The sequence below is a fragment of the Neolamprologus multifasciatus genome, chromosome 18, assembly GCF_963576455.1.
Source record: "Neolamprologus multifasciatus chromosome 18, fNeoMul1.2, whole genome shotgun sequence".
Classification (NCBI taxonomy): domain Eukaryota; kingdom Metazoa; phylum Chordata; class Actinopteri; order Cichliformes; family Cichlidae; genus Neolamprologus; species Neolamprologus multifasciatus.
In genome coordinates, this window is record NC_140456.1 from 17474531 (window position 1) to 17616773 (window position 142243).

At 40.8% G+C, this 142243-nt stretch overlaps 8 protein-coding genes, 1 long non-coding RNA gene and 1 pseudogene across 19 annotated transcripts; 7 read left to right on the forward strand and 3 right to left on the reverse strand.

The window, feature by feature from the left end:
• The first annotated feature begins 4849 nt into the window (after positions 1 to 4849).
• Positions 4850 to 17146, forward strand: prkacbb (protein kinase, cAMP-dependent, catalytic, beta b). Of its 3 annotated transcripts, none has more exons than XM_085141526.1 (10): positions 4850 to 5265; positions 9280 to 9335; positions 9414 to 9542; positions 9826 to 9924; positions 10022 to 10104; positions 10219 to 10345; positions 10435 to 10530; positions 12099 to 12221; positions 12360 to 12524; positions 15749 to 17146. In XM_085141526.1, the coding sequence occupies exons 1-10, from the start codon at positions 5220 to 5222 to the stop codon at positions 15872 to 15874; spliced, it is 1050 nt and encodes a 349-aa protein (XP_084997652.1). In that variant the 5' UTR covers positions 4850 to 5219; the 3' UTR covers positions 15875 to 17146. The 3 variants fall into 3 exon arrangements, with proteins under 3 accessions (XP_084997652.1, XP_084997651.1, XP_084997653.1); XM_085141525.1 differs by having other exon boundaries at positions 4851 to 5265; positions 9274 to 9335; XM_085141527.1 differs by having other exon boundaries at positions 4853 to 8657; positions 9274 to 9335.
• Positions 17147 to 19193: 2047 nt separating this feature from the next.
• exosc4 (exosome component 4) lies at positions 19194 to 21123 on the forward strand. The gene is made up of 3 exons (XM_085141528.1): positions 19194 to 19541; positions 20298 to 20504; positions 20604 to 21123. Exons 1-3 carry the CDS (start codon positions 19371 to 19373, stop codon positions 20961 to 20963), a joined length of 738 nt encoding a protein of 245 aa, XP_084997654.1. The 5' UTR covers positions 19194 to 19370; the 3' UTR covers positions 20964 to 21123.
• A 682-nt stretch (positions 21124 to 21805) lies between these two features.
• gpaa1 (glycosylphosphatidylinositol anchor attachment 1) lies at positions 21806 to 26548 on the forward strand. Of its 3 annotated transcripts, none has more exons than XM_085140492.1 (13): positions 21806 to 21917; positions 22205 to 22325; positions 22406 to 22585; positions 22718 to 22829; positions 22945 to 23092; positions 23186 to 23287; positions 23381 to 23577; positions 23686 to 23882; positions 23988 to 24141; positions 24252 to 24323; positions 24415 to 24611; positions 25261 to 25431; positions 25510 to 26548. In XM_085140492.1, exons 2-13 carry the CDS (start codon positions 22252 to 22254, stop codon positions 25751 to 25753), a joined length of 1848 nt encoding a protein of 615 aa, XP_084996618.1. In that variant the 5' UTR covers positions 21806 to 21917; positions 22205 to 22251; the 3' UTR covers positions 25754 to 26548. The 3 variants fall into 3 exon arrangements, with proteins under 3 accessions (XP_084996618.1, XP_084996620.1, XP_084996619.1); XM_085140494.1 differs by having other exon boundaries at positions 24418 to 24611; XM_085140493.1 differs by having other exon boundaries at positions 21858 to 21917; positions 22165 to 22325.
• A 775-nt stretch (positions 26549 to 27323) lies between these two features.
• sharpin (SHANK-associated RH domain interacting protein) lies at positions 27324 to 36740 on the reverse strand. 4 transcript variants are annotated; one of them, XM_085140500.1, is made up of 9 exons: positions 36477 to 36740; positions 33287 to 33461; positions 30851 to 30943; positions 30604 to 30745; positions 30410 to 30500; positions 30033 to 30318; positions 28829 to 28923; positions 28301 to 28405; positions 27324 to 28206 (listed from the first exon to the last, which is right to left on the reverse strand). In XM_085140500.1, exons 1-9 carry the CDS (start codon positions 36738 to 36740, stop codon positions 28156 to 28158), a joined length of 1302 nt encoding a protein of 433 aa, XP_084996626.1. In that variant the 3' UTR covers positions 27324 to 28155. The 4 variants fall into 4 exon arrangements, with proteins under 4 accessions (XP_084996626.1, XP_084996625.1, XP_084996624.1 ...); XM_085140499.1 differs by having other exon boundaries at positions 28301 to 28408; XM_085140498.1 differs by having other exon boundaries at positions 28829 to 28929.
• LOC146497689 (uncharacterized) lies at positions 33353 to 35709 on the forward strand. Its single transcript, XR_014870603.1, has 2 exons — positions 33353 to 33467; positions 34697 to 35709. It is a non-coding gene; the product is annotated as an uncharacterized LOC146497689 (long non-coding RNA).
• Positions 36648 to 44557, forward strand: LOC146497690 (alanine aminotransferase 1). Of its 2 annotated transcripts, none has more exons than XM_085140501.1 (11): positions 36648 to 36760; positions 39302 to 39391; positions 39472 to 39580; positions 40933 to 41066; positions 41153 to 41396; positions 41503 to 41582; positions 41676 to 41812; positions 43326 to 43500; positions 43620 to 43775; positions 43882 to 43994; positions 44184 to 44557. In XM_085140501.1, exons 2-11 carry the CDS (start codon positions 39365 to 39367, stop codon positions 44272 to 44274), a joined length of 1266 nt encoding a protein of 421 aa, XP_084996627.1. In that variant the 5' UTR covers positions 36648 to 36760; positions 39302 to 39364; the 3' UTR covers positions 44275 to 44557. The 2 variants fall into 2 exon arrangements, with proteins under 2 accessions (XP_084996627.1, XP_084996628.1); XM_085140502.1 differs by lacking the exon at positions 36648 to 36760 and adding an exon at positions 39090 to 39188.
• Positions 43858 to 50810, reverse strand: dhx30 (DEAH (Asp-Glu-Ala-His) box helicase 30). Its single transcript, XM_085140487.1, has 19 exons — positions 50624 to 50810; positions 50277 to 50413; positions 50066 to 50176; positions 49724 to 49978; positions 49484 to 49633; positions 49252 to 49404; positions 48697 to 49164; positions 47720 to 48103; positions 47549 to 47618; positions 47344 to 47448; positions 47069 to 47244; positions 46785 to 46991; positions 46603 to 46684; positions 46343 to 46536; positions 46100 to 46259; positions 45831 to 45988; positions 45484 to 45587; positions 45262 to 45401; positions 43858 to 44965 (listed from the first exon to the last, which is right to left on the reverse strand). The coding sequence occupies exons 1-19, from the start codon at positions 50793 to 50795 to the stop codon at positions 44718 to 44720; spliced, it is 3474 nt and encodes a 1157-aa protein (XP_084996613.1). The 5' UTR covers positions 50796 to 50810; the 3' UTR covers positions 43858 to 44717.
• A 476-nt stretch (positions 50811 to 51286) lies between these two features.
• On the forward strand, positions 51287 to 52386 carry LOC146497692 (chymotrypsin-like elastase family member 3A; annotated as a pseudogene).
• A 692-nt stretch (positions 52387 to 53078) lies between these two features.
• wrnip1 (WRN helicase interacting protein 1) lies at positions 53079 to 69853 on the reverse strand. Its single transcript, XM_085140495.1, has 7 exons — positions 69179 to 69853; positions 59516 to 59710; positions 58475 to 58713; positions 57753 to 57970; positions 55433 to 55588; positions 53967 to 54046; positions 53079 to 53861 (listed from the first exon to the last, which is right to left on the reverse strand). Exons 1-7 carry the CDS (start codon positions 69818 to 69820, stop codon positions 53580 to 53582), a joined length of 1812 nt encoding a protein of 603 aa, XP_084996621.1. The 5' UTR covers positions 69821 to 69853; the 3' UTR covers positions 53079 to 53579.
• Positions 69854 to 78955: 9102 nt separating this feature from the next.
• Positions 78956 to 89282, forward strand: mylk4a (myosin light chain kinase family, member 4a). 3 transcript variants are annotated; one of them, XM_085140489.1, is made up of 15 exons: positions 78956 to 80148; positions 82430 to 82567; positions 82796 to 82892; positions 83200 to 83632; positions 83988 to 84310; positions 85069 to 85174; positions 85681 to 85774; positions 86039 to 86148; positions 86344 to 86485; positions 86595 to 86665; positions 86774 to 86902; positions 86977 to 87129; positions 87226 to 87304; positions 87488 to 87542; positions 87879 to 89282. In XM_085140489.1, exons 1-14 carry the CDS (start codon positions 79618 to 79620, stop codon positions 87539 to 87541), a joined length of 2460 nt encoding a protein of 819 aa, XP_084996615.1. In that variant the 5' UTR covers positions 78956 to 79617; the 3' UTR covers position 87542; positions 87879 to 89282. The 3 variants fall into 3 exon arrangements, with proteins under 3 accessions (XP_084996615.1, XP_084996616.1, XP_084996617.1); XM_085140490.1 differs by having other exon boundaries at positions 78962 to 80148; positions 83991 to 84310; XM_085140491.1 differs by lacking the exon at positions 82430 to 82567 and having other exon boundaries at positions 78962 to 80148.
• The last annotated feature ends 52961 nt before the right edge of the window (positions 89283 to 142243 follow it).

Genomic DNA, 142243 nt, shown 5'->3' on the forward strand with positions numbered 1-142243 from the left:
GCCAGAATAAAATTGGTTTGTAGGTTTTTCAGCATTTTAACATATGCTATAAATTGCATAACAGCCCCCTGAAATGCAATCCAAAGGTGAATACATGTAAACCTAACTGTGGATCTGTGCAGCAACAACAAATGGTGGGGATATCTGGTTACAGTATGCAGGAAGGTTGCAGTCGAACAGGAAAAGCCAATCATCAGACACCTTATCAAAATATGACAGCTGGCTGAGTCTGTCAGTGAAGGGGGGAACCTCCCACCCCACATGCTGGCGATAATAAGACCCTTGATATCTGCACTAAGCCAAGCAGTGAGTTCTGCTATCTCAACCACCTCTGCTATTGGTCTTAACAACAACAAGGCGGGCAGGGTTTTGGGATGTGATCATTAGAACAGTAAGCAACACTACAGAAGTGGAAAAAAGTAATATTGCACATACAGTATCACAGCGTATAAAAGGTGAATTGTAAAGCTTTAAATACGTCACATCTCTGCTCTCAGAGACACGCAGGTGGAATGCAGAAGTCTCTAAAAGCTGCTGTTTTTCTTTTGCAAAGGAAACTTTCTTACTCGTTGGGCTTGTGATGAATTTTGGGCCTAACACTGGTGAACTGAGACATGTCTGGTAATTCTTGGTGGTCTCTGTGTGTCATCGTCTTGACTTTACACACAGTTATATGGCTCAGTTTACTGCTGTGCCCTTTTGGCTCCTCCTGTTTGCCTTCTGTTCTCGACAGAAGTCCTCCATTTATGAATTTTGATCAGGATTAGTAAATGTGATGGAGGACTGATTTGCTTTGCGTATGATTTGAATAATAGTGTGCAGACAAGCAATCCTTGAACTTTTCTCGGAGCTTACTTTGCTTTTCTTTGACATTTTTTGCAGAAGGTTTTAATCAACCACCTCCGAGGTTATTCTTCAGGGTTGCATAAAGTAATTTATATTTAAGTTCAAAAATTCTTTAAAGCAACTGCATGTGCTGTAAAGAGCAGGCATTTTGGATCTGTAGTCTGGTGTCTGCTGTTACTGTAAACAGCTCTTTTTGCGCCATTGGGTAACGGAAAGTCTGCTAAATTCAAGACTGAAGGACACCTAAATGTCACTGACCCCTTTTGTAAGCTTTTGGTGGCCACACCCAAAGCTCTATCCTGATTGGAAGCTTCCAGGTGATTTCTGTCCAACAATCATATTGATGGCTACCTGGGGGCCTTCAGGGGATTTCGTGTGAGAAGACGATCTCGCTAAGTGAGATGCTGTTAGGAGAGTGGAGAAAATGCATAGAAGACAAGACCCTTCAGGCCGTCGTTGGAAAAGCCATCCATCCCCTGAGGAATGCTGGTCTCTGCCAGAGAAAACAACATAGAGCAATCTTTGTGTGTGAAACAAAGGGCTGGGCTTTCCCATAACAATGCCAAATCATCTGTATCCCCTCTTCCCTAGAGATCCACCTCTAGTGTGACAATAAACACAAACTTGCCCCCAAGAAAGTGAGAAAAGGCTAACATTTCCACTGAATCCAGTGATACAAAACAAACAAACATGGACAGGTGGGTTGGGTCAAAAGACCTCTTGCCCTTTGCAGAGTTGCCTGATACCTTGATGAGGATGGATTTTCTCTTCCTTCTGCTTCCTGAGGTAAAGGGGTGCAAATGAGTCAGTCTTCCAAGTAAGGAATATTTGCACTCCTCACGAACAATCTCCTTAGTGCTCATGTATCTTGTAAAGATGTAGTTTGCCTATGACAGGCTAAAATGAAGGACAACAAGGCGATATGCTTGCCCTTGAAGGACAATGTAAACATATTCCTTGTGTTTTGGAAGAATAAAATATTTTTTTAATTTATGGAGGCAAACCACTAGCCTGAAATAAACACCTAAAAAGATTTTGATCTTTTCTTCTTCCTGTGTCAAAATATATGTCAAATAAAAGGCTTTTTCAGCTTCTGCCCTCAAAATAACTGACCAGCCAGTGTTTGATAGCAGTCATCAGACACCCATGATGTCATATGACAGCAAGGCTGGATACCAAATGCTCTGCTTCGCTGGTCATCACTCCAAAGGCATGGATTACTTCCTCACTTCCTCTAATAATCTTCCTGCATGCTGTAGTTGTGACATTCTTGGCAGCGCTGCCATAATTATTTAAAGAAGGCTATCGCTTACCAAAGATTAAAGCATGAGACAACAGGCTTGTTCCTAAGATGCAAGACACTGATCCAGGTCGCGTGTATGAAAACCAGGAAATCTGAACTGTGAACAAGCCACAGGAAATGATCCAAACTCCAAGCAGACCGACTTTCAAAGATGCACACAGATACGCATCTAAATAGGAACATCACCATACAGTTAGTCTGTCAGACTGAATACCCAGTGTGGATTTGAAGCTGATGTAGGCCTGAGGTAAACTGCAAAGCTTGGATCAGATTCTCCAACCATTCTGCTAGTTCACAGCACAGATAAATAAGCAAAGCCAGACGTTATTATCTAGCCTCTTTCTCTTTTTCTTCTTCTTCCAGCTGCTCTATTTGGGTTCACCACAGATGTACTAATATCTGATTTTGTCTATTCTAGTCAATGAAGATCTCCAGCTCAGCCTCTTGTCTTTTTGTCAGTACCACTGTCTACAAACCATACATCATAGCCGGTCTCTCTACTATCTTCCCTTTCACTTCTGCTGCTATCTTTCTGTCACAAATCACCCCAGACACTCATCTCCACCCACTCCACCCAGCATTCACACTCTTTTTCTCCTCTCTTGTGAACTATCTGTTGCTATGTATGGTTGACCACCTGATGTATTCCAACCCCCACCTTGAACCTATTTTTCACTCCAACCAAAGCAACATCACACACATAAAGACTTTTATCTAAAATTCATCCACTCACAGTCCAGTGGGTACATCAAGGACAACTCGGGTTTCTGTATCTTGTTCACAGTTACTAATCCGCAGACCTTCTGATTGGTAGATGACCTGCCTACCACCTGAGCCACAGCTGCCCTAAACAGACCACACCACACATCTCACCTCTGTTACGCTGTCCTCACCTCCTACATCACCCTCACATACATCTCTGCCGCTCCAGACTTCTTCCTGTAGTACCACAATTCCTCCCTTGGCACCCGATCATCTGTTTTCTGATTTTTCCTATATTAGAAAGTCCATATGAGACTCACGTTACCACAGGAAGATTCAGTAGCTACCAGAAGTTACCAATACTAAAAATTAAAAAGGAATAAAACAAAAAAGAAATGCAGGAATTTTTTTCATCTGTCACCCTAAAGCCAAGCTGCACTGTGCCTCGCAAAAGCACAATGCACTTGCCTCCCTTCAGATCTGCAGGCAAAGAACAAAACCCTGACACAGATGTTACAGAGGGAAAAGAAGCAAGAAGATCAAGGAGGTCTTATACCATCTACCACATGGTATTTATACCTGCGAGGCTCATGTAGCTGAATGGAGCAAAGCGAGACACATCTTGTCAGAAAAGAATGAGGCAGCTGCAGTGGTTGTAACTACAGGTATGCTTATTAAATTTGTACTTACAAAATAACTTATTATTGATTATTTACTGTTTGCAGTTCAGAAAAAGCTGTGATGATAGATTGGCAGACAGATCATTTCAATATTTTTATTAGAAACATTAATACTATGTTTTTAGTCTTGCATTTTTTTTGTTTTTGTTTTGTGGTATGTTTTACTCTATTTCTTGCGGTATTTATGGTATTATTATTTTATTTATAATATTAATACCCTGTCCTAATATGGGTATTTTGAGTTTAAACTAGATTTTATAATACAAAAATTTATGAAGACAGCTTGGGGTGTCTAAATTAATGTTTTTAAATCACTTTTAAACTCCTTTATGTACCAAATCTTAGTTCGATAAAAAAAACATACTTTACTCTAAGAAAGTTTTTAAACCTGAAATCTAGCCTAGTCTGAAATGTTTTACAGATAGATAGAAATATAAAGTTTAAAGTAGATTACAAACAGTCCTCTATGTACTTGACTAGTAAACAAATACAACCAAATCTGTAAAAATGTAAACGAAATGTTCTGCATATTTGATTTGATTTTATCTGTTTTCAGAGTATTTTATATAATTTATTTATTTATTTTTAATTTTTGTTATTTTATGTATGACAAATGCCAGAGGCAAGATTTAGAAAAATCACAAACAGAACTTTTTAGAAGTAGTTGACTTTCAGTCTATAGACAAAGGCCGTCGACTGAACAAATACCAAAATTCAGGATATTTCATCTATATATTTTTTTTTGTTTTTCAAGTTCACAAAATCGTTTCACTAACTTTTTTTTGTTTAACTTACTTTACTTACTTTTAAAAAAAATAAAAAATAATTACTTTGCACTTTTTTAACGTTTCTAGTTTTTATTATTTTTTTCAGTTAAATAAAAACAAATCTAGTTTTAATTTTTTGCCTACTTTCAGTTAACTATAAAAACCTTGGTTATTTTTGATAGAAAAACAACATGGTTTTAACATAATTTTCCCTTTCCTTTTCAGTTAAATCTAATAATGATAATATATGATTTATTACTACTATTTTTGTGATACTATATCTGTCTATCGCGTACTTGTCATGTATAAATCACACAGGCATACAAATAAACATTTGAAGCTGTGCAATGAACTTGTCAAAGCAGATGTGCAGCTGACATGGTGTAAGGGAACACTAATAGCGTTTAGCTCTGAACGCACAAATAAAATAAAGGCTCATTCCTCTAAAGTCAGACAAAAGAGCACTCTAACGGTATCCCACATCTGCGAAATACAATCGCCGCGATGCTCCAAAAACGCGGAAGCATGCCTGGTTTGGCATCTGCTCAGAGCCATCTGTGGCCAATCCAAGCCCCTGAGCGCTCCGTGAACGCAGCTGAGTGCTGGTGACGGTTCTCGGGAGCAGCTTAGTCAGAAACAGGAGTGACCGCTAGCTTCATGACAGCCGTGCAGACGTGAACTAGCGGGAGCGGAACATCTTTTGCAGGGAAGAAGGAGCGGGAGAGACAGAGGGAGAGCGAGGGGCAGCTGGAAGGAAAGGGGGCGGCTACTGGACTTTGTTTTCCTCGCGTTTTAAACCGAGTAAACACTCGCATCGATTTCGGGCTAGCCCCTTTTGAAGACCTCGAAAACATAAGCTGGAAGGTTAGCTAGCCGCCGCCATCTCTTCTCAGTCGGAGCGACCGCCGTGTCTTCCACACCATGGGGAACGCTGCCACCGCCAAGAAGGGCAACGAGCTAGAGAGCGGTGAGTGCGAGCTGTCGTTTGAACTCAGCAGTGTTATTGTGTTGCGTTTAGTCATCTCAACAAGATGCCACGAAGCAGCCAGCTAGCCTGTTATAACTAAAAACTGTTTAAACTACCAGCCAGAGTAAAGCAAGGGAGGGCCGTCCGTCCGTTATCGCCCCCCGCACATTCCCACATTGCACCGACGCTGAAAGCACTCTCCGTTTAGATAGAAAAATGAGCATGAAGGATTGTTTTTGTGGTTCTGCGAATGTATATCCATTTTTTTAAATAGGGGGGCTATTGAAGGTAGCTATAGCTCCAAGAAGACCCCGGGATTGTTGTGGTTTTTTGGCATCCAGGGAGGTGGGGAAGGGGAGCCCTGGCAGTGTTAGGAGACTATTAAAGCCTGTTAAGTAGCCAGGAAAACAGTGCGTGTCTATTAATGGCTCTCTATGATCATTTCAAATGTTAAAAAGGCGGTTTGCATGCAAACTGGAGCACAAGAAAGCCTGGAAGAGCAGCTAGCCTGCTAACTTTAGCTTTAAGTGGTGGTGGTGGTAGTGGTGGGGGGATTAGCCCTCAGAAGGCCCCTGTCATTTCATTGCCTCTTGATGGTTGTAGCTTTCCAGGGCCTTCATACACTGACACACTCATCAGCGACTTGTATTTGTCTCATGTCAAAATCCCTGCTTAATGAGTAAAAACCCTGAGCCTTAGCATCACCTCGCCACCTCTTTTGTTGTGTCATCTCGAGCTTTATAATGCTTTGGCTCTTGCTGCATATTTGACTGCAGGCTTCTTCTCAACAATAACAACAGCAGCTAGTTGTACGAAGACAGAAAGTTTTCACAGATGGTCTTAAATCTGCGGCAATAAACCGCAGGCTCTTGGGTAATTGTTAAATAAATAGACAGTAAATTTTATCTGAAGGCAGCGTAGGATTGTTCCTGCCCCGGGCTCTTCACTGCCACATTTTATTCTGGGCTGCATAAACAGCAGCATGACCAAATATGGTGGAGAAATGACAAATGCCCTCTTTCCATTCATAAAGCCTGGCCCTGCTGCCGTCTTCCCAGCATTAGGGCCGCATGCTCCCCAGAAAGCACACTTTAATAATGTCACTCATTTGTTTAGAGTCCCTTTGCTAATCTTACTGTGGTAAAGGTCCATCAGGGCTCACTTCTCACACTCAGTGTCATTGACTGGAGCAGCTTGTCATCAGACCTTCGTCAGAGGATAAGGGGTATTACAAGCTTTGAAAGGTTTGACGTAGCTCAGACTAGGCCAGTGTTACTTTGTGCTCATATGCTTTTATGTGTGCAGCTGGTCATCATTGAGCATCCCCTTGCTCTTAAATAATAAAAAAAAAAATCCTCCTGTATTTGGCTACAAACAAAAACACGCCCAGTGCACTTTCTTACTCTTAAAAAAAACAACCCAACGCCGCGAACCATCTGGGTTGAGCTGTACACTGAGTTTGTTTAAGGTAATGCCACTTTATGATGCAGTGATTGCTGAGATTTATTGACCTGTAGAGAGACACCAGACAGGCCCTGTGCACAGTTCCAAGCAGACGTACTCAGGCAGACGGAGATGATCAGATCAGCTATATTATCTATACTGCCAAGCATTTCCGCTGAATGCAACTATGATCCCTAGATCCTGGGCCATAGCTAACTGTTAAACCCATTTAAGCTGACACTGTGCTCCGAGGGGCAGATTTGTCTGGAGTGTAGCCGTCCTGATAAGACGACCTGGTTACCCACAGAGCTGCACGTTACCTGTGTTTACTGTACATTGATGCAACGAGCTGGACCGCTTGGAAGAGCACTGACACGGTCACACTTGGACGGAGAGATTAAACACTTGCCATCATGACACCTGTTTTATTTCACAGTGCGCGTGTACTGTAGTGTAACTGGATAAGCCAACATAACTCAACCATGTCTTGCTTGTGTGGAGTTTGGCATTGATCTCAGAAAGGGCTTGTCGACTGTGCTAACTTTACTCTGTAGACACGCAGCATTGCAAAGAATATTGAAGATTTAAACTGAACAGGCCTAAACCTCACAGTTTGGTTTTTCTAACCCCCGCACTGAATTAGAGTTGAGACAGTATATTCCTCAAGTTTTTGATATAATTTTTAGATGCTTCATTTATTTCTCTAACAAGCTGGATATTTTTTTTCTAATGTATTTGCAGACCTTGGAATTGGAATTTATGCTTAGTTTGTGATGGGTTATTTAAGCAAGGGTAAAACTGTGTCTTTAACTTTTACCTCTGCAGTTTGGGGCATTATTTTCTTATTTTTAACAGATTAAAGTTTATAAAAAGTCATACTAGAGCTAAGAAAAGTAATTAAGAGAATAGATGATACAAGTTGGCAACAATAGAATATGCAGTGAAACGAAATTTGGTTTTGCAGCTCTACAGATGTTTTAGTTAAAAGTATAAAAATGCATATAAATGGTAACAAAAAACACAAAACGATAACAATAATGACTCAATAGTACAAAAATATTGCGCAGTGGTTCAGCAGGATGAGTGATGTGGCATCTGCAACAGCATCTGCTGTGAAAATGTATAATGGATGATATACAGGGCACTGTTAAATGCAAATAAAATCTGTATGCTATGACCTGCCAGTCAATATATCCAATGGAAACTGAAAAACTGTATTATTTTCCCTCATAAAAATGCGTGTGTTGAACTTAATACCAACAGCACGCTTTAAAAAGTTGGTGAAGGAGGATGTTTACTGCTGTATTGTATCACCTCTTTGTTTTCACAGCCCACTGGAACTAAGGAGACAGACTGCTGTTGTTTTGAAAGGGTGCTGGAAGTGACTCGGATAGCATGTGTCTGATTCTTAGAAACCAGAACCTCATTTGACAAAATCACTATACTCATGTTAAAGACAAAAACACCCAAATGTCTTGGTGTCCATAGAGTTTATCAACAAAAAGTTATTGCTAAAAACCTTCAATTCCAACATTGAGGTAGCCACTTATTACTGTACCATAGCTGTTCTTTTTTCAGTGGGAGTGAAAAAAGAAAGAAGATGCTTTAAATAAAAAAAGTTTGTAGTTCAGATTAGATTTGTAATGTTTTTATCTTTGCTACAGATTATCTTTTCAGGCTGATCTAGCACGCATGGCTGAATTTCTGATACAGCTTTTTTTAAAACACCATAGTAGGCAGTCAGTCGCTTCTTCGATTCCTCACGTGACTCTCAGCTCTGTTTTCATTCCTGTTGCTTCTATTCACTACACATGCTCCATGTTTGTTGACGTGTTATACTTGTTTTTATGTACATGAACTCTACATTTCTCTCTGTTTTCTCTTTTCTATCACATCATCCGTGTGGGTGATTGTTCCTGCAAAACCTTGGTGATCAATAGAGACCTTTGGTATGCTAAATTCCTCCAAAGATGACCAGAATGGCAAACAGAATTGGTCTTATTGTGAAAACCTGCTAGATGTGCTTGCTTTTTACTTTGTCCTGCTTTGAAAATAATTCAGTGTTTTTTGTTATCTGCATTCTCTCAATCTGGATATCTGCTGTGTGTCCCATACATTGGTTTGTTTATGCTTACCATTTTATGCTTTGTTTGGTAGCCTTCCCACAAACTCCTTGTAAGTGATGCACAAGATGCTCAGATAAACTTTTCCCTCTCATTTCTGAGTGCTGTGGTCCTCTTACCGTTTTTAGTAAGGCTACAAAATAACAGAACGTTCTGAGTGTCTTGGAATGCATCACTAGTCTGCTTGTTGTGGATGTTGCTGTCTTGTGTTTGTATTTTATCCCCTTCTTTAAACTAAAGTATGTGATACTCTTAATATATGTTTTAATTCATATCCAGATGAGAGTTGATTGCCCGTATTGTTCTCCTCATTTGTTCCTTTCCCTTCTATAACAATGCCCTTTGTTCTTTTTGCCTACTATAACTTTTGTACTCATAAGCCAAGCTCTTTTGGCATAAAGAAGTGTATGCTGACCGCCTGTCTGTGCTCTTTATCTTTTAGTTAAAGAGTTTCTAGCCAAAGCCAAAGAAGATTTCTTACGGAAATGGGAATGCCCACCACAGGTCAGAATCTCGAAAAGTTGAACTCGCTATTTAAAGACTTGGCACACGAAGCAGGCTAACATAATGTTGTTTCAACAGAGCACAACGTGCCTAGATGACTTTGACAGATTAAAGACGCTGGGTACCGGCTCGTTCGGTAGAGTCATGCTGGTGAAGCACAAAGGAACAGAGCAATACTTCGCCATGAAAATACTGGACAAGCAGAAGGTCAGTGGCAACACTGTCAAACAGACAGTAGTGTTGACATGAGCGGGAACCACGCAGTGACGATGAAAGTGAGGTGGCGCTAAACACATCCAACAAATGGCTGCTAATCTTCTTAAAAAAATGACATTATAACCTGTTCTTGTTGTATTAAAAGGGTTACTGGGGGACACAAGTAAAATAAATTATAACTAAAAGCTGCCTTTGCTTTCAGTGTTCAGCCGCGTCTGTTGCTAATGTTAGTGAGATTTGCCCGGCAAGGTCATCTTATCTCTTTATCTGTCAGGTGGTGAAACTCAAGCAAATAGAACACACATTAAATGAGAAGAGGATATTACAGGCAGTGAGCTTCCCCTTTCTCGTCAAACTTGAGTACGCATTTAAGGTACAGTATGATTTTTGGCATTATATAATTAAAATTCCTTTATTTGAGTCTCAGTAAAATTAAAGTGTGTTTTTTGGCCCCTCCCCTCTTGTTTTAGGACAACTCCAATTTGTACATGGTAATGGAGTATGTTCCAGGTGGTGAGATGTTCTCACACCTAAGACGAATTGGAAGGTTCAGGTTAGTTTTCTTCTGCAGTCTCCTGCAGTTTTGATTCGTCATATAGATTTTCTGATATTACTCGCGCGTGTTTGTTTACGACTCTAAACAGAATTATCTCTTCTTCCGTTCCAGTGAACCACATGCGCGGTTTTATGCCGCCCAGATAGTGCTGACATTTGAATACCTCCATTCACTAGATCTCATATACAGAGATCTGAAACCTGAGAATCTTCTCATTGACCACCATGGCTACATTCAGGTGAGCCAGAACGCAGATCAATACACCATTCTGCTGTGTTTTCTGTGTGTCCACACTTGCTGAATAAACAATGTGCGACTGACTTCCAGGTGACAGATTTTGGATTTGCTAAGCGGGTAAAAGGCAGGACATGGACGTTGTGTGGGACACCGGAGTACCTGGCTCCGGAAATCATACTCAGCAAAGTATGGACGTCATTTTGTAACTTTATTTTTTCATTACTTTTCTGTACTGCATCAAAGCATTTTTTCTTACTTTAGTCATCAGTGATGCCACACAGAAATGTTGAAGCAAAATAACATCAAGCTGCTGTTGTGTGACTACATAGGAAGAAAAGGTTTACAGCTTGTCTGTAGGACTGCAAGCAACCTCATCACCGTTTCCTTTCTAGACATGTAGGTGAGCTTTAAGTGTCCGCTGCAGCTCAATGGAAGTGGACCTACTGCCTGTGTAAATAAGAAGGGCACATTCTAACAACGCAAAACTTTTAGTTATAGGTGATACAGTAATAAAAACTCCCGGGCAACTTTAGGTACAGATCTCCATTAGGTTTCAGAACTGACTGAATTCTTCATTTTATATAGATTCTGTTCTCATAAAGGGATGGACATGGTCAACAATACTCTGTGATGTTTAAACAATGCTCAATTGGTACTCGGGCTCAAAGTGTGCCAAAGAAATATCCCTCACATCATTACACCACCACCAGCAGCTGGATACAAGGCTGGATGAATCCATGCTTTCATGTTGTTTTCACTAAAACCTGACCAAATTTTGGAGCAGAAATCGAGACTCATTAGACCAGGCAACTTTTTCCATCTGCTATTATTCAGTTTTGGTGAACCGGTGTGATTTATAGCCTCAGTTTCTTGTTCTTAGCTGACAGGAGTGGCACCAGGTGTCCTCTTCTGCTGTTATAGCCAATCTGCTTCAAGGTTCAGTGAGTTTTGAATGCAGTTGCTGTTGACTTCTCATTCTCTTCTGGCCTTTGGCATCAACAAGACATTTTTACACAAAGAACTGCTGCTTTCTGCATAGTTTCCCTTTGTCAAACCATTCTCTGTAAACCCTAGAGTTGGTTGTGTGGGATAATCCTAGCAGATCAGTTTCTCAAATCCTCAGACCAGCCTGCCTGGCACCAACAACTATATTAAGGTATAAGTCACTTAAAACACCCTTCTTTCCCATTCTGATGCTCAGTTTGAACTTCAGTAGGTTGTCCTGACCGTGCATAAATGAATTGAGATGTGCAGTATGATTGGGTGATTAAACATTTGCGTTAATGAGCAGTTTTGACTGAGCACGTTTATGAGTACCGTTTCATTTCTGCTAATGGATGCTTGTAAAGCCTAAACACTGGTCTCTAGATGAGTCATATTTTACAAAAGTTTCTATGACAAAAAAATAAAAATCATCATTAAAAGAAAAGGACTGTTGCAGGAATTTGCAGAATTGTCTGTGCTTGCTATACAAATGTCTTATTTCTATATACAAAGTTCCAGTTTTCTAACTGCAGGTCAGAGTAAAATTAGTGGTGAAGTGCAGATTCTTACAATGCAACTAACCAAAGCTCCTCAGTGTTATTATCCAAGTGCAGCTGCGGGAGCCATTTGGAAGTTTTCTCAAGTGATAAATTATAATGAGAAAGTCTTAAATGTCTTAAAAACAGCCTACTTTTTCTCCACTTATATACTAGAAGTGTTTTTCTTCTTGTGTGTTTCTGTTACATTAACATGTGTTATGTTCATTTTAGGGCTATAACAAAGCTGTGGATTGGTGGGCCCTTGGAGTCCTCATCTATGAAATGGCAGCTGGCTACCCTCCTTTCTTTGCAGATCAGCCTATTCAGATCTATGAGAAGATTGTGTCTGGAAAGGTAAGAAGCTGCTTCTTTTGGAAATGCAAACATGATGGCATGAGGAGCAACGGTCATGCATGATAGCTAAGTTAAATTAAATGTGCACGACTGCTTTAACTACTAGAAATGAAATCCTAACACTTGCGGCCTTTTCAGGTTCGGTTCCCGTCTCACTTCAGCTCCGATTTAAAGGACCTGTTGAGAAACCTGCTGCAGGTGGATCTGACCAAACGCTACGGCAACTTGAAGAATGGAGTCAATGACATCAAAGGACACAAATGGTTCGCCACAACAGACTGGATCGCAATCTATGAGAGAAAGGCAAGATACCAAACACACATTAAAGTGACACCATACAGAATTAGCTTGTAGAGTTAATTACATATCGATTTACACCCATATTTATTTATTTATTTTCTAGAAAGTTTCTAAATACTCTTCAATCATTTTTACTACAAGGTTGTTTCTGATTGTCGTTACATAACTGTTGCATGCACAGTATTTACTTAATATATTTATTTTATTTTTTAACTGGCCAGTAAAAAGGTGTGGGGTTTTTTCACTTGGAAATCACCCAGCTTTACTGCACATGGTGCCACATGCCAGTTTGCAGGCGTGACAGTGATAATGGACTGTTTGGATAAATCTAATTAGTTATTTAGCTTGGGCTTAAATCTTATTGACTTCCTTTAGTTTAGCTTAATATGGAATCACTATGGGTTTTTTTTATTAACTTTGTTTTTGCACTCTTCTACCTGTGATTTGTTATAAGATGAAAATAAGCAGTGTTCTCTGTTTAAGTTAGTCCAGTAAAACTCCAGAGTAGTTCCTCATGAGCAGAATTGCTTCCTGGGGTTTTATGAAGTGAAAGTAAGATAAAGAGCTGCAAAAAGGAAGAGAAGCCGTTTTGTATTTACAGTGAAGTTGGAGCCTTTTCTTTGTGGACTCAGTTGCTTTGCCTTTAGTATATTGCTGTATGACAGTGTTAGAATGTAATATCTTGGGCCAATCACTGTGTAGTCTCACTGTAAGTTGGCGGGCACCCATGCTGAGATTTTATTAGATTATATTTTCTTCCAGGTCTGTCTTGGAAATGAGATTTTTAATCTCAATGAGATTTTTTACCTGGATAAATAAAGGACTAATAATTATGAAGTCCCAGTGAACAAATATCCTATTTGAATATTCGAGTCCAGCTCATATAAGCATATTTTGTTATTTTTGCAGAGGTCCTTTCTTCTCTTTGATCATTTTGTTTTAATATGTATTTTCATGATGGAATAATTATAGAAAAAAGTAGACATCTGACTATGACGAAATGATCAGATTAATTGTATAACATTTGTTTCTGGATCCTGGCTAATGTCACATTCTTCTGCGTGTAAGGTTATTCTCTGACATGTAGTAAATCCAGAGCAGAGGGAGTTGAATGGGCAACTCTGAAAAAATACCACAGTTTTTGTCTTTAAGATATACACGTTGTGTTGTACTGAGTGCATCTTTGAAAGTAGTGTTCAGTAAGTGATGTATTGAAGCATTACAGATGCAACTCTGCTGTTTGAGAAAATCATCCAATCACAGTTTGTCTTTAGTCTCAGTTATGTGTATTATGTATTTGAATAAGCTGCAATCATATGACTTCTGTTAAATAATGGGTAAAATTAATGAACAAACACAGTACAAAGAGCAAGTTAAAAGGAAGTTAAATATAGATCATATAAATTATATTAATTTTATCAAGGATAATGCTTTGTCCGAAGAGGTCAAATATACAGTGTTTGCCAGATGGGTAATTTTTAACTGTTGTCCACAAGCCAGATGTAAACAAACAAAAAATAAATAAATAAATAAAACATACTGAATGACTTAAATTCAGTGCATCATTTAGAAGAAAAATAAATATTTATAAAAATTAAAGTAGAACTTAATGCATAGTTGAGTCAGTGACTTTTAGCTTTTCTAAAAATTTTCTAAAATTCTTGTTAATTAAAACATCTTTGCAGACAAATATTTCAGTGACCTAAGTGCGTCTCCTAGAAGCAAAATGTGAAGTTTTTCACTCCAGTACCATGGACATGAATGAAGCTTGGAGTACCAAGTGCCCGACAGCTGTGAGATCATTTGCCATTTCCCCTGCAACGTTTTGCATACAGGGCAGGTATTACCACTTTCGAAAAATAATTGCATTGGGGATAACGGCTCTTTTATCCCCATATGTTGATCATTTTCCAGAAGCCTGCATTACTCACCCTGTTTTTTTAACTCACATATCTTTGGTTAAATTAATGTGGCTACTTTTGTGATTTCAGCGTGTCTTTGTGAGCCAGACGGATACGCATGCGAACGCGTTGTATTGGCTTATTTTTACAAACGTCTGAGTTGATGTTGGAAAATTCTTGCTAGCGGCCATTGCATTGTTTTTCTGTAGCCTTCATGCATTAATTGTCCTGCAGTTTGTGATGTGTTTTCAATAAGGTACGTGTGCTGCTTTGCAGCACAGACATAATATGACTTGGCTGACGTTGCTTGCCCTACATCCAAAGTATTTCCAAACTATGAATGATGATCCGCTTCTAGGGACAAGCTCCACATCGTGCTGCGCCAGAGATTTAAATTTTGTTTCGATGGTCTGTTACCTGGAGTATATCACCCCAGTCAAGTGCTTTCAGGAAATGTGATGCTGAACAGTTATGGGAAGTCAAACTCTCAAATGATTGAGATTAAAATTTGAGTCATTGTGCAGCCCTAGTTAAAATGTAGCTATACAGAATCCTGTTAAATTAGAGGGGACAAAGATAAAAGTACAAGCGATACCAGAGGTACCCATTAACCTGTAACATATTTGATACATACAGTTTTTCATCATCATTGTGATTCTGCTCTTTTGGGGGGTTTTTCTCCCATAAAACCTGAATAAATTGGACAATGCACTTTTAAACAATAAATTGCAAAAATTGTCAGAAGATTCAATGAACAAATTCTCTGAATGATTTCTTGGTTCGGGCTTTAAAGGGTTAACTCTCTGCTATGCATCAGCTGGTTTGTACAGTGTGTGTCTGATTATGTATGAAGGCACAAGTGTCTATATCTGTGGTGTGGAAGCTCTTCAGATCAGATGCTTTGAAGATGATTTTTAAGATGGGATTAAGATGTCTAATCAAAGGATTCATGCTTTTGTGCTTTGTTGTACTCATACGACATGAATAAAGTAGTTTTAGGAATGAAAAGCAGACTTTAGAGGGAAATTTAGATGTGTGTGCTCTCGTATCTGCACACCTGGTGAATTGTTACACAAACTGCAGAGTTGACAGTTTTTGTTAAGTTATTAAAAACTGCCTCCATTGTAGAGGGAGAGGCTTCAGACACTAGCTATTTGACAGGCACATCATTTAAGTTGACAGCATTCGGGGTTTGCCAGGACAACAGATGCTGTCTACATTCACTGTAATACAATACAGTCTTGACTGCTCTACTGACAAGCCAGTGTAGGCATAAATATAATAATAATCTCACCCAGTAAAACAAGTCTTTCTGTTCTTCTGCAGGTTGAAGCTCCATTCATACCAAAGTGTAGAGGCCCGGGGGACACCAGCAACTTCGACGACTACGAAGAGGAGGAAATCCGCGTTTCTTTAACGGAAAAATGCGCAAAGGAGTTCGCAGAGTTTTAGGACGTGAGAACATGGATATATCAGGGAAAATAAGGGGATCTTTGCACTCTTCTGAAGACTTGGGATGGAGCAGAGACCATCTTTTTCAGATCTACTACATAGTCCCTTCATTCCACAAGGCTGAATGAGGTCGCCATGATCCTTGGGTGCCGATAACCTGTCACCGTCACGTACACCTGCATATTATAGCAGACACATCACTTTTCTCTTTCTTTCTTTTGGTTTTTTTGTACTTATCCATTTTTTTTTACTTTGAAGCAGTTAGTCTTGGATGTTGTTATCCCCTATAAAAATGTGATATTTTTCACTTTATGAGGAAAAACTGACAGTGGCCAATAATGATACACACGTTTTGGGTTGTAGGGATTCCCGTCCAGTTGTCAGCAATGTAAATTAAGAGTGTGCATCACATTTAGATTTTGTCTTAGGTGCAAATCTGTCCAGACATTTGACAACTTTGACTGATTAAAGGATGACCAAATGGGAAAACGCTTGGTGACACAAGAAGAGAGGTCCTTTCCATTCTTTGCTTTAAGCCTTAGAGAGCCAAATCCTTAGATGAGCCCCCCTCACCCCCATGTTCACTGTCTCCTTTGTATCGTGACCCAGGCACAACAAGCCATGCAGAAAAAAGACAAACCTTGTTACATTAGTAAAAATGTAAAATCCACTTGTTTGTTTGATCTGCTTGGGTCCGCTAGTTACATGTAAAGTTTGATATGTTACAATATTTTGTCGCTGTGTCAAACATTATAGTCATATTGTTCCCATCGGGCCTGCTTATAAAGACCCTCATTACAAGTCTGTGGAACAACGTGACCTTGGTAAAAGGGAGTAAAGAGAAATCCTTTTAGGATTTTAACTTTTATGTAAAACTGAGAGGGTCAGTGTGAATAGTGTTGCATCTCCGCGCCTCAACATTTAGTGAACCTTAAAAAAAAAGAAGTATAATGTACTCAATGAAAGATGTTTTAAAATCTTTGAACAGGAATGCATAAAAGAAAGGATATTTACCATATTCTCCCTGTTATCGCCCCAAAGAGACTCTTTATTTCATTCTTGTCAAAGAATGTAGATTTGCAACTTATAGGTATGCATATTTGAAAGCTTGATTTCAGTTTTCCTCACAATACACTGGCTAAAATGAAGACTGCTCCTTTGTATCACATGTAACCCTGTTATTGTTAAGCTCATTACATCATACGTATATGCATTGTTTCATATGTTTTTATTTATACACATTAGAGATGCTAATAAATTTTATTTTTAAAAGTGTTGGAATTTTCTTGCACCCTTTCTTCCATTGTGGATTGCGGATCCTACTGTGTCATCTGGGTAGTACCAAAAGTCCAGAGGCCTCAAGGGAAGATATTTTATTTTAGACGTTTTGAGCAAGTTTGTATCACAATCATCACAATGAGCACGGATTCCTGATTTGGCATCTTGGTATGAACAGCTTGGACCACAACACTGTATATAAAAGATGACCATAGCCACCAGTGACGTGAAACCAGAGTATTAAACACAATGAAAACTGTTTACTGTGGATACTGTCGCTACCCGATCCATACCGGAAACCCGATCGGTACCCCGCATGCGCGAAAGGTGTCTACTTCCGGTCGTAGGGTTTTACGATAGTTATGGGTCAGAGTATCGGTTAAGATGTTAAGAATAATAAGTATATCTTAAAATGTTTGCAATAATGAAGCATTTCAGTACAATGTAGACAAAAACGAAAAATAAAAAGATAGTTACGGATCGGGACTCCCCGATCCTTACTGCGCATGTGCAAAGTCGGACCGTACAAATCGGGTCTACCCGATCCGTATCGCGCATGTGCAGATGTTTTCTTCTTCTTCTGTTCGTTTAATGGCAGTTTACTCCCCAGTGTACGAGGATACTGCCACCTGCTGACCGAGCGAATGAATCCTGTTGTAAACTGAATTGGCGTCATTACAAACGTGTGTTAAATTTGATTTAGTGATAGTCGAGTGTGTTTATGCTTGTCTGTGTGGAGAGGATTGACTGGAATAGTGATGATGTCCGCTATCACTGTCAATTGTCAGTAAACACTTAATCTGGCTGCTGAATCTTCACGTGACACATTGCTAAGTCAATATTATTAAGTCTGTAATTAGGCGCCATTCTTCTTATTTTACGGCGCTGTTGTTCAATCGGGGAACGCTCTCTGTTGAGGAGAAAAGCATGAATTTGTTTGTATACGGATTATTAGTTTAAATGTCCCGGGCAGTCGAAAAGGAGGCATGTTGAGAAATGCTAGGAGCTAACTGGGCGCTAACCGTATCATTCAAATATATTGAATGTCGTAATGTTGGCAAAGAGAGGAAGTGACGTAAGATTTGCGCATGCGGGGTACCGATCGGGTTTCCGGTACGGATCGGGTAGTGACAAGTCCGGTGCACGCTTCGTGGTCCCATATATCCCACAATTCATAGCGCGGCGGTGGGTGTGGATAATTTTGCTGCAAAATACGGCAGAAGGGAGCTGCCAAGAGTGAACTGTCAAAAGTAAGTACTGAATATGACGTCACTTATTCATGTGCGAATGTTTAATAATGAAGAACATTAAAACATTGCTGTAGGCCACATGTCGGCAAAGTTATGTGACACTAGTGATGTTTGTACTTTCAGCATTAACTTGGTTTTAAAGCCTCTACTTCTAAATATACATATAGTCGACCTTAATCTTACAGAGAATCTGATGATTTTATGGATAATTAAAGTCAGTCATATATCCACAAACACAACAAGCTGAAAGTCAGTGATATATATATATATATATATATATATATATGTATATATATATATATATATATATATATATATATATATATATATATAATAATAATAATAATAATAATAATAATAATAATAATCTGACAATACTATAATATTGGCCATATTATATTTACATTACCATAGTGAGATGACTTTAGTCTCATGAACAATATTAACTAATTATTATTTACTAGCTAATCTTAAATGACTGTTCAGTACAGAAATGAAGCCCTTGAATCATGTTTTACAGTCCTGTGGTCTCAGCCTCAGATACTCAACTAATCAAAGTGATGTCATGACAAAAATGATTGACCAACAAAACAATTTTCTCCTTCATTTCTGTCAAACAAAGCTGTATGTAACGTGTCTCGCGGTTAGTATCATGGTTGCTAGGCAACCTGAACAGCGCGACGAAGCATATACCGTCCCATTTCACAAGTCTCTCACTTCCGCACTTCTCGTACTTATAGTACGCACCATACGTAGTACGCGTAGTGCGCGTACTTCAAGCGTGCAGACCCTGAAATGGGACACAGCCATGGTTTCCGTTCTGCCTGGTTTTCTTTTCCGGAAGTTGTCGTTCGGTTTGGACCTATGGTGTTGCCGTATTTCTATTAGGTACTCGGCGTATGGGTAATGTAGTGTAGCAGGAGACACGTGGGACGCTGCCTTGCCGTTCATTCGACGTTTACGGAAACATGGCGGGCCTGGAACTGCTGTCTGATCAAGGATACCGTTTAGATGGAAGGAAAGCCACCGAGCTGCGGAAGCTTCAGGCCCGTATGGGTGTGTTCACTCAGGCCGACGGTTCTGCGTATTTAGAGCAGGGGAACACCAAAGCTCTGGCCGTGGTGTACGGTCCCCACGAAGTAAGTGCCGCGGATGGAGGAGAGGGTTAGTGGGGATAAACAATAAAATGCATTTGATTATGGTTATCACACCAGTGACATAAAGTCGCCACATTTTGATATAATATAGTGTAAATACCTGAGAAAGGGGCATTTTCAGCTAGAACTTTTGCTTGTAGCAGTACTTGCACAGTGTAGTATCATTATCAAATTATTGCTCAAAGCAGACGGGATGTGTAGTAAGTTTTATTTAAGGCTCAACAGCATGAAGTATGAATTGAAATCAAAGTTGTTGTTGTTATTCAACAACACTTTTCCACTTGAGTTTTTTAGTCCTTATTGAGATATTAGCATCACACAGTGGCTATTGATTTGTTGGTTGCACATCCATAATATTAATCTCCTGTTACGTCACATCCTAAAGGTGCTCCTTTGGAATGAGACATGGTAATTGTAGAGGTCATTTGAGAATATTAAAGAAACCTGGTAGAGGTGTGTGATGTGGGATGCTATCCTGCTGGAAGCAAACATCACAAGATGTGGTCATAAAGGGATGAACACAGTCAGCAACAATAATCAGGTTGACTCTGTGCAAATGATACGTTTATATTCCATTTGTGTTAACAAGCCGTCGAACAAGTGCACCAAAAATGTGTCCAGTTGGTGTATATTGCAGCATTTATTTATGTTGGGTGCAGTTAGCATTGTTCCAGTGTGTAAGCACAGTAACGTCCAGTCCAAGCTGTACATCAGTTCTTACTTGTCGTTTTCCTCCAGATGCGAGGTTCTCGAAGTCGGACTCTTCATGATCGAGCAGTTATCAACTGCCAGTATAGCATGGCCACGTTCAGCACAGCGGAGAGGAAGAGACGACCACACGGAGACCGCAAATCCACTGAGATGACCCTCCACCTGAAGCAGACGTTTGAGGCTGCTGTGATGACCCAGCTGTACCCTCGATCTCAAATTGATATCTATGTCAAGGTTCGTGTTGGACTGACGGTTCATCTGGTGAGAGGTATTATTGCAGAAATAGATTTTTTTGTAATTGTTCACAAACACGTTTCCATCGTCTTCCAACAGATTCTGCAGTCAGACGGAGGGAATTACAGCGTGTGCGTGAATGCTGCCACATTGGCAGTGATTGACGCTGGCATCCCCATGCGGGACTATGTGTGTGCCTGCACTGTAGGGTTTGTGGATGAGACCCCCCTTGCTGACCTGTGCTACGCGGAGGAAAATGGAGGCGTGAGCTCATTGGCTTTAGCGCTTCTGCCCCGAGGTGGACAGATCGCTCTGCTGCAGATGGATGCCAGACTGCATCAGGATCACCTCGAGACTCTGATTGAGGCTGCAATGACTGCTTGTAAAGGTGTGAGCAAAGTGCTGGATGAGGTGGTGAGGCAGCATCTTCAAGAAGCCTCGGTGCTCACCGGAGAGTGACGTGGGACAGCGGCAGGAACATGTGGAATCCAAGTGCAGCTTGAAAGTGTTATTGGACTTTAAATATTTACAAATGATATTAACGTTTAATTCATTTATATCAGTCACTGAATACTTTTGTATGAATGTGATAAATGTAATAATAAATATGTTAGTCATGCATTGTTTCCTTATTGGTTGTTTATTTATGAGGGAGGTATTCAAACTTGTCTACTTATAGGACATCTGCTCCTGCAGCTTCACCTCTGCACCTGCCATTAAAACATGTATCCTCTCTTGTTTCTACTGACCTTCTCTCCAGGACACACCTCCATCACTTCCGGTTATCTTCCCCACCTGCTCCCTACTGTCTACGAAGGAAGCTTGTTTGTCCAACTCCATTTTTTTTTGCGATTTTAACCTTTTCTCAAAAGTTTCAATTACTAAGTTCTTGAAATTTTGACTTACTTCTGAGCTCACACATTTTGAGATGCTATATATATATATATATATATATATATATATATATATATATGTATTCACTGGTCACTGGTGGCTAAGTGTGCTCACTTCTGAGCTCAGAAATGTGTGAGCTCAGAAATGTGTGAGATATACGTACAAAAAAACGACGTTTAAATGTTTAAAACTAAATAAACGCGTAAACTCGCAAGCTAAATGAAAACTACGAGCTTTAGGCATTTAAGAAAATTTTTATGGGAAGTTTTAAAGCGCTATACAAATACAGACCATTTTAAACATGTACCTTAAAATAACGATGGAACAGGTTATTCATCCAGTATTTTCAATATTTCTTTGTGTCGTTTTATTTTGTTTTTATTTTAATTTTAACTTGGTTGAGCGGAAGTCGGTGCGCCGCAGTAATGTTCCCGCAGGAACAAGGAAATCGAAAACGTCCAGCAGCGGCTTCTGCGATAAAGCCCCATCTCTGAAGGTGGATGTGACCAGTGGACACAGGTGGGTTTTTCATATATATTCTGCAAAATAATACAAAGTTGTTGTTAAATATCTTTAAAAAACGCGTTTGCAGGGTATAGCGGGTTTAAACATTTACTATTTAGCGAAACCGTCCTGGCTAACCTCAGCTGTCAGTAGATGCTCTGACAATGGATCCCAGGAAGCAATTTCTCAGCTCGATATAAAGGCGTGATTACCGCAGCGTCGAATGGTCATAAATGTCTTTATATCGATGTTTATTCCTCAGCGGCAGCTATCCTGACGGATTGTTAGTGTGTTTCCTTCAGGATCCGCCAGTAAATCCAGGCTTTGGAGTAACGTTACAGCTGATAATATGGGGCTGCTATCTGACCCAAACAGAAGACGGGCTTTGATCAGCATGCTGACTCGCCTCAATGCCCCAATCTGGTGAGCTTTAGTCAGTGTGAACCGTCTGCCTACTTTCGTTTAGCTCTCTCTCTATTAATATTACTCCTGTCTTGTTTTAGTGTGGTCTGCTACTTTGCCGGTGTGGCTTGGTTCATGGGTTTGGCCTTTGAGCCGTTCACTCTGCGGACATACATGTCAGAGAATGCCATGGGCTCTACCATGGTGGAGGAGCGCTTTCCAGCTGGGGAGAGAGCGCTGGCCACAGGGAGGGAGTTTGCAGCCCATAAGAAGAAAGTTGGGTAAGGTTTACTTTAGGCTTGTGGGTCTTTATGCAGTTTGTTCCTAGTTTTTTGTTGTTTTTCAAACTCAAGTCTAGGTAGAAGTCTGATCGTTTTTAGTGTAATCTTGTTTGACTATTTGCTTCTCTGCAGTGGGATGCCAGTGGACTGGCTCGTGAAGAATATGCAGGATCGAGGACTGGAAGTGTTTACTCAGAGCTTCTCTCGCACACTACCCTTCCCTGATGAAAACAAAGAGAGATATGTACGTTTATTGTGGAAAACTGATTTTGTTCTCAGCAAGAGACAGACTGGTGTTTGCATAATCTTTATGAATATTTCATGACTTTGTTTTTGGTGCTGTCTCCTCTTCTTGGCAGATTGTAAAAGGCACAAATGTATATGGTATCCTTCGAGCTCCTAGAGCTCCACGAACTGAAGCCTTGGTGCTGAGTGCTCCCTGCAGCCCAGGTGATAACAACAACCAGGCTGTGGGACTGCTTCTCGGCTTGGCTCAGTACTTCAGAAGTGAGTACAACACCCATTCCCCTCTCCTCCTCCACAATTTGAATGATGCTGCAGTTGCTTTTCTTGGTTTAATGAATGTTGTTTGTTTAATAGATCAGATTTACTGGGCCAAGGACATCATCTTCCTTGTCAATGAGCATGATTTGATTGGTATGCAGGCCTGGTTGGAGGGCTACCATCACACCAACACTACAGGTGATCAAACACGTGTATCTAGTTACAGTACAGTAAAATAAAGGAAAGAGATGTATAACTAAATTAACTTTACTGCTGAAATGGTTCATCCAGGTATGTCGTGGTCTCCATTACAAGGCCGTGGTGGATCAATTCAGGCAGCACTGTCCCTGGAGCTTAGCAGTGATGTCATCACCAGTTTGGACCTGGTACTGGAAGGCCTCAATGGCCAGTTACCCAACCTGGACTTAGCAAACCTCTTCTATGCCTTTTGTCAGAAGATAGGAGTTCTTTGCACCATCCAGGGCAAGGTAAAGGCTAATAAACAGACGCACTCTGCTCTGTGCATGGTTAGCAGAGTGCTAAGATTATGTGTTGGAGAGTTGTTATGTAGCTTTTCTTTGTGGATGTGTTTACAGCTGCAAAGGAACGATTGGGATAGCGTGTCAGGGTACAGTCACGCAGTCCAGACTATGATGCTGATGGTGATGAAGCAGGCCAGTGGGCGGCCCTGGGGAGACCACGGCCTGTTTCTGCGCTACCACATCGAAGCTGCAACCATCAAGGGTGTCAACAGCTTCCGGCAGTACAAGACTGACGCCACTACCATCGGCAGGTCAGAGATGGTGTATACTGATTTTGTTTATATTTAAGGCTTTTATGTTCTGCTTGTAATTTGACACTTTTATGATCTTTTTTTGTCTAAATAAATGTCCTGCAGGCTGCTGGAAGGAATGTATCGTAAGCTGAATAACCTCCTGGAGCGCCTGCACCAGTCTTACTTCTTCTACCTCATGCCGTCACTCTCTCACTTTGTCTCCATTGGATACTACATGCCAGCCTTCGGCCTGCTCGCCGTTATTCTGCTGCTTCGTGTATCCTGAAATAAAAATGAAATGAAATGTATAAAAGAAACCTAATAACAGCTGAGAGCAGGGTGGGAACAAATTCAACCTTCAGTCTTTTTTCCTTGACTGTAATACAGGCATTAGACTTGTGGGTTCAACTCAATACTCCACCATCGACAACAGAGGATGGAGTTGCTGACATTGATCAGGTTAGACACATGTGCTAAGACAAACTCATCAAAAGTGAACCTGAATTTTGCTGGTTAAGCAACACTTTAATAAAAATCTGCTTCCTCCCAGCAGTCCAGTCCAGGAGTGCTGTCGGTATTGACTCCTCTGGTGATCAGCCACCTGACAGGAGTTGCTCTGTACGCGTTGCCGATCCGTTTTCAGGAGACTGCTGTCGAACATTTCCCTGTGTCTGAGACCGAGGCTGTGGTCCTGACGGCAATTGCTATTTACACAGCAGGCCTGGCATTGCCGCATAACACACACAGGTACTACATAATATATGTGTGTGTGTGTAAATTGATTTTCCTTGTTTATTTCCTTGTACATTTTATTAAATACACCTGTCTTACTGCTTGTTAACCCAAGTATTTAATCAATCAATCAGATGATAGTAAGAAGTGGTTTGTCTGAGTATTTCACAAACTGCCCACACAACCATCTCTAGGGTTTATAGAGAATGATCAGAAAAAGAGAGAAAAATATCCAGTGAGCGACAGTTCCTGATGTCAGAGTAGAGTGACTCGAGGAGGACAAAACATTAATGTACAAACTATGAAACTGAGTTTTCAGTATGAGCACAAATTCAAATCATTCAGGGTTCTCACACTGAGTTATGTATGCATCAGTGCACACACTTAAGAGACCTCCACATAGGAAGTGATTTCACAGCGACCAGAAACCACAGAAAGTCAGTAGCACTTGGTAACTTTAAGTTAAAAAGGTGACGGCAACGTAAAATTTGTGGGGCCCGAATGAGTCGATCAACTAAACTGAGCTTCCTGTGTGGATTACCCCTCAAAGTTCAGTACATAAACTTAAATTGTAAACATGTCAAAACATAACTTTTAGTTGATTATCAGACAATGGCTAACTTGACACAGGAGATTAAGTGAGCTGTTGTGTTGTTTGTTGCAGACTGCTGTCGGGGGAGGGCACGGAGCAGGGCTGGAGAGTGCTGAAGCTCGTCGCGGTGCTGTACCTGGCTGTGCTGCTGGGCTGCACTGCCCTCATCAACTTCTCCTTAGGCTTCATTCTGGCTCTCACTCTGGTGCCCTTAGCTGCCTTTGTCACACCCCACGTTCCAAAGTAAACACCTGCACAGACTCTTTGGCCTTCATAGCCCTCTATCACTATACAGAACTAAAACTCTTTTTCTCTCTCCAGGGTTTTGTCAGCGTTCATCTTGGTCATCCTCAGCCCAGCTTGCACGCTCCTGTTTTCAGTTTTTTTCTTTCAAGAGCTGCAAGACATGCCTGTCAGCTTCCAAGATGGCTGGTTGCTGTATCTATCAGTCATTTCACAGGGGATCCTGGACCACTCCCTGTACGGATCTTTAGTCTACCCACTCATAGCCTTGCTGGTTTATCCATGCTGGCTGCTTTTCTGGAACATCCTCTTCTGGAAGTAGCCCACAGGTCCACTTAAGGGTCTTGTGAGTGCGACCGCCCTCCGAAATGTACTCAGGTCTGTCATTGCTGGGTGAATGTGAAGAATTACCAGTTGAATCCACTGGAGAGGAAAAAACAATGTACTGTAGTAGCCTTGGAGAAGACGCAGCAACTCCAACTCCATATTTGGACATTTGGTTATTACGTTTACTCAAAATATTTCAGTCTTTAAACATCAGAGGCATTTCTGAGTCACCAAAAACTATTTGAAAGTGAGCAAAATGAACTGATTTCTACTTAACATCAGTCTCAGAATCACACAGTATAGCTGCATGAAGGGGATGAGTTTTTCATAATAACTATAAAAGTCACGGTTGGGTTGATTTGTGTAAAAGGAGATTTTGATTAAAGACTTTTTTGGGGATTTCTTCTAAAGGTTTTTTGGGGGGATACATAAAGAACAATACTGGTTTTTTTATTAATCATACAGGATGCTAAACATTGACTCGGTACCAACATATAATACAGTGATATAATGGTACAAAACCATTTTGGCCGTTTGTCTGCATTGGAACAAGCCATCACTACATCTGATATTTTTATACTTGTTGAAACTTTGGTTTGTGTTTATTTCATAGTTATGGCTGCCAAAAATAAAATACATTTTGACACCTTCCTGTATTATCACTGCACATACGTGCATCTTATTTACTGCGGCAACATAAATACATAAAAACGTTCCATTAGGACAGGGGTGAATTTTATATAATTTACTGTGTCACAGAATTATTTAACATAATCTGTAATATAATAAACATGGATGAAAAATAGTTTTTTTTAGTGTAGAACACAAAAAAAGAGTGAAATGACACTTTTCCTACAGAAAGATTTCAGACCTGTTGCCACAGGCCCTGTACAAACATCTGGAGAGTTTACAGAGAACGGTCAAAGACAAAAAACCCAGTGAGCTGCAGTTCTCTGGTTAAACATGCCTGTTTGATGCTAGAGGTTGGAGAAGAATGACCACACTGCTTCAAGATAATAGACACAGAAATAATCACATTACAGCCAAGTATGCTGAAGAGCATCTTGAGCCTTAAAGCCGATGGGCTACAGCAGCAGAAGATCGCACCAGATTCTGTTCACCTAGGAGCAGGAAGCTGAGGCTATGATTCACACTGCAGCCTTCTTGAGTATTGATGCTGACCGTGTTCATGCCTTTATGACCACAGTGAACCCATCATCTGATGGCTGCAGGATAATGTACCATGTCAGAAAACTCAAATCATCTCAAACTGATTTCTTGATATGACAATGAGTTCACTCTACTCACGTGGCCTCCACAATCACAGATCTCAAGGCAACAAAGCACCTTTGGGATGATGTGGAACAGGAGATTAACATCATGTATGTGCAGCTGACAGATGTGCCAGATCATGCCATTCTGATGGATGTTTCCACCACCTTGTTGAATCTGCGCCATGAAGAATTAAGTTAATTCTGAAGGCAAACAGAGGTCCAACCTGTTACTAGCAGGCTGTGCCTAATAACGCGACATTTGTAGATCTCACAAGAACAGAAAAAACAGCATTTATTTTAATTCCATTTTGTTTATTCAGATAATGTGAGCTTTTACAGTATTATGTACTGAAAACAGATCATTCTTTTGCTGTCACATCTCAAAGAAACAAATTAGATCAGCTGCTAAAATGTACAATTACTCAATGCTCCTCTGGTAAAAATAATACATGTAATACAATGTTATACAAAAATAAAAGCACTCAACAACCCTGTAAATGCATCACAAATCCTTCTCTTACAGCCACTGCTGCTTCTTTTTTATTTCAAAAACACTTTTAAGATTCTTTTGGCACCAACAGATGTCATATTAACAGACAGAATAGGGTATTGCACAAGGCTTCAACCTTTCTTATCACTTCACAGTTGGCAGACACCGGAGTTTGACATTTCCACAAATTCAGCTCCAATCAAATTTACCTCCCTTCTCTTCCCACCTAAAATAAATATTAGGCTGTCTGTGTTGCTTGCTCCACACACACACACACACACACTCACTAACACCCACGCACGCACACAGTAAAATAAATAGCAAGGAGATCTGGCCTGATGCAGATGTATGTCATGGTCAGGTCATGTCCATATAAACTGTCAAAGCTTCGTGTCAGCAGTTCATCGTCTGAGCAGCGAAGGGTGCAGCTCTGCGTCATGCTACAGCGCTTCAAACGGCCCCGTCTTCAGCAGCCAGCCAGCTGTCAGAGGACTCTCAGTGCACTTGACAGGCTTCGTGTAAGTATTTTGTCAACATGTAAGTGGCAGAATTAGTCTTCTCACTCTGTGTGTATGTATGTATGTGTGCGTGCGAGTGAGTGAGAAGTGAAATCCGGACAGTGATGAAGGGCAGTCAGCTGCTGCTTAAACCAGACTCTCCCCGATCCTCTCGCCTTCCTTTCTCCTTTGTGCGAGATGAAAAAAAGAGCACTGTCAGCAGGGGGAGAAGGTCCAGGAGAGTAAAACAAATATTGATTCCTAGGTATCTGTTATAGTACCTGCTGGATAAAGCTCTGTGTGTCAGGTCTGGCTGTAGCGCAGATCTCGCAGCCGGGACGAGATGGCTTGTTGATGAAAGTGCACGAGGGACACGCCCACTCTGTCTGCTGAGTACACAAACATTCATTTAAAGCTCTATCAGAAAAATTAGGTAGATTTTGCATTAACTCTTGTCTTTTGGGATTAAGAGCCCAGAACCCACCAACACTGACCTATGACTGCATTACAAAGACAAAAAAAAAAAACCCCAAACAGGTTTACTTTAAGGTTTAATTCACTCCAAGCCTAATCTATCCTTTAACTCTTCCCTCCTGGGATGCCTACTAGGGGTAACCCTTGTTTCTCTTTTCTGAACAGAGCAGTTTCTTTCATATTGTAGGCTGGCTTCCAAGACAAAATGACTGGGTCTGTTTATACAGCGTACTAGAGCCAAAACATGCCCTTGTTATTAGGGTGCAGGGGAGTTAATTAAGTTTGGCATCCCTGTGTCCCTGCAATGTTAGAAGCATCATATACTAAACACATACCTGTGTTTTACTCGCTTTGCTGGTATGATCATTCAGCTGCAGCTTCTCAATGTCGAGAACATCTTTGATGTCACCTGGTCTGTCGCTCCCTCCACCTGTACCTGCAGACAACACAATGTTAAACTGGCTGCATCTACATCCAGCTTGAAAGACTTTCACACGCCTACAAAAATCCCAAAATAAAGAATTGTAATTTTTGAATAATATCTTAAGGTTATTTAGCAGCCCCACTCACAAATTCCTGACAGAACATGTACCACGCAGTATAATTCCTACATTAGGAATTGTTTTCCTGCAATGTTAATTCAGGTTTGACGACTCTCAAACTGTAGGGATTGTCCAGATTCTTGTATTTTCTACACATAGCTTCCCCCAAAAGACAACGAGTAATTAGAATAATTAATCTAATAGCACTTTATGCTCATCAGTATCAGCGGTCATCATTGATTGGGAATTTAGCCGTTACGCAGTCTGGCTTGGATTTCAGCGTAGTACCATCATATCTATTTCCCTTTTCCTCCTGTCATGCTCCTCTATCTGCTCCTCCCAGGGCAGCATCGGTTTCACAAATGGGACTCTGTATCTTGGTGCTCAGAAGCACTCGATTTGGTCGATGCCATGTGTGTGGACAGGTGTTCATCCTTCTTGAAACGAAGGTCTATGTTGGTGTTTCGGACACCAACGAAAGACGATAAGACAGGCCGGCAGTTAAAAACTTGGACAGTTAAAGACTGGTTGCAAATCTTCTGCAGTCAGGAACTAATCTGGAAATCACGAGACTTTAATGTGTACACAGGTGACTTTCTACTAGACTTTATGCTTCGTTGACCACAAGTTTGAGACGCAGTAAATCTAAAAGATGATCGAGTCAGCAAACATTGCTCCGGTGTTCGGTCACAGAGTGCTGGCTGCTCGGCGGCAACGCTTCGTCCATGAAGGGTTTCTTTACCTAATGAAATGAAACTAATTATGCAATAACTTCCAACATCCCCCTGATTCAGCAGCAGGAAAGGTTTAGTTTATATCAGTATTACCTCAGCACATCAGTGACAAAAAGCTCTAAAGTACCGAGGATGGTTAAGGTGGCTGCGACTGACTCTGCTAACAAGTGTTGTCGTTAATTAGCAGGACCGCAGCAGTGCACTCATCGCCTGCTGTGCAGATGCAACCGAAACATCATCATCGCAGTGTACCCTGAACTCACCCTGGTTGTTGTGGGGAAGCCTCGAGGGGAGGGTGTTGTAACCCCTCCAGTCCTGGGAGGTGGGCCCGTTGCCTGGGGGGAGAGGTGTGGTGAGTAGGGCACTCTCCAGGTCCTGCTGGAACAGCTGGCGGGTAATCCGGGCTTGCCGGGCAGAGATCAAGTATAGGTACGCTGTATCGCCATCCTTCTGCACCCCGTAGGAAGCTAATGACCTCGGCTCGGTGCACAAACACTGACCGATCACCCAGCGCTGGACGCGAGGATGGAAACCGTACTCGAGAAATACCTGAAGAAGAAGAAGAAAGGAGGAGGAAGTCAGTGAGTGCAAATTTATGATCAGCTACATTTCCAGCTGTTGTAACCAGCAGTTTTCTGACCTGTTGCTTGAGTGCAGCCACAGTCATGAAGGGAAACACTTTCACTGTGACGCAACAGGATGAGGAGACATCCTCCACCACCACAGATAAACTGCAACACAGACATGGCACACAGGTAAACCCTGGAAGACACAGCGGCCATAATAATGACCTTGAATAGCCCTGCGCAGCCAAACGTTTCTCCACCTCCTCACCTGATTTCCCCATCTGCGTAGTTTTTTTCCGACAGCTGTATCGTCAGCGCCGCTTTCTGTCGAGCCAGCGCGGACGCGTGCTGTGAAGCAGCTTGCGTGTCGCCGGCTTCGATTGCCCTGGTGAGCTCCAAACACAGCTCCTCTGAAAAGCACAGCGCAGCAATTAAACGTGACATTATTAAACCACACTGTGAGTAAAGAGAGCGAGAGAGAGAAAAAAACCATGGCGACAAACATGGATGCTCACCGCTCAGCGGGAGCGAGGCTGAGCTCCACTGCTCCTTCACCACTGCTGTGTTGTTCTGTTTGCTGTCTGATTCGTATGTATCCACATTTGCAACTGTCAGAGGAGAGATGGAGAACTTTGTCACTGAAGTGCTTTACAACGCCTTGAAGTCAACACATACCAAGTTCAGCCGATATCAGTGTTTACACTTGCTGCACCGGGTTGATAAAGGTCCGACGTCTGCGCACGTTTATCACTAAGCAACATAGCAAAAGCATACAAAAAACAAACGTCCTGTAACAGTTGGTCCAACCCAAATGATACTTTATCTCCTCCAACTAACATGTGTAATGCTGCTTTGATTTGATTCCAGCTTTTACCATTAACCTCAGATAGAAAACATCTAAAGTGCTTTTTCTTTGACTTCTCACAGCGCGAGTTATGTTTCGCAGACACAAAATTTTTTAGGTGCAATACGTTTAAAGTATAACAAGGGTCAGTAATTTGCCCTTATTTACTCTGTTTGTTTATAAAGAGTCTTTTTAACAGTTTAACAAATGGTTTTAGTCATCCCCTTTAACCTGAGGTAAACCCTATTTTCACGTTTTTATGAAAAGAAAAATGTAATAAACAAAAGTATGAGGGGAGAGAGAGACAGGCAAAACGGGTAGAGAAAAAAATATTGTTCATCAGCATGCCGCCACCAGAGGGCGCCTCAGGTTTTATTTCTTTGATGGATTATCAACATTAAATCAATTCTTTACAAACAAGAGCTCTCAGAGGGCTATACTGAAACTTTAATGTTTTATGATGTTTTTATTACAACATGCTGACGTCAGCATTGTGAATATGGGTATCAAGTGTAGTATTACACTTGATAGTATTAATCTTTTTGAGTCATTGTGAAGTTATATAATGTTATATTGAAAAAATGTTTTAAAGAAGAAAAAAAAGCTTATGTCCCCCAATGACCAATATATTGCTTTACAGTTTTTTTCTTAATTGGTGTGACCCTAACCTTTGACCTATGACCTTGAAGCATTAAATACTCAAATAGTGTATTTTATCATCTTCACCCACATGATTGGAACCCAACTGACTGAAATCTTTGGCTTCTGTAAGCTGAAAAAACTTTTAACATTTATTCATGCTCTGTGTGACTTTTGCAAAGCTTTACGGCGTCATTGTGACGCCGCAGGGTGTTGTATTGAAAACATTTCAATTGTATTGTACAGCTCTCCATGCCCTTTCATATGACATATTACTTCATATGGGTTCTTGGATTTATTTTTATGGTCATTTGAAGGTCATGGTCAAATGCTTAACCAACCTAGGTACTCATGTCCCCCAAGGCCTACTATGTTGTTGCAAAATTTGAAGATGATCCATGAAAAATTGTGGTTAATTTAAAGTTTGTACTGATTTCCACATTTGGTATGACCTTTAACTTGACCTGATTCTGGCATTTACCATCACAGGAAATTTGAAAATGATATCTTGAAAACTCAGGACGCTAGACTGTTAGGAAACAGACCGATTACATACTCTCTCCCTTTGGGTGGAGGCTTGAAAGCATTTTGTTTGTTGAACTGTTACAGCAAAAACTGAGTGCAACACAGTTAAAGACAAAAAGTTTTGCGTCATTGTAAAAAAGAACCAGTAAGAAACGGTTTTGCTGTGTATGCACAAAGTAAGGAACTTGTGCAGCTGCTGATGCTTTGTGTTTTCAAGAGATTTGCAGTTTATCAAACCGAGGATATAGAAGAGGATCCTTTACTCAGCAGATATTTGGGTGAAAGTTGAACTGAGTTTTCAAATTGAAGCAACACAGCGAAAAAAATGCGTCACAGGGAACAGAATTGTGAAATACACTTTATTGGGTTCGTCCTCTCAAACCACTCGTTAACAAATATCTAATTAGTTACAGCAAACATGGCAGAAACTGTTTCCTGCAACTAAAATTGACTAAAATAGGTTGCTGTTTGCTGGATTTGCTTTAGTATAATTGTGCAGCAGCTGTGGTTTAAAATCCACAGCTCCATCTTTTTAGGGATGGTCAAGACGACCTGCTGAAGTTGAAGGAGTCAAGTGACTGTATGCTCACTGCTGCTTTGTTAGCTACACCTTTTTCAACTGCTTGTTAACACGAATCACAGGACAGGACGTCGGCGCATTTTGGTATGTAGACATGGTAGAGATGCCCTGCTGAAGTTCAAACAGAGTATCACAACAGGGGAGAAGGTTTATCTTAGTGACCTGGACCTTAAAATCTCAGAACAACAACCGACAAAAGGCCTGGTTTCAGTTACTGAGTCACTGTCTTTAGTTCTAATGCTACTAAAATGGATTTTTGAAAAGGATGTACAATGTTGTTTAATGAATGTTACATTTATATTTGACTGATATAAACCATTATTCATTTTATCTGAAATAAAGAAACAAAATTGTCAAACTGACCTCTGTGTGCCTCTCTTAGCGAAGACATCATCACGGTGGCCCACTCCTCGGCCTCTCGGTCGCAGCGGAAGTTGAAGCGGATGCAGTCGTGAGGCGGAGCAACAAGACGCATCTCATGGCAGCGAGAGGACTTGACCTCATACTGCACAGAGCGCAGGTCAAACTCTGCGATAAACTGCAGGTAAAAACACAAAGTGATGTAAGAAAATTTCTTCCCCATACATTAGCTGAAGTGTGACAAATGAATCCTAGGGAATCTTCAGGGCACAGACAAAAGCCGGGAAGATGGATTTGCCTTCCGCCGGAAGGAATGCATGTACATTGTCTGATACGATAACGCGGGGTGGCTGTTAAGTCTTTGAGCTGAGACAGACGAGCTAAAAGAAGTTGAATCAAGACGTGTTTTGGTAGTCGAGGGGGAAATCTGTCAGAGTGGAGATGCAAAAGCAAATTCAGAGCCTGTCAGAGTTCAGGAAGATGACACACAGTGAATGTGACAAACAAAGGGCAGATCTGGGAGTTAAGTTATGATGTGGCCAGTCAGACACTGTGCAAAGTGAGGTGAGCTTAAGCATGTGTGCCTTTTTTGTTTATTTTATTGCCAGTATTGAGAAGATTAAACTTGTGTTTGTATTGAAATGTCTTTTGCCTGCCACAATCTGCTAATTGATCCTTTGATCGTCAAAAAGTAGTAAAAAAAAAGCACAATTATGTGAAGCCAAACAGCTTTAAATGACTTGCTTTGCCAGATTAATTGTGCAAAAATAAACGTTTAGTCTCGCAGACTGCTTAGAGTTGGTCGATTTTTAAGTATTTAGTATTTAAGATCAAAGCTTTATTTAAACTGAACAACTGAACAAGTTGCTGTTACTGAAAGAGAGACAATAAAACATAAAAACAAGCAGTAAATTTGAAAAATGACCGTATGTCATGTTTGAGTCTGAATGGTGGCCCTTTGCTGCATGGGCATAAACTGTCCGAAAAATGTGTCTAAATATCATATCATAGATCTACAGTTTCATATTATGCTCCATGATTTATTTCATGGTGTCACACGTTACATTTTGCAGAAATACTTTTTAATTATTTGGATGACGGTGTGCAGGCTTGCATAGGTAGCTCTGAACAGCAGCAGGACCATTCGAGACAAATCGAGGAGTTTGCTCCTAAACGAGGGGCTGACACACATAGACACACACACAAACACAGCAAATTATGCCAAACACAACAGGTTCAAACGCCACAAACCACACAAGAACCATGGGAAAGAGTATGGAGACACTTCACAAATGAGAAGCACTGAAGATGCGAGAACTAATCAGACATTAGAAGTTGAAAGTACTATGCTTACATTTGGTGTTTTATACAGCCTGTAAACATTCATTTCTTCTTTCTGCTGCTCCATTTAAGGGTCACCACAGCGCATCACCTGCCCCTATCTCACCCTATCCCTACCATCTTCTTCTGTCACATCCGTCATCCACCATACATCCATCAATCTCCTCTATGTTCTTCTTGAGCGTGGCCTCCTAGACTCCCCAATGCTCATCCCTGTCCAATATGTGTACATCCACATCACTGAAGGTGTCCACTGGCCTACAGGAGTAAATAGACTGCAGAGTCCTGGCCTGAAGAGGTAGTTGTGGGCTCTGCGTTGTGCCATCCTCTTAGCCAAAGGTTGTTCGATTGTATAAACCACAGCAATCCTCCTGGCTCTTCCTTTTTAATCAGGTCAACCAAAGAACCATCCAACAGTGGACACTCTTAGCTTGACAAAGCTAAAGGCTCAGTGAAAACAGGATAGCAACATCCTTCCATGTATTTCAAAAAAACTGGTGGTTGCCTGGAGACTGTACTGTTTTTTTTTTTCACATTTTGTGACGGATGGTAACTTGTTGTGATTAAATGGTTGCCCAGAGTTCACCTGATAGGATACAGTCGCAGTCTGACTTGGACCGACTGCGATCCAGGCCTGACTTATGCCTGTCTCTAACATGATTATTTTCTTTTCTTACTTTTATTCTTATTCATCATTTTAGCCAAACTCAAACACTTTTACATTTACTGATTATGTTCTGATCAGTATTGTGCATATTTAACTATCTGCAAACTCACAAATTAATCATAATTCTGTGATCAACCCTTACACTGTTTCTCTTGTTCAAAAGTATAATATGTTAGTGACACAGTTCTTCATATTATAAAATGTTAAATAATATCATATCCTGGGGTGCCTGATGTTTCCCACCGCCATCTTCACCATACTTTTTACAATATATCCACTTTCCCTCCTCTGCAAATGTTCTAACCAACTCAGCCTTGCCTTTCTGACGTTGTCTCCCAACCGCTCAACTTGAGCTGTCCTTCTGTTGTACTAATTTCTAATACTGGTCACTTCCAATAAAAATCAAATATACCTTCAACTCCGCCTGCTGTCTTTTTGTTAGTGCCATAGTCAGCAATCTAAATGGAAACAGTGGTAAAGCGCCAAGGTAAATGCACCTCTGTGCTCAGTGTGGTTTTCCTGATAAGCCATGCTGTTATTTTTATCTGTCATTACCAACTCTCCAATCACAGGAGGGCTTGAGCACTAAGGTTAGTCACACCATCAAAGTTTCTTCTTCTGCTTAAGCCACTGTTTGAATCATTTGGTGTAGAATACCAGTGAATAAATACAGACTTCCTACAACACACATAATGAGAAATGACTTGCCAGTACAAATCTGCATGTTTGTTCAGATGACAAGAGGATCGTGGAAATTCCCACCTGCCATTTTGCCATTAAGACTTGGAGAGTTTACCACTATAAAGGACTTCCCCCGTGATGCTGTTATGTCGTGGAAGGGCCGAAAATGAAAACGAAACTAAAAGTTTTAGTAACTACACTACCTCTCCGTTAAAACAACAATGGGAGGCTTTTTAAGACCCCCCTTTTAAAAACATACTGTTTGGTAATAAGCACGACACCGGGGTGGGAATCTGAAGGCTCTGCTATCAGCCGCTTGATTGTGGTGCACATGTCGTGCTATGAGATCCGTAAAACTGCGCGTAAAGGCCTTTTGTTAGTTAAGAATATAAATGTCACTTAAAAAAGGCGTTTGTGCACACACACACGATTAGGTTGATAACAAAAGCATTTGTTCTAAACATACAGGTGTGTGTGTGTGTGTGTGTGTGTGTCTACGCTTACCACACTGCGGTTTCCGCTCGTATCGCGTAAAGCCAGTCGGAACTCTCCGGCCCGGCTCGGGTCCATGCTGAGCTGCAGGCGCAGAGCCTCGCTGCCCGCTCCGGGGAGGTACAGCGGTCGGATCCCGGAATGGCACACCGAAACACGGACGGACATTAAGACTGTACTGCAGCAGGCGGTAGGTGCAGGGCCGCCGCATGCAGCCTGTGGGGACGAGGCAGGAATCGGGGCTGGTGGAGCCCAGCCGCCCGAGCTGAGAGCCATGTCGCGGACACCACGGACGGGTGAGGCTCGGTACTGCTGCCCGTGTCTTCTGCGGGGTTTAACAGGTCCACCGGTGTTTAAAGAGAGCGCGTTTTATCACGGGGAGGCTCTGGCTGTCTCCGCGCCTCGCAAATTCTTCCATGTCTACCCAAAGCCGAGCGACAGAAAAACAAAACAGGAAGCTGAAGAGTACGACTGTAAATCTTCTCCGTAAAGAAACAGCGACTCCAATTTTAAAACACAGCGCAGTATAAGAAAGATTTAAAACACACACGGATTAAAAATATTAATCTCTAATCATCTCTAATAAAGAATTATATCTCTAATATTAATCATACTTGCGTTTGCTTTATGTTATTTATATGCACTGTTCAGAAAAAGAAAATTAAAGAAACAGTCATCCCAGTAGGCTATGAGTCATTTAAGCTTTATGGATGGTAAGACATGGACGTTAACACCCTTTACTAACCCCTTATTAATCCCAGAGTTGGGAAATTCATATTGTTGTAGCAGCATAACAAAGGGTTGAACCTAGTGCAAAACACATAACTTGTTCCAGTTTCTTTGGTTGGATCTATGAAAAATACCAAACATAACATGGTTTGATAGACAAAAAAAAAGAGAGAGAAATATTTTTTGTACCAGTAAGGTGACTCCCAAAGAGCTGTTAGTCAAAAACCTGGCATATCTCGAAACTGTGTGCCTAAAAACAATTTAGGAAACTGGACAAATGGAGGAAAAAAGAGTGTTGGGCCTAAAATCTATCTAAAACAGTTGAACAGAATCTGAAAGTTATGCCCTTATAAAAATAGGAAACAATCCAGCAAAGACCTAATACAGGACCTGAGACATGCATCTGGGCCTTCAGCTAAATTCATACTGTTCACTGAAACCTCATCGGATATGGTCTCAGTGGAGGAGTGGCTGTCAAGAAGCCACTGTTAATGAAGGGAAAGAGGTTATCTCCTCTTTGTGGCTGAGGTATGCCACATTTCACATAAACTGATCTGATGGAGTAATGAATCCAAACTGAAACGTGTAGTTCAAATTATCAACGTATACAGAGAAAATCAGTGAAGATGTACAACAGTGAGTGTCTACAGCCATCTGTAAAACACAGTGCAGGATGTTTTGGGTTTTGTCTGGGGTCTGCATTTCAGCCAGTGGGAATCATGTCAAAATTGATAGAATTATTAATGCAGAACAGTACCACCAGATTTTGATCATCTATGAAACACTATTTCTAAAACATCTGATTTCCAAGGGTTTCGTTTTTCAGCATGGCAGTGATACCAAATACACTGCCAATGCAGTAAAAGCATACCACACAATGGAGCACTGACAGTCATGGATTAGCCTGCCAAGAGCCCGGACCTCAACATTTATTGAAGCAGCGTGGGATCATCTTGACTTAGAACAGAACAAAAAGGAAGCCAACATCCAAAGAAGAGCTTTGGATGTTCTTCAAGAAGGAAGAACTATTCCTTAAGATTACTTAAAGAAATGATCAGAAAGCTTGGCTAAGAGTGTTGCTGAAGAATAAAGGTGGTCAAACCAAATATCGACTTTCAAGCACATTTGAACTATAAAAGCTCAATTTTACCTTGTATTCTGTATTTCCATGTATATTTTCACGTTTCAATAAATTGATGCACTTATTTTTCCATTTTGTGAGCAAAATATAAAGAAATGAGGGGTGGATCAAAACTTCTGCATGGTACTGCAAACGTAGGTGAACCTACAAGCACTGATAACCTTAAACAGTAGAGAGGGAGAGTCTTTCTTAGACATTTTCTTCTAAGGAAAGTATTAACCTCCTTCTAACCTTTGAGCCACGATGAAAGCTGTTCAGTAGCACATACCACATGGCACATAAGTTGTTGTCCTGTTTATTCCTATTTATGGAGATCTGTCCATCCATAGATTAATTAATTTAGTTTGGTTCATTGGTGTGAATCAGGTGACTTATTATGAATAAATAAATAAATAAAAATCATAATTATTTGTTTAAAACTTCTCTCTAAATAAGACTGACAGATCACACACAGAGGCACTAAGAGAAGATACTTTAACGTGCTCTGTCATGCATGGTCATGACCAAAAGTTTATACACAATGCAGAAGTAAAGCATCGAATTGTGCACTGGAGTTGATTCAAGAAGTCTGTCCTTCCAGCACATGGTCTGTTAATAAGGCACATATTGCCTAATCCTGTGCACATCTAACTATAAAACAAGTCCTTTGGTAAATGATTCTGCTCACATCAAGCCGAGAAGGAAGAAAAGACTCAGCTCACCTCTTCCACACTTCTGTTGGTCTGAATAAAGTAAAGAGGGTTACAGTAATATCTGCGTAGCAGGACATCAATTCAAACATGTGGAACATGAAGCAGTTAGAGTATGGAACCCTGGCAAGACGAGCAAACCAGATCAAGGACGAGCTCAGACAGGCAAGAAAAACTATGTTTACGCAGAGTTGTAATATAGGAAGCATAAACCAGAGTTAGTCATGCTGTCTTTGTTGTAATATCTTTAACCTTTGCTTTCAACCCCTCTTCTACAGGGAGTGAGAAGACCCTACAAAGAAGTGATCGATGTCTTCCAGGGTGATTTACACAGGGCAGGAATGAAACCTCTGACATTTGTCAGACAGGTAAACTTGGACCTTTACACACTGTGTAAACTCATTACGTTTCCTTTGAGTAAGGATGTCCGTGTTGCACTTTTTCACAGGTTCTTGCAGCGTGTGTTTACCCGGCGCTTATCAACAGCAGCAATCTGCCACTTGATGTAAGACAGAGGGCCCAGGAGGAGCTGGGGAGATGTGTTGGAGGGAGTGTAGGTGAGGGCAACGTATGCGGTCTAATGATGTGGAAAAAAATGAAAATGCTTGTAGTGCAGGATCCCCAAGGTGGAGCAGAAAAAACTCACCGCACACAGTTATCTTTATTGTGTGACAACTACTACTTCTGTGGTTTCGGGCCTTGGCTCCGGACACAGGCACTCCGTCTCGCTGCCACACCATCCCAGCTAGCTTTCACTGACAAAAAGCAGACACACAGTCAATTGATGCACCTGCGCACCTATTCTCCCCGCCTCAGCACCGCCCCATAAGCTCACTGTGACGCTTTCTCCGCTGCAGCAGGCCAGAGACCACGCCCCCGCCACAAGGCTTTATCTGCAGTAACCGTGTGGCGGCAGAAATAGCAAAAGACTAAAACCCCCAAAACAGGGCAGATGGCATCAAAACTATCTACAGATACACATCTACAGAGCTTCAACTGGTAAAAATGGAACTGGAGAATACCTTTAAGGTTCTTAGGGTTACTACAATCATTGTTAGTCAAATTAAACTTTATTGTCAGTTCTGCAATGTACAGGACATACACCGCACTGAAATGCCGTTTCGCCCACTGTGTGCAATAGAAAAAAAAATCAAAATTCAATTCAATTCTAAAATAAAATAAAATAGCTGCTCATGTATAAAAAATAAGGTTTGCAAGAATTCTTTTAAAAAAGTTTTTTAATTCATAAAGTTGGGTGCGAATATCTTACTTTCAGTGATTCACTTAAAACAACAGTAACAGGTCTCCACAGATTACAAATAAACTGCGCAGAAATACTGTCATACTCTGGCTTCCATGTTTATTATATACATAAAAGTCTCTATACAGGAAGCATATGTAATAATAGAAGTGTTTAATAAACTATAGGCTCATATAGACAAACATTATAAATACAATGAAATGTATATGTCTTATAAAACATTTAAAAAAAGCAATTTTATGAATTCAAATCCTGGCAGAAATACAAATACAAAAAGTCTGCTTTGTTTTGCCGGATCAAGTTGTAGGTGTGTTTTATAATAATAATAGATTGCATTTATATAGTGCTTTTTGAGACCCTCAAAGTGCGTTACAATTCCACTATTCATTCACACACTGGTGGAGGCAGCTACAGTTGTAGCCACAGCTGCCCTGGGGCAGACTGACAGAAGCGAGGCTGCCATATCGCACCATCGGCCCATCTGGCCATCACCAGTAGGTGAAGTGTCTTGCCCAAGGACACAACAACCGAGACTGTCCAAGCTGGGGCTCGAACCGGCAACCTTCCGATTACAAGACGAACTGCCAACTCTTGAGCCATGATCGCCCCCAATGTATGTGAGTTAAAGTCTGTTTTCAATCTCTTCAGGTTCATATTCTGCTGCACCTGGTATACCAGAAATCATCCACAGCATCTCTGAATTCATAAAGAGACGAGACGGAGGAATTCCATCTCACCCCGAGAACATTTACATCAGTCCTGGCTCACAGTGGTCAATCTCGGTAACTCCATGATTACCGACATGCTGCATACATGTGTATGTGCTTTCTAATGGATCATCACAAGCTCTCTTTTCTGTGCTTTTTAGAACATTCTCAATGTCTTAGTGAACCGTGAGGCTTCACCAAGAACAGGTGTGTTGATTCCAGTGCCATGCCACAACAAAACCGTGTTGTCCATAACGCAGTTGGGTGCAGTCGCCGTCCCTTATTACCTGAGTGAGGAGCAGGGATGGGCGCTGCAGGTGGAAGAGCTGCAGCGAGCGCTCGAATCTGCAAAGGGAGTCTGTAATCCTGTGGCTCTGTACATCATCAACCCCGGAAATCCAGCAGGTATTTATTCCAGCCAGTGTGGGGATCATCTGCTGTAAGTGTTTGTTCTTTGTGTTACAGGATGAATATTATACCCTTACTTGTTTTTATGCCACACTGCCTGTAGGTTATGTTCAGAGCCAAAAATCAGTGCAAGAGGTGATCCGGTTTGCTTGGGAAAAGAGGCTCTTTCTTCTGGTTGATGAGGTGCAGAAGCTATTATCATCCATGCAAGCATATTTTAAAAACCAAATGCATCTGTATAAAGGAACTTATGGATGTTTACATGTTGCATTGCAGCTCTATCAGGATTGTGTTTATGGGGAAAACTGTGAGTTTGTCTCCTACAAAAGGACTTTGAGCGAGATGGGGCCTCCTTTCTCAGGCACAGTGGAGCTGGCGTCCTTTCACTCAATGTCCAAAGGCTTCTCGGGAGAGTATGTGTTCAGTCCAGATATGTATCTGGTTTGTAATGGATGATTCTCACAAAGCTTGAGACAAAAACTAAACTGAAATTTAAAGAAATAAAGCAGTCAAATAAGCAATCTCACTACAAGATCAAAAAGATGAAGACGTTAGTATGCTCACTGATACTTATAAGTGCTATTGTGCATTATTTGCACAACTATAAAGATGATCAGGATTTTTAAAAACTTATACACCAAACTTCTCAAGTTTGTTAACTGCATTACAAATATTATTTCTCTGTATTGTTGAGTTTTAAGAAAGCTTATCTTGAAAAACACAAATGTGACATAAGCTACTCTCTACAGTTTATGCTTTTTTTCAGAAGAGAAATCTGAACACTGGATATACTAGTGAAAAAAAAAACAAGTTCTGAGGAGATTTTTGGATACCTTAGGGTCACTGCGTGAGATGTGAGATACACCCTAGTCAGGCTGGCAGGCTATTATTGGACCAGCACAGAGAGACAGTCATTTATAAACACATTCACACTTAAAGTCACCAATTAACCTAACATGCAATCTTTGGACTCTGAAAGGTTGCCAGATAACCTGGACAAAACCCACATATGCACAGGGAGAGACTCCAGCTGGTCAGCAGGTTTGATCCCTGAACCTCCTTGCAGACAGGTTAATATGCTAACCAGTGCAATGGTTACCCTGATACTGGCGGCAGTTAGTGGCACCTCTCAGCCTTCTAGTAGATACACCTATAATGTAATTTAAAACTCCTACATCACTTTGATCTCGAGTCATCACATTCACAAACTTGGGTGCCCATGTTGTCTGTCAGTCTTTTATGGCTGTTAGGTAAAATCTTCCAAAGTTGATTGCATTGCATGACTTGCATCGTGACAATTACACTTTTGTGTTTAACATATATTTTCTGTGTTATTTGTAGAAATGTCTTTTTGAAATTCATGCAAATTAGTGCCAAGTGTGCTAAAATAGCTTTGGACATTTTCTTTAGACTGGTATGAACAAAGAGATCATTGACCAGAGTCTCATTGTAAGTTTAAACACTTCTTATACAAGCTAAAATACGGAACTTAAAAGTATCACAGGTGTAACAGTGATACTTTTAAGAGTGCAAGCAGGGTGGAGAGGATGGGGATGCATTTCAGGGCAAGAGTCAAAAGGAAGGTTGTGTGTCCAGTATATCCACTATCCTTCCTCTGCACATGTCCAAACCATCTCGGTCTCAAACTATGTCTCCAAACTGCTCAACCTGAGCTTTCCCTTTGATGTACCACTCGTTTTGAGCTGGCAGGCAGGAAGTAAAGAAGAAATCTTCATAGGATGTAGTAAAGAAGGGCGTGCAGAGGGTTGGTGTGTCAGAGGAGGATGGTAGGGATAGTGTGAAATGAAAAAAAACAACAAATATATTCAGTGATAAACTGGTCATCCACTGAGAGTGATCATGAGAAGCAAAGCTCCAGAACAGCTACGTTTTTTGTTGTTTCTACATGTAAGTCTCTTTCATTAGGTGTGGTCTCCGTGCTGGATATGTCGAGCTGGTAAATCTGGATCCTGCTGTCGTGAAATACATCTACACACTGTTTTCCAGAGATTCTTGTGCACCAGTTTTAGGTCAGATTGCCCTGGATCTGATGACGGACCCTCCAAAGCCAGGAGACCCCTCGTACCTGCTCTATAAACAGGTTGGACCTGAGAACTGTACTCTTGTTTAGCTGAGGATGACCAACTACATGTAGCGCTGTAGCTGTAGCTGTTTTTGATAAAGAATTTGCCATTTTCTACAAGCTGATGTCTTCTGCAGGAAATTGAGCAGATCAGGACTGTGCTGGTTCATAATGTGAAGAGAGTCCACGAGGTTGTCAACAGCCTACCGGGATTCAGCTGCTCACCCATTGAAGGAGGATTGTTTGCGTTCCCCAGACTGCACCTCACACCAAAAGCTATTCAGAAAGCCAAGGTTACAGCAGAAATGCAAGAGGATGTATTACATAATTGGTGCTGAAGCCCTTTGAACTTTCTCGTGGTTCATTTTCCTGAAATGTGTTTTTCCTTGGATATTTCAGGAATTAGGACTGCAGCCAGACACATTCTACTGTACGAGACTGCTAGAAGAAGGTGGAGTGTTTACCGGTCCTGGTTGGGAGTACGGACAAAAGGAGGGCACCTACCACATCAGGTACAATACAAGTCGGGCACTCTTCAAAATACATAATTGAGAAATATAGATATTATATAAAGCAATTTTATTTTTGGTATGAAACAAAAACAAAATCATTTCTATTGTTAAAAGAAGTCTCTGTTTAGACTGCAGATGGATTCATTTCATGGTCCAAGTCTCAATGTCTTTTTTTTTTTGTCTCTGCAGATTTTGCATCGTGGTCCCTCAGGACGTAATGGAGGAATTACTGAGACGCCTGAGCAGCTTCCACATGACATTTATGAAGGATTTTTCTTAAAGAGAAATTTCCCATTGGAGTTTAATTGTTCTGTAATCCCATAACTCTATATAGAAAATCAAACCATTTTTGAAACAGCGATGTTGATTTTAATAAATATGACATTTATTGCATACAATCTTTGGTCAGCCATCTTTTATCACTACCCATTAGAGTAAGATACAGCTTCAGCTTTTCAGAAAACAACCAACCATCTATTACAAGTTACAAATTCAAATGAGGCCTTACATCAGCCATCCTTAAAAAATTAAATTTAAAAAAAAAAATAATAAAATAATAATAATAGCAGTAGTGTGTTCTTTAAAGAGTTCTTGATAAATTCCGTGCTTTCACAATGGAATCCAGCACTAAAACAGAAAAAAAAAAAAGTGATGTCAAGACAGCAAATCATCGGCCACTTAATCTGTCTGAGCCAGCAGACATGTAGAAAACGCTCAGTCTTATCAATCCACTTCACTGTCACTGCTGTGAACAAGAGGGTTTGAATCTGTATTGTTCAGCAGCTCTACTAGTAAAGAGATTAGCTTTCCATCTTGAGAAGCGTTTGTGTTACTGGGGCTGTTGAGGTTTCGGTGCAGCATGGTCTGAATGGAAGTGCGTAGCTCCCAGAGCAGCTCCCACGTCTGAACTGGCAGCTCACAGCGCACCAGAGATCGTCCAGGAAATGATACTTCTATTTTGTCGCCATGCACTGGTCACAAGAAAAAGAAGAGTAGTATTCAAGTCTGCTAATGCAGAGGAATGATTTCATTTTTGGTGCTTGTCTAAAATGCAAACATGTAGACACACCTGCACAGTTGAAATAATTTAATTTTTACTGTAGCACTCCATAACAGTCCAAAAGCATTAGTCAGCACTTGAACACATCTAAACCAACAAGTTTTTCAGCTGATCAGAGAGGTGCACAAACAAAGGACTTCAGTCAGATTACCATCCTCCAACCTGTGCTACAAATGCATTCTTTAGGGAGAGCAGAAAACATCTTACCCATCTCTGTGATATCGCAGTCTGTAAGCAGCAACAGAGCGAGTGGATGGACTGCAGAAGAGTCTCTGATGAAAACATTCCCGTTGGACTTGATGGCACTGAAGAAGGTCAACCACCGACTAGGGAGGTCTTCTTTCCCTCTACAATATAAAATGAAAACAAACTTTACATGCACATCAAATCTGTTTGTGATGCAACTCAATATTTAGGGCACGCTCTGACCGGTTCACTGAGGAGCGGTGAAGCAGCACTGGCCCACTGAGTGTTCGCAAAGAAATGCTGTTGGGACGAAAGCGTCCTCCTTTAGTCACAACACCTTTCTTCACCTAAAAACAAAAGAACAAAACAAACCAAGTCTAATTTGAATGCAATGCAACGTCAGATTCAACACAAACACCTATACAGCTTTAACCTAGAAAGGCTCAAGTAGATTTATAGAACCGTTGCATCACTGTTACCAGACAAATGCATACATATCCATTTTAGCCCATACAGAGATAATTATGAGTCCCTGGGGGGATTATAGCAGGATATAGGCAATGAAAGTCAGTCTGGGAGCTGCCATGTACCTGAATGAGGTTGGGATACAGCCCAGCCAGCAGCACAGCTTTAAGCAGCTCATCCTGGTTGCTGTGCTCATTGTAGAGAGAGGTGTAACGCTGGCAGTCACCGGGATGAGAAACCAGCCCGGCATCATGCAGATTCTCACTGAACTGAGATATAAGACCTGCAATAGGATCACATGACAGAAATATTTGAATTTAGCATTTTACCAAAAAACAAAAGGGCAGGGATTTAACTTCCAAAAGTGGACTGAGACGGGGTGTAAAAGACTGACCGTTTATAAACCGAAGGCTGGCCTTGGACAGGGTGTGTCTCTCCAGAAATTCATCCCTGTCCTCTCGGTTGCCGTCCTGCTGAACTTTCCTCCAGCCCAGAACAGCTCTACTGACCACCAGATAGTCACTGTAGCTTGAGCCACTCAGAGCCTCTTTGGCCTGGACAAACAGAAAGCAGACGACTCAGTAACAGCTTAGCAAACAGAAATATGGCAAAATTTATTATGGTGAAGACATCTCACCTTGTTGACTAGTGCTCTGTTCTGCAAGCTGTTGTGGAAAGGGTCTCTAGTGAGACAGGCAGCTACAGACAACATAGGCAGAACACATCTAAACATGCTACTCAGGACTAATATTTTGCCCAGCCGTGGGTCACATGACATGCAGGCGACACGATCCCCTAATGGAGTCAGTGTTTCGGTCCTGTCCAGGACTCCTGCAAAACAAAAGTGCATCAAAATGACAAGTAAAGACGCGTAAAGACGAGTAAAGACGCGCTTACCTATATCTTGTAGATTACGGACAGCGTCTCTCACAGACTCTGGCTCTGGGCTGTCCAATACTTGGGATAAGAAATCTACAGCCTACAAGCACCAAAAATGATAAGCCATTAATAAATATAAAATGGAAGAAATTTTTAAATACAAATACAAGAAAGAACAGGAGAAAAAATGATTCCTGTACCTTTGAGTTTGGACTGTGGATTTTAGCCTGCACTACTAAACTCTCAAGTGGGGTGCGCAGGATCTCAGGGATGGGAAAGGGAGGCATGGATTCCAGCTGTTCTCTTGAGAAAAGGTGGTAGGACTGTCCCGGCTGACACCGGCCTGCTCTCCCTTTTCTTTGTGTAACATTTGAACGGGAAATCCAAACTGTATCCAGACAGGACACCTGGGGGGGAAATAAATAAATAAAGAGATTACTTTTGCTGACATTTTCCTGGAATAAAATCAGATGCCAATACTAACCTTAGTCCTTGAGTCATAATTCTGTTCTTTGTGAGTTCCTGCATCCACCACGTGAACAATGTCATCTATTGTAACTGAGGTCTCAGCAATGTTTGTGGCCAGGACAATCTTTCTTTGTCCCACTTGGGGGCGCTGGAACACAGCCTGCTGGTCAGCCACTGATAAACTTGAGTGCACTAAAATAAAAGCAGAGCCAATTATAAACTGGTTATAGGTGGGGAACCTTTTTCCAGAGGCCAAAAAGGAGGCCTCTGGAAATCCATCTCCTTACTTACAGGGCAGGATCATCTGGGAGCCAGAGGAGAAGCGCAGTTTTTCCTGGAGCTTCTCTTGAACAGCCTTTATGTCCTGCCATCCCGGGAGGAAACACAGCACTGCACCTGAAGAACAAGGGGAGAGGAGTTGTTGTAAAATATGACTCAGCCCAAAATTTCAAACACTATTATTTAAAGTGAATTAACAGCTTGGTAAAATAGGCACCTGGTTCTCCACATCTGTCAATGTGTTCGATGACATCAGCGACTAAATCAAGATCTGGTGTGGCATCGTTCTAAACAAGAAAAAGACGCAGAGCAACTCATCAGTTTGGGGGAAAAAAAAAAAAAAAAAAAAAAGGGTGAAAAACAAAAATGTGGCAGATGTGAGTTCCACCTCTTTGTCCGTCTTCGCCCTTTCTGGGACCTGAGACCGACGCCCCATCTCTTTTAGTACATCTTCCAGGTACTTGTCTCGTACTGGGTGCATGAACCCTGGCACCTTTACGATCGGGCAGCCGCCAAAGTACTGAGCCAGCCTCTGGTTGTCCCCAGTGGCACTCATGAGAACGACCCTCAGGTCAGGGTTCTCATTCAGGCTTGTGCGCAACAGAGCCAGCAGCAGGTCTGTGTTTATGTCTCTCTCGTGGACCTCGTCAACCACCACGTGGCTGATTCCCTTCAGGGTTGGGTTTGACTGCAGCTTCCTCAGCAGGACACCCACTGTGAGGAAGAGCAACGCTCCTCCACTGTGCTCTGGGAGTCGGCTCTCGAGTCTCACCTAGAGGATAATACAAATATTATGCATTACTATGGAAAAGATTAACTCAACCCTTCATATCTTTGTGACGCTACCAGCCACAATTCAAGGGTTCAGTTACAGAACCAATGTGGTAGAATAAGAAAACTGCCAGTTCATTTTATTCTACTTTTTACTCTTTTTGTCAGAAAATAGTTAAAAACAATAGATACAAGGAAGGCCCTCAAAAATTAGAACTTTAATATAAATCTGTAGTCATTGCATGAGCTGCAATGCTCAAGTTTTCTAGAGAGAACTGCAGGCAGATCAAACATTTTACTGTAATCTAGATAGCTTCATAAAAACAAAAATACCATAAACACCTATGACATAATTTTATGTCCCGGTGATGACTGAAATTAAAGTTAGAGCACTTCGTTGTGGGAGCCCAAAAACAGCTTTGTCGAGAGGAATTTCAAATACGTTTATTCAATAAAAAGTTTTAAAAAGCTTAATTTTTAAAGCACAAGACAAAGTTTTGAAGTTGTGCAAATACATTTCTCTTATTAGGGAAATCAAAAAAAATCGTTTTGTGTTCAACTAAGATATTGTATAATCTATGCGGCTGTCCTAACCTGATATCCTACAGACTGTTTCAGAGCTGGACCCATCTCCTGAGCAACACGGTGGGCCACCGACACAGCACTGATTCGGCGAGGCTGGGTTACCAAGATGTTGCACTCAGCCCCGCTGCCCCCTCTCACGCGATCCTCCAGCAGAAAACGAGGGATCCGAGTGGTCTTGCCACATCCTGTTTCTCCAGCAATCACAACGACCCTGGAGGCCTGCACAGCTGAGATCACACGCTGACGGTGGGCGTCGACCGGGAGCTCGAGGCTCAGTTCGGGGTTCGCTCTGTTCCATCTCTCCTGCAGGTGGATGCTGAGCTGCTGAGCCTCAGACTCAGAAAGAGGCCTGTACGGCCTGCCTGTGATGGCATCTGTTATAAAATCCTCCTCTTCCTCATCATTCCGGTTTATTGTCTGCTGTTCTTTTGCCTCTTCCTCTTCCCATAGTTTCTGTACCTCTGTTGTCACTGGGTACTGTTAGAAAAATGCGCAAACTCAGAAACTTACATTTTTGTCAAAATTCAGTCAAACACCACTAATCCTCCTTGTACCAAGACTCACCTGGGTGAGGTACTCTCTCACGCTTCGCTCCAGATATTTTGGAATCTCCAATGGAAATGGGCGTCTCTCCCTCTCTCCAGCCTCCCTCACCTTTTCTCGATGATACTTGGCATGTGTCAGTGGGTTGTTGTCCTTATCCAGCATCTCCAATTCCTGTAACCAGCAGGTGAGATGCATATATTAAGTACAATCTTGACTTGTTAAGATACAGTAGTTCTTGACAAATACTCACCTTTAGCTTCATGCAGGCAAGTGCAGCAGCTCTCGCCTCTGCTGCCGCCCGGCTGCCTGCTTTGGCTGTGAATGTCATCTCCTCGGGCCAGAGCAGAGTCAGCTCACACTTCTTTAGCTTCCCTCCTGTTGTTCTGAACTGCAGTAGCTCCTGCAGTAATAAGTCACATGGTAGCTTACAATGCACATCGAGTTTAAAGAGGATAGATGGTTACCGCCCAAAACAAAGTGAACTACAAACCCAGATATTGTTGGACGATGTGGCCACCTGGATAACCCTATTCAGCAGAGATTTAGGTTGTGGAAACAAGGAAAGAGCTTCTGACACATTGGAGTCATCCTCTTTAGCAGGTGCCTGGTCATTTGCTCTGCTTCTGTAGATGTCACCTGTCCAGGAATTATCCTCATTATCATGAAGAGGTGTATGCAGCCCTCCTCTCCCTCGGCCAGCTCTCCTCCTGGGGAGCTGGTTGTTTGGCCCTATCACACCCATTTCCTGTAAACAAACACAATCAAAGAACGGTGAGAGGGGAGAAAGAGACATATCATATACTGCAAACTCACATGCTGGTTTTCAGCTTACTCTGAGCTTCTGACAAGCGGCAGCTGCTGCAAATTGCTCTGCCTCGCTCTTCTTTGAGCCGTAACCCTCCTCTTCTATCTTGCAGGGCCACTGCAGCGTGACAGTGGCCTTCTACAGAGGAGCCACAACACAAAACTTAACACCATCAACGGATTTTGTCACATATACAGTGAAAGCAATAATGCTGTCTCGTTTTGACTTTAGCGCTGACCTTAACACCAGCATGTTCCATGCAACTGTACTGGATGAGCTGAGAGAGGTCGCTGACTCCCAGTGACCGTGAGATGGTGTTGTGCAGGAGGCTTTTAGGATCTGGAAACTCCTTCAGGAGGTGGCGTCTGCTATCGACTAAATAGTAAATATAATAAAAATTGTAAAAGGTGACTATCGGCAGTGGATATATGGGAGTCCAAATATGAGATTAAAAAACAAACAAACAAAAGAAGCAAGACTGCGAAATACAAGCACAAACCACAACATTTTAAATGACGTGCCCTTGAGTTTTTAGCGCTGCTGCTGGCGAGCTGTCACCCGTTAGCTAACCGGCTCTTCACTCACCTCGTTTACTCTGGAAATAAGATGTCGCATTCAGCTGAAAACTTGGAGATTTGGTCCCATACCACCGCATTTCTTTACTCAAGTCAGACGCTGTTTTACAGCCACTGTGAACGCATTTGCCAATATTGCATAGCGCTCTCAAACGCACGAGTAAAACACCGGGTAGCGCCATCTTTAAACTACAGTTTCTTCTTCGGCTCCTCTACAAGCCGTTTTCATAAGCGCCCTCTTGTGGCAGGGAGTATAACTGCACCTTTTAGAGCGCCTCGTAAAAACATGAGCAGATCAGAATCAGAGAAACTTTATTAATCCCAGAGGGAAATTGAGTTGTCATAGCAGCACATATACAACAAACATCATGCACTCATTAAAAATGAGTGTAGAAACAGCGATATTAATAAATAAACATTAAGACATATAGATAAATATAGAGATATAGGTATAAATCTAAATATACATAGAAATATAATAGGACAAGCATGTGTGCAAATATATGTTGTGGTGCACAAAAGTGACCCACGGGGATAAATTAAAGAGTCTGATAGCAGCGGGAAGGAACAACCTCCTGTAACGTTCCCTCAGACAGCAAAGTTGAAGGAACCCGTTACTGAAACTGCTCTTCAGATTGTCCAGTGTGTTATGGGGGGGTGGGAGTCATTGTCCATGACTGCCAGCAGTCTTGCCAGCATTCTGTCACTGTTCACCTCCTCCAGGGTGGCGAGCTTCATGCCAAAAACAGACTCTGCCTTCTAGATGAGTTTGTACAGTCTGTTTGTGTCCTTTGCTTTGATGCCTGGACTCCAGCATGCTACAGCAAAGAAGACGGTTCTCGCAACAGCAGACTGATAAAACATATAGAGCAGCTTGTTGCTAATACTGAAGGATCTGAGCCTTCGTAGAAGTAAAGCCGGCTCAGACCCTTCCTACAAAATTGTGATTTGTGATCCAAATCTCAAAGTTTTCCTTTACTTTCAGGTTTCTTTGCGGTCCTTCTAACCCACTTGTGGAGGGACAATAATTGCACCAAACTGGGTCTTGACAGCAGCACACTGCATCACACGAGACCGAATTTGTTCTTGGTGTTTTCATGGCCAGATCACATATAAGCAGCCGTTTTGAATACTAAAAAAAGTGTCATAAACATGAACTGAAAGCCTTTTTCGTTTCAATTCCAGTTTCCACACATACAGGGTGGTTCTTGCTGAGCATGACATGAACAAAGAGGAGGGACCTGAATAGTTCACTATTCTTTAACTTGTAGGAAAACAATGACACATTCTATTTTTTTTCTCATCCTTGTTCACAGGAATGACATTGCCCTACTAAAACTGGAGAAGAGGACCACTATCAGTGATGAGGTTCAGCTGGCTTGCCTGCCACAACATGATGCTACTCTCACCCACAACCAGCCCTGCTACATCACAGGGTGGGGTCGTCTCTACAGTAAGACCCACTGCTATTGTCAAGTGTGGCACATCTTTGTTAAATTCTAAATACTCAGTTATTTTCGATTTGATTGGTGTTGTGATCTTTAGCTCCCAGCCCCCTGCTACACCACAGCAGGTGGTGGATCACAGCGTCTGCAGTTAAAGTGACTGGTGGGGCGGTGCAGTAAAGACAACAATGGTCTGTGCAGGAGGTGAAAGCAAGTCAGCATGCCATGTGAAAAACAACCACAGAACTTTATGTTATATTTTTGCAAAATAAACTGACAGTGCTGTTCAGTGTATGTGTTACAGTTCAGGGTGACTCTGGAGGCCAGTAGTGGTCAGTAGTTGTCCTGTGTTCATTTGTGATCTGGATGAGATGTTGATGTATTCTTGGGAGTAATTTTGGTAGGCTGTCTACTCTCTGGACTCCCAAAGCATTAGATGTGATGTAACCTTTATAGACAGATAGATGTCATCAACTTGTATCAATCTGGAAACTTAACAACAGTTTGTCATTTGTTCTCGAGTTTCTTTAGATCGTGGCATGATCTTTAAGCATACTTCACTTTGTTATACAGGTTCTGTTAAAGTGATCTTTTTGATTCAACAGGTCTGGCAGTAATCAGGTCAGTGTGTGGTTAGTGAAATTAAACTCTGTGGGCCATTTACCTTTTAACACAGGGCCAGGTAGGGTTGTATAGCTTTATTCCCTTAAATAAATTATTTAAAAACTGCATTCTGTATTTACCTGGGTTATCTTTATCTAACGTTAAATTTTGTTTTATCTGGAACATTTCAGTGTGACAAATACGTGAAAAAGAAGAAATCAGGAAGTCAATGACAGGAATCTGTTTCACTGCCCTATAAAGAAAATTCTCTCTGAGACAGGTACAAACTCTGGTGATGTTTCTTTGCAGACAATGGCCCAAAACTGATTTAGACATTAAAGTGTATAATGAAACATTTGTATTATGTCTGACTTGTATTTCCTTTAAGTATCTACACATTATAAGAAACATGCAGGATTGAACAGATAAGGAAACACATTTATTCATTTTAAACAATGTACACATGTTTTACAAAGATAAATCCAAACATGGACAGTTTTAAAAAAGTCTGAATTAGCATTATGAAAATACAAAGGTGAGTTGGGTGTATTTAGTTACTGTGTCATTGATCTATTTGTATAACTACAAAGCAAATGTAAAAACTATAACATAAGAAATGAGTGCACTGTTTTTTTTTAATTATTTTTTTTAACCTTTGTAATTAACAAGTTTGTGACACAAGTGAAAAATCTTAACTGCCAGCGTAAATACACAGCTTATATAATAAGCCTTAACTGGTCCTTGTAGCAGCCTCAGTTTTAAAGAACATGACAGCAGTGGTTCAGTGTGTCAGTACAGCAGGGTAGATGGACAAGTACAGAATAATATGCAGTGAAGCAGAGCTGAGTGGATATAATTTATGCGGAGAAAATAAGTTTGCTGTGTTTACTTTTGTGTTTTTTGTTTTTACAAAAATACTCATGAGTCTGAGGGCTTCCAGGTGAAGAAGTTGATTCCTTGCAGCTCCTCAGGTAAGTACTCCTGCTCTACGGGGTCGCTGAAGGCTGGGTTGTATTTGTAGCCTTTAGAGTATCCCAGCTGTTTCATAAGCCTGGTTGGGGCATTGCGGAGGTGCAAGGGGACGGGAGGCAGGGGACCTTTGTGGCTTCTCAAACAGGTCTTCACATTATCATAGGCCTTGTAGATCGAAACAGACTTGGGTGCTCGTGCCAGATAGACCGCACACTGAGCGAGGATCACCTGTTGATCAGCAGATGAAACAAAAGGAAGAAAACTGAGGTAAAGACAACTATAGGGTTGACAAGACATGAGACTTGCAGTCACTGATTGGTCCACTGAGCTTACCTCACATTCAGGCATCCCAATGAAATGACAGGCTTGGAAGGCAGAAACAGCCTGAGTAAGAGCGGCGGGATCTGCCATACCTGAAAGACAAGAAGGATGCAACGCTGCAGAATAAGAAGCACTTTTTAAAAAAAACATTATGACTACTTTGTCAAGCTTCCTCTCTCTCTATCATTTCAGTCCAGTCAGTAGTTTCTTTCCTGCTGCAATTTCATACAGGAATACATCTCAAAAAAAGTTTGGTCGGGGGATATTTACTAACCTCTTCTGTTAACAACAGTCTGTAAGTGTCTGGGAACTCAGGAAACCAGCTTCTGGACCTCTGGGAAAGGACTGTTGTCCAGTTCTTGTCTGATATACAGTTCTAGCTGCTCAACAGTCCTGGATCTTCTTTCTTGTATATATATTTTTGTTTCATGATGCTCTAAATGTTTTCAGCTGGTGAAAGGTCCAGACTGCAGGAAGGCCAGTTCAGCCAGACTCTTCTACTATGAAGCCATGCTGTTGTAACAGCTGCATTATGTGGTTTAGCATAATCTTGCTGAAATGTGCAAGACTGCAGTGTTTCTGGATCACGTCCCCACATCGTTTCTTTGCACGACAGAGCTATAACGTTTATTTGCAGGTGGCACAGTAAACTATTTTCGCAGACAGCGATTTATAGAAGCGTTCCTGAGCTTGTGCTGTGGTTTCCATGACAACGTCGTGCCCGTTTTTTAATGCAGCATCACGGGAATCTGATGTTGATTTTCAGCCTTTTCCATTATGCACAGAGATTTCTTCAATCATCATTCGTTTGATGTTATGTACTATAGATGATGAGATATTTAAAGTCTTTATGTTACATTGAGGAAAATTATTCTGAATTCTTTTTAACAATTTGTAGATGCAGTTTTTGGCAGATTGCTGAACCTCTGCGCTTTACTTCTGAGAAACTCTCTGCCTCTCTAAGATGCTTTTTTATATCTAATCTTGTTGCTGTAATATTGCCAATTACACTAATTAGCTGCAACATGTTCCTCCAGCTGTTTCTTTGTAGTACCTCTTACTTTTCCAGCCTTTTGTTGCCATGCCTCAACTTTTCTGAGACATATTGCTGCCACCAAATTCAAAATTGCCTTATTTTGTCTTAAAATTGTACAATAAAAAAGTATAAATAGCTCTACTGACATAATAAAGCCAGATGTGGTTAGGAACGTAGAGAAGAAAAACTGGAAAAAGTGTAAGAAGCCTTTAACTTTGGGATGCACTGATAATGTTTAAAAAAAATTTATTGGGCTGATAGCAGTGCCCGTATCTTTTTTTTCTGTGTGTATTTTGATTTTCTTGCTATTTATTAACCCCTTTGTGCCAGGGAGAAAAAAAAGGTCAATACACACCGGATGATTGCAGCTGGAAAATTCTAAAATATATAAATGTATATATAAATGTAGAGGTGAGATAATGCGATAATTAAATTCACCTACCCACATCTTCACTGGCAAAGCGGACCAATCTGCGAGCCACGTAGAGCGGATCCTCGCCACCCTCAAGCATACGGCCCAGCCAGTAGAGAGACGCATTCTCATGGGAGCCTCTCATAGACTTATGTAACGCTGATATGCAGTTGTAATGCTCTTCACCTTTAAGTAACACACACACACACACACACACACACACACACACACACACACACACACACACAAATGAAATGTTTCTAACAGATAAGAAGATTTTTCTTCAGGTGGCATTCCATCAGCAATTTTCAAACCAAGAGATTGAAGGTCATTACATACTGAAAAAAATGACCTTATCTAAAAAAAAAACAAGGACTGAGACAAAAATAGATGAATACCGTCTCCATTAAAGTCATTAGTCAAGCTGAATGATGGCTTCATCTCCCAGTGAAGCAGGGAACAATAAATCTCCATCTTTTGGGACAGCTGCGTGTTGTGTAACAGGACAGTGTGGAGGACTAATGAGAGAAGTTCTGTGCATGATGAGCAAAGGTGATAAGAACAGCTAAAACTACAGCAGACTAAAAAAAAAGCACTGATTATAGGTAAACGCAGGCCTTATAAGTTATTGTAATGAGCAAAAACATTAAAATATCAGTTAGCTATGAATGCAATAAAAAAAAAAAACAGTCTCAAAGCGCTTCGTTTTATGAATCTGGTATGAATGAATAGCACACGCTGCTCTGACGCTCAGCTAAAATATGTGCACTGCACTCACAAGAAACATACGGCACACCTAAATATCTACCAGGGGCAAAGAAACGCAAGAAATAAGGTTGTCCCGTTATATAACGGTGATCAAAGACACTGGGGCGTAATAAGATAGAGCTGTTAAGCTCAAAGCATGAAAGTACTCATGACGAGTGCTATAAATGACGCTGACGAGAGGAATTTAAAAATGTGGATTTGTAAAATATGGAGCGATTTGTGCTGCCTAGGGCTGCCACAAACGATTATTTTGATAGTTGACTAGTCACCAATTATTTTTGCGATTAGTCGACTAATCAGATCATGCATCCATTGGACATAAAACGTACAGCTTATTGCACCAGCAGGCATCTGCTCTTCTATAACTATCATTAGCTTACAGCTTTAAGTGTTTAAGGTATGTGCTAACTAAAAATAAAGACAAGATGATAGTTTATTAAATTTTAATGAAATTTGCAGATTGTTTCGGTGAAGTTTAATAAACTCCTTGCTATCCGGGACACCGGAGTATATACTTCAGTTGTCTTGCTTGACGTTTATTCAGCTGTGTAAAAGCTATAACTTTAATCTCAGCCAAACCGATTTACTCAGGAACAAATAAAATACTAAAAAAGGCCAAATAATAACATTTTTAAGTTATCTAAGTGACTTATATATGTTTAACCTGAGTAGCGAAAGACGGCGGTGGGTTTGAAAACGATTTGCCGGGAGTCTGGTGTTCTCACGGGCTCTAGTGAGCCTTGCCCCCGGCTAGCTATCGAGCTAGTGGGTAACAGATGTCTTCGAAAACGTAGGAGCGATTTTGAAAATATGCGGTGTCTTGATAAACTGAGCAGATATTTGAGGTTTACACAGTTACATTCTCGCCTGAAAATATGTTAAACGTTTATTTTGTGACCCAGAAAGAATAATAACAGTAATATTAAAACTAACTAGCTGCCGCCATTGTTGGAAACTGAGCTGGGCTGAGCTATGAATTCTGGGACAGAGCTACTTCTTCTTCGCGATTTAACGGCAGCTGGCATCCTTGTACATGCAGTGCTGCCATCTTCTGTTTCAGTCCGTTATTACACTTTTAAATCCTACTACTTATTCCTGCGTCTTTTGTGATCTTACAAAGCTTCAAACGACACTCGACTATTAAATTAGTCGTTGACGTAATCGTGACTAGTCGACTAATCGTGGCAGCCCTAGTGCTGCCCACATCCTTAAAGACAAAGCCTCTTCTTTTATTGAAACAACCGTTATCCCAGGACCTCTGGTGACGTTTTCCAGCAAAATGGAAGTAAAAAATTAACAGTTTCAATAAGAAATTAGAGGCAAGAGGCCGGTAATTTCTGCCTCTTGGTCCTACCTGCAAAAACATTTTCCACATAAACAGGATTCCATGTAAGAGTAAAGGAAATACAATTGAAAACAGAGGGTGAGGATGATGCAAGCATGGGTCACAGTGTTATGAGCTGGAATATTTATTCAGGCCTAGTTGCACATAGTGACACCCAAAAGACCAGCTTTGATAAAAGGAACTTAAAAGAAAGGAGCGTCGATGCTAAAATGACAATGTGAGTACACCTGCGCTTACCAGCTTTATCATAGAGAATGTGGGACCTTTGGAGACCTTCTTTGACATGCTCTTCTGTCACTAGTATCTCTTGAGGAGAATCGTCGGGTGCTAAGAGGTTTGTTTTGGACATCTGAGCCTGAACAGCCAGCTGGAGACTATTGAGCCCGACTCTTGCGTCGCCATCACAAAGGTAGGCCATGGTGTCCAGGGCTTTTTGTTGAATGTAAATCTTTGGCCTAAAAACATTAAAAATATACACTGTATCAGTGCCACTACTGTTTAATATGGAATAAATTTTAAAAAATAAAAAATAGATCATGCTTAAATGCCTTTCATCATGAATATTCTCAGTGTTATGCTATTCTGTTTTAACCAGCGCTCATCTCAAAAACATATCTTGATATAAGTCACTCTGACTGGCAGCAAAATGATTTTTATCAGTTTTGTCAAAATGTTGTTTTTTATTTTCCCCCATAAAAAAATAATTAACTAAAACGATGGATTTGTGTAATCTACCGTAAACAGATAGTAGATTATATACAATCATCAGCTGGCAGCTAACAGGTGATTATAGCTTGTGCCGAACCTCATCTGTCAAACTATCAAACAAAACCAAAGCTGAGACTATTGCTGTGGCTCCATCTTCCGATACCCACTATGTGAGGATTACAAAGATAGTGAGGTTTAGGTGATATCTGGTCACGTGTGACACTACAGTCGAGGAGCTTGTGGGAACCTACCTGTGTCCATCTGTTTGGTCTTCATCTTTGGGGTTTGTCGAATCTTGTCCCTGGATTTTGATCCCAACTGTGGCCACAGCTCTGTTCAGGATTGAGCCCATTGCCTCCACAGACAGCTTCTCCAGAACCAGCACCTTGCACCTGCTCAGTAGGGCAGCATTCACCTGGAAGGATGGATTCTCAGTGGTCGCTCCAATCAAAGTGACTGTGCCACACTCCACATGTGGAAGGAAGGTGTCCTACAGACGCAAACACATACAGATCCAAGTGAGACTAATTTTACTGGGCATTCAAAAAGGATCTGGAGCAATCCTCGTTTCTATTCGACATTGCTGTTATATTACTGTTACACATTATACAGGATTTCACAGGATGCTAGAATTTAAAGCTTCAGTTTTCAGAATAAATACTGTATAGTGCCAATATTGTATAGTAATTGGATGTCACCCATCCAAATCATTGAATTCATGTGTTCTAATCCCTTCCATGGCCACAAGTCTATAAAATCAAGCACATAGGCATGCAGACTGCTTCTACAAACATTTGTGAAAGCTGCAAGGCTGAGTCGTTATCATGTTAAACCCTATAGATTAAGAATAGGATGCTACTCAAGTTCATATGCATCTGAAAGCAGACAAGCGAATACTTTTGGCAATATTTGGTACCAGTAGTGAAGCAGACCTCTGAATAAACTACTGCAAATAAAGGACAATGGATTATATTGATTGATACAACCATTTAAGATTTCTGTAAAACATAAACATGAACCATTTAGTTACCAATGAATTAGGAGACAAAATGTAAATAAATCGTTTCTACTTATTATTATTAGTCGAAACCCCAAAAATGTATGTTTCCAATAGATCAAAGACATGAGCTGGAGAACTCGTGCTGTTTTTGAAGGGATAAAGATGGTCCCGTAAACTGGTTATACATACATATACACTCGTGCTGATATACAATCTTATTGGCAGGGGGAAGAACATAAAAAAAGTCTGCAACAAGCAGAGTACAACTTTCTGCTCTAAAATACCTCCTCACCTGTTGGGATTTATTGAAGCGGTGAATTTCATCGATGAACAGGATGGTCTTCCTCTTGCACAGTCGGAGCTCGTTTTGCGCCTGCTTTATCACTTCCCTGACCTCATTGGTGGATGTACTGGTGGCGGACAGAGTTACAAAGCGAGCCATCCCCTTCCTCTTACTGGTGCTGGCAATGATGTGGGCTAGAGTGGTCTGAAATACAGTGAGCCACATGGAGAGTAATTTAACGTAAACTCACAGGCAGAACATGTAATGCAGCTTTCATCGAGAAGTTTCTGTGATGTGTAATCAAGTTAAATGAGCTGATTTTGTGACTCGTCTATTCAATGAGGAAACCTGACTGTGGCAAAGCAGTCGACAGGAGGGTCAAAGAAGAGATAAGGTGTCAGAAAAGCATGCCGACAAAGTCTGGGAATGGCTAGAAGGACAGTCAGAGAGGAGAAGGACAGTCAGAGAGGAAGGACAGTCAGAGAGGCGGAAGTGACAGTCAAGGTAAGCGACTAATGTTGTAACTGACGTCAGACGCCGGAGATTTTGGCGGAAAATTAAAGCAAATGGTAGTTTAGATTTGAACAAATTTCTTTAAGCTTCAGTATTACCAAATACACTTATCAATTGTCTCATAACTAACAATATTTGTCTAAATTATCTCCAACACCCTGGAGAACAACGGGGAGAGTTTAGACGCTCTCCAAGATTATATTGATCAGTGCTTTCAGGATCTCGTGATGAAGAAGGCCCAGAGTACAGCTTCCCCGGCCAAATCTGAGACACCGTCGTCGAAAAGACAACGCCCGGCAGATTCCCCCGGCACAACATCGCCAGCTGGCAAAGATATTGCCGACATACTGGAGTCAATCGACAAGCGATTGTCCAGTTTCGACGCAAGGCTGTCCCTGGTGGAGATTCTTCACCGGGAATTTAAATGCTTGCGAGAATCCCTGGAGTTCAGCCAGCAGCAAGTGGAAACGCTCGCTGCTGAAAATGCCACGCTAAGGGAGTCGGTGAAATCTCTCACAGAAAATGTTACTCAGCTAAATAGAGAAAATAAAAAAATAAAAGAAACGGTTATTGATCTACAAGCTCGTAGCATGCGTGATAATCTAGTATTTTCTGGTATTCCAGAAGCCGCTGGAGAGGACGCGGAGACCACGGTAAAAAGCTTCATCAAAACCCACCTGAAGCTGCCGGAGGACATGGTGAAGAACATCGTCTTCGATAGGGTGCATCGCCTCGGCCCCATTCGGGCTACGGCCGGGAGACCACGTCCTATCGTGGCCAAATTCGGCCACTTCAAACAAAAACAACATGTGAAAAGCCGCGGCAGGGAATTAAAAGGAACGGACTTCAGCGTGAACGATCAGTTCCCCAAAGAGATCCTGGAACGACGCAGGGTCCTCTTCCCACTTCGACGCGGCTTCATCCAGAAAGGCTCCCGCGCTGTCATCGCTGTGGACCGGCTGTACGTGGACGGACAGCTCCACCGCGACCCCAACATCACTCCGTGGCTGTATTAACTTCAGACCAGATAAGAATCCGCTACACCCTTTCCCTATCCACTCACACTAACTTGGATTAACATTTGTTTAACTTACCGGTATCAAATCACATCTTAAGTGTGATTTCATAGCAATATTAACACCGTCACTCTCCGTCAGTGATTTAATTGGAATGTTTACGTTTTCTTTTCTCTCTTCTCGTTTTTTTTTTTTTTTCCTCTCTTTTCCCCCTCTTGTTTTTATGCTGCTCACCCTCGTCCTTGGTTTCTTTCTTTATTTCTTTCACTGCTTCGATCACCTGCTTCCACACTCTTCCACAAACAACATCATTTATTTCGACACTTACTCACTGCACGATCACGCACAGTCATGCGCTCAACGGCAGCACATTTACATCAGTCAGACAGCGCACACAGACCTACAGGATACACACACTTAAGCCAAGCATACTCATATTAGTAAATATGCAAACACATAGTCAGACTCGGGGAGCATCTCGCCACACATTTTTTCTCTCTCTCCCTCTCCTTATTTATGAACAAGTGATATATTCTCTCCACCTGTCTAAGCGACACACACAGAGTACACCCCTAGTTATGCACAGACATCTATGGGTGCACTAAGATTCGTTACATGGAATGTAAATGGAGCTGGCTCCAGAGAAAAGAGGTTAAAAATATTTAACCAACTCAAAAAACTACAGGCAGATGTTGTCCTTTTACAAGAGACCCACAGACCTCTTAGAGGTTCGAATGAACTTAAAACACCTGAGTTTCCTAATGTGTTCTCAGCCTGTTATAATTCTAGACAAAGGGGAGTAGCAATTTTAATTCATAAAAAAATTAATTTCACAGTACTCGATACAGTTATAGATCCAGAGGGCAGATTCTTAATCATTAAACTATCTATACTTGATAAAAATCTATGTATTGTAAGTGTATATGGTCCAAATGTTGATGATCCCTCATTCTTTCACGGTTTTTTCAGTGCACTCTCTGAACACTTAGATGGCACACTTGTGCTTGGAGGCGACCTCAACCTTGGACTGAATGAAGAAATGGATAGGCTCAATACAGCAGGAACTCAGCGTAATTGGCAGTCCACAAATATAATCAAACAGTATATGAGCGACTTTGGTCTTTGCGATGCATGGCGCTCCCTTCACCCCACCAGTAAGGAATATACTTTTTTCTCACATGTTTATCACTCCTACTCTCGTCTGGATTATTTTTTGGTCAGCAGCTCACTGCTGAGCGACATTTCAGACATTGAGATTCATCCTATAGCTGTCAGCGATCATGCTCCTGTATCTCTAACACTAATGCACAAGAATAATACTATGCCAAGTAAAAACTGGAGATTTAATACATCACTGCTTAATGATGAAGACTTTATTAAATATTTTAAAAAAGAGTGGACTTCATATTTAGACTTTAATGACACTCCCGGAACATCAGCTTCTGTTTTATGGGAAGCAGGGAAAGCTGTGATGAGAGGTAAAATAATTTCTTTCTCATCACATAAAAAGAAAAAAGAAAACAAAAATATTCAGGAATTAGAAAAAAACATCAAATCACTAGAAGAAGCCTACGTGTCCCACCAAGATCAGGAAACATTGAACAAAATACGCAAAACAAAACTAGAATTAAATGAGATAATTGATAGAAAAACAAAATTCTTAGTACAAAGACTACGCTTACAAAATTATGAACATAGTAATAAATCCGGTAAATTTCTAGCAAACCAGTTAAAAATAAATAAAGAAAAAACAACTATATGTGCTGTTCAAGATTCATCTGGGAACACAATATATGAACCGAAACAAATAAACAACATTTTCAGGGATTTCTATAAAACGTTGTATTCACCACAAATAAACCCATCTAAAAAGGAAATTGATCAATTTTTAGACAACATAACTCTCCCAAAATTATTAGAATCTCAAGCAATGGCACTGGATTCGCCACTGACATCAGGTGAACTCCAGGAAGCCCTGATAAATATGTCCAATAATAAGGCTCCAGGTCCAGACGGCTTTCCTGCAGAATTCTACAAAGAATTCTGGACGATTCTAGCACCAGTTTTTTACAGAACGTTGTTAGAAATCAAAGAAAAGGGCAGACTTCCATCAAATATGAATTCTGCAAACATTAATCTCCTGCTAAAACCAGGCAAAGACCCTGTATATCCCTCAAGCTATCGTCCAATATCCCTTATTAATGTAGACCTCAAAATAATCTGCAAAGCTCTCTCGAAGAGACTAGAGAAAATAACCCCCCTCTTAATTCATCCTGACCAAACTGGTTTCATAAAAGGTAGGCACTCATCAACAAATACACGTAGATTACTTAATTTGATAGACTACTCATACAGTAAAAACCTTGAAACTACAATATTTTCCTTAGATGCAGAAAAAGCGTTTGACAGAGTTAACTGGAAATTTCTATTTGCAACTTTACACAAATTTGGTTTTGGATCTTCTTTCATCAACTGGTTAAAAATATTATATAATTCCCCAACAGCTTGTGTCAGAACAAATGACCAGACATCCTCCAGCTTATGTCTCCTGAGGGGCACCAGGCAGGGATGCCCACTCTCCCCTTCACTGTTTGCAATTTTTATCGAACCACTAGCAGCAGCAATTAGACAGAATTCAGCAATTAAGGGCATAAAATGCAAGAACGTAGAACATAAAATCAGCCTTTATGCTGATGATGTGTTACTCTTTCTCCAAAATTCACAAACCAATATCACTGGGGTGATTGAATTGATAAACTCTTTTGCAAGAATATCAGATTACTCAATTAACTGGTCAAAATCTACAGTCCTTCCTATTAATTGCTGCTTCCATAATTCCTCTTCTACTCCACTGCAATCGGGAAATATAAAATATTTAGGTATTAATATTTCTCCCAAGCTTGCAGATCTAACTAAATTAAACCATACCCCACTTTTAAAGAAAGTAGAAGGTGATCTGGCTAGATGGAAATGTCTACCCATATCACTCATGGGAAGGGTTGCTGCTATAAAAATGATGGTATTACCAAAAATAAATTATTTATTCTCAATGATCCCAACTAAACCGCCGCAAGATTGGTTCAGATCTCTAGATTCATATATGTCCAAATTCCTTTGGAAAAATAAGCCCCCACGTATAAGCTTAAAAACACTACAAAAGACCAAGGATAAAGGAGGATTAGAACTACCTAACTTTCAGCACTACTTCTTAGCCAACAGGCTTCAGTTTATCTCAGGATGGCTAAAACATACCCTCTTAGATGAACCTTGGCTAGATGTAGAACAAGCACTTTGCAATAATCTAGAGATTTCAGATCTACCATTTATCAGCTCAAACATCCAACGACATGAATGCTTCAAAAGCATCAACATCAGCTCTTCTCTGACAGCATGGTGGGAGTTTCTGAAGTTGACAGAGTCTTCATTAATCCCATGCAAACGTACACCTATCTGGAACAACCCTGACATATTACAAAACAATAATATGATAAACTTTTCAGATTGGAATGGTAAAGGAATCAAATATGTAGAACATATACTAGAAGGAACAGAATTTATTTCATTTGACAGACTAGTTACACAATATGGGATCAACAAGAAAAGATTTTTAGAATATCAACAAATTAAATCCATAATAAAAAAGAAATTTAAACTGGGTCAAGTTGAACTACAAACACCACCAAGTGTGGTTCAATTTTTTACTCTTAAAACCCCCAAATTACTATCCAAAATATACAGAATGCTTTCTAAAACAGATGAATCAATATCACTTCCTATTGCAAAATGGGAAGCGGATTTATCAGTTAACTTAGACCAAAACTTCTGGTCTCAGATTTGCTTAAAAACCTTTCATCTAATCAGAAATCCCAGTCTTCAATTAATTCAATACAAAATACTACATAGAGTGCACTATACAGGTCATCGGATGTTCAAGATGGGCTTTGCATCTACCAACAACTGCTCACACTGCCAAACCAATTCACCGGACAATTATATCCACGCTCTTTGGTTCTGTCCACCAGTTCAGAAGTTTTGGCGCGAGATATGTGAAGACTTATCAAAGTGTCTGAAATGTAACATTCCAACTTCCCCCTTAGTGTGTTTGTTGGGCAGCTTAGATAATGTCACTTCAGAAAAGAATATAGCCCATATGGTTTTCACTGCTCTATGCATAGCCAAGAAAACAGTCCTCATGAACTGGAAAAATAAAAACAATCTTAATTCTAACCAATATAGAAATTATCTATTAGATTACATTAGTCTTGATACAGCCTCTGCCACCACATCAGATCAATCGCTCTGGGCTCCTCTGATCAGCTCCATCACCTAGTGGGGGTGGGGGGTCATATTTTGGTCTCGCCTTCACTGTTGTGATTGGTGTGGGGGTAGGGTCAGGCTTGGGGCGTCGGGGGGTTCCCCGGGAGCATCTTCCTTGGGGGGCTCAACCCGGGGTAGCGGTCATGGCCAATTAGGGGCTCTGTTGGCTCTTAGGTGACGGCTTCCTCGTGGCTACGTGCAGCGGGGCTAGGGGAGGGTCTGTGCTGACGGACGGGGGTTACTGACCTGGTAGCCTGGCTGCCCCTGGGTGGGTCCGGGACGGGCGTGAGGTTCTGGGGGCGCTCCGGCTCTGGCCTGGGGCCCTGGCCGGGCCTCGGGGGCCTGGGTCCTGGTTGGTGTGTTGCCGGGGTTGTGGGCCGGTGGGTATATGGGGGCCCGCCACTGGCGCAGGGTGCCGCCGGTGCGCCGAGCCAGCTGGGGGGCTCTTCAACTGGTGGGGGGGGGGGTTGTCACATCTTGCAGGGGCTTTCCTCTCTCAGGAACTCTCTCTGCAAGAGGGGGAGATACAGGAGAGGTGGAGGAAGATCTCAGCCTGGGCGTCTATTGTCTTATGTAGTCTGGAAGATGAGTGGATGATGGGGTGGGTGCAGTTTTCTCTGTTGTGGGGTTGAGTGGACTGCCCCGGGCTCTGTGGGGCCGGGCGGCGCCGCTGCGCTGGGCCCCGGTTCGGATGGGCCTGGGCCCCCCTTCCCTGGTGGGTCGCGGAGTATGGGGGTGCCTACTGGGGTCAGCGGGGGAGCTGGCCCCAGGGAGGGGTCACTTGCTCCTCCCTTCCTTCCCTCCCCATCTCCAGCTGCCTCCCTCTTCCCGCTCCACCACAACCACCCACACATGCAGGGCCTTGGAGTGGGGGTGTGTCACCAGGGTGCAGAGGAGGTAACCCCCCCCCCTCTGTCCCCTTCTGGCTGCCTCTGCCTCAATTTTATCCCGCAACTTAGACATTCACATTACTCACATTCTCATTACACATAAATATAGGATCTTGGGGGTGGGCACGCTACACGGAATCCCAATTACCATCAGGGTGTACACCTCACCCCCGGCGTCGTTGCCCACCTCTCAATTTTAAATACACGTAGACATTGAGGGCTAGCAGGAGGGACTATGCGCTTACCTGCTGCTCTCTGGCAGGTAGCTCCATGCCCTCCTGGGTTTTAAACGCACCTTAGAACACACATACATCAACACTACAATGAGCGGGTGGAGGGAGGTTAGGAGTCTTCTCTCACCCTCGTTCTCTGCTTTCTGCTGGAGCAGGGGGGCTAGGAGGAGGAGTTGGCCGTCCGACTGGGGTCCGGAGTGTGGGGCCTCCCTGCTGCTGCGGAGTCGGGGCGGTCTGCTTCTCCCCACTGCAGGGAAAAGGGTAACACAACCTGGGTCTGGGTGCAGTTCCCCCCTCCAGGGGCAAGGGTACCTAGACCCGGTTCGTAGAGTACGCTTGGGGAGTGTGATTGTGTGTACAGCGTCTCTTTATGTCTGTCTCCACGTTGGTTGAGTGTGGAGTAAGTGCATATGAGAGCATGAGGGTGGGAATGGATGTTTGTATCTGTGTGTGCCTGTATGTCTGTGTCTGTATGTCAGGTTGGGTATCAGATGCCACCTCTCTGAGGACAGCTCAGGCCCTCCAAGGTTTGGAGGCCTATCTCCCCCCACCACTTCCCCTGCCGGGGGCGGACTCCCTCAGACGTCGGTGCGTTGGTGGTTCTTTGTGTCCGGGGGTGGGCGTCCGGGTACACACCGGCTCACTCCTTGGCGGCTGCTTATCGGGGCCTGGAGCCTGGGGCTCGCTTGGGCCACTTCGGAGGTGGGGTGCCCCCGGCCTCTCGGCCTGGGGCTCGGTCACTCAGGCACAGCTGGCTGCCGGCGGAGCTCACGGGCACGTCACTGCAGCCCCCCCTGGCTTCTGCTCCGTGGCTGCTGGGTGACCCCTCATCTGGGACTCTCCTCAGCTCTTTCTGGGACAGTGGCGCGGCTGCCCCTCTGTTGGTCTTCCTTGGTCTCTTGTGTTCTGGGGGCCTCTGGATGTCTGGGGTTTTGATCTCCTCCATACCTGCTTCATGCCCTGGAGGACGGGGCAGTGGCCCCCCACACCCTCTAGCAGATCATTACATGAGGGAACCTTTTAAGAAAACAAGCGCGTCCATGCTCACAGGTGTACACACGGGTGATCACACACACAAACTACACCCTTTTTGGCTCCTACCTCAATGCACACTGTGCTGTCGATCTTACGTGCTGCACAATAATGTTTAATATTTAGTATTTACTGTCATATTCCCATATATCATTGTGATGTGGTTTATTGTATTACTCTCGTTTTCTTCTGCTTGTTTTCTTTTTTCTTTCTCAACAGGTGATCCAGGTGATCGATATATGTATTTTTTTTTTTTTTTTTTTTTCTTCTGCTTATTCTGTTGGTTTTTGTTTTTTGCCCTTCTCCCCCGTCCCTCTTCTCAACTGTTTTTCTTCCCCTCTTTCTTTCTCCCTTTTCTTTCCCCCAGTCAAGTCTGTCCCGTATTCAGCAAGTGAAAATAAAATAAAGAATAAAAGGTGAATCAAATGGACCATTACGGCAAAGCTGGGATGGTCAATTTGGTAAAGAAAATCCGTTGGGCATCTTTCTTCGCCTTTAGACAATAATTCTGATGGCAAAAGAACCAAACGGGACAGGCAAAAAAAAAAAAAAAAAAAAAAAGGGAATGGCTAGTGACTGCTCAATGAGCCACGCTGGCAGCTCAACATGCCTAAGGAGTCATTAACAAGCTGTACCACCAACCGAGCAGCCACAGACGCCATCATTCACTCTTTCAACACAACATAAAAGTTCTACTTGAATATAACAAAGAGTACCACAGCTGAAAATTTACTTAAATCCACTGTATTGGATATTCAGCATTAATCTAGACAATAATTAATTTAAAAACATACAAGAAAAAGGTGCAAAATGGATAAGCCCTAAGTTTCATGCCAAAACTGAGACTGTAATTATTAGAATATAAGAAATTTAAATTTGAAGAATTAATTTTTCTCTTTCTCTTTTTCTCTTACCCAAAATAATTTCAGCAATTTGTGGATTATTAATTCAACAGGAAATTGCCATATTACTAAAAGAAAACCGACGAAAGCTTCTTAAATTAAAATATTTTTTGTGCGAAAAATCAGAGTAGAACTTTAAGAATCACTGAATAGATGAGACTTTAAAAGTTATATTAAAAAACACTTTTAAAGCACTATATGGATGAGGTAGAGTGTTAAATATTTATATGGTTATACTGTTTTTGTTCAATATCCCTGATTTTTTTTCTTTCTAGAAATTATAACTCAGTCGGTTCAAGCATCTTCAATTCTGAGTACTAGTTGCCAGAGCAGGTTATGACTTATTGTTCGGGATATCATTAATGACAAATTAAAGGAAAACTTTAATGAATGATGCTACATGTCTGACTTTAGTCATCTCGGTTGGTGTTTGGACAGCGTGGCATAGGACATGGACAAAACAGCACAGCACGTGATTCACTTAATTTTGAAACTCATCGCCTCCTTTACAATAAGACATAAAAAGTGATCATGCAGAAATACTTTGCATTGATTTATAGTGACCTTTGGAATTGACCCAATAATACCGCCCGGTTATCATCTTAGGGGTGTAGGATACAGGTTTTTCCTTTAATTTGTCCCCCACAAATAAAGTGAGGGGAGCTGAATCAGTGGCAATAGGGTGTTTTAACCATCACATATCAAACGGCAGGAAAATACTAAGCAAAGCTGGGGAGAGATGCTGCATTATACTGGGTCACCTCCACACCTTTCCGCATCCCGGAGGTCCCCAGAGGATCAGCGACGGTATTTCCTGGGAGTCAAGAAGTGGCCGGAAGAGACTTTGCTCTCCTACAACTTTATTTTGCCCAAAGTATTCCTCCAGTGTTTCTGGTCTCAGCACCTCCGCCAGAGGTTTGTCTACTGCAAGCAACGTCCGCGGTGACAGACGTTTCGCCGTTTTCAAGCCCTGCCCGCTGGATGCAGGCGCGGGCTGCTGACTCCTCAAAGTCTCTGTACCTGCCGCTCCAAGATCCGCCTCCACGTTCAGTGAACGTTTCACCCCCTTGCTGGCAGCACTGCCAGGACTTTGTTTACCGACAAACAAACCGTTCCGTTCAGTCTGGACCGGAGGTTTCCCCTTGTTGCCCTGAAACAGCGAAAACACCCCCGGTGACTGCGCGCTGGCCATGGAGGAGGAGCTGGCTGCAGGTTTGATGACAGCCTCGGGACCAGTGCGGGATTTCTTTACGGGAGGTCCGCTCTCGTCTGCTGTGGACGGGCTGCTGTCGGTTACGCCTTTCAGCAGACATATATCCAGATGTCCGTTGATTGTGGCGGACGTGAAGTCTTTAAAACAAACGGGACATTGCACCGAGTCTGGTGCTGCAGCTGTCTTCTCGTTCGCCATGTTGGTTCCCGCTGAACGTTGGACCTTTGATCACGTGACCAAAACACGGCGTTGACCTTTTGACGTTTTCATTTTTAATGATTAAATTTTTATTTTTAACCAGCTGTGGTGTGGTGTGTAGATGTAAAAACATTTTTAATGAACATTTTGCCTTTCTAGACGAGTTTTCGGATTACGTTCCTGTGTGCGTTTACGTGCCGATTAGACAGTCCGTCACCAGGAAAGCACATTGTGTCGATAGGTTTAAAAAAAGTCAGAACCTAATTATATATAAAAAATAAAATAAAATTGGGACTTAAAAGGTGAACCACACAGTTTTTTAGCCTCTCTATCCCTCTTAATTTCTAGTTATTTTTTTAACTGTTTTTTAAGAGTTCAGGGTGAAAGGTATCTGTGCCAGGATGTTTGTAAATAGCTTTGTGTCAAAGTAAAAGAACCTCGGTGAAGTTGATCATATAGTCTTGTGGAGCTGTTTGTTTGAAAGTGTGAATTCCTCTGAAAAGTCGGGAGCACCTGTATGCCCTCAGGCATGCAAGTTGTGGCTGTGGTTTTGCAAGACTGTGGGAACAACCATTTTAAGTTTTCAGCAAGTTTTCGCTATTCAAATAATTCTCTAATAATTTCTCTATTGTAAATTCTGAATGTGCTTTCTTTATTTTCAGTTGAATGTCTTTTTAAATGACCAATTTAACTGTTCTTCATCTTTATCTAATTGTTTATATCTATAATGGAGACAATTTTTATTGAACTGTATCAGTAAAAATACAGCACTGCGAAAATTCACAGTTCATAAGTTTAAATGATAAACTTCCAAGATCTCATATTCAGGATCAATGTCTATCAGTATCCTGAAATAACATAATCAGCAACACTTGTTATAATTTTAGAAAACATTTGAAATACATTGGGGGGAAAAAGAAACTTAAATCTGACCTCAGTAAATTGAGGAATTCCAGTTGATCACATATTAAAAATAAAACACAATAATAATAATAATAATAATAATAATAATAATAATAATAATATAGAAAAAAAACCCAAACCAATAACTAATGTGCCTCAACACTTCTCTGTCTTGTCTGTAAGAAGCAATCTGAAACATGCCTCCACCCAGAAGCCAAAAGTGAGCTCAGTGTTGTGTTTGGCAGAACGACTGGTCAAGTCAGAGGAGCTTTCCAGACATGCTGCACATAGCTGTGTAGCTGTGACTGACCACTCTTAGCCAGATAATACATTCTTGGGATTGTGGTTATATATATTTGCACACCCATTATATGTCTTTATTGCACAATATACTGAAGATATGGTGCTGAGCTTAAAGCTCTTCAGAGCCACCATGAAGTACTGATTAGAAGTTCATTTGTAGTGTCATTTAATAATTATTATATATGAAATTGATACAGCTGGAATCATTGAGTCTAATCCTTCATGTAATAGTCTTTGTGACATTTGCAGTGGGAATTGCATAGCACAGGCTATTGGTTTACACTGGGTCTGTGTTGACAGCGAGCTGGAAACCCATAACAATTCTCTCACTAATCAGAGTCAATGCTGTGCTGATTTAATTTAGTTTTTCTTCATTCTGTGATTCTCAGTTTTAAAGTGGAGATCAATGGGACAAAAGTGATAGAGAAAATTTAAAAAAGGTCGATTCCTAATACAGCTGGATTGCCTGGACAGCGTGAGAGAGAGATTATCTCCCAGACACCCTTTGCTGGCACCTGTCACTCTTTTGTCATGAGGACACACTGCCCTTCCTTTAGCTGCAAGTGCTGATTGAAGTAGGACCCTTGGCTGAATTAACAGAGGCTGCGGGAGGTAGAGTAGCATTAATGTCCTGGCAGCTCTTATCCTGAGAAAGTATACGCTCATCAGCTTCACTTGAGAGACTCCTCCTTGAGCTTTCAAAGGCCGTTTGTAGTTAAATATAGGCAAAGCGAGGCTGAAAGGGAAGGATGAAGGGTAAAGTGAAAGCCATGGACAACTTTGTCACATTCTGGGATATCTGGCTAGTCAACAACATGTGTCTGATTCTTTCCTACCTCTGGCACAGCCTGTATGATTTATTCTGCTACAGGAGGCAGCAAAGAGCATTCACCGTTCAGGTACATACAAAACCTTCTGATATGTGGGACAATATTTACACGTTAATCATAAAAAGCTAAAATATCTTTGTGTTTTTAAACAATGGTTATCAGTATTTTACATTTTCTCATTGTATGGGTTTCCATGTAAGCATTTGAATAGTCAGCAGTTGTTCTGTGAAGAGTTGGATTGTCTTAATGTTTTGATGAACTAGCAGATGGGACAAAGAAAACTTTCTACCTTTGCAAACGAAAACATTATATTCAGATCCAGTCCTTTCATCATGGGGATCATTTTGTTGTTATAAGTCCTAATGTTGCACAGAATACTAAAACATATTTGTTTAATTGCATTTTTTTTGGATCTGTGTAAGATGCTTTTGGGGTGCTATGCCATGTTGTTTTAAAATCTAATTAGAAGAAGACATCTTTGATTTGTTGAGGTATTAATAAGTTATCTAGGCTGAATGTTAATGGCCCTATTACGTACACATATAACAATACTGTTGCACTGTGAGTTATGTTTTCTTTTCCTCTGAAACACTAATTGTGTTTTTGCTTGCTGGTAATCATTAAAAAGAGCCTACAACAAATAGTATCAATCCTACCAAAAACTCTGTGTTAAGAAGAGGTGACAGCAGCAGCGTTTAAAGCAACATCTAATACCAGCTCTTACCTGGTAATCACCATCCACATTGATCCTTCAAGAAGGGCAGAATAGTGTTTACTGTCACATCAGGACTGTATTTTTCTTGCAGAATAGAATTATTCCCTCCACTAAGGAAGTTATGCTTTGTCAGTTTTGCGTGCGTGCACGAGTGTCATTCTGTCTGTAAACACGATGGCTCGAGAAATTTTCAATGAATTCTGCTAAAACTTTAAAGAAGCATAGAGTGGGGGCATGTTAACAACCTATGAAAATTTGGCGCACATCCACCAAAGTCATCAAGGTCAACTTCACGATTTATGAGTCATAAATTGACCAAAAAACCCTTATAACGTATAAATTATGATTCCTACATGTGTGGTATGTATCATTAACATATAAAAAAGTACCATATAAAGATTTAAGATATCATGTTACATCTGACCTCTGTTATTTATTTCCTACTTCTACATAGTGTTTGTTGTATTATGACTTTGTTATATACATTACAGTAACAGGTTACAACCATTTAAATACTTAATAGTTTGAAAACATATAAAATGTTTCTGAATAAGCATTTTTAATCTTATTTTTTGGAAAACAAAATACACTTGTGATCATCAAAAACATTTTTCTTTTTATATTTTTCACTAAACATTTAAGTGAATTTTATAAAATGAATGCCACATGTACCATAACCACAGAAGTAAAAAATAATAAAACAAGAACTATAATCAAAATAATGTCAAGTACATTAAAATGGGTTTCCACAGGGTGAATAATAAAAGCCGGCACTTTGCACTTCTTTTTACAGAAATAAAAACGTACAATTTCCAAAGTATGTTTAAAAAGAACAAATGAAATACATGTAACATAAAGAAAATGAGCTGCCTTGGTGGAGGTTTGCACTTTTTGAGTGTTCATGTTTCTAGTGGTGATTTTTAAGTTAGTGGTATTATTAGTATTATTATTTAAATGAAAGGACATTACACCACTGTATGTGTTAAAATCAATATTCTTAGATAGTAATATACAGTGTTTTAACCCTACAGCTATGTCTTGGTGCATGTATCTATTGGTATTAAGTGTGTTTTTTGTTGTTTTTATTGTACAGTGCATTGAGACTCTTATGTCTATGAAAAGCTCTATAAAGTATAAATAAACTTTGCTTACTTAGTTTACTATGTCAAAAGAACCGCTGTTTTCTGCAGATGTCCCCTTACTTGAACATAATCACCTCTCTTCTGCACTTAGTCTTCTTCAGTTCCTTGGAATAGACTAAAGATTCACCGCTGGGATCAAAATACATAAATATTACCTGATGCATAACAAAAGTTTTTATTCTACAGGTGAAGTCCAGTTCAAGTTGTATACTACACAGGAAAATGATGTTGTGCTCCCTTAGGTTTCATGGACAGTCTGGCCTCAGCAACTCTGTATGACACTTCAGACAACACAAGTGCCACAGATGTAAACTATATTTGCCTGTAATTCATTACAACAAGACAAACTTATGTACCCAATTGGCCTAAATCCTGTTAAATACAATGCCACAGTACATCACAAGTAAGTAGTTTAACTAAAAATCCGCTGTCAGTGTCAATAGCAGATGAAGATTAATAACTTTGTAAATGCAGAATTTATAGTTGAGCTAGATTATTTGTGTAGTTTAGTACTTGCTTTGTTCTTCTTGTGTTTTAACAGTTACTGCCACAAGGGAATGTCAGCACAATCTTTGGCTTCCTCTTATGCTTATTAGAAGTTGGGAAGTTCTTTGCACAACATTCAGTTTGTTGGGACTGAATTAGGACTGTAGCTGGTGGCGTTTGTGGGAGCACATTAGAGAATCACCTGTAAAGGTACAGTGAACTCTAGTGGCAGAGCATGACAGACACAATAATGTAGTGTATCTGCTGAATGATGAAACAGACAGGAGATCCTGGCTTTGCTGCCATCTAGCGACTTAGTGATTTTTCGCAGCCTTGATTTAGGGTAGTACATTCAGGGCCTGACATCAGAGCAAAAAATGTTTTCTGCAACTCAACAGTTTTGTCTTTTGTTGTTTGCAGCTCAACAGTTCAGTTCACTTTGTCTCCTATGTGTTTTTGTTTCCATCAGAACTCTTACATGGCATTTTATTTTGAAGAAAGCTCATGTATACTGAGGGAAATCTGACTGAGAGTAAATATATACACTGCCTATATACACTGCTGCTTATAAATACACGCATCCTCTAGTTATCTTTAATACTGTGGCAGTATACCATAGAGACAAGCTGAAGACTTCTCACCTTCTCTTGTTTCCATTCCTCTCTTGGCATTTAGGAGACACACACTGACTATAGGAGAGTGGCATGTATTTGACCAAGCTTTCTTTACAGTCTGTCACTAACTTTGATATCTCTTGTGTAAAACACTCCTTACATTTCCGTACTGGTAATAATAGTGCCTTTGGGAATATATTCCTCAGGGGGACTGCACTTGATGTTAATGGGAGTGAATTAGGATTACAATAAGGATTATTGTGCTATGTAGAAGCAAATGAATGCAATTACTCTGAGCAGTGCTTAGATTAAACAACAACAACAAACAACTGTGACAGTATGCAGGTAATTTCATTGTTCTCTTTGTATGGGTCGTTGCCTAAGAATTTTTGTTTAAGCAATTTAAATTGGATGGGTTCAATTTAAGGCATACGTTAAATCTAAAGATGCACAATATTGAACCATAAGAAGTTTTTGTGTGAAATATGGAAGCAGTTTAAATGTGGAGTTAAAGCAATGTTCAAACGCTACTCAGTTTAAAGATAAAAATAAATTATTTTCAAGAGATACAGAAATTTTGAGGGTGTATTGTGTTTATAGACTTGCATACAGTTGTAGATGTATATTGTCTGATTATATGTTATGTGGAGGAACATTGAAGCAGCATTCAGTCAGTCATTTTTTTATAATCTCTGTAACTTTATATGATGCACTATAAGGCAGAAGTCACCACAATATAAGAAAATTACGAGATGACGTAAAAAAATGTATCCAGCTTGTAGAATTTGCAGCTTGTAGAATTAGGAAGAAATGAAACCACTGTACAGGTGTCATTGGCGTGGACAATATGCTATAAAAGGGAAAATATTTTTTGTACCAAGCTGTAAGTATGAAATTATAGCACGGGAGTCTATCAGGATTAGCTTCCTTTTTGGAGTGACCCTCAGGTGGTCGTGTAAGAAAGTTTTCTGGCACTTTGTTGGTTTTATTTGAAGCGCTCCTTGTGGTATATGACTAACAATATAATGGGAAATCACAGAACACTTTATTTGAAAAATTAAACCAGTGAAAGCCCCCCAAAAATGATTGCATTTTCTTAAATGGTCATTGGATGGAGGATCCAAAAGCTGCTTTCAAAATATGTACATAATTTAGTTTGCATACAGAAACGTTCATGCAATGCGTCTTCGTGACAATTGCATTTAACAAGACAGACATATTTGTATGCAACAAGAGGGTGAGGGTGGAGTTGGCGTGTGTGCGTCTCACTATATTGAATCATCAGGACGCTGTGTAGTGTGGTTTCATGACATTATATAAACAGAACCAGAAAGTCTGTCAAAGTGCAGCAGTAAAACGTGTTTGCATGCCAAGACAAAATCTGAGATGACAGCAGGAGAACAGAAGAGGCTTCTTAGACATTAGCACGAGGAGTTGAGTTTCATGGTTGCCAGTCACATTTAAGCCCACAAGTTTCCAAGAGAAAGTATAGCCAGAGCTGGCAGACAGAGCGGTGTGTGAGCGGAGACGGAGAGGTGACTGGATGGTGGCCATAGCACACATCCCCAGAGCTTCCCAGGACATTGTGTTCTCTGTAAGGGCAGTCCATTTTTAATCTTGTGTCAGTGCCAAACAAATAACCTAATACAGAGGGTCACGCAGGTCACAATATTCACACACTGACCCTTTAAAAAATGCTGTCTAAACAAGCAAGCAAGCAAGCAAGCAAACAAACACATTTGTAGGGCATTTAGGTAAACTTTTTTACATTTTTGTTCTTATGATTCAGGGCTGGATGAGATCTTCTTTTCATTTTATATTCTTCCACTGCTGTCAACAGAAACTTAAATGAATAAACAAACAAACAAAAAACATACTATGCTGCATGTACACAGTATGTGCAGATGGATGTATGCATACAGGTGAGGACAATGAGGGGTACATAGTTTCATTGGAAATTTGAAGCAACATGTAAGTCTTTCAGCAATTATTTGTGCAGAAAAATGCCTCTAAGCATTCATTTCCCAAAAGCATGTCCGTTGAATGTATAATAAATAACCAAAATAATGTGACAATTTATTGAAGCTTAAAATAATGAGGTCAGTGACAAAAATGTGTGCAAAGTTAGTTCATAATTATGAATTCGCAGAGGATTTTTCTGCAATTTACCAGGGAAAATAAATATATTTGGGCTTTTGAATGGTTGTAGAAGAAATAAGACATCATCTGTTTTTTGTTTTTTTTGCAACATGACAAAGAACTTATTCACTGAGTGATAAATCAGCTTCATCAGTTGCAACCAAGTGATTGTGGCATAAACTAGATTGATTCTTCTTAGTGCTTTTATTACGTAAGACTTTGATTTCACAGTCATTAGGGGATACAAAGGGTACACGGTGATCTCAAAAGTTCTAAGTTTTACTATTTAAAGGTGCTCTCCCCTGTGCTGTATATCAATTTACCTTCAAATGTTTTCCACTCTAGAAGTCACTCGAGAACTACAAGTTCAACTGGGATACGCACCCATAAATATAACAAAGAATTATTTTGAATAATTTATAAAGCATTCATCATTTATGCATTAGACAATGCCGCTAAACATCCCAGTGATTTTGCTGTCACATTAACGTAACAACTTTTAACCACGCAGCAGCAGACCGGGCAAAGATTTCACAGCTTCCACATTGTGTGTACACATACTCGCTCTTGGCAGAGATGGTGAGAGACGACTTTGAGCCCTGGCCGTGATGCTGTTACTTTCTTTGGTATTAGTTTCACTGTAAAGTGTAAGTGATATAAACTTGACATTTGCTTTATGTCATAAGTCTAATGTCTCTTTATATCTCCTGGTGGGTTTCGTAACCTCCCACCGCTGACCACTGACAGATCTACTAGTGCCAGGATGTTGCAACGTTGCGTTTAATGTCCACTGATATGACAACAACACCACGTTGCAGAATCATTTGCTCTGTCTTGTCTTTAATATTTGTGCGTGTTACATGCACATGCACACTGTAAGAAAGCTAAGTGTCCGAGCTCATTAAATTGACACAACATGCTGTTAATTCCCATGCTGTCTGTCATCTGCTGGCATTCAAAGACAGGTGTGAGCACTGGTGTCTTACCCTGAGTGACTGATGGTCCATTTCATTCCATCTGTTTCTGCCCTGTCACAGTTACTCAGTCTTCCTGCTGCAGCTGTCTTGCTTTAGTGAGACACGAGACAATACAAATTCAAGGGGAAGCAGTGGTTCGGTTCACTCTCTGGTCTCACTGGTGTAGAAGGATTTGTGAAGGCTTTGTTCAACATAGGGTATCTACACCAAAAAAAAAAAAAAAAAAAAAAATTAGACAAATGTTCAACTCGGTGTGGTGACTTGTCATGAAACATAAGCCGACAGGTAAACTCTTTTTCTCCCACTTCACTAGCTTGCACTTTCCTTTGCAGAGTTCAGAACCTTCCCTGGTCCTTTGCACCGGTGAGGCCAGACTTTGGCTGGAGTCACAACAAGTTTGGCTAAGGTCACCGTGGCTCAATTTGTGCTCTGTGCCTCTGTTGCCAAAAGAATTTCATGGTAGCTTGAGCAAAGCTGGATCCTTCCTTCATTTTGTCATCCGTGTACTTATGGGTACAGAATGAACTCAGAAAGGCAAAAAACAAAACAAAACAAAAACCCGACCAACAGCGAGGCTGCATTTGTGTTTATATGTTTTCTCTGATTTGTTGGTAGAATACATCATGCCTATTTTGATATATAGTGAAGCTGGATTGTGGTCATATTACAGCAGCTCAGTTAAAATGGATCCTTTGCTGTCTTAAGGATGGTTATCGGTGGATGTTTCCGTCAGTGAGTAAGCATAACATAACTCGCCCATGTTACCCATCTCTTATTTCAGGTCAGGGATAAACATTTTAATCTATCTCCACCCAACCAGGAAACACAGACCTCTTCAGGTTGCCCCTGACACTGAGTGCGAGTTTTAGGCATTCAAAAGATAAGGAGGGAATCTGCATTGCAACATGGTTCTCATTCACAACAGTACACGCACAGTCACATGCATCAGTGCCAAATATCTTACAGCCCAGTCCTTCCCTTGATGTCACAAACATTTTAGTACAACAAATAAACACTCGAACTGAACATTTTCCCTTTTGAAATTATCTCAAACGTACTCTTGCGTTGCCTAAAAAGCCACACATGGACTTCACATTCAGCTCTCTCTCTTTTTTAGTGCAGTTGATTGAAAAATGTGAACCACATGTATCCGTCTCTTGGAACAAGTTAATACCTCCGTCAGTTAAATAGGATAAATTGTGCAAATTAATGAGCATTGTCCTAAGAAGCAGAAATGTGTACAGTGAACATTTTGACAGCCAGCAGGCGAGTGACGGTGGTGGGCTTAACACTTAAAGACTCTCAAATGTCTCATATGTCCCAAGCATTGCCAAGCTCCCACCCCAATCACTTAAACCCTGCTGACGTAGGCTGGCCGTTTACATTTAGGGACACCTGCTCACTCCATTCTAGATACCAATTCTAGAAGAGAGGAGCAGCCGCTCAGGGATAAGGTTTGGGAGGAACAGAAGTCTGACTCAGTAGTAACTGAGATAAACACAAATTGAGCTTTATAGTTTATTTGATCTGTCACCTGGCAGTTTTCGATGTAGAATATTTTTTCTGAATTTTATTTCATTTTTTGTAGAGCTGGCTAAGATTTTTGCAGAAGTATTTTTGAGGGCATTCTTGGTCCTATTCTTGTCCCAAGTTGGTGTCTTAACGTGAATTTTACATCACTGGAAACCATGAGTTCCCTGGTAATAAATGCAGTGGGTGATGGCAAGAACGCAGGCTTTGACATCATCCAAAATCGCATAGAGACACTGAGCAGCAAGATGGACAAGCTCATCAATATTCAGGAAAAAGTCCTCAGCCGACTAGATGGCATGTCTCACGACATTGACGACATTGAGAAGGATATGGAGAATTTGAAGGTCGACAAGGAGGAGATCCATCTCCCGCCCAGGGTAATGAATCAGACCCAAGTCATGGGACGAGAGGTGGGGCAGATTTGCCAGGAGATGAGCTCCATCATGTCGGTGGTGAACCAGCGGTCCGAGCAGCAGGCTCAGAAGCTGGAAGGAATGGAAAAATTGGTCCTCAGCATGCAACAGATGATCAGCTTCATCGGGGAGACGGTGAAACATTCGAAGATAATGGAGCTGATGCTCAAAGGCCCGACGGCTCAAAAGGGCTCGAGGTCAAAAGACACCAAAGGGAAGCAAGCTATAAAGAGGAAATCATCTTCAGATACAGTATCCAAAAAGCCTGACAAGGTGAGACAAGCTGAAGTAAGACACTGTACATATAGGCTGAAGTGTGCACCTGCTCTATACTGCAAAAGGACTGTAAGATGTTTGGTCATGAATGAGGTTTTGGAGAAAAAGGGGACAACCTTTATTACTGATCCAATTTAGATTCACAAGCATTTGTTTTGATGTATTTAAAGGTGGCCCAGGCATCATAGCCCATGCATCACCATGAGCATCAAGTCTTGTATAATCCATGCTGACTTTGATTTTTAAGATCTCACTGGGATCTTGTTGTTCTTGGCAGGACATATGAAAATGATCATAGCAGCGAATGTGACTTGGCTTGTGTGTGAAATTCCACATATAATAGACTGCTGTAGTGTCTGAGTTTTGACGTGTATAAACCTGCCAACTGCTGATTAAAGGTAAAGTAAGCAAGAAGACTAGTTTTATAGTGTTGGGTAAGCTACTGGACAGTATGTCACTTATTCCATATATAAACTCCCAGTTTAACTCACACGTGTCGATGTTGGATCTCCGAGTGTAACTTGAGGGTCTCCTTCGCATGAAGCCTGCGGGGGACCTCCAGCAGGGCACGAGAGGGCCAGTGCAAGGTCTGCGGTGAAATACGAGTGGCCTGGTTTAGAAATGCTGTCTTTGGATGCGGGCTACAGTGTTTGTGGTCCAAATGGTCTTGCATCCCTTCAGCTTACCAGGTGTTAACAAACTGTAGTGTTTTCTTTCCTTTTCTGTTTCGCAGTCCATTTCTTTCATTTCCATTTCATTTCTGCAGCTCTCTTGTGCGGACCTATTAGTGTTACTATCCAAGTCATATCTTTGCCATTATCGCTTTGTTGATGAACAGTCATTGTCTGAAGTCTTTGTCATTGTGATTCTTTGCAATCTTCTAAACTTCTTGCAGTACATAAAATGTAAAACTTAGGCGAGAGTTCTTGTTACAATGCTGCCAAGGTATTTTTGAATTACAGCTTCCAGTAATTGTCTTTATTTTAAACTGCAGATAGTGTTTCAGAAGTCTGCTACAAGTTCATGGAAGTAATACAGTCCCATTGAGGCAATGCCTGCTTCCACTGTAGTTCTCGCAAGTCTAGCAAGATTCAAAATGTTGAACTTAATGAAGAAAAAAATAATCAAATATGCATTTTTCTATGACTTTTTTAAAGGAAAAACAATTCACCAACTGAAAACTTAGGATCCACTCACATCCAGTTAAACCTCACTAAAGGTCACTGAGTGCTGCTTGACATCTTACACCACACTCCTATCAGTTCGCCACACAGCTTGTATCTCTCTTGATGTATGACGTACAAGCAAATTGCGAACTCACTTAAGTGGCTCTGACGTAACATGATAACGATATCACATACTTGGAAAAAATACCTACGTAACAGTGCACATTGTGCAGTGGTGCACTCTTAGGTTTTATATGCCCATACTTGGTTACGTTAAAATCAGACTCAACGATATCAAGCCCGTTAAAAGTTTGTGTCACATTTTATGGCTTAATTATACCCTGATGATTAATGACCAAATACTAATGTGATGTTTTCACCGTGACTCACGTTTCAGGGAATTTCTGTTGTCGTCAGACCACTTGCCAGGTGGCTGCTCCGTCTTCCTCCACCTCCACAGGTGTGACATACTTGAAAGTAATTCGGGCTACTGCGGCATCTGCATTCACTTCCTCACCCTCCAATCACCGCGGTCACTGGGGAGACGCTGCACTTGAAATAGCTCCCCTGCTGTTTATGTCCCAACAGCATACAGAAAACAAATGTGAGACACCTGATGTTCAAGACAGGTTTTTTTCCATGCTAAGCTGATCAGAGAGTGTTTAGTGAGTTTCCTTAGCTGAGAAATTTGAACTACAGCCTGCAGTCGCTTGCAATATTTTCCATTCAGGGTCGACATTGCATTCCATCGCTGAGTGTGACCAATGATAAGCTATAAATTCACTGCCCTGCTCCTGTCTATCCAAGTCTGCCACAAATAATCAAAGGCATGCAATTCTACCAGTGCAATAGAGATGTGCACTAACTGTGCTAATTTGTGTGCTGAGAACAGAGAAAATGCTTCGTATTTTATCCTTCATTCGCCTGTCATCAAATTACTCAACGTTTTATTAACTTCTTGTTGCGTTTTACATGTGACACTAAATCAAACATGTCTTTGATTTTTGATTCATCCTGTGCATTAACGTATGAATCTAACTTACCAAAATGCCACCAATTCTGTGTGCATTCATGTAACCCTTCTAACCATTGTCTTCTTGTCTTTTTACTAGAAAACTACCTCTAATAAAGGGAAAAAAGGGAAACAAGAGATAACGCCTGCATGTGAGCCCAGTACTCTGCAGTCTTCTCCCAAGATAAAGCTTCACGGACCAAAGCATTTCCTCGCCTCTCGCAAATGTGGAAACTTTGTACGTTTATGTGCTTAGAGAACATGTGAAATATTTGCATCGCCACTCCAGAGATACGAAAAAAAAGAAGACCATCTGTATTTTATTTTCGCTCTGGGACAAGAAATAGTACCAGGGCGACACAACTGATTTCTTTATTTTCTAATAAAGCTTTGATCATGCATTCATTTCATATTAATGTACTCGTCTGGGTCTCTGGTTTGACAGTTTCTGTTTTGCATTTCACAGCTGAAAGACCACAAAGGCAAAGATGGGACAGATACACCCCGTTTGTGCCCTAAGGGTCTGAAAGCACAAAAGAAGATGAAGCCTCCAGATACAGCAGGTGCTGAGATCAACACACTGTTACTTCTACAAACTCCAGTGTCTCTTTGCAAGTCAAAATAATCTGAGACACAGCAGCAGCAAAATGTAAATAAATACTCTAAAATACCTTCTATGAGTGGAACATGTGGCTGTATTACAGTGTTATTACATGTAGCTGTTGCTTGCTAGCGTTTAATTGGGATAGAAACTACGTTTAAAGATTGGAGTGGAATTTTTCAGAGTGAAAATGTTAATTCTTCTTAAAGCGATGAATATTAACCAGATCCTGAGAGACTAAATCTAACTTCTCTTTGGTATTCTTGTAGAACATATCTCACTGAAGAAGCAGATTTTGCTCCTTGAGGAGGTTCAGAAACTCAACAGGGAGAACGCTGAGAAATCAGGTCAGCAGATCACACTTGGTTTTCGGGATCTAGAAACTGGAGTGCCCCCTAAAGATCAAGAACCCGATGCCTCTGCCAGCAGCTTGGTGGACTACCTGCAAGAAGACTCCCAAGTGGATATTGCTGAGAAAAATGAGGATGTTGAGGCAGTTACTGAGGAGGAAAGTGGAGAGAAGGTGCCTGAGGATGTTACAGAGAAGGAGCTCAAGCCTAGTGTGGAGAATATAGGGAAGCAAAAAGAAGAAGAAAAGCTTGGAGTCCAAGAGGACAAAGAGGAAAAAGGTGTTTCTGCAGCTGAAGAAGTCTCAGGTCTTTCTACCTCCCCTGACAATAAGAAGGAAGCAACTCCAATCAGGTAGTCCACTATTGCATTTAAGGACAAAAACAATCTGGAATAATTTATTATTATTACAATTATAATACTAAACATTTTAGTGTCTGTTAAAAATGTTGTGAATTTGTTGAACAAAACATGATATTTCATTAACGTCCTGTATGGTGTCACATTGCGACTGTATAGTATATATTTAAGATCTAAAACATTTCATTAATTCAATAACAATTCATAACAGTGTTAGATATGTTATTACATTATTTTTGTTTGTTTGTGTTTTTTTCTATTTTTATGGTCAAATATATGCACAAAAACATAAAAAAAAATATTTTAATAAAAATGCAAAAAACATACTAATCCATCGACTTTCATTCAGTAGAGATGACCACAAAGATGCAGCACCATCTCCTGAGGCTGAACAGGACACCCTATCAGAGGTCAGCAGCACCAAGTCCTTTGTCACGCAGGAACACTTTATTGTAGAGGAACACCCAAAGAGCCAGCTGCTGGAAAAGAAGGTGGAAGAGGAGGAAGAAAACAAAAATAAGGATGAGAAGAAGGCTGAGTCAGAGGGTTGGGCTGTCTTCAAGGCAGATGGAATTGAACTCCAGCTGAACCTGAAACAACAGGTGGAGAAGGAGAGAGAAAAAGATGATGCGGAAAAGGAGGATGACGATGGTCCTGAGCAGTACTTTATCGGTGAGAGCACCAGTAAAATATTATATACTTATCTTTGTAGGATTATACATTTTTTAAACTGAAAATGTGTTTGCTTTTTCAAGGTAGCAACAAATTCTGTATGTATCATTTATAGTACACTGTATAGTAGAAGTCTTTGTAATGGCTTGACTGGAACTGCTCAAATATCTGTAAAGAGTCTTTATATAGCTTTATATATCAGTACATACATTTAAATGCTTTCCCACTCTTTTTATTGGGACTCTGAGCATAGTTAGTCGCAGACTTCATTCAATTCAGTTCAGTTTATTTATATAGTGCCAAATCACACAGTCACCTCAAGTTGCTTTACACTGTAAGATAAAGACTGTACAATAACAGAGATAAAACCCCAGTTATCAAAGGAAGTTCTGAGCAAGCACTTGGCGACAGTGGGAAGGACAAACTCCCATTTAACAGGAAGAAACCTCAGGTACAGCCAGACCATCTGGTATGACTGGTTCTTGGTGAGGGGAGGGAGGATAAAAAAAGAAAAATAATTACAAATGGAGTATTACAAAATGAAGTGAAATGGTAACCTGTTATATTAAAGCGGCAACTCTGTAGCTGTTGATTATCATAGCTCTTTAGTACACAATGTGCTAACTTGATTATGACAGCTATCTACACTCTCCAAAGGCTCACTGTAGCTAATTATCAGTGAAGCTTGTATGTTCTCACATTCCTCAACTTATTAAAACAGATTACATCTTTTTTCTTGTGCCCCCATCCGACTTTAGACACCACTCCACCTCCAGTGGCTCCTTTTAATCACCGCATTGTGTCAGCCAAGCCCAACCTGATTACAAACTTCTATACCATCAGCTGGCAGGAGATCCTGGGCGGGTGAGTGCTGTACTTCTCCTCAAATCTCCATGAAATGCAAAATAAGTAAAAGATATCGACAAGTTGATCTATCACAGATCAAAGTCAGTAAGAACAGGTTTTAATTACCCGTAAAATGTAACCGCGTAAAGTCCCCCCAACCCCCGCCTTCCTTTCTGATGTTTCATAACTTCAGAGTCACGGCAGTTATTTTTACTTTAGAACCGACTGGCATGTGAAACTGTATCCCCGGTGCCAGCTGGTAGCTAATCACAAAGTGTTAATCCAAGTCTTCAAAGTGGAGACACAGCTTGGCTCACATTTAATGAAATAACAGATTAAGCACAAGACTCTCCAGAAACATCCCCGTATGAAGATCAGTTTTTGATTCGTCGTGGGAAAATACATCTATCACAGCACCGTTTTTCCCAACTGCTGGATTGTCTGACTTGATGTGATAATGGAACTGAGACGTTTCTCCCCAGCTACAGAAATGTGACTTTTGTCTTTGCTTTCTCTCCTCAAAGGGGTCGTTTCGGCCAGGTGCACAAATGTGTGGAGAATTCATCCGGTCTCACTTTGGCAGCGAAAGTCATCAAAGCCAGGAGTCAGAAAGAAAGGGTATGACACCTCTCGTATACTGTCATGACTACAAAGTACAGTGACAGCTACATCACATGATATAAAAAGCAGAGTCCCGGTTTCAAATTTTAAACACTCGCTAGTACAAAACAAGATCGCTCTTGGAACAGAGATAGAGGGAAATACTTGTCACCGAGGTGACAAGTATTTGACCTAGAAGAGAAGAAGCATTGTCTGTCCTAGCAGAGAACAGCTGACACCTCTCATCGCATCCGTGTGTCTGTGTTTCTGTCTCTTTGGTAGGAGGTTGTGAAGAATGAGATCCAAGTCATGAATAATCTCGACCATGCAAACCTGATCAAGCTGTATGCGGCCTATGAGTCAAGAAATGACATCATCCTTGTACTTGAATAGTATGTTCCTTTATTAAAAAAACATGTTTATTTATTTCAGAAGGGATTTTGGTTTACTTATAGCTTATTATTTACCTTTTTTCTAATTTGATTTCATATGCAACTTACTTTGCTTACATATTTTATCTACCTGCCATTTTTTTTTCTTTTTTAAATTTCTTTTAATGCTTTTCATGTGCTCGTCTTTGCCTTCAGTGTTGCCGGAGGCGAGCTGTTTGACAGGATTATTGATGAAAACCACACTTTGATGGAGTTGGATGCTGTGCTTTTTATCAGGCAGATCTGCGATGGCCTACAGCACATGCACAAAATGTCCATCCTGCATCTCGACTTGAAGGTAACAAAGTCACACGTGTTTGCAGTGATTACTTTGTAGATATATTGCATAACAGGATTATGCCATTCAAAAAGTCAAATGGTAATACTTTGTTGTTGCTGAATTTCAGCCAGAAAACATCCTGTGTGTGAGCAGAATCACAAATAAGGTCAAGATCATTGACTTTGGTCTTGCCAGGATGTAAGTACTGGTATTTACTTCTGTTTTATTCCCACTTGGATGAACTGCTGTGGTCATACAACATGCAACATGTCATTTTTGTGAATTTCAATCATATTTCAAACTTAGATATAAACCAAGGGAGAAACTCCGAGTGAATTTTGGGACTCCAGAGTTTCTCGCTCCTGAAGTCATCAACTATGACTTTGTGTCATTCAACACAGACATGTGGAGCCTTGGTGTAATTACATATATGCTGTAAGTAAACACACAGAAGCATGCGCGCACATCCACAAACTTTTGCTGATCATCCGTTACCTTTTCCCTGCTAGTCTGAGCGGTCTGTGTCCCTTCCTCGGCGATGATGACAATGAGACTCTGAATAACATCTTGGCCTGTCAGTGGAACTTTGAGGAACAAGAGTTTGTAGATACATCAGAAGAAGCCAAAGACTTCATCTCCAGACTCCTGATTGTAAATAAAAGGTATTTGGATTTTTTACATATACACTGACCTCTAATCTTACGAAAGCTAATAATACATGAACTGTGTAAAAATAAATATTTTGATTTTCCCATTAGTTGGAGGATGGGGGCATGTGAGGCTTTGAGGCATCCTTGGCTTGCCGACCCTGCCCTTCATCATCGTCTTCACACAAAGGTAAAGCATGTGTTTGTGAGGGTAAAGGCTTTTTATGCTGGAAAAGTACTTAAATTTGTAAAATATGTGAACCTAGTAAAGAAAATTATTTGAATGCATCTTATTGTGCTTTACATTTGTTGTGGATATTTATTCCTGTCTTGCCGTTGTATTGGTGATTATTGTTTTTTGTCTGTTTCACAGAAAACTATGTGCAGATCACGGAGATCATCATGTGTGCCCAATACTGAAAGCTGAGGTGGGTCTGAAAGTATTGCTCTATATTTAAATCTGTTCCCTTCTTATATGCACACACCTCCTTATACTCACCCTGGGCAGGATGCCAGTGTATCAGGGCAAACACAGAGAAACACACCCGCACATGCACGCCCAATTTAGAATCATGAGTTAACTGAACCGACGTGGGGTTTTTTTGGACTGTGGGACGACAGCTTAAAAATTCAGTGTCAGAGTTATGCTTTCAAATCATCCACAAGAGGGAAGCATGTCTCAAATTTTGTTTGGAGTAGCAGAATGGATGCTGCAATACAGATGTGGTTCTCTCACAGTAAACCATCGCAATGTTTCTTTCCAGGGTGCTACACTGAGGTGACGCTCCACCTGTGGCCACTTGGACCAACCCTTCTGTCCCTGTAAATTACCTAAATTTTAGTCAGTGCACTCATGACACTGACTGAAAATCTGTCTACACCGCAAACCTCTTTCTGACATGTGATCCACTGTGTTGTGTTATTGTAAGCAACACCCTGATGAAATATATAAAGGAAAATAGCTCAGTTTAGGTATAACAGTAGCTAGTTCTGTGTGTTAAATACTGGTGATGATGTCACAAAAAAACAGGGTAAATTAAAAAAAAAAAAACAGACCATCACATAACACTAAAAAATCCAGTAGAATTACTATGTGACATGTGATTACTGTGCTATCATTGTGAAGCTAATACTGTTCAGTTATTGTTGAAACTGTGACAGGGGAAGTATACATGTTCAACTGGTAGTTTGCAATATTCTTTTATTTGGCATTTCAAAATGGTGCTGAAGTCATAATCTGATGTAGCTTTAATAGAAACATATTAATACTTATTATTATTATTACAAATTACTATTACACATATTGTATGATAGTGTTTGCTTGTGGAAGCCACAAAAATTCGCATTTTCTTCTCTTTTATTTCACTATAAAATTCTCACTTGGACTCATCCTTATTTATCTCTAACCAAAAACACTGTACCGCCTTTCCTTGCTGATTTTTTTTGTCCTCTTGAGAACAACAACTTTATGCATTTAGAAATATACCTCAGCTGCTACTGCTTGAAGGCTACAGCAACAGTTGTAATATAAATGTAATTATCTGTGCTGCCCTCTTGGTTATAAACACGGTCAGCTGTAAATAGGTGCTAATAATTCAAATTAGAATCTGTTGAATGTGCATTGTGCATATTGGAGACAATGGAATTTGTGTGTTCGGCTTAACAAGCTGTAGTATGTGCGCTTTATGACCTAATATCACACAATGCTGCTGAGGTTCCACTGGACAGACTAGTCGGCAACACATGTCACCTTAAAATAAACACCTTGACAACACAGTTTATGTCTTATTAGCAAAGTATATACATTTTTTTGCATGTCTTTGCAGCTAAAGTTTGAACTTGGTACGTAGTTATAATTTACATTAGTTTTTTTAACTGTACCTTGTGCTTCAGAGCCTCTCTTTCTGCATATTCATCGCACTAAAATCGCTAATAAAGAAAACAAGTGTTTATTTGAAACGCCTTCTGTGAAGGTTCACTAACTGAGAGTGACGCACCGTCTACCTGTTGCTGCCTCTCTAGTTAGAGCTACGTTTTCATTTACCTTTGTGTTAAATGCCAGATTATTGTAGTTCTGGTAAAATAAGTCGTTCTCACTGATTGCTAACATATTTAGCATGTACTTTTGAAGTGTGCACACACTCATTAAACTGAAATTGTATCTTCAAGCGTTTGTTGTCCTTTCTTCTTTTGAATTTTAAGAATACTGCATGTTGTCAAAAACTAAATCCATTTAGTAAGATAATATTACAGAGAACTTTAATAGCTTTCTTTGTGTGTTTATAAACTTTGCAATATTCTATTTTTGGGAAAGTTTTTTTTTTTTAAACCTTGGCTCAGTTTATGTAATAAACATAATAAGTGAAACACAGGAGCACACACTTTCACTCAGAATGAAAGTAGAGCAGATTCCAGGAGCAAAATCAGGAGAATCTGAAGGGGTCAGTTTGTGCAATACAGTCACTTGAGAAAATAAACTGAGCGTGTGGGGTGACGATGCTGTTGCAGTAATGGGCTTCAGGGTATCAGGGATTGTACAGACAACAAAAAACAGGCTAAGAGTCTGAAAAAAGGAGAATGACAGTGAGGAAAAGTAGAACTTTCCCACAAAGCAAGCATTATAAGCTCTTATTCTACAGAACCCAGGGGTTTAATCAGGGATAAGTAAAGACTTTATGGGAGAGTACAAGGGGAAAACATGTATTCAGTTGCAGAGAAATACCAGAAATGCAAACTGCCCCCAAAGCCTTAGGAACCCAGTATTTGAGAACAATTACAGTGTGAAATTGTTATGCTACAGAAACGTAAGAGTTGAGAAAATAAACTATTTTGATTTATATAGCAATTCTGCTTTGCGTAGCATGCATTAGACAGTGACGGGTTTTCTTCCATCTGTAAAACCTGGAATCTGCTGAAGCTTGAATTATTTTGGTTGAATTTCTTCTTAGGAAATGAACATGATGTGAAAAGTGCAGTTGAACATGGAAAATAACTAAAAATCATCTCATATCAAAACTGAATACAAAGAAAAAAATGATAGCTATAATGAACTGTTCTGTAGTTGTAATGGAAGGTTTGGTGATTTTTAAGAAATGAGGCACAACCATAGGAAAAGAAGATTTTTTATATTTGTTCGACTCTTGATATCTTGCTGGAAAATTCTATGATTTATCTTCAGTTTGTGAATCTTATTGTTCTTCATTAAGAACAGGTATTTCAGGATGTTCTTTAACTGCCCTTTCTGCACCACAGCCTGATCCTTTAGTTCACATGGTTCCAGTTTGGCTTTGTCCATAAAACCAGACTCTCAGAATTAACAGGCCTATGCAAATTTCTTGCATATTAAAATGGCTTTTTATTTGACAGGTTTCTTCATGAAAATCTGCTGGACTGAATATCTAATATATGTCAAAAACATGGTAAATACTGGCAGATAAACATTTTACAATATGGGACCCTATAATGTCCCATACCTCCATTTATACCAAAATCAGTCAATCAATAAATGCATTTATGCAAAACTACATATGCCTGTTAGCATACCCAAACATGTAATTTTCTTATCATGAATAAGTGCACTTCAAAAACAAACACTAAGAAAAATAATTTTCAAGCTTTTTATTCCAATATATATTGGAAAAGCAAGTATATAAGGTAAGTATGTGGTAATAATATATATTAAGGATGGTAAATGTTCATCATTGTTCTTATTGTTGTTCTTGTTCTTAAAATAAATGAATAAACTTTAAGACAAAAACTTGAATATATGCACTCTGCAAAAGAGAACAATAAGAATCATCATAAATAAAACTTGTTAAAGAGAACCATTAAATCCACTTTTTATTCAGTTAAATACTCTTAAATGTAAAGATTTGGTTGACTTTGAACTGCACAAATAATGTATAAAGCAGCATATTGTCGCACATGGAGTCTAAGGAAGTACGTTTATGAGCATTTCTGTAAATGAAAAATGACAAACCACTGTAGTGTATTTGTATGCTTTGTTTTCAGTGAACGCATTTCTTTATGCAGTCTATTGGACTGCAATCCTAATGTCTGGAGTGACCAAGTGTCACTTCTGAACTTCATTAAATGGCTACTTGAAGCTGGCTTTAAAGGCAACCCCACAGACACTCAAGTTAAACAACCTGGGAGAAAAACAGTTTGGATGTCTATAGCTTTTTTCTGCTTTTTCAGATTTTTTAAAAACTTAATAGACATAAACCAAGAAGCACAAATGTCTCCTTTAAGCTGAATTGACAAATTTATTTTCAATTATAAATGTTCAGAACATAAATGAAAAAAGTTTGATTATATCATTAAACTCCCCTGAATCTGAAATGATAATTATTTAATAATTAAAGTCAATAATTACAAAAAACTGTAACACGCACTGCCTTACATAGGCCACCTTAGTGGGTTATTATAATAATCTTTCTTCCAACAACAGCTGTTTTCCTGTGGGCTACTGAACACGTGCAATTGACAGTATTGTATAAATATTACAGATGCTTGAACCGAACTAGAATATTGGCAACTGATTTATAACCAATTTTGAGGGGAAAAATCTAAATGAGAATAAAAAAAAACCTTTTACATAAAGTGTCCTAAAAATACATTTCAAATAGTTTCCTATCTGAGGCTGACAGTCTTGTTTAGTCTACTATTTGTTTACTTTCACACATCATTTCATCCCACTAAAAGTTTCATGTCAGGAACGGTTCAGAGAGAGTTCATACATTCCTCTATTGCAAACACAGGCAGAGAGAATCTGAGTCGCTTAATAACCATTACTCTGAACATGCGAGTCATTTGGCAAAACAGGTGATACTGATTCGGGCCAAGGATTTTTCCCTACCTTTTCTCTTTTTTTTGAATAGCTTTTCAGGAGCCTGAGGGCTGGAAGCCAAATGCAAGCTCTCGCTCTATCCCTGGTCCAAGGCCCAGGTTGGAATGGTGAGAAATTCAATTTAAGAGAAGAAAAAAGGCTCCAAGAACTGCCCCTCCACTACCCCACCTCACCCCTAAGTCCCCTCCATCCACATCTCCAGGGGCGATCTTGAGGAGCCAAACCAAAACCAGATGTACTTATTGGACCTAAAGATAACAAATAGCGCCTCAGTTCCTGTCAGTTAGAGACCACCAGAGCAAAAAATCTGAGAATTGAAAAAGCTTATTGACATGTCTAACTCTTTGTCTGGCAATATAAAATATTGTTAAGACTGACAAGTATTTTAATCCAGGATACATGAACAAGGAAATAAGACAGAAGGTGCTGCAGAGGCAGCTTTCTCTGCTAGATCAGGTGCTTGTAAAAGTGAAGACAATAGCTGTACATGTAGCTTTGCTGTTGGTGTCTTTAAGAAGCGTGTTGCATTCAAGCACCTGGTGCCTTCTTGGCTTTGAGAAAGTGGACCCGAATTTCTAGGTTGCACACTCTCCTGTTTGTTAGTCACCCACACACAATCAATTAGACAGGGAGAGAGGGAGAGGTGACCCCAGCACTTCTCACAGCCTGCCATTAGATTGACTATGAAAGTGTCCTTTGTAACAGGAGTTTCCTGTATGTAATTAAAAAATATTGGGCTCTGTGCAACGGGGTGGAGAGGAAGCCTGGGGTTGAAGGAGGCTACACGAAGGCTAAGATTCTCTTTTCTCCACAATTCGTTTCATGTAGGAGCCGCTGGACTGGCTCTGACGTTTGTCCAAACAAGAGGTGCTCTCTCTCTCGCTCTCTCAAAGGAGGTCCGGAGAGAGGACCAGCTAGTTCTCAGGGCCCGAGGGCAGGTGGTTCTGATTTGTGCAGGGGAGGAACAGACCATGTTTATGTTCAGTTAATAGCAGTACACGTGTCGTCACGTCCAGCGGTGGGAACATGCTGGGTGAGTGATCTGTTTTTTACTCTGCTGAAGTCTGACACCAATAAGAACACAATGTCCAATTATTCCTTCACAGTTTTCACCCTGAACAGCCACACCTGCAAACTACTGTTCTCCTGTTAAACCGAGACGATGTAAGTTTGAAAGAAAAAAGCAGTTCCTTTTACCTACGAAATGTGTAACTCACAAGCAATAAAACACACTCGTTTTTAGTTCAGTGCACTCAGTGGTTTTGCACCTACTGCTTTAAACCTGGCATGACCAGATGCTTTTAGAAACTTTTCTAAAAGCTCTAATGACACTGAAGTATCCTGTGTTATATCATCTGCTGTTACTCTTTAATTGCCATCTTTGGTCACTCTTAGCAGAAACATAATTAATACATTCAAGAAAATATGGACGATGTCCCTCAAAAATAAGGAAACCTGATTTTACCTGGGTTTGTTGCCAAGTAATGAGCTGATAATAGTGATCAGGATCTCTAACAGGCAGCTAAAACGTTATAATTTCAATGAGAAGTTCACTTACAGTTAATAAAGCTTTAGCTAGAAATTATCAGGGACGTTGATGTTCTAAAGTATGCCAAAATCAAATTAGTCTGATATTAATGATAATTTTCCAGATATTATTTGGAACTTGACGTCCCATATGGTTGACAGATATGTACAGTAAAATTTTGTTTTCAGTGAGAGTGCATCATGACTTGGAATGAAAATAGCTCCCACCCACAGGCAGATTGATTTCCAGACGAGGGAGAAACATGGCAGCTTGCTGCGTCCGGTGTTTTCACTTAGTGGTTTCAGCTTCGATCAAATGGTCACGCTCAAACCTTAAATGATCTTGGCGGTTCCCCGCTGTTGGGTCATCAGCTTGGCTCCATGTCATCTCCAGGTTGGGCCCTACTGCTGGTTAGGCGGTCCCTTTCCATCAGATTTGTATTTACTCATCCCTCCGACTCACCCCTCAGCCTGCATGGGGTCTCTGTTCATCCTGCCAGCCCCGCTGAGAGGCCTCTGTGGCCGAAAGAGCCGCAATCTATCAGGCCTCTGTATGTATGTGTTTCGCTCTTTTATGCCTTAGCTCTTGCTGAGGAGTTTTTGCTGAAGTGACTAAATGGAGCCGATCATCTTGTTCAAACAGGGCGAAGGCGCATGTTCTTGGTGTCTGAGGTTCGTGTGCTAACTTGAGCTCGTGTGCCGGCGTGGGTGTCTGAACACGCTGCTTGTGCTCATGTTTTAACTCTTTGGATTTTTCCAGAGACACAAATGATTCCCTTCTTGACTCTTTCACCCCCCCCAAACTTCTACTTATCCTGCCCACAACATACCCCTGTCATGTTTTATTGGATTCCTCTTCATCTAGTCCAATGAACTGTGTGTGTGTGAGTGTGACTTGCCTGCGCACACATATAACTTGTAGAGCTCTCATATGTTACAGGATACAGCATACTAGATGTATGTAAGGTTCTTACATCCATATTGTACATGTCTCTGTTATGTTCCCCCATCCCACCCACAGAGTTTGTCCTCCCTCCCAGTGCACAGTGATCGATGAGCTGCACTCTCTGCAGCAGGGACCGTACAGAGGGGAAAAGACCCTTAGCCTGTTCTCCGTCTGACTCCCAAAAACAGCCACTATGGCCAACAAAAACACAGCACGCGGCAACCAAATGGCAACCCGTACAGCCGCTCCTATCGTAGTATGAAATATTTCCCACGATGAAGCTCAGGACGGGACAGGAGGATTATATGGATGACACAACAATGAAACTGAGAGATAAGGGTCACTCTGAGGTGAAGCAAAAGATTTAATGATTTAATGGGTGTCAGCTTAGTCTGTGTCTTGTTGAAACATTTAGTACAGCGCAAAAGATGGATCCAACATTTGCAATACTGCATATTTTGAGAAACACTATACAGCTACAGCAGCCAGATATCCTCATATTACTGTCCACCGCTGCTGACTGCATTTAATAACATCCATTTGGGTGTTGATCGTAGATTGGCGGTCACTGCTGGGGGATCACTGATACCTGACCTAAGCTAAAAATTCCTCCATGGTTTGTTCTTGGTTTGGCATTTTTGTGCCTGCCTTCATTTTCAGGGCAGTCTGCTTTTAGACGGGGGGAAACAGGAAAAGAATCACAGCACTGCGGTTCTTTCTTCGGGCTATATTCACTTGACCACACAAAGAGCCCATTTTGAGGGAGACATTTTATGTGTTGTGTGGCAGGCAGCGCAAGCAGAAAAAAGATTTACTGTGTCTGTGTCTATTCAGGGGTGTTTTGGATGATGTTCATGCTCTTACTGGTAGAGGCTGGAGATTTATTGCAGCTGGAAAATACTATCAGGTGGATGTTTCTGACAATGGTGACACTCTTTTCTTCCAACAGTTAAATTCACCAAAAAATCATTCATATATAGCTAAAGTTTAAGAAATAATGACGTGTTCGATGCCTTTTTATATTATTTTGTGACGGTTTTTATTGAAACACTAACCTAGTTTTTATTTCTTGTACTTTTACTCTTATGTTATTTATTTCGTCTTGTCTGAATCAACACTTTGTATCTGTTGGGTAAATGTAAATGAAATGCAACTGCAGGAAAAGTCTTTAACCATATCTGAAACTTACCAAAAAGTAAAAAGCAACAACTTGTGATAGTAATATGGAAAGTTGTGTGTAATGGCATGTAAATGTGTGTCTGAGTGTGTGTGGGTGCATGGAAGTTGGTGGGAGAGGAGGAAGCTGTACCACCGAGGTAGCACTTGGAGTGACTAACAATGGCCCACACATATCCTGTGGCTGTCAAAATGTTGAGGACCCTACACAAACACTTTAGAGTCAGCCCCCCCCCCCCCCCCCCCCCCCAGCGCATTTTCCAGAACTGCTTCAGGTTTGGTGAGATTTTTCCGGAATATAGTTGGAAACAAATAATTTTTTTTAGAATCAATAACTAGAGCTTCCCTTTCAGACTTTAAAGGGAACATGAAATGACACATATGCAGTGTCCAGTAAAGAAGCTGCTTACAATAATTCACAATCAAGTTTTTCATTTCCTAAAATTTTGCTTAATCACTGACCACTGCAAGCCAGACTCTTTACCTATATGTGCTGTCTCAGCAGACCCTCCCCCTCCTTTCTGAAAGGACTCAGGACTCAGAGCTCACGTCAGCACACCAGTGTGGGGAAAACACACACTTTTAACTCGGAGCTGGGACCTGCTTTCCAAAACCTCAGCAGAAAATTAATGCAGAATGCCTTGATGTTATACACACACACACACACACACACACACACACACACACACACACACACACACACACACACACACACACACACCTGTATCCTCTTCCAGCCTCCTTTTTTCATCTCTTTCTATTCCAGAGTCTAGCCCTGAACACCTCGTATATATCGCATCCAAACTAGAAACCCATATTTCCTTCACTCCTTCATCATTCCACCATGGCAGGCTTTCCTGAAGAGAATACGATGTCCTGCCAGTGAACGTTTTGAGAAAACCTTCAATATGCTGTTTGGCCCGTGCTGTTTGCATTAATGGGTCGCTGACGGACTGACCTAAGCGGAGCTCCTTTTTTTGCTGCCTAAAATTGGACCCTAGCTGTCTTTGTAGATTTGTAAGAGCTTGCTGTCACTGAGTTCAACAATGTAAAGGGGACCACCCATGCATATATAAATGTCATAATGGAGCTTGCTGTGGTTGCTTTTGTGGTAGGCTGTAGGTTTTGTGCAAACACACCACATTATTGCTGACAAGGACAAGATTGTAGGCTCTGACCAGCAGAGGGCGACCAATGCTCTGGAAAGAATCCCAGGACATTAGCAGGCCAGCATAACTCCCTCCCGTTTTCTCAGAGTGTCAAAAATAACATCTCTTATTACTTTCATGGCAATAGAGGAAAGTTAAGAAGGATGGTATGAAAACCTCCTGCCAACCAGAGCCGAGACTGAATGTAATGGTAGAATCTGAGAGAAGAAATGCGAACTGGAACTTTTAACATCTTTATAGTTTTCTCCAGCGATAATCTGAAATCCCATTTCTTTTTCATAATGGTTTTTATGGTTTTGAAATAGTCATTAGCCAGTGTAAAGATAAAAAAAAAAAACTCCAGTGCAGCAGAGGAGCATTATAAAAGGTCACCTGGCCACACAATGCAACATCCTACCTATATATTTTGAATGTCAAGGACCGGCCACATGTAATCATATCTTCACCCTCTGGCCTGGTCCGCAGCATGAAAAATCCCCACCACTAAGCCACTGTCCGTGCCACTCCCCCACCCACTCCAGCACCTCTCCCTGCAGTTCCCATGGTGAGGGCCGTCACCAACCAATCCAAGGAGGCCGCCAGGGCCTTGGTGGTCTGGAGAGTCTCCGAGGTGGTATGGCCACAGGGCTGCAGAGAGTAAACAGGACACTGGGGGATGGAGGGATGGAGGAAAAGGGATAGAGGGATGAGAATGTGGAGTCAGCAGCCTCTCCGCCCTGCCCGGGGAAGAGGAAAGCCTGCAAAGCCTGCAGATTCAGAGCTCACACAAACTGTGGACTGCCCTGAGATTCAGCTTAGTGGATAAGGCTTTGGCCAGACAGAGGGAGTATTCAAATAACTGCAGAATTAATAATCCTGCGTTGGGGAAAAAAATATACATTTAAAATGTTTTTTTACAAACTCAATAATTAGATTTTTTTTTTTAGTTTAAAGCAAACTATATATAGTTACATAAATATATTTAACCTTTTTTAAGATAATCAATCCAGAAAATGAGTTTATTATTTAGTCACCTTCAAATCTCTCGGTTTTGAACTGAACTATTACAAAGTTTTTATTTTACTTGAGATTATACATTGATTTGAAATTATTTTTGCCTAATACAGTATTAAATTAACAACAATATATATTTAAATATTACTGTTTGATTATTAATACAACTAAACTATAATCTGATCTTTTATTATCATTATTGATGATTTATCATTAATACATTCCTGTTTTGTTTAGCTTGTTGTTAGGACAGGGCAGGAATAACAGTGTTTTAGTTTGTGTATATATGCTTAATTTAAGATTAATATAAAATTCTGTTAATGTTTCTAAGTGACATTTCTGATACATTTACTACAATGTGGGATTTTTTTTTGCTAGTTGGGTCTATGCACAAAAAAGTAAACTAAAAAAAAACATCAAAATTTGATGATAATTCACAAAGAAGTGTTGAATTCAACAGTGCCCAAGTCATAAGGGACCATGAAATCAGTTGCCAGCATCCACATGCTATACACACCGCCTGTTTCCAATAATATTACCCTTGTGGGTGATGACAGGTTGAAAATTGATTTACCTGTGCAGGCTTTTATTACAAATCTTTCTTGCACCATTCCCTCTGCTACTTAAGGAATCAAACTGGCTTCACTGTGGAAGTGAAACCCAGTACTAAATAGCAAAAAATGGCTTCCAACTATTTGAGTCCCTTGATGAAGACAGATGAGGTGAAGTAGCACTGTGAGCATTTGCAACTGGCACTGTTTGAAAAAAATAGAATTATTGCGTTTGGAAAAAAGTAAATAAACACACGTTTTCTTTCAGTACAGCACAAAATGCATGAAACAAACTCGTGAGAAAAAAAAAGAGCAAGCAGGTAAACAAAGCACGACAATGCACTTGGGATTGTAGCTAACCATGACAGCAAACTGTGTCTTCTCAGGGGAATTGTCATTTGAGAAGCATTTTTTTTTTTTTCCACCAGTGGCTTTTTCATTATTTTCTTTCGGAATCCACATCCAAAGCAGTGTACTTAGTTCATGTTTTCATAGATTCGGAACCAGTCATCTGGGTTTTGTCTTTCTATTCCACGTGCCAAAAGAGAAGGCAGCGATGGAGGCTGCTCTACTAGGAAATATAGGTATCTAATACGCTTACTGCCCACTCATATTTTGACAGCAATGGCAGGTCTGGTGAACTAATGGCATGCTTCTCTTTCTGCCATAGGGGAGAAATACGCCGGCAACAGGGAAGCCACAATCCTAATAGGCAGCTGGAAAAAGAAAGGTAGAAATAAACTGCTACACTGGCTGCCCACGGGGAAAAGAAGACGTTCCATGTAACAAATAATGCACACAGAATTAGGGTAGACTTTTATATGATTCATTTTATGTGAGAGGTTAAAATGGGGCAAAATATCCACAGATAATCTAAATTTGATCATATTTCACCGAGACATGTGCTTCCCCTTTCCTGGATTGCTGAGGCATGTAATAAAACCCACACTGTTTGACTTCGCTTCCTCTGAACCCTTAAGCTCACAGAAATGCTGCTCAAGGTGAATGCTCGCAGACTGCAGCATTTTCTCAAAAATAAAGTGGTGGATTGGAGGATTTGTAGCCAACGTTACGTGTGAGAACCACTCCACAGAGCTAACGTTAATCACTGTAATTAAAGCGAGCGTCATTAGAAGATTCATACAGTTAATTTGATGAATGGCACGCAGGCAAAAGTGTGACAGCAGTGATTTAAAAATCCAGACATCTGAAATTCAGGCAGGCCATCACAAACACTTGATCAATAAAAGTGTCAAAACATATTACCTTTGTAATTCTTTATAATACAATTAGTGCTATATGAACGCGATGAATTTAAGTGCCAGAGTAGTTTTTGACTTTTAATAGTGTTGCCATTATTTTGGGAGGTTGACAGAAAGATAAAGAACATCTGTGCTTCATAAGAGAAAGACCAGAATTTAAAACATGTTTGATTTGAGACTCCATGAATGACTTTTCTCTGGTGTGTGTGTGTGTGTGGGCCTCCATGCCGACCTCTCATATGCTGGAGCGCAGAGCATGAAATGGCTCTAGATTGGCTATGTTTGCCCTCAGAGGAGCGCTCTTTTGAGATCATATCCTAATCCCTCAGAGAGGCGGTCCACAGGGTCGCTGCTTATTCAATTAGTCTGAAGCCATGGCTCTAAACATGGGGTAGGGCAATAGAGAGTGTGAGAAAGTGTACAGATAGACTGTGGTGGTCTGCACATGCGGGAGGTGGTGGTGTGAGGCATATGTGATAAAACTCCACCCCAAATGTTTTCTGATCTGGCAATGATTATGTTTTTTTTTTTTTTTGCCAAATAGGACAGGAGAAGACACAAACTTTAAAGAGGACTGAAAACGCTGGATAATGTTCATTTTTTCTTAAGTGTAGATGAGGTTTCCTGCCAGAGGGTGGCGCCTATATGACATCTCATAAGCAGGCGTAAATAACTACAGGAGCTTGATTAAAGATACAAAATAGGCTGTGACTCATTCCTGATGGGTCATCAGTAAGCTGCTTTGAACAAAGGTGGCAAAAGTACAGGCTTTCTTTACTTAAGTAGAAATAGAAATACCTAGGTTAAAAAATACCATAGGTACTGAATTAACTTTTACTCAAGTAAAAGTGAAAAAGTAAGAAAGCACAAAGTAGCTCCTTGAAGGACAATTCTTCTAACATTTTTTGTACAAAGCAACCCTTTAGTTATATTAATATAACAATAAAATAATATTAGTACGTAAAAAGAAAAAATGTTCAAATTCAAATTCTAATTCTAATTCTAATTCTAATGACTGCACTTGAATCTGTTATGTAGGACAAAAGCAGTGAAAGAGAATAAAAAAACAACTATTTTCTGTTGGCTACATTATAGAGGGTGACTTGCCTCCACACCTATAACCTATAACCTGAGATTCAGCAGGTCGGAAAATGCTAAGATGCTGCTCTTTGTGGATTTACACGACTGAATTCAAGTAGTTTCACAAGCTATAATGGCTGACGTCTATTCTACACTGGCACTATACTGTTTGTACTGTCTTGTGTATTTACACTACACAGTGTAAAGTTGGAATTCAGTGAATTAATCTAAGCATCAACAGCTTAAACCCAAATTCATCTCTGCTACACTTGATGTAACCTACCACTGGTCATGAGCACCACAGGCACTGTGCACCAATCCAACACAGTGCTTTACTGTGAACTCACCACATTAATGCAAGCTAACCTGTTTATCCTGGACAAATCTACCCAGTATTTTCATGCAACATTTGAATAACACAAAGTTAGCGCAGCTTAGTTTGTGTTAGTTTGTTTAGCTTTAAATTTGGAGTTTATCAGGTGTCAATGAGCAGACCTTACCTTTAAATTAAACCTCTCTTCTTCCTTTCCTGTCCTGTCTGTGTTCCTACATCTTTCTCCATCTCTCACTTTAGTTATGTCGCACTCTTTTCTCTTCCTGTTAAATACAGCAGCTAGACATTTAGCTAGCAACACACTGTGCGACAAACTGCACACAAACAGTTTGCAGTCTGATAGAAATGTTGAATTTTAAATTACCTACCACTTAAAAAACATCACTCCCTCCACCTCTTCTGTAGTGCTGGCTAGATAAATAAGTACCGCAAACACAATATACGGACACCTGCAGTCCACCCGGCCCACTTTAACTCCCGAGTATAAACGCTATGAACGTTGACCCTAAAGCAACAAGGGTGTTTTGAAAATGTAACAAGTAGAAAGCACAGATATTTGTTTAAAAATGTAGGGAGTGAAAGTAAAAAGTTGTCAGAAAAATAAATACTACAATAAAGTACAAATTAAGCACAGTATTTGTACCTATTTGCTCCCTACCAGTTCAAGACAGATTACAATTGAAGCCATGATTTTGTGATTTTGGCCATTATTCCGAAAAGAAAAACTCTCTAATGCTAAAAATTCTCCTGTAAACATCTCTTTTATTTCTCACTTCTGGATCTGATTTTCAAAGCATTGCCTCTTCTGTGTTAGGTGAGCTGATAGACAGAGACACTTAGACTAAACAAGGTAGCGGTGATGACAGGTGCTGTGGAATCCAAGTGTGGAAAGCTAACGCTGCATGTCACTCTGGAGGTTTACTCCCTATGACATTATTTTCAACGTGTACCACAATATCAGCCAATGTCAGCATCAACATTATCGCCCTTTTCTCTCAGCAGAACCAGGCTCACGGAGGGCAGCCATCTGCCACGACCAGTTGGTGGTGAGGGAAGGAAGACAGGACAAACCACATGCTGTGGAAGAGAGCCAGAGTCAAATAATAACTAATGATTAAATGCAAAGTGGCATATAAACACAGTGAGTAAAAAAAGGCGACTAAATAAGAAATGGTAAGTACATCATGGTAAGCCTAAGTGGCCTAGACCTACAGCAGCATAACTAAACGATGATTCATGCTCACTGGATCCAACCTTAAATGTATGCTTTGTCAAAAAGGAAAGTTTTAAACCAAATCTTTAAGACTGTATTTATATCTGTATAAATATGTAGCTTTGTTTCAGATGACATATTATGTCAGGGATGTGGTATAAAAGGAAATCATCTCTGGAATCTTAGATGCCAGTCAATGAGAAGATGCTAGAGCGTCATTGGTTAAACACGGTAGAGGGAATGCCAATGACATGGGCATGAAAGGCTGCCAGAGGAAGTGGGTCACTAACGTTTATTGATGATTTGAATGCTGATAGAAGATGCAGGATAAACTTTGACATGTGCAGGGCTATACTCGCTGCTCAGATTCAGCCAAATGCTGCAAAACTGATTGGGTAGAGTATCACAGTGCAAATGGATAATAACCCAACACGTATTGCAAAAGCAGCCCAAGAGTCGGAAAAGAAATATGATATTCTTCAATTGCCAAGACAGTCACCTGATCTCAACCCAACACAACATGTTTTCCAATTCCTAAATATAAAACGCAGAGACCCACAGACCAGCAGCAATTAAAGATTGCTGCAGTAAACGCATCTCAAGGGGGTAAAGGCATCAGCTGGTGACGTCCATGGTTTCGAGACATTCTGCTGATCAGTATTGTACACACTCACACCACTATTTATGTGAAACTTCTGTTTCCACAAATGTTCCTTTTCTAGCACATGTTGTTTATCCTGCAAACAGAATAACTCGGATCAGGTTACAGTAAATTGACTTGTGACAAGTCATATATGTTTCTGACAATGACTTTCTTATGCAGTATACGGCATAAAACACGAAAACCTCACTGAGATTAGGTACAAATGAGTGTGGCACACACAACAGAGCCAACTGAGTGCACTCTGTGCTGCGGTGGGGGCCAACCTGCTGCCAACAGTATTTCTGCAAGCCAGCCCCTGTCAGACCAGAGTACATAGCTTGCCGGAAACCAGGGCAGTTTGATTGAGTTCCTGTTATTGACTACTTTTTTTGTGGATTGCAAACTTCTGCCAAGTTATTTTTTTTCCTCTACCAGCTGTCAGAACACAGACTGTATAGAACCACACACCCAAGCACTCAAGGCCCCAAGGCTTTCAACTCCAAATAGTCATTAGTCATCCAGTGGAAACCATACAAAACTTGATAACCAATTAAATGTATGAATGTTCCCTTTTATTCTTCATTTGTGCCATTGTGTTAAAGGATATTTGTCTACATGCTGTGTTCTACAGCAGCTCCTCAGCTACTCTGGAGCAGGGAAACCCATAGCATCCCTCGGACAGTAAATCAACCTGGGGATTGGTATGCTCCTGTTCAGTGGAGGGCTAACTATGTGGAATGGAAGCGGTGGAGGTTAGGCGGTGAGAGGTAATGCATTGTTTGGCCCTTGTCCCAGCCCATATTGAGGCCAGTGCTGGCTGGAGACTTGAAAGATGTGTTTGTTGTACAATAAGTTGTAGTACCATTGCCATCTGGGCACAGACCTTCAGTCAGTGCTACACAGGCGTGTGTGTGGTGCTCCGTGCCAGAAATAATAATAATAACACAAGAGGCCCATTCATTCTTCCTGCTCCAAGATGAATTTACCAACGTAATGATATTAGAGATTGAGAGAGGATTAGTAAAGTGGCAGACTTTCATTTCTTTTTTAAATTAATTGCCACTTACGAGGGCATCCAGCATCCTTTAATCCGCTTAAAAACCAATGGACAGAAATTAAACATGCATCATGCGCGTCATCATTTAAAGCCATGCATCATAATTTTAACAGCGGTGTAAAGAGAGTTGCAATTTTAAAAAGAAAATCTTCCTTATGTGTCTTTGAAAATGGAAACCATTTTTATGTTTTTCCCTACAGCTGTGTTTTTACTCATTAAGCACCTTGTGCATTTCAATAGGGGATTTTATAAATGTAAGCTGTAATTATAATTGTTATAATTATAGAAGTTTAATATTTCAAATCCAAGTGAGGTAGACAGATAGCTAAAGGGTGTTAAAAATCTTAGCTGTTAACACGACCACCTGTTTGTTTATTTCTTTTAAAAGTGCGTCTCTCCGCACTTGTACCCCGCAGGGTCAGATACACCCTATGCTCATTCCTGGTATTTGTATCAATGTCCACACAAACAACCCTTTGCAGTGTGTAGCTCGACTACTCTATCCCTCCACCCATATCCACATCCTCTTCCGGCTACCTTCCGTAGTGAGCCTGAAGTGAAGCATGATATGAACACATATACAAACTGCCATGACCTCAGGTGGATGAAAGCAGGATTTTTTTAAACTCAGGCTCTTTGCTCTCCAGATTTTTTGTGCAAGTGAAAGGATTACATGAGATTCAACAACAAAGGGACCTAAAACGTTTATCACATTACTTAAAGCTAAACATATAACACAATGCAGTGATTCACCTTTGCACCTGAACCTACAGATACACAAGTTACAGCTGCACAACATGTTTGCAGTGAAGCGAAGCACTGATGATAAAAAAACATGATGAAGTTACCAAACTGTTGATATTTATTAGTGAAATAATAAATGAAAACAAGCCCAAGAAGAATAAGGGGAAAGAATAAACAATTTGCTGGTGCGATTCATCTCATTTATTTTCACTGGTCTTACTTTGGATCAAAGTGAGAGTCGTTAGGCTGCAAATTGCTATAATTTACAGTAAGACTGGTTTCTCCTTTTCTCCTCCTTGCACACAGGTGTGGCGCTGACAGCAGTCACCTGAAGTGAAATAGTACTTTACAATGTTGACAACAAGGTATTATGTTACCATAAGTATAATAGAAGGTCAACAGCAAGTGTTAGAGGAGATTTATGCTCCTGTGTTAAACCTGCCCTGTAACTTGAGCTGCACCTCCCTGGAGATGTAACAACACGTAGCATCAACACAGCCCACAACTGGTGTGACTGGCATGCTCACTATCATGGAGTCCTCCTGTGTATTTCTGGATACTTTTACACTGTAGTTTTTGAAGGGATCAGGCACTGAATAACAATCAATATAATATCTCACAGATGTTGTGCACAAAAGTAATTGGAATGGATGCAAGGGAATGTACAAAGAAGTGGAAAAACTCGAGGGACAAATATGTTTGCCTCATAGTCTCTATGAAGACCCAACACAGAAGTCTCCAAAGTCTTGGTTGGGCTGCACAGGTGAAGGTTTCCCTGAGTTTCCGCTCTTTGGTCATCACACCAACTGATCATCAACTCTCACTGTCAGCCAGTATTTAAGGACCAGCTCTGATGTCCATTCTACACCTGATCATCTGCTACGTTATTGTGGTGATCAGGACTTTCCATCATATTCCTGTAAACGTTTCTTGTTTAATGTCTGCCTTTCTGTTTCCTATTGTTCCCCGTTGGATTGAAGAGCACATCAACTCACTTGCTGACCCACCGTCCTATGACTCTTTTGTCAGGACTAAATGAAGCCAAAGCCCGCCTCCTAAGAATCCTCCTCCGATTACCTAAATATACAATTTTACTCACATCTAACGCAATACTGTGTACAATACATTTCAGGAGTGTACATACACAATACATTCCTGTGGAAGCCTTATCTGAGGATTCACCTAGATCAACTCACGTCTCCTCTCTCTCGTAGACACTGGTCCCCATAAACTTAACTGTCCTCTAGAATCCTGTTGGCCAACACCTTCATTACTTCCGTAACTGCTCCGTAATCCTCTGAACCTTGACTTGTTCTGCTTTGAATCTGCTTTTGATTCCACTTTGCTAACTGCCCTTTGTCCCATGATAGGTCGAGCACTTGCGCGTTCATCTCAAGAGACTTCAATAAAAGGTTTGACCTACACTTATAGGAAAATGCTACAGGTGTGTATTAAGATGAAAAAACATCTATTAGCATATTATCAACACAAATTGTAGATTTGATTAATAATAACATCCATTTTTTAAAATTTGTGGTCCCTACATTTGAAAATGCATTTGTCATTCACTGTTACCTAAGTAAGCCATGTAAATCCGCATATGTAGGGATATCAATGAATAAGAGAACAAGACTAGAGAAAATTTTGGCTCAGTGGAAAATAGCAAATTAAATTCAAAGATTTTTATCACACTTTAACGTCTAATATTGTTATTAAATACTGCACAACCTGCACCTACTGCAATAACAGCAATAACAGTGTTATTGTTATTTGCATGAGCCACGTAACATACATACATATTGGTCTTACAACACATCCCAAAACCTGCCTCTACTGAGTCCATATTGATTTCAAAGTGCCACCAAACCACCTGTCAGCAAACACAGCAATCCATTAAGAGCTACCCAGTGGTGCTGATTGCTTTGCCCCTGACCCCAGCTGCTTGTTTACACAGGGCATGGTTGCCAGTTGGGGGTGAGGGTGGAGAGGAATAATTAGAATTCCACAGAGTGGAGCTGTGGTGAAGGGTCCCCTCCACCTACAATGCACACAAACAGTCAGTCTCCATGTGATGGGCTGAAGCCAGGCTCCTGACACACTGCCGGCCCACTGCCTGCCTGCCTGCCTGTGCGGGTAGAGCAGGGATGTGTTGTTACAGCTGGGGGAGGCCGAGGTGCCGAGAAGTCAAGTGACTTGACCGGGGTCATAGCACCCCTGTCAGCCACACACCCATGATTGCATGTGCACAGACTAAGAACTCAAAGTCGTATGCAGATACACACACTGTCCATCATTTTTTCTTTTCAGGGAAAGACTTGAATGTCAACTTAGACAAATTTATTGTCTGCACTGCCTCAGCTTTGAACAGGAATGTATTTATGAAACACCCTCAGATTGCCTGTTCTTCCTTCCTCTTGTGGATTATACCAGTCTTTCAATAAGGGTGCACTTTAAAGTCTACCTCACCTCAGGTCTCACCTTTCTTGTTTCATAGTTGACTTAATCTCTCTGAGTGCCAAGAACAGCTAAGAAAGGCAAACAGGCCACAAAGCAAGCCAATATCCTTCTCACTGCTGGATGTTTTGGTGTTTTTCTTCAACTTTCAGCCAGTAGGAGGCTGAATGCATACTGAGTCATCAACTTATCATCAATAAGCAAAGGTTTTGGTTGTTCCTGGTACATAGTTCTTCCTCCCCCCCCCCAGAGATTTATTATGAGTTTTAACAAAGAGGTTCACATGCTGTCTTTCTCTGTCTATTCTTTCCATTAGTTGCTCTGGAAGAGGATGTAATATTTCAGACAGCTCCCAGAGCACCACACCACCAGTCTCACCCTGCCCATGTGTGCCCATCTGTGTGAGGCTGTGTTAAACTGACCACTATTTGGTTTCTGACAGGGTATAGGAGCATGTTTCCACCTCATGAGTCAGTCTGGCGAGACCCAGGTGTTTTTAATCCAAACTCCGAACAGTCCCTGAAGAAGATTGATGAGCCTTGTTATATATGTCCAGACAAATAGTAACAGGGACTACACTCAGCTGTGCCAGACAGCAAACACACACACACAGACACACACATGCACACGTTCTCTTTCAATAGGTGTGCTCTTAAGTGAATTATTGGCTGAATCAGTGAGAGGATGAGTTATGGGTTGTATGTATCTTTTGGAGAAGCTGGAGGGCGTGTGCCTCCTTGTTTAAGCGTTGGCCGGTGGCAGCAAGGAGACAAATAGATTTTACTCACTGTCTCAGGTCAAGCAACTTCATCAAAAATCCAAAATAGAGAAAGAAAAAAAATTGAGTGATGAACTGCTGCAACTGCTGTGTAATTGAGCTAAAAGCAAACTTAATCATGTTAACATGGTGACAATAACCTTTTAGCACATGAACTCAAGACAGTGCTGGTTCCAAACAGCTTTCCTAGCATGTAGTGCACAACAGGAGATTGTCTGCTTCACACATGTTCCCAGTTGGAAATAGGCCTGCTCTGTTAGGCCTAGAAGGGTTTGGTGCTTGATAAAAGTGTATATAAGGCAAGACACAAGATACACACTCACTCATTGTGAATGTGCTGTTCTCGCACAGCTGCAGTTGTACATCCATGATAGGTTGATCATGACCACTGGTTGGTGTAATCACTTTTTTCAGTAACTCAGTAATGTAACATGCTACTGTAGTAAATTCAGTAATTACATTACAGTTGCTACTTTCATTAAAAAAGTTCTTTAGTTATCTGCACACTGGGCAGATAGAACAAGGATGCTTTTTTCTTCCTGGGCACTTCTGCAACAGCTTGTGTGCAGGAGGAGGACAATGGTGGAGCGGTCTAGAACTTTTCAGGAGTGGAGATATGGACATCACTAGAGCACAGAAACTTCATCCAAGTCAGAAACAGCTGCATTATACTGCTAACAGAACTTTGGCTCTTAGCGAGCGTCTGCACAGACAGCATGCTAACGCTAAGCTAGCTAAGAACCCAGAGTGATTTTAAGCTTGACCCTGCCCAGCAGCCTGAGCCTGATCCTCAACAGATAACAAAAGCAGTGATGAGCAAGGAGGCTAGAAGCCTCTGTTTGTACTTATTCATGTTTCTACAGTAGAATCACTGTGGTGATTGATCTGAGGGCTGGTTTCATGCTTTGTGTTTTCGACTTTGTCTTTAAACCCAACAGAAAGATTGTATATGTGTCCTCTTTGGATGTGGATTTGTGTTGGTGTGTGGAACTGTAGCCCGAGACCCTAGACCGGTGTGTGCATTACACGTTTTGCCGTGATGCTGACGGTCTATTGTATAACTGGTAATTATGAGACAGTGTGTTTCAGGTCATTTTATGTAGTAATGACAAAGTAATGTAATGAGTAGTGTAACTAATTACTTTCTCTGGTAAATAATTACGTAACATACTACATTGCTTTTAAGAAAAGTAACGAGTAATGTATAACACGTTTCCTTTTTTGAGTAATGACCCCAACACTGATCATGACTGAGTTGGGCATGGGCACACCTGGCAGGTTAAAGAAAGTTTTGTTATGTTCTCACAAGAAGATCCTTTGGGCAATGAGTAGAAATACCCTGATACAGTTCTGCAGTGCCATGCTAATGTCTGTTTGCATCTTGTTTCTGCTCCACACTGGCGAACAAAACAGCTGTTGCACATTTAGTCAAATATAATATTTGCCATGTTAACAATAATAGTTTAGCATTGCATCATGCTAACAAGTGCCATTTAGCATTAAGCATGAAGTATAGCTGTGGCACATGAGAATGTAATTAATTGTGCTTACACTTGGTCACAAACCAAAGGAACTATTGGATAAAATGAAACTGAAATCTCTTCTGGTGAGAAAGTTGCTACATGCTGCCATATCAGCAAAACCCTATTGTTTTACAGTATTTGCTCTTTGCTAAGGAGAGCTGCTGCTTTTGATCACCCATAACATCTGTGACACAGCGGGACTGACTTTGTATGAGAGGAAAGTGCTGGCACCAGGAGCTGGGCACTGTGGGGGCCCCTGGTCTTATCAGCAATGCAGTCATAAGGCAGACTGATGGGGCTTATGGGCAGGGACACAGTGGGAGACAGAGTGGGAGAGAGGAGGAGGGAGAGGGGTGACTGTGTGACTGCTCCATACCCTCGAGTTTGGGTTTGTTCTCCCGGGGAAACCCTGCTGTGCTGAACAGGCATGCAGAGAACTGATAACCATGATAGAGGATGAATAGATGTGAGAAAAAAATGAAGGGGGAATAACAATCCATGGCAGTCATACTTACCCAATATGGTATTTTTTTTAAAAAAAAGAGTGACTCTCCCATTGTTTTTTGGCGTATGCTTTGACAACCACACCTTGTTGAAAACATGTCTGTGGACTCCATCCTTGATAGCTGGGAACACATTTCAAAACAAATACACTCATCAGCCACAACAGCGACAAGTTAAGTGAATAACACTGATTATGTCATTAAAATGCAATATTACACTGGCTCCAAGCATTCATGCGATCCTACTTTGACGCCTAACACCCACTTAAACATGGTTAAGACCATGAATGGTTCCTAAAATAAAGCTGCATGTCCTGACAGCCCGCAGAAGGACAATGTGCCCTGCCACACTGCAAAGCCGACTTCTGAAGGGCTCAAGGAATCTGGATCCAACCTCGAGAACCCAATGTGCTTGAGCATCTGTGGATGCAGAGCCTAACAAGTCTCAAGACCAAAACGATTTGTGTCAAAGTCCTGGTGTCAAAAACCAGAGGCCCACCCCAGAAGTTGCACACCCATGTCAGACATGGTCAGAGGTGTTTTGCCAACACAGGATTGGTCAAACACTTACTTTCTGCCTGGTGTGTCTATGTAATAAAATGAAATCTATAAACCATGACTTAAACTGCTCAACAACTTGCTGGATTAATGTGTATATTGCTTGCTTTTGTGTGTTTGCAGAGTACATATTCTACTGGCACAGCCTGGTTCTCTTCTGGTCTCACTCTTTATTTTCCAGCCTTTTTTCTTTAAGAGCCTGCAATTCCTCAGGTTGCTGCTGCAGTGGAGGACAGGCCCGTGGGGAGTCACCACTGTAATGCTAAACTGAGCCGTTTACCACTGTGTGTCTGGTGCCAGCAGGCCTGGTGCACACACACACACACACACACACACACACACACACACACACACACACACACACACACACACACACACACACACACACACACACACACACACACACACACAAACACACACACACACACACACACACAAGATATTCTTTCCAGTTCAACTCACTGTGCTGCTTAACTGCATCAGCCACCTTATTCAATTAGAGCTTCGTTAGAAGCCATTTGGGCAGCAATTAGCTTGATTGACTGAATAGTGATTTATGGAGCTGGGAGCAAGATTTTCCCTCTGCTTGCTCTCCTGCATGTCTGGTGGATATCTGCAGTTGTTTGGTATATGATATCCACATAAAATCATGACAAGCAGGTGTGGGGAATAAGTGATGTGGCGAGTGGAAAGGAAGGGAAAGGGGAAAGGTTGATTGAAATTGTGGAAAAAGAGCCAGACTGTAGAAAAGAGACAATGGTGGGAGCAAAAAAGGCAGGAAAACTGAATAGATATAGTATAGATACCAAGATATCTAGACAGACAGAAAGCCGTTTTGGTAGGCTGCTCTCTCTTGAGTTCAATATAAAAATAAATAACAAAAGTGAGTTGTAACTGAAGGAAAAGCGGAAGGGAAAGTGTTAATAAGCATTATTTGGCTCACTCCGATGACCCGTGGGAGGAGCTCGTCTCTCTGGGATTGGAGCCGAGGGGCCGGAGCAACATAGCTTCCTCCTCAGGATGTCAGTAAGGAAGGGCCACGCCATGTTCGTCTGGGCTGCTGCCTACTTCTTATCTCAGTTGCTTTCTCTTCCTTTTTTGAGCTCAGCCTCAATATCATATTATATCTCTGTGTTATCTATGTTTCAAAAAAATCTGGAAAGCCTGGAAACTGTCACTCCTTCATGGGCATAAATATAAAAAGTGCAGGACACTTGGTAATAAAATGTTAAAAAAACCCAGAGAAACTATATTTAAAAGCAAAACACTGCTATAAAATGTTTAAAAAGAAATATGCAGCTCCGCTCCCTCATTTGTAAAAAGCTTGTGCATATACTGTATACATATGACTGATAAGAGATAACTTTGCATTATACTTAGCAACTCATGGACCCTGACTAATATGAGCTGTGGGTTTACAAAGAGCCACAGTATTTCCACCAGATAGCTATCTTTGGCTTTTTCCACACAGAATGTGAAACTTGTGCTATGTTTACACATTGTGTCCACACACAAATCTGATATTTTTGCTGACCGAGTTTTACCCTGAAAACTGTGGACCTTTTTAAATCTGGGTAGGCAGAAAAGAAGACTTCATGTGGTCAAGATGCCCACATTCACTACCTGACTGTGTCATTTATATATATAAAATTCCACAATTTATTCTTTGTGCTATTGCGGCGTCAGGCATGCCTACAAAGGTGCTCTGACACAAAGATGATGGATTAAATTACATAGAATGAAATTATCTACACTCCCAGTTTGTAGAGACAAACTGTTTTATTGATAAAAGTAGACTGGGTTGTGATATATTACAAGTAGTAGCTAAAAACATATTGTATATTGAGGGAACATGTGCATAGTTGTTCATGATTCTTTGGGGGGACACCTCAGATGTTGTTCCCCAAAGAGTTTCTAAGGAGTTTATCTAGTTTTGGGCAAATACTTTATCTTCAAGACTTATATTTTGGAACAGAAAAAGCCAATTGAACATAGTGATAGCAAAATAATGAAACTTTACTGAATAAAATGTTTTAAGATTATAACAACAGTTGTCTAGTATCTGCAGTAATTAAAGTAATATGCAGCTGCTGGTAAATATTGATATTAGTGTCAAAATGTGCTGCGTTATCAACATTTGAACTAAAACTGTTAAAAATAACTGGGTTATTTTATTCCTGAGCATCATACTGCAGATTCACTTTCTGACACTTCTGGTCTCCCTGCAAAAGGTTTGCAAACAGGAAACACTCCAGTCAAGTGTAGTCAAGTGGTGCAGGTGTATCAAGCAATCAATCACCCAGTATGGACCAGTGCAGGCACCAGTATTTTGGCCTAAAACTGTTTGTTTTTCCAGGAAGGTCAGATAGATAACAACACATATGGTGCACCACCATCCTGCAGATGAACATCAGTTGAATTGTTAATTGTTGAATTGTTAACATGGACTTGAACTGCCATTTAGCCTTTACTTGTGACACTTTAGACTGTGGTTTGTCAGATAATACTGACATATTAAACAGACTTATTATACACCCAGAAGGTGTCTAGTACTCCCGATGCCTCCTTCTGGTCTCTTTATCAATCGGGAAACAAGCAAAAATGGGTGTCTGCCCCTCGTTCTATGGAATTCCAGTCTTTCCCCAGTGTCCCATTTTCCTGCCTGCTAATGTAATCGGAGGGAAACAGAGTCAGCTTCCCAACACCACAACTTCCAGATAAGGTCCATTTATCATATGTCATTCCTATCTCCGGAATGACCAGATTGAGTCTTAGACCCTGTCAAATCACTGAACAAAGCTCCAAAGGAGCAAGGTGTATTGGTTGGTGTCTAGCTGAGGTCTAGCTTTTGGCTATGGTGGGAATGATAGCATGTCATTCAGGCACTGAATGCCACTGACATGGTTTTAGAAACCGTGGAGATGACATTTATAGATTAAGCAGAGAGTTAAAAAAAAAAAAAAGAAAAACTTTTTCTGAGTGGTTCCCTTTTTGAAAAGAACCGCGCCTCACCTTTAATCACACCTAAAGTGCGTGTTGATTACAAATGATGGGCTTTTCCTGTGAATTTGTCAGATTTGTCAGGGGATAACATGATGAAATTTGCTTCAGGATAAATCTGTCTTCTCAACTTGCTCATGGTGTGGCGAGGTGCCAGAAGCCTCAGCAAGCACACACAGACACACACACACATAAACAGACGCATGCTTACAGAAGCCCAAACACAACCACACATTGCATGGCAGGGTCAAAAACAGGAGGTTTAGGTCAGATTTGCCTGTGCCTGCTTTTTACCACGCTTGATTGAATCAAACAAGGTTCAGTGTCGTTAAATGTTGTGGCAAGCCCTAATCCTCTCACCTCTTTGGTTTCAAGACAGGAGGTGCTTTAGTCTGCTTGCTGTCTGTAACGGCAGACTACATTAGTGCTGGTCTTGGCTGAAAAGACTACTTGTATTTCAGAAGTCAGGCCTGGGGCTTTTTCCTCAGTGCATGGAAATTCTTAAAAGACTGGCGTGACTTCAGGAAAACATTACCTGTGGCAGTGTTTGCGGTGAGGAGGGCACTATGTGCCAACCTTCACTGGCCACTGGGCCTGCATGAAAGCCTGACAGAGTTACCTACTTAGGCTTTCCATGTGCGCCCACACCAAGCACACTACTTGGCTAGTAGGAGATCCAAATTGCCTGTGGCCGTCCTGCTGGAAATAGAATCCACAGTCCTGCAGTGTATTGAAGTGCCTGTCATGTCTACAAAGACCAGAACGCAATCCTGGATGGAATAATAGCCACACATGTGACACTAAACATGTCAATAATTACTCATTGCACAAGAAAACGAGGCTGACTGAAACTCAAAGTTAAAGGTAAACCAAGGAATTGATCTAAAAACTATGATGGCAAATGTTGATGTTAATCCATCTGCAAGCACTTTCTTCAGACTGCTGTTGCATATCTGATATATTCTAAGGTTACACACACACACACACACACACACACACACACACACACACACATATATATATATATATATATATATATATATATATATATATATATATATATATGTATATGTATGTATTGATTGCTCTGAGTTTTTATTAGTTATTTATTCTTATTCTTTGTCTTTCAACAAAACTACCAAATGAATGATTTCAAGTATGCAGCAGCTACTTTGATACGGCCAGGCATACTCCTGAGATGTTAAAGGCCAAAGATCCACCTAATCCAAACATAATTCTCTGGGTCATCCCAGAGACAGTGTAAGGGTGGAGGTGTATCTGTCTAAGCACTTAAACTGTGATTTGGCTCTGCATTAAGGGGAGTGTCCACACTCCATCACTGTGACCACCTGACCTCCACCAGACAGCAGAATGCAGGATATTCACAGCAGGAGCTTCTATTCATAGATCTCTGTACCTCTTTAATTACTGCTCCACCCACACACATGGTATGGGTGACTATGTATTTGTGGATGCTATTCATATAAGATATTGCAACTTAACATGGCAGTATGAAAGGAAAAAAAAAAGCAGCCAAGTGTCAGCTTGCTCAGTAGGCTGATGAAGCTTGCTCTGTAGTATCCGAGTGGCATTTGATGGCAAGTATTGAATGGAAAGGCCTGCATTTTATCTCTGAGACAGAAAGAATAAAAGCAAGAAGGGAAAAAAGAGAACGAGGGAGACAGACAGCAGTGGAGAAAGGGAGCTAGGAGTTAGAGTGAGAGAGGCCAGGGAGTTAAGGGAGCGCAGCTGACAGGAGCTTCCTCTGGGTCCGGTGCCTGTTTTCCAAAGGAAGTGCAGGAGACCTAATCTGTGGCCCCCAGAGATGGGGGACCTGGTGGCCCCTGCTTATTGTCCAGTTTATCATCTCCTGCTTTTGATGGGCCTTTCTTCATATTGGACAGGGACTCCTCGTGAAAAAGAGCCACAGGAGACAAAGAGGGCGGCACAAAGTGAATTTTAAGTAAGATTGCATGTATCACTGAAACGTGGGGTGCGTGGGGGGTACCAAGCATGGAAAAAAGCTCTCTGCTGTCTTTGCTGCAGTTATGCGTTTGTGTGCACTCATTAATAAGCACAAATCAATACAATCTTTACAATATTTAATGTAGTCAACACACCAGATCTGTGTTGCGATAAGTGATGTAATTCTCCCTGTTTCCCCGTCTAAGAGGCAGAGTCAATTAGGGGAAAACACCATGGGTTGTGAGGTCAGGAAGTCGATGCAACCACTAGAGCCACAGTTTGTCAGGCTGTCACTCCATAATGAACAGCTGAGGAAGTCATGTGCTCTCTCTCTCTCTCTCTCTCTCTCTCTCTCTCTCTCTCTCTCACACACACACACACACACACACACTCACACACACACACACACACACACACACACACACACACACAAAGTCACAAGCAAAAAACACATGCAGAGTGACGCTTCCATTCCCTCAGTAGAGATTACATTGACTCACATTCATTTCCCAGAGACTCACTCAAAGCCCCAACCTTAACTACTACTCACCTATTCCTCACACCTTTAGCTTGCATTTAAAAGTAATGATTTAAGAGGAGGGACCTCTGAATATGATGGGTATTACACACACACTCGAATCAGGAACAAGGCAGGAATCATTTTGCTCATTTGCACTTTCTCACTTTCCTGTATAGTTTTGTGGCAGATATCACCTATGCACGTGTACTGTACTAGAGTCAACTTTGGCCATAACCAAGGCATGCAGTTTGAAGCATTGCATCAAATTCCCCATCCCCATCCTTCCACTACTCTTTGTGCTATTTTGGTTCCTTTACACTCCCTCACCCTTTTGTTCCCACTGATTAGGGGGTCCACTCCAGGGAGTGGGTCCTGCAGCAGGGATGTCCGATGACCGGGACCCTTCCTCTGAGGGCTGCCAAGACACTCAGGTGTTTGCACACACACACACACACACACACACACACACACACACACACACACACACACACACACACACACACACACACACACACACACACACACACACACACACACAGAGAGTTTCCTCCTTCTTATATCCCCACCTGCGACTGCAGTCTGCTGCTTGAGCTATTATCATCACCGGCTTCATGACTATTATGACTAATGTTAAACTAACCACCATCTGTTGGCCGTGCTCAACACTACTTGGCAAGTCTGCTTTATTTGTTTTCAAGTTTTATTAAAGCTGTTTCTTATTTTACTAAAATGCAATTAAACTCTGGAATCACGGGTGGTGTGTTTGCTGAATTTTAGCACACTGTCAAACTGTTTTATATGCTTTTTCTGCTTTGATGTGATTTAAACCTTTTGTTTAACAGTTCTTCTTCAGCGCGAAGCTTTTTAACTTTTTTTTTTGGGGGGGGGGGGGGGGGGGGGGGGGGGGGCATTGATGTCCGGATCTTTATCAGCTGGGTGGCGGTTCACCCCCAGTTTCCTCAGATTAGTGATTGGAGCCACCCGCACCTTCAAATCAGAGGTGAAAGCTGAACAGTAAACATCCCGCCACATTTCACACTGCTTTCTGTCTTACAATGTGAGGACGTGGGCTGGACTTTATGGAAGATTTGTTCTGTTGTTACTAGAGTAAAGTACATTAGGGCATCCCTGTTTATTCGGTTTGTTATACAGCAACACAAATCTGAAAGGACTATGTTTGTCACATATGTTTGTTGTTAACCTTGATCTTCATTTTCATCCTGCATCCATCATCGAGCCATCCATTTTCATTCTCTGTTGTATTCTGTCCAACTATGATCTATTATGTTGATAGCAATAACATTTCATAAGGAATTGAAAAAGTGCTCAGTGCTCTTGTGGGCCTATCAGCCTATTTCAGTACTACTACTAATATTAGATTGCTCCCTGGAGTCCAACTCTGAATGACCACTTGCACGTGCACATGTATAGTGTATAATGGGCCTTAAGCTTGGGTAAACATCAACTTCTGACAGACATGAAAAGTTATGTTGAGGATCATCTACCACCCAGAGATCAAACAAGAACGTGACCAGGTTTATCTTTATCTTTATTTTTTTTTTCAGTTGCATGTTGTGCATTTTGAATTCTTCCCAAGAGTCTGAAAATCAGCACTGAGCTTTCTGCAATTTTCTTGGTGAGACATTTGCTCCCATTCACAGCAAACTGAGAAGGCTTGAGTTTTACTGGCCACGCATACACAATGTTTTCTGACCTAGAAGCCAGATTTGACTTGCTGTGACTTATTCCTCTACCCTAAATTAATTTCAAGCTGATGCATGTCTGTTTGGATCACACGGATAAGACAGAGCGTGTCACATTTAAATCATGTGTGTGTTAACGACTTCGTTTTTTGAGATCACCTTAATAACACAGTCTTTTTAAAATATTTTTAACCTGCAATGCAACATATATCAGCTGCTGAAGATGCTTAAATTTACCTGTAGGATCATAACGTGCAGATCTTCTATTTTTGGTGCCAAGATAGACAACTGTAGCATCAGTTTTATCCGAGTAACAACTGCCACAAAATTGAAGCCTTTGTGTAATTTTGTGTGAAATTTTAAACTTGCATATCCAAAAACCGCTTGTAATTTCAGGTGGTATATCTCCCACTGCAAACCACTCTTTTGCTGAGGCAAAAATGGAAAGATTGACAGCGATAGCAACAGTAACCGAGGGAGGCGGGCCTTGGTACTCAGAGCACCCTCTAGGCCCCACACATTTTCCTCTACATGAACTATGTGTGCCTCTTTCCCTCCCCTTTCCCTGTCTCTCGCACACACACACACGCACGCACACACATTCCTGCAATTAATGTCAGGACTTTTCTTACTCTCTGAAGCTATGCATCAAGCAGAATAGAGAGCTGACCTCAGTTCCTTTCAAAAGGAGCCTCTAATCCAGCGTTCTTAACTCGATTACAGAGTGTCAGAGGGATCAGAGAAACTCTCTCACCTGTCATCTATCACAATGACGAGACACTCTGAGCTATGAAATCCCGCCAGTGGGAAAGCAGACAGAGGAGAGCAAATGAGAGCGTGACAAAGAGTGCTTCATACCTTTCTACACGAGTGAGAAATTGCAAAGGTTCAACCTGCACACTTAACTTAGTAATATTAGAAAATCAGGGATTCCTAATTAGTAGATTCTAAATAAGTAATTGAAGACAATACTACATAATAAATTAATAGCAGAAAACTGCAATTTTTAATGTTAAGTTTTCTTGAGAACAGACTTGAAATTGCATGTTAATTAATAAATCATGAATGTTTATATTTCTAAATTTTTCTTGTGTATTTTTTTCTCCTGATTATCAGATACTGAGCAGAAGCGATAGAGGAATTCTATCTATGGATTTCTTATTTTTATATACCGTGTCTGATTGGTTGGAAAGAAATGGTTGCAAAATCCAAACAACCAGGCTCACATCTTTCTTTTCTCTGGAAACAAGGCATCTATTAAAAGTACTGAAAAAGACAAATATGTGAAATACTTTTGAAGGTCTTGCCTTTTTTACAGTGCACTGTGTACACCCAGGGTGGGACCCTCTCATCATGACCTTAGTGTATCATTTCAGTCGCCATGGTCCTTTAATGGATGGTTTCGCAGACTTGTGGAGGGGAGCGAGTGACCACCACAGGAGCCTGTGATGTTGACTGATCAACTCTCTCTCGCTCTTTCTCTTCCCTTCGCTTGCTCTTGCCGGGTATGTGCGAAAGCAGGAAGGAGCACGATTCACCGGTGGCTCATTAAAAGCCATTAAGGAGCAGCACGCAGACAGGATGCGGGCAGTGAATAGAGGAAAGCAGGGCAGAGCTATGGACACTGTTACTCACTCTACTCCCCCACCCCACCTCCCATGCCTCCTCTCCATCACACACACGCACACACACCCATACACATTTGCACTCTGTTATCTTCTCCACACAGCACTTCCTATGGCCCCACACATATTCCAACTAGCCCCTGCTCTTAGCTCTGCCAACTCGCGGTTCACGCCCCTCTGACCTGAGCGTGTGATGAACAGGCATGGCGATAACACATTTTTCACTTTGCTGCTCTCGCTATCTCTTTGTCTGACACCTTATCTCTTGTCCACTCTCTTTGTTTTTACATCACTTTGCCCTTTCTCACCTCATATTCTCCATCTCGTTTGATAGTGGCCATCTCTTTTGGCACAATGCTTGCACCGATGGAGCGGAAAAGCCTTGATAAACGGGCCCAGAACACAGCCTGGCGTACTGTCTGGGACCTCTGGGTCACAGAGTTATTTAGAAAAAGGGGCCTGTTTAGTGGGATTTTAGTCCTATGGCGTCAAACGGGAGCTCCACCTGAATTTGACCTTGAACCTGGAAGGGTAGGTATTATCTGCTGTCCTGACTGATGGATAAATTGGGATCATCCTTTGGGTATTTTCCAGGGAGCTAACTAAGTTTGTTAATATAGCTTTACTGGTCTTTTTTTTTTCCGATCCTAGCTTCCCATTGAAAGGAATGTTAATGAGTGAAATTAATCAGTCCAACTGTTGTGTAAAAACTGAAACATTGAGCTAAAAGACCACAGAAAGCCCCATAAGATTTGTCAACAAATGGAGCCTGTGGGCTCGTCATCATCAGTGACCACTTTCACACTACGTGTTTCTACACCATAAATATGTTTGTTTGTGTATTGTGTGGTTTTCTTTAAGTGCCGATGATTTCCTTCCACAATTAATAACTCAATTTGCGTTAAAAACAGTGTTTTTGTTTGGGCTCTGAGGAAATCCGATAGCATACCCTTCCTGCATTTGGTGGTCCATCAGGTCTCCCTTTCTGAAACCACACAATTGGCAGCTCCCTCCTGGCATTTAAGCTTTTCTTTAGCTGGGATCCTGGAAAATGCACGCTTCTTTCCCCAATATACAAATGAGCATACACAACGTTGGAAGGTGGTACATCGTAATCACATGGACTAATCACCGCGTCATTATCATAATTAAAGACATTCTATTGTGTTCACGTGTGTTCACTCTTTGTTTGCCACATTATTGCTTTGATTCACTGGCACGCTGCAGAGCTCAGCTTCAACACTGGCTGTGTGAGTATTTTGAAACTCCTCTGTTGTGTTTCACTCTAACACTGAGCTAAGAGACGTACTGGCACTGTTCAGACTGAAAAAAAAAACCGCTGGCTGTGGTTTGGAGTAGAATGGCTGAGGATCCCTTGCCAAAGACAAATATAAATATAGCAGCGTCATTATCTGCAGCAGTTAACCAGGATCATTTTCCCTCTCCTGCTCGCACGTGCTGCTTGCAGGTGTTGCCATAGCAAGTAATCCTGTTTATTCAACTGCCCTCCTCTCGCTCTCAACAGAAGTTCCACATTGGTGTTTGCAGGGTTTAGGAAAATCAAATGGAGGGCAATCAGTCTGTTTTGACAAGGCAAAACTCTGCTAGCCTTGATGAGTGCTTGGTGCAGATTTCCCAGATGCGGCTAATTAAAATATTTGTTCGCACATAGGGCAGGTGTGCTATGTGTAACATGGATTTCGGTTGAGTTGATACATTTTAAAAGAAAATTTGGGACGATTGTGCAAGGGTAGTCAAATAATTTTTAATCCAGCAGCTGTATTTACATTTCGTATGAGATTAAATTAGAACTCTGCAGTGATTCACATGAGGATTTTCTCCTGCTGTTGCCCGTTTCCAGAGAAATCGGAGTAGGGGCTTGGCTACACATTAGTTCAAATGATTATTACTGTAAGTTAAAGCTATACTTCAGATATTTGTCACCACAAAGGACTGAGCCTGTTTCTTCTTAAAACAAGTCAAATGGCTATCCTGCTAAATAAAAATAGCTGTGGTAAAAGGGCAACACAGACTCAGCCAAACAATGTGAAAGACATGGAAGCTGATCCTGTTGTCACGCAGATGTGAGATGACACAATATAACACAAGCATGAGAGATTTTTATGAATGGGATAACTACGAGAAGATGTGTCCACTGAGAGACAATAAAATCACCATCCAGAACGCATTTATCGCCACAATCACATCAATATGTGATAAATTTGTCTCCTGTCATTGTCTCATTTCCTGCGCTTAAAATAAGAAATCATGTTTCCTTTTATCCCCTACTTGTATGGCAGCCACATAGGAACAACTGGACGAGGATATTCATTCCAAAGCTATTTTTCAAATAAGTAAATCAAAGCAGTATGTTGCCTCGTTGGTCTGTTTTCAATGTTTAGTGGTCTGGGAAATGTTGTCACATGCTCTGACAACATTGTTAGCTACTACTGTGTCAGTCCTTACTGGCACAGGGGCTTAGTGTTGTGCAAAATGTCCTTGGTTGATGAGCAGTGAGGTTTTACTTAATATATTGCCCCTTCATCTTTCGTGCCGATGATGACCCGACTGCACAAAATTTCCCTCCGGGGGAATACTGCAATCTGTTTGTGGTTTGCAGCTGGATGCAGGTGATGGAGCCTGGAAGACAGCTGTGTGTGAGTGGGACTAGAGTACATATGAAGCCAAGAGGCTGGCTTCCAAAACCTGTAAAGAAACTCGGTAACAAAAGTGAGCAGCGTTTTAAATTTAAACAGCAGTAATGAACAAGAGATAATCACCCTTTGATTAACTGCTCAGTGTCTGCAGAGCTTATGAGAAGACATTGCCAACAGAGAAAGTGCGAGAAGAAAATGAGCACAGTTGGGGGTAACTGCAAAAAATATAAAGGCACTCACTGCAAATCCTCTTTATACACATATGATTGAACAAATGATTAAAATCTCTGCAATGTAAACACATTTTTGAGATTTTAAATCTCGGAGGTTGAGAGTGCAAACTGCAACGAGAGCCTTAGATACGAAAAACAAAATGTAGATTAGCCGTAACTTGTTTCCTGAAATGCTTTGATTTGGTCTGCACATTTGAAAGAAAATACATTTGCTAATTGATTGGTGCATATTTTGAAACAGCGCTGCTGATTGGTTTACCCATGGCCTGATTACTATTTATGTTGGAGTTTCAATGGCTTCCTGTTGGGCTATCACATCATACAAAGCAGGGGTTCAATCTGCAAACACTCTTTTACAGATACATTTTCTGCCGCTCTTTAGAGTTAATGAAATTGTTTTGTTTTTATGTTTCATGTTTTTATGTTTCATGCAAGTCCGGTCACTTAACATTCACATTTTTTCACATGAGGTCTTTAGACATAGGGCGAGATCATGGGCTTATTTGTAGGAATCTTTCGAGGTAAAACATACAGTACTTTCAAAGTAACAAAGCCGTGTATCAGTTTTGGGGCCCATAAAAATGTAGAATAAAGGAAATTGAATTTCCCCTCATCATACTGACAAAGTCAAATTTTGACATTTGATTGCAATAAAAAAAAATTACAACAGCAAACGACTTTAATGTGATCTCTTTGCATTACTCAGCAAATTCTGCAGGTCTTCATGCAAGCTCTTCATGTGATCTTTTAGGAACAGACAGGTGGCAGCAGAGAGCCATGAGGCCAGAGCAGTTAATGCCCTGGGGTCCCATGCAACACAATTAGAATGTGTCTTTTATTCCATGCCAGCTCCATCTTAGTGTCAGGACATTCAGAAGGTAGAAAAGCAAGGGAACAACGGCAGAAGTGACAAAGCCAAAGAAATGTAGTGAGCAGAAGATGAAGCCACACACATGCTGGTGATGGGACGCAAGCCCTGGATAACACTGTAAGTAATGACATTTCTTGAACATGTTTTATGTCATTTGGACCGTCTGAATGGCATTTCATGGAAGGCAAATGGGCTTTAGCACACAAGTGATATCATTAATGAAAAAACTGAACAAGCTGATGATTTGCCATTTAATTAAATCACATATTTAAAATATGTTCATCATGATTCTTTCTCCCTATGGCCCTATGTCCACACAGAGGGCCCTTTTTAAAAAGCAGTTTTGGTCTGGTGTCAGCATTTTGAAACAGGGGAGTGATTTAAGGAGGCATGGCATGCTTGCCATGCCCTTCACCTGACTGTTCCAGTCTGCCTTCAAAGTGTATGCAAACAATTAAAATGCCAAAGCCCTTTTAATTAGCTCCAGGGTACAGATTGACAGCTCTGGGTGTTGGTGATAGCACAGTAACCAGCTATTACTCTAAATATTTGGTGCGTTGCATAGTTCAGACCATAAGCGTGGGATATGGATGAGTAGTAGGTTTGTTTCTGTTTTTCCTATAGTTGACAGTCTACTTGTTTTGTTTCATTTGGCATCTTCATAGACAAAACAATAGTACTTGATAAGGCAAGTAAAAGGTTTTTTTTAAGGTTATAACCTCAATTAGTGCTCAGATCCAATGTTTCAAAATGTGTCATCAACACCGCTTCGCTGTGCCACCTTGAACCAATGTTGATGTTGACCTGAAGATTATAAAGTTCAACCTAAATCACCGAGCTACAGCTCAAAAGCTTGGGACAAAACTCATAGATGTCTCTTAGGTCTGAGCATTTGAGATTTAATTGATGGTTAATCTCTTTGAAAAGAGATATTGATTACCACTTTTTAATCAAATACCTTTAGGAAAAAAGGTAAAAATACGATTTAAACTTCCAGCTTTAATTTTTTTCAATGCAAAGTAAATAAAAAAAGTGGATCCATAAATAAATAAATAATAGTAAAATAAAATAAAAATAATACCTACAAAGAGCACTAGATGCTAGTATGACCCTGTTATTTCAGTGTCAAGCAAGTTTTTGTTTTGATCTTAAAACCACTCACAATAATTGTTTGTCACTGAAATGAATTGAAGTGTAATACCTCAGTAATGCATATCTCCACAGGTTCTTAGAAGTTTATTGCACTGACAGCTTTGGCAACAGCATCAAAGACAAGCACGGGCAGATGAAGAATAGAAGTTCCATGGCATGTGTTGGATATCACATTTCAGTTCAAGTGGAAATCCTGCAAACGTCTCTGTGCGTTTAAACACATTCACTCTCTCTCCAATTAAACCTGTTGTTTTCACTCAGCCAAAAATATTTTACTCCATAGGTCACCTCAGCGGTTGTTATAAGAAAGCTGCTGCTATTGTTTACAGTCTGCTGATATTGTGTGGCACTACGCTACTAGACAAGTGACAACATGCTGCTTACTGATCTTTCCCCATCCTGAAAAACTGGTAGATTCTGTTGATTGCGTTACACTTCAGAACCAGTTCTTTATAATTTAACAATAGGTGACTTGATGATATTCTAGAGTGATCCATATTTTGTGTGCAATTTAAAAAGTAACCCATGTTCAGTATTCATGCTTTCAATAACATGACTGAGCAGTCACGCACCCTGATCCTGACCCCTGATTTTGGTGCTCGTGGATATGACATTTATTATTTACAGCAGTGCAACTGTGTGAGAGTACATCTGAGTCTCTGGCGAGGCCCAAGTTCACTGCAGGCCCCTTCCACCATTCTTAAAATGTAATTATAGGGTGAACTCTTTTTTTTTTTTTTTTTTTTTTACACAGGCATTTGACAACTCTGTTTAAATTTTCCATTTGCGTAATATATTGAGCCAAGATGATTTGTTAATATTCACAAGTTGTTATTTAACATAATTTCTGATATTTGTAAAGAAAGAAGAAAAACAAAGAAGGGACATTATTTTAATTTATTTATTTTAGATAAATGTAATACAAATATTTAATTTGTTATATAAATAAATATTTTACTGTAGGAATAAAAGTATTTTAGTGTGGAAGTGTGTGATTGTGTTTTGGCTTTTACAATGATGTAAAAGAAAAATAATGAAAACAACGAACTAGGCCAAATATTGATGTTATGTTGGACTACTCAAAGTGCACTGAAATTTTACTCTCAATTATTACAAGATATAGCCCAGCTTAGTACACATATTATGGTCAAATTTCAAACAAAACACAAGTGAACTAAAACAAAAATATAAATAGGATTTCCCTATAAATAGGATTTAGAATAAAAATTTCCACATCTCTTTAAAAGTATGCTAAAAAGTTAACAATTTCTGTGTTCAATTTTAAATAAATACAGCCCATGTTTTATGTAAAAGAGACAAGTCCTATTTTCCCCCTCTAATTAAGGGATTTTAATAAAATAAAATAAAGATTAGGCCTGTGGGATTTATCTAGTATATGCTTTTTTTTAAAGCATGTATTCCCTTAAGGCCAGACCTTAATGTTGAGTGTGTGTTGATGTTTAGAGATGGCGCAGATCCAGCGCGGCGCAGTCCACCCCATCGGGACTGTATTAGATCTCTAATTGATGCCTCTCCCCTCGTCGCTGACAGTTACGCACAAACCAGGATCAGGTCACGGAATTTAGCGCGACCTGAAGAGGTGGCGTAGACCGCCTTCAGAGCCTACAGTGGATTTAAAACATAATGAGGTGAGTTGAGGTTCAGCTGCTTTGATTGTAAAGTAACTTTTTAAACTAAAGGATTGTCGGATAACCGGAGCGGAAAGGCGAATCACTTGTTTTTATGACGATTTTAAAGTAATGAGTGAGCTATTTTTACACCACTTCTATTTAACAGACGTCATGGCTAATTTACATGTGAAATTAAACATGTTCAAATTTGGATCAATCCACAATCTGCCTTAAAGCTGGCAGGTTACATTTTATTCACAGTAAAAAAAACAACAAAAAACCAAAAAACCCGAAAAATATGTTTTGTTATGTTAAAGATTTACACGTGTTTTAAAACATCAAAGCATCCCCATAAAAATAAGGCCTCGAACAGATATTTGTTGGATTTACTTTCAGGATTATGATAATAACGATAACTCTGTCACAAATCTTAAATACTTAAAATGAATGAATTATTAATTTTGTGATGGAATTTACATAATAGGTTTGGAAATTTTCCGTGAGCAGACATTATAGAGTGTAAAAAAAGGTTTCCAGCTTCATGAATATTACATTTCTCCTTCAGTTCAAGTATGTGACATTGCTGCTTTCAGCAGTTTATTTAGTCTGCTATTCATCCTCAAAGTGCCCTCACTTGTTCTGCAGAGCATGGCTGAGAAAGTAAAACACACTAGGGCCATAGGAAGAAGAAGACGAGAAGAAAAAGAAGAAATCTCACACAACAAATTCTTTTTTTTTTTTTTGATTTGCTATTTGCTATATAAAAACACTATTAGTAAACGTGTATGAATTTATAAAAGCTTGGACTGAAATAAGTTTGAGGATGAAATATATAAACATTACAAGCTGAATAATTTTTGGATGATCTTTCTTACTGTGCTGCACTTTGACTAAACCGTCCTGTAAGTATATTATTATGTTTGTGTCAAACAGGAATGTTATATGAATTATTTATTCAATTCCCCAGAAGTCACCTTTCTCTGTGGTCAATAAAGGTGTTGACATCGTCATGCCATTTGCGTGTATTCTAATGTGTGTGTGTGTTTGCTTGTTTTCATGCTTGTCACAAAGAAATAGAGAGGGTGGGGACTGCCATCGCTGTTGAATTTATGAGCGTGTCATGAAGCATCCCTGACGCAGACAGACTAAACAGAGTCTGTGCGTACACGCAAACACATACATACATCCTGCCCTCATCAGAGAAGACATCACGTGCTGAAAAACAGCACAAAGCCAAACTGTGGAATTAATCGTAAAGATCTATTTTATCCATTGACCAGTCGAACTGTAAGGCCGTGTGGCTGCTGTGTGGCTGCAGCTCTTAAAAGGAAAATTATACTGGTGTCAGCAGAAAACGTAACTGGTAAAGTCATGTTTATAGTGAAACAGTCCTCAGACTAACCCACCCATCCCCATCCTGCAACCCCTCACTGTGGTTTCTCTTTGTGCACCTTGTGTTTTGCTTTTGTTGTAAGTTTCTTCCCGGCACTGACAAAAGCAGACAATGTTGTCTGTTACATAAGACCAACCTAGTATTGTTAAGAGTTGGGTGACTTTGGAAACATACATTGCACTTCTTGATATGGAAGATTAGGCTCGGATGAGGATGTTCATTCCCCCCTTTTCATCTATGTTTTGACTAGCATGCCAGCTCTCTGACTAAGAGTGAAGTGCCGACACCCCTGGAGTGGATTCTGAGCATACCAAGGAGGAGATGCCTTTGAAAGGACAGATGTTCCTGGGCTTAGCCTGCCTCCTACCCAACCTACCCACCACTCGCCTTCCATTGTATATTTGTTCTTGCTCTATAAATAACTGGCCGGTATAAGTCACAGAAAAATGTAACCGATGCGCCGCTGACCTCTGAGCCCCTCATCTTTGGGAGTGAAAGACACTTTGAAAAGAAGCAACTAAAGCATTAGAAAAGTTGGCTGATGCAGACATGGTAAATGTATTTGGGCTAAGGGACACAGTGAGCACACCCATTTTGTCCACATAAAGACCGGTCTTGATATCTGGACCGGCTCAGCTGTCTTATGTAACAGCAGTTTGTAGTCGTGACAGATGAGGCGTGATGGGCTCAAGCCAGTTCAGCCACATAATCCAAAAATATACCAGCCATATTTGTGGGATAATATAAGCGTATTTGGAGTTCTTAAAATTTCAAAACTGAAAGCCAAGTTTGCTTGCCTGAGAATTTCCATGTCGGTGGAAACAAAATGATACCCAATAAAATTATTTAAAAATATTTATAATGTTTAATTTTTCACCAAAACTTCTGCGCCACTTCAAGTACCAAAAACAATCACGTGTTGCTAGTTTCCACTTGAAGCCTTTTTGCAAATTTTGTGAGACTGCAGAGTGTTTGCACTCTCGCTGTGGCTGCAGGGATGAATGGATGATTGTTCATTGGCCCTTGTGACAACCCTCCTGGGGCCCATCAATTCGCCGAGCCTCCTGGAACATCAGGTCATGGCTAACCAGGCTCTGAAGCGGCAGCCTGGCCTCACTGTGCTGATTTTTCCCCAGTTAGAGCTCAGGACCTCCAGGGCGCACAGCTGGGTCCCTTAAAAAAGCCCAGCTGAATGGTTTTAGAAACACTGCAGCTCCTCTTACCCCACACTCGCTCTCCATCGAGAACAGCGCCGATATCAGATACTGTGTTTTTTACTTGATATGTTCATCTTTGCTTGCCAAAGCCCCTGGAAACCATATTAAAGTCTGTGTTCCATATTTTCAACCAACGGGCCTCTTTAAGTCGAAGAATTTGTCCAAAATTTCCATCAACCCCTTTCTCCTTTTCTTTTCCCACATTTTTCTCCACGTCCACATTTCCCTGCCTCTTCCCCACATGCTCACACACATCTTAATTTTCTCTCTTCCCCCCCTCCAGCTCTGCTATCATGTTGTATCAGTTACAGCTGACCACCAGTCAGGTGGGTCTGCGGGAGATTTTAGATCACGGAGGGGCAGCCAGCTCTCTCAATGCCTACAGCCTGCTCCTAGACTCGAGTCCCAGGCCCCGCTGAGGCCTTGTCATGGGCAGCGCAAAGAGACACCTGGCCAAACCACAGAAACACTTCCAGCTGCAGGCTGCCTGATGCTCACCATGGAGAGAATTCAGGCCAAAGGTGGAGAAGTGGAGCACAACTATTTCTCTGGGTTTGAGTCCATATCGTGTTTATTTTAATTGCAGCACCAAGCATTTGCCCGTAGAATCTGAGGCTGTTTTTCTTTTTCTTTAAAAAATTAATAATTGCACAACATCACAATAAAATTCTCATTCCACAAAACAAAGTGAAAGAGCTTTAAGACTTTTCTCAAAGTGAAAGTGGAGCAACTCAAGGGCCAGAGAAAAAAACGCCTGAGAGAGAACAACAGCTCCCTTTTCTCTGCAACCAGCTGACATGAAAGACCACATTATGTCTGAGATTAGAGGCAATTACACTGGGAGTGCGCTTCAAGACCTTTGTTTGCCAACATGACAGGAGGGAGCAGGGCTGTAATTTGATGAGGGGGCTGTGCGAGTGAGAAACTCTGCATGGCAAGCTCCTGGCAGACGGGAGGCAAAGAGAAGCCTTTGTCCGTGGCGCGACCAAGCCTTTTGGTAGAAATGTGACTGTTTAGATGAATCTGATGAATCTGAGATAAATTACTTGCAGGAGACCTTTTTTTAAAAAAAAACATTATCAGATTTATAACACTGCTACTATATTAGGCTGAAAAGCAAGTTTAAAGAGACGTTTAACCCTCTGGGGCAGGTACGTTTATGTTTGCCTTTTGTTCCACATGACAGTTCAAAAGCCGCTTTCTCTATTGTTTCAGCATTTATATTAATTCAAATGCCACAATTGTGTTGGTTCATTCAAATGTCACAAATACTGTAAACACGAGATTCAAGCTGAACCTGTGGTCAAACAAAAGCAGCACACCAGCTCTTCGAGACGTGACATCTCCTCTATTCTGGCCCGGAGCATTGTTCGAGCACACTGAGAGTTTTCAGGACAGGAAACGAGCAGCTTGTTCCAGACCCACCGGCAGAATGGAACACGTCTTTATTTGAGGGAAGTCATTCCGCTGATATATAAAACACCAAAGCAAGGTTTCCTTCCCCCTCACTTTCCTGGTGCTATCCCCTTCAAAAGGACATGTCCTTTATACTGGGCTCACATGCACACACGGGACCAGAAGAAAAATAAACAGAGGCAATTTAAATATCAACCAAACCTGCCTTCTGTTTGAATGGAGGGGCTACTGCGACAGCTCGGCTTCAGCTCGTCCGGTATGCTGTGGCGCTAATATGTTCAGGCTTTGGATTCATGGTTGGAAAGCAAACTGAGAAGCAACAACAAAGCAAGGCTATAGTATAAAATTATTATAGTATAGTATCTAATATAAAGCAGCTTATCCCAGAAACAGAAAACCACACAAATTCAGAGAGCTTAATGGTAAAAGATGGCATTCAAAGGTAAATTTATTGCATTTGTTGAATTGTTTTGTGATTGAGCATTTAATGACACAAATGATAGCTTTAGTCCAAAATAAATAGCGCATAAAGCTATTTATTTTTGCATGAATAATGAAGTTCATGTGTTGTAGAAAGTTATTGGTAAGTATCTTCATCAGCACCTAATCCTATACTTTTTCCCATAAGGCTGTGTGAAAGGAGGAAGAGGACCACCTATTAAAGTGAAATTGTAGGAGTGATGGATGGGAGGCTGTTGAGGGGGAGTAGAGCAGCCAGCATACACCTCAGGGGAGGGGAGGATGATGAACAGGGGGTGGGAGAGCAGGGGAGAGTTCACCAAATCCAAACTCACACCTCTTGCTCTGGGGTGGAGCGGGTGGAGACCTCCCATGCTGACTTGAAATTAGACTTCATTCTCAGAAAAAACTTTTGCCTGTTTATCCTAAAATGTCCATCCCTTCCATTAAAAATTATGACTTATTTAAAAAAAATTATGCAGCCGTAGCAATTCTAGTTATGCTTTATATTCTTAGATGAAAGCAAGAAATTCTTCAAGAGATATGTATTGATGAGCAAATCAGTCAGTGCTCATGTGTTCCAAGCATTTGTAGCCATTTCACATGCATCATCATTTTTATCCAGGATGTCAGGTCAACTCGTAATACTCAAAGACATGCAGTTAGCTAGCTTAGCTTAGCCAAACATATAGCCATACTTTCTTTTTGCATTTCTCAGATGAGATTTAACTTAAAAAAACAAAAAGATATATGTTTATCTACTGATTGATAAATTATAAAATGACTATGTTTGGTCATTTTACAACAGGTGACAGTGAAAATGATAAGAAAAAATGCAAGTTTTTCATTATTTTTAATAAACAGTACAGACTAAACTTAAATACACACCCATGCAGATACATTTAGGCACAATGCTACGTAAACGTATGGTGCACAGACCTTAACCGGTTTCCACAAAACAATAAAAAAAGGAAGAGATGCTTTTGAAAAGTGCTCACCGAGAGTTGAGTCTTCTAGAGCAAAAAAGCCCCTGCTGGAATCAACTTTGTCACTTTCTAATCCTGTAGTCAAATTTCACGACAATAAATTCATAAAGAGGCAAATGGAGAGGCTGTAGCACTTGTGGTTTAATGCCTGGGGTGTGGAGGAATTACTGCTGTAGTAGTTTGCCTTTAACTGTCAGGAAATGACCCATAATCTGCAAGCGTTTGACTGCTGCAGCATTCCTGTGAAATGACACAAGTTGAAGTAGATTAGGGGTTGGGTAATTAGCTCATTAGTCAACATAAACACATGGCATGGCTCCCCCATTTCTACCCACCACCCCCACAACTGCCCACAGCTGGTGGCAAAAGTAAGTTCTCACCAGCACACGCAAACACACACACTCAGTCTCTAGCTCTCTCTCATACACACACACACACACACACACACACACACACACACACACACACACACACACACACTCACACACACACAAGCTGCACCCAGACCACTTCATCATTAATCCAGCTCTTTTCTTCTGGACTTTTTTTTCCTCTCTACATTTTTTTTCTCTCTGGCTTCATCATCTCTTCTGTTCTGCTTCTCTCCAGACAAGCCACTCTTTTATATTGTAACCCTGGGGGCTGAGGGCTAGCCACTTTTCACCAGCACCTCACAGCTTATCAGAGCACTTTATCAGCCTGAGGGAAAGAGATGTGGGTTAAAGCTCTTCTCTCTCCTCTGTGGCTCAGAAAACCAGCAGGCTGTCAGCAAACAAATATTTGTAAGCTGGGGCTCAGAAACGTGTGCCTTCTGACAGAGGGAAAAGCTTAAGGGGTTTTGTATTTCAGTGTGTGGGTCAGTGTGTGAGTGTGTGTGAAAAACACAGGATATCCTTTGTGCAACAAGGTAAGCTCGTCCCCACACATTACCTCTTATTGCTCGGGGGACAAATCCAGAACAAGAGGGACCTGAGCAGCTCTTCACACCTCCTTAAGTGCAAGTAGGAGGCTTCAGCTTTCTCCTGTGTGTCATTTTTCAAACCTCTGTTCTCCCCCTTCCCTCCTCTCTTCACCTCCTTTTGTAGATCAGCATAGTGCTCTCTTTCATCAGTGCATAGTAAATAATATCAAATATCTTGCAAGCTTCTGTCACAAGTGTTGAAATGTTGAAACATTCCCAAGGTTCACCTGCACGCTGTTGATTAAAAACTTTTGAGAGAACCTCACCATTACTGAAACACTTCCTTGGCACCTTGAATTTCAGGCACAGGCAACTTTTCATTGCAGAACAGGACTGGGTGTGTTTGCCTCAGTGCCAATGAAAACAGAAACTCTCTTTGATGATGTTTAGTGACCGAATGTATGAATGAACATTTGTGCGACTTTTCACTGTGCACGGCTTGTTGCGAGGCAAGCCACTCGAGAAGCAGTGCACCTTGGTCACGGTAGCGCTCGACGGGTGGAGCAAGCTGATGAAAGAGAATGAAGTGTGAAAGTGAAATGCTCTGGAGGGCTCCAGTCAGTCAGTGTGGTTTGCTACTGCACCAAACTGGCAAATTGGAGTTTAGTAAGAGCCACTTAATCAGGAGACAACAGGGCTGATGAAGCCATCCATCATCGCCCTCGGGGAGACAGCACTTATAGTGATGCACACCATTTTCTGGGTCATTTAAAGAGGAAAAAACACACACGATCACTCCTCTGGTTTAGCCACGTCTTTTTAGATGCTTAAAGTACTTAAAAGTATGTTTGAATTGTTTCTGCTTGGGAGAGTGTGCGTGTGTGTGAACTTGATCGATTGTGCAAGTGAAAATTTTGCTTCAGGTGCAGTTGGTTTCCATAAATTGCAGTCATGGGTGGAGAGTTAACATGCAAAGGCAAAGTTCATTCTTTGCACAGGTTTTGTGTCATCACCTAAGAACTGCAAGAGGTGGGGAAGTGCAAAAAAACAAAACAAAACAAAAAAAACCCCTGCCATGACATTGATGAACAAATCAATCTATACAGTTTTTTTTGTACTTAGTTATTACATTTATTGGTATATTTTTGTGTTTTACTCAAAGCTCTCCCTCTTAATCGGTCATAAAAGTTTATCTACATATCTTTCCTTTCACAAAGCATCTTGTCATGTCTGCATACAACCAAAACGCTTTTGAAATAATTGATTTACCACTGATTTAGTCATATTTGCTGCAAACTTGCAATGAAAAAAATGTCAATTAAAATTACTTTACTGCATGTACTATCTTGTGCGTGTATGTCACTGCATTGCAGTTTATTTCTGACTTTATCCTGCTGGAAGAAATAGTTTTTTAATGTAATTATTCATTTATTTACTTTAAAACACTTTTGTAAATAACATATTTAATAAACATTCTTGCTCGTAAATTTTGTATTCTGCGTTCTTGGTAGTTTCATAAATACTTATACTTAAAAATTCCACATTTGTGTTGACAAACCAGACACTGATTTGGCAAAAGGACAATTTAAAGTGTGTTTAAATCATTTAAATGCATTAAAATTCAAAATCAACGTGGACCAGTGGTTTAATGTGGCTTTGACGGAAAAACAGATTTAATCTAGGGGACAAGTGTAAAGAGACCAATTGAAATGATTTTATTACTACACAATATTAAATAACCCTCATATGCCAGATGTTTTTCCTCATTTCTATTTAATCAGTTTTGCTGCTAATACCAAAAGTAAGAACAACAAATTTGTTATGAGGGATGCTACCAGTGACAGTGATTGGTGAGGGAAACTGCCACACCTTGCTCTTTGGCAGCAGGCCATGGCCTTATCAGGCTTGACGGATTACGCTGACACCCAAGCTATCTTAATGACTCCCTCTATCTACCCATCTCCCCTTTCCTTCCTCTCCCTTTTCCCAGCCCTTGGCCTTGGTCCTCCATCCTCCCACTGTTAAAATATCCAGAGCTGATTTCTGCCATTAAGTGTGTATGTCTGTGTGTGTGCACGCTAAACTAGGAGGGAGGAGGTTATTGCCGCACTGCCTCACAGTTTGCAGTGAAGCGTAATTTAGGAGCTTATAAAATGATCTTTTATTGACAGCCAGCAACAGCAGTTGCTGATGACTCACGACAGAGTAGGTGGAAAACAGCGGTTATGTCATGTTGTCTGAGAAACAAATACGATACAAACAAAAACACACCTGTCACAACCTGAAGCATATGTTGGGAACTGAAACTTGCAACACTGTTGACTAAGAGCATTAATTACCTTTAACACCTTTTCTTACCAATGTGCCTCTTCACTATGTCGGACCCGTGTTAACACTAGGTGTGCTGCTACTATAGGAGGTTAAAAAGACACTGCAGGGTGAGCAGTTGGCATCCTGGAGTCTCATTTCCTGATTTTTAAGAGGGCATCCTTCCTTCTTTTTCTCCAACTTCCTTTGCTCTAACACCAGTGTGCACAATGGGCGTCTTCACAGGTTCTCTCAGTAGAAGGTGCCTTCATGTGGCTGTTCTGACCTTTGCTTTAACTCGCTGACAAATGTTCACCGAGCGTAGCGATTCTCACCTATTAGAGTGAAAAGTTGTCTGACAGTTGTCATTGACCATGGCTCTAAAAAAAGAATGAAAACTTGTGTCCTCGTCGAGGTGGTTTGTTGATGTTTACTTTTGTTTTCCTTCTAAAACGACCAAAATGGATGTGTCGCTGATAGAAGAGCAAGGCTGTTAAATGTGGACTTTTTGCAGAAAATAAATACTGGTTGACTGATTGCAGCAAGGGTAAACATGTTGTAGAACATAGTAATAGCAAGGACTTTGTGCATGTTGCACTAAATCAACATACACCACCGAAAAAGATACAATAGTCAAAAGTGTTGGTTCTTAAAGGGTATCGTATTTTTGATAGGATAAATAATATATATAAATGAATAAATATGCAAAATGCATATTACAAAAAAAGTCAAAGAAAGAGTTAGAGTGAGAGTTATACCAAAATTCTAAAACACGATCACTCAGCAAATACAAATGGTCAATTTTACCTGTATGAGCGTCAGAGTTAGTGAGGATTTCAATGTTTCTCTTGCTACTGTAGCACAGCATTAAATTCACAAGGGCATTTTTGCAGTGTATGGTCTAATAACAGCCTTGTCACTATCATTAGTTTAAGTCCAGACATATGTTTGAGAAGGTGCAGGCTGGGAAATCCCGGTGTTCTAACACTACTCGTCGCTGAACCTCAGCCACAGTCTACCATGGACTTTCTCACATGAACACCAATTAAGCATGATTCGGGACAGAAATAAAGTCAGATGCACTTTGCAAAAAGAGCATTTGTGTTTTCTTCTCTCCCGACGTCAGAGCGGGTAACCAGTGTGTGCGGTCCAAGTATTCTGGTTATAATAGTAGCTCAGTGTTCCGGGAACTCCGGGATAAAAAAGTGAAAAAATAAGGCAGCAGGTTTTTTGTATAATAATTCCATCATTCTGTAACACAGCACACGAGGGAGGGAGGAGTGTTACTCTCTCTCTCTCTCTTCTTTTTTCATTTTTTTTTTGTTCTGGCAGGTTTCATAGCCTGTCCACGGAAAGCATACTCTGCACATTCTGCAGACAAGGGTCTTCAGGGAGGAAATAGAGAGGAAATTGTGCAGAAAGTGTAAAAAAATCAGTCTCTCCTCTCGTTCCCTGCGTCTCTGTGGCTCACTTCACACAAAGAAAGACTCCTTGTTTTCAAGTTCGCTTCTAATTACTCATATTTAACCCTCAAGGGGCAAGTTAAGAAAAAGGAGATTTGGGAACAAACAATAAAATCAACATATGATAATATAACGCCTACGCAAACGAGAGCCTCGCTAAACTGTTTAAAAGTCAGATTGTTCGTTGGAAAGAAGATCGCACTCATGTGATTGAATTAGTTTTGTCCAGTGAAACTGCATCTCCACGCTCTGCCAGATTATGAGCCCTATAATTCTCTAACACGATAATAAACCATTAACGCTGGTGTTAAGTCGTAATTTAGATTGAATGCAAATGTAGTGAAACCAAATCACTAGCCACAACTGAAAATGATGCAGATTTTCCTCATAATTCCGGCTTCAGCAAGAATGCCGAGGACAACTGGGAGAAGAAGAACAGGAAACATCCAGCTTTGAAAGATACTGGAACATTTAATCCTGAATTAGATTAATAATGTTAATCTTACTCTAGTCTGTCAGTTTTACCCTTGACTTTTTCTTATTTCATAAAAGCTGAGGCAATGACTTGAAGTGATTGTGGTGGTTTAGAAGGAGAGCAACAGAGAGAGAGGAAGAGAGACAGATTGTTTTGGTACTTGTGACTGTGGGGATTGTAAATGTTCTCAGGAGGGCTCATCTCTGCCAGGTGGCTACACTTTTGGAGCTGGTAAGTAACCTCTACTGCATGCTGTCACCATCCTGTGAAATAACTCCCCCGGTGTCCAGTGGCTGGTGCTGTCTTTGAGAAAAGAGACAAGAGTAGTTCAGGTGATGTTTAAAACTGTAAAAGCATGTTTTTTTCCCTAGAAGATAACATTTATTGTACACCGAAACCTTGTGTACACAAACACTGTTTTTACACGATACGTATCAATAAAAATCAATCCCTCTAAATAAACAAAGAAACAATATCCTTTTAGCTGAGAGACAGTTAGACACAAAAGACAGATAGAGTGACTGTCACTTTGTCCAGAATGAACTGTGCCAAACAGATGCATCTGCCAATCAGCCCGGGATGAATTTAGGTCTATTCCTTTTCATGCCATGCCAAACTAGAAATAGACCCACGGCCAAACAATCCTTCTGTAATCAAATACCACTGATAGGATTGCAGAAAAGGCTGTTCATTACTGTTTAATTTGGCTGTTCGCATGTGTCCCACACAGTCAGAACAAATATTCAAATTAGGAAGGCAAGGTATTCATTGTCTGTGGTTTCTACCTATGAAAATGACACACGGAGATTAGTTGCTCCGTAAGTTTGTGAGACACCTACGAAGTTAAAAATGTCACCACCCTTGATCCAGGGTTACTAAAGCAAAGAAAAAGGAGGGGGGGACTTCAAAGACACTTCTAAGTAGATTTGACAGTGGGGTGCCATGCCACAAAAGACCATGTTTGGGATTGAATGAAAAGAAGCGTGTCACCGGAGGGAAATGTGGTCAGGCATGTTCAATGTATCAAAGGAAAATAACTGATAAATAAAAGGAGGATGGAAAGGTTGTAAACTTCACAGCCTGTGCCGAGGAGGGAAGAGACCCCTGCAGTCTCTGATTATTTAACCACAAAGCCAGCTCCAGTTTCTGTTGGCTGCATCCTAATAACACAAACAGGCACTAATACAGAAACACTGAGCGATCATCGCAGGCCTGAAAAATAAATCACATCCGACTCAGACTGTGAGTAATAAAGATATCACACAAGACATACAAGGCTTTGATAATAAGGCGCTGCCATATATTGAAATGTATGACTTTTTAAAAACATTAATAGCATAATGTTTACAATAGCTTTTACTATTAGAAATCAATAAAATACATTTATTTAACATTTACTTCATAAATATTTATACATACATATAAATTTATCAACAAACTTGCTTTTCTTTGCTATCTCAAATTAGGAAGCCAGTAAAGAAAGCGGGATAACCTGCAGATTATTGGCTTTAATTCTCTTGAAGTAACAAAGCTGTTAATAATGTCAATTTTAAAGCTTATTCCCGCAAACAAGAGACCCAAATTTGATGATATAATTCAATTTCTTGCCAAAAATAGCTTAATTTTTTTTTAAAGACTCTTAAACCAGAAGCAAAACTGGATTTATAAAGTTTGCTAAAACCCACAGCTTGGACGTTTATCGGTTTGCAATAATCAATTCTTATTGTTTAAATGTCCATCTTTACAATAGAAGTGCAGACAAACAAACTGATAAACACTTGATCACACACTCCTTCAGAGAGCATCGTTAATGATCACAAGGTCTACGCGGCACCTTCGAATTTTGAAACATTGTCGATTTTGGCTGAGATCAGAGGGGGAAACTCGACAGGACAACGTTCCCTTCGAGGGACTTCTACCCCCATCTCACGAAAATATTCTTGCCAGACAAAAATGTCTCCACCAAATGTCCTGTAACAGGCAGTCAGGGTTTAATCTGTGTGTTGTGCCTTGACTTCGTTGGGCCTGACAGCCCGGGTAATGGAGCGTAGGAATGGTCCAGATTCCCGTGCAGGTACAGAGAACCCGAGGCCAGAAACCTTTCAGAAACTCAGCTGATTACAAAAAAGGGGAACACTTCCACCGCTGGCTTGGTAAAATAAACAAATATGGCATGGAAACCCATCAGTTGTAATAGGGTTCTAGGATCGGCTTGGAGGGCACATTATTTTCTTTCTCCAAAGGAGCAAAGTAAAAAGAGAGTCTACAGCTGGGTCGCAAAGATGTGGAGCTGCTTTACATGTCAACAACGGGGTTATTCATCTCTCAGAAGGTGCGCAGATCTGGGGTCTGTGACTCAATATGTAAAAAGAGGAGGGGTTGAGAGCTGTGTTAGAATTTGAGAAGTGTTAATCAGGGAGAGGATGTGTGCCTTCTGGCCTGTACCTGATTACCTCCAAATGGGCCAGCAGAAGCAGCAACAGCTGGGTTCTACAACAGTGTGGGGGTAGGAGGTTGAAGGTAATCATCTGAAGACACCACACACAGGATTACAGGACAAAAAGGTGGGACTCTTCACGGTATCTCAGATTCGGGATTCAGTGAGATGGTTCTGAGGAATTTCATTTGCGCCTTTATCATCTCTGTGACGTATAATGTGTTCAAGGCAAAAAGGGCAGTTGCTAATTGCACTGATGGGAATTATTTAACCTTCATTTCTCTTGTGCCGTTATCTATGGTTGCCCCTGGCAGGTGCCTCTAACAGAGTTTGTCAGTTCATTAATCCCAGCTGCAGGACAAGAATGCTGTTTTTCTCCCCCAGGATGATTGACCCTGACAGTGAGAGCGAGCCGGTGACTGCTAAGAGATAATTTTGGATTCCCCCCGCCCTCTGTCTTATCCCCATCTGAGCTCAGCACATCACTCACCTTCTGTTGCCATGTTTAAGTACATGACTTAACATTTTGACTCTGATGAATTATGGCTCTTTCTCAATGGCTCACTCTCATATTTTGTCTGTCTCTTTCGCTCTTGTCAGTCTTCCTCCCTCTGGTTTTCAGATATGTTTTTACACAGTCCTGCCACACAGCCATTTAAAGGCCAGTGATTTTTACGAGACAATAAAAAAAGGAAAACATGTTCTATTTGGTTTCTCGTGTGTGTCTTTAGTCACCTGACTGAGTGGCCGAGGTGCATTATAGCTTTTATGTCCTGAAAAGACAAATGATTGGTTTTATCAAACAATAAATTCCCATAGATTGCCCTGAAAAAGTTGGCTGTTTGAATAAGGTCTTTTCTCAGAAGTTGCTATTACCCAAGCATGGTGTGGCTGTATTTTTAACTCATAAAGATTACATTAGCATTTACTTGTATTGAGTTTCTGATCATCTTACTAATGTAAGACCAACATAAACTCCAAACGAGACGTAATGCTGGTCTTGTATTAATAACATTAACTGTTGTTTAGATCTAGTTGGTCTTCAGGAATAGTTTCACAAGTTTCTTAAAGGACAGTCAAAGCTCCGCTTTGGATGTTTGGATGCCTTTTGTTCTGCTCTCTGACAAGACCATCCCACACTGCTTTAATAATGTTGAAGTTTGAGCTCTGGGGAGACCAGTCCATGACTAATAGTGTTCTGTTGTACGTGATCAAATCCAGGTATGCTTTTTCTGCATTGTCAGGGTGTTTGGGATCATTGTCATGCTGAAAAATGAAGCTGCTGCCAATCACATGCTTTCCAGATGGTTTGTTCTGTACTTTTTGGTATTCATAAGTCCATCAATTTGACAAGATTCCCAACACTGCTGGGTGAAATGCAGCCCCAAGCCATTGCAGACATTTTCAGTCCAGGTCTTGTGTAACTTTCCATACTTCAGCCTTTTCTCCGTGTTTCGTTTCTTTCGCGCTGCATTATTATGCATTCTAAGTGTGTTTGAGATGATTATTTTTTAACTATAAAAGTGATCTTTTGCAAAAAGTATTCTTTACAAAAAAACAAACAAACAAACAAAAACTAAATTATTAACATTATTATATAATTTTTTGCAATTTATCATTTGAACATTGAGACTTCATCCTAAAAATGACTCCTAAACATTTTTATATGTAAACTATCACGTTTCAAATGATAAGCTCTGCAATTCTGTTAAAAATGTGCACTGAATTAGTATAAATGTATTTTTACTTTCTCTTAAATGATTTTATCTCAAGAGTCTCAAGAATTCAGGCTCTAATCAGGCAGTTAGTCTAGAAATTCAGTGTTACTCTGAATAGAAGAAGGAAAAAATATTTGAATGTGCCTCGATTATTCAGATTAACAATAAGGTAAAAAGTCTGAATTACAAATAGCTTTTAAAACTGTGACTATGATTACTGATGTATTATTATTATGATTTTTCTAATGAACTATTATAAAAAGGTATTCTTATTTCTAAATATGGCATTAACAGAACCCACAAGGAGCCCAAAAGACTGTCTGTGACCTCATAAAGATCAATGTGAGGCTTTCACAGCCAGAGAAGGAAATGTAACAATGTAACAATATGATTGTTTTGCACTTCCTCTAACATGAAAGACGCACGGAAAGAGACGCGACTATTCTGAGCCATAAAAGGCTCATTTTTTTTTGTCTTTTTTTAAACCTGTTTATTTATGAGAGGAATATTTATGGTATTTTTAGTCTAAATGAGGAGGGTCACAGACTTAAAAAAAGACAGACATTGGTTTTAAACATGCACATGCACACACTTACACATGTATACAGAGACACACACACCATACACAAGGCATTACACGTGACTGTGGAACATGCAAAAGACTATATCACAACATCCGGCTTTGCACTTTGCAACCATAAAGCGACCACCAAAACACCTCCACCTGTCAAGCGATCCAGCATGTGATAATAGATCTGAGAATGCAGTGGTTCATTCTGTCATGGCTGCCTGAGGCCAGGTGAACGATCCCTTTCCTCCCTCTTTCCTGTTCTTCTTAAAAGCTGGGCAGGTGAAGCAGGCAAAGCCCACTTAAGATAAGTGGATTACATAGCCTGTATGTTAAGCATTGCAGTGACCGTATCGGTCTCCAGCGCCGACACACTGTTTGTGTTTTTGTATGGGACTCATCAGAGCATTTTTATGTTATCAAGAGATTTCCCACAGCATTACGTAATACACGAGGCTATATTGTCTTTCTCATTATTGTGTTGTTTTCTTGGTGCATGAGTATGCATCAAAAACTTTCACCTTTACTTTTACTGAAACTTCTGCATACATAAATACTGATTTCTGATCACAATATAAGGTTAAACCCTCCCCTAAGATTACAGTTCGTTGTCTTTAATATTTATTTATTTAAGGTTTAAATCTGTGCTGACACCCTTGTGCATGGTTTCATTACTACAAATTCCCCTTTTTGCCTCCCAATTCATTTTAATATAATGAACTACAGCAGCTTTAATGAAGATCCACATGTTCTTGCACGATAAGAGCACAACTGGAATCATCTCTCAGAACCAAAAGATACAGAGCAAGGCGTGAGAATGGGACAACTAGTGCAGTTTGTTTTGGGAATACATACAGTAAGCGACCTCTTTACAACCCCCTGTCCAGAACAATCACTTTTCCTGCCACAAGAGTAGCTGCATAATTATATGGAATGCAAATATCTGTTGAATTTCTTTCTTTAGTTTCTTTAAGTAGTGTTGGAGTTATTCTGTCAGTAGGCTGCCCACAGGTGATAGAGTGTAGAAAGTAAGGGGTTTGTTGAGTGAAGCATGCACAGAAAGTACAGAGGG

What these genes read in the sequence shown, in the direction of transcription:
- sharpin (XM_085140496.1), bottom strand. Translation starts at nt 36,740, where the DNA reads ATGGCTCTCAGCTCGGGCGGCTGGGCTCCACCAGCCCCGATTCCTGCC. An exon ending in GCTAAGAGAGGCACACAGAG is followed by an intron (nt 30,944 to 33,286) that starts GTCAGTTTGACA and finishes CTCCTCTGACAG; the next exon opens with TTGCAAATGTGGATACATAC. An exon ending in TGGCTGCACTCAAGCAACAG is followed by an intron (nt 30,319 to 30,409) that starts GTCAGAAAACTG and finishes CTTCTTCTTCAG; the next exon opens with GTATTTCTCGAGTACGGTTT.
- dhx30 (XM_085140487.1), bottom strand. Translation starts at nt 50,795, where the DNA reads ATGGCGCTACCCGGTGTTTTACTCGTGCGTTTGAGAGCGCTATGCAAT. An exon ending in CAGCCTTCGGTTTATAAACG is followed by an intron (nt 45,989 to 46,099) that starts GTCAGTCTTTTA and finishes ATCCTATTGCAG; the next exon opens with GTCTTATATCTCAGTTCAGT. An exon ending in TGTATCCCAACCTCATTCAG is followed by an intron (nt 45,588 to 45,830) that starts GTACATGGCAGC and finishes TTTTGTTTTTAG; the next exon opens with GTGAAGAAAGGTGTTGTGAC.
- wrnip1 (XM_085140495.1), bottom strand. Translation starts at nt 69,820, where the DNA reads ATGGCGAACGAGAAGACAGCTGCAGCACCAGACTCGGTGCAATGTCCC. An exon ending in GACCTCCGGGATGCGGAAAG is followed by an intron (nt 59,711 to 69,178) that starts GTGTGGAGGTGA and finishes ACTGTATTTCAG; the next exon opens with ACCACTCTAGCCCACATCAT. An exon ending in GACCAAACAGATGGACACAG is followed by an intron (nt 57,971 to 58,474) that starts GTAGGTTCCCAC and finishes TAATGTTTTTAG; the next exon opens with GCCAAAGATTTACATTCAAC.
- LOC146497690 (XM_085140502.1), top strand. Translation starts at nt 39,114, where the DNA reads ATGTGGAACATGAAGCAGTTAGAGTATGGAACCCTGGCAAGACGAGCA. An exon ending in CTCTGACATTTGTCAGACAG is followed by an intron (nt 39,392 to 39,471) that starts GTAAACTTGGAC and finishes ACTTTTTCACAG; the next exon opens with GTTCTTGCAGCGTGTGTTTA. An exon ending in TCCAAAGGCTTCTCGGGAGA is followed by an intron (nt 41,813 to 43,325) that starts GTATGTGTTCAG and finishes CTCTTTCATTAG; the next exon opens with GTGTGGTCTCCGTGCTGGAT.
- mylk4a (XM_085140489.1), top strand. Translation starts at nt 79,618, where the DNA reads ATGAGTTCCCTGGTAATAAATGCAGTGGGTGATGGCAAGAACGCAGGC. An exon ending in TCCTGAGCAGTACTTTATCG is followed by an intron (nt 84,311 to 85,068) that starts GTGAGAGCACCA and finishes ATCCGACTTTAG; the next exon opens with ACACCACTCCACCTCCAGTG. An exon ending in TCCTGCATCTCGACTTGAAG is followed by an intron (nt 86,486 to 86,594) that starts GTAACAAAGTCA and finishes GCTGAATTTCAG; the next exon opens with CCAGAAAACATCCTGTGTGT.
- exosc4 (XM_085141528.1), top strand. Translation starts at nt 19,371, where the DNA reads ATGGCGGGCCTGGAACTGCTGTCTGATCAAGGATACCGTTTAGATGGA. An exon ending in TGGTGTACGGTCCCCACGAA is followed by an intron (nt 19,542 to 20,297) that starts GTAAGTGCCGCG and finishes GTTTTCCTCCAG; the next exon opens with ATGCGAGGTTCTCGAAGTCG. An exon ending in AAATTGATATCTATGTCAAG is followed by an intron (nt 20,505 to 20,603) that starts GTTCGTGTTGGA and finishes GTCTTCCAACAG; the next exon opens with ATTCTGCAGTCAGACGGAGG.
- gpaa1 (XM_085140492.1), top strand. Translation starts at nt 22,252, where the DNA reads ATGGGGCTGCTATCTGACCCAAACAGAAGACGGGCTTTGATCAGCATG. An exon ending in GAGTTGCTGACATTGATCAG is followed by an intron (nt 24,324 to 24,414) that starts GTTAGACACATG and finishes GCTTCCTCCCAG; the next exon opens with CAGTCCAGTCCAGGAGTGCT. An exon ending in GTCACACCCCACGTTCCAAA is followed by an intron (nt 25,432 to 25,509) that starts GTAAACACCTGC and finishes TTCTCTCTCCAG; the next exon opens with GGTTTTGTCAGCGTTCATCT.
- prkacbb (XM_085141525.1), top strand. Translation starts at nt 5,220, where the DNA reads ATGGGGAACGCTGCCACCGCCAAGAAGGGCAACGAGCTAGAGAGCG. An exon ending in GGGCAACGAGCTAGAGAGCG is followed by an intron (nt 5,266 to 9,273) that starts GTGAGTGCGAGC and finishes TTTATCTTTTAG; the next exon opens with TTAAAGAGTTTCTAGCCAAA. An exon ending in AACTTGAGTACGCATTTAAG is followed by an intron (nt 9,925 to 10,021) that starts GTACAGTATGAT and finishes CTCTTGTTTTAG; the next exon opens with GACAACTCCAATTTGTACAT.